Source organism: Ruditapes philippinarum, unplaced genomic scaffold, assembly GCF_026571515.1.
Source record: "Ruditapes philippinarum isolate M1 unplaced genomic scaffold, ASM2657151v2 ctg3215_1_1_1_1, whole genome shotgun sequence".
In the NCBI taxonomy this organism is placed as follows: Eukaryota; Metazoa; Mollusca; class Bivalvia; order Venerida; family Veneridae; genus Ruditapes; species Ruditapes philippinarum.
The window spans coordinates 9,571-138,220 of NW_026862332.1; the positions used below are offsets into that span (position 1 = coordinate 9,571).

A 128,650-nucleotide genomic window follows, 5' to 3' on the forward strand; every position below is an offset into this window, starting at 1 on the left:
ATAATACATTAGTTCAAACGAATGAACAAACATGAAAATCAAATACATTGATAAAACGTTAAATAATTTTCAAAAATATAAAAAAGAATGACAATTGTTGAATAAATTTTGTCAAACATCTTGCCAAAGTCCATTTATAATAATGGACCAGTAACTTTGCCGTTTGATGCTATGGTAAATTCTTTGTTGTTCTTAGGTGTGTGCCCTTAAAATGACTTTTTAGATTTTCGAGAAAAAAACAACATAATTTAAACAAGAAATCAATAATAACAGTCAAATCAAAGATAACTTGATCAAATTTGCATGCAATATAGATTTAAATAATACCTTGAATGAAAATATTGTATGCATGATTACAACATATGAGAGAGACGCATAAACTAAATGTAATTTATTAGAAGCAAAGATATCCCTAATTCTTGATATAACATAGGCTATTAAAGACAACTGTCAAATCATTTCTAGGGATAACACTCGAATAGACATTAGTTAAAATAAGAAATTATTTGCCCATTAAAAGGTTAAAAGCTATAAAAAACATGCATATGTGCTACAAAATCAATTATTTTCAACCTAATAAGGTTTAAAAGATGATATTTATCAATTACAGATAATACCCAGAAATTTATAAGGTTAAAAAATAAGTTTTTAAAAGTTAAAACATTATGTTATACAGTTAAAATTGTCCAATAAAATTATGGCAGAGAAAGTTGTTGAAAATGATGTTAATAAGTGTCATATGGCTTCTGTTTCAAAATCACGCCATTATCATTTACAGTTTGGAAACAAACAAAAAATTGGGAAAACAAAATGACAATATCTGGATTAAAGTGCTAACGAAATTTGTAGGTTCAATAATAAAACTCAAATTTATACACAGGTAACAACGTAAAAAATACATATTGCTTAAAGGGATACTCAAAGGCAAATATAATGACAAAATATTACAATTTACCAATATTTTACTTAACTTATGCTAAAATGAAGTTTAAAAAAGTGATTAAAAGTCCCTGCATGTTTTTTTGTCCTGTATAAATACTTTATAATGTGAAGTTTTCAAAAACCTCCAAAATTTAAGTCTACATATGTTGAACGAAATGAAACGACGCAGAAAAACTTTTAATCGAGTAGCTTTTTAAAACAAGTCCCAATTTGAAACAAATTTACAATACCCTAGAAGTTAATCAACAAATATTGTAGATATTGTAAGATTAAAACAAGCCTAAGTCGCTCATTTGACAGGTTCTTTTACGCTCTTTTTTATAGTTTCACGGTGATAACTATGGTGAAAATCTAAATGCTGTAACTTGACCCGCGTGGGTCAGGTTAGGAAACCAACATTTTTCTTTCCTTTATATGGAAAAAATTTTGTTCCAAGGACTGCTTTAGTCTATTCATTTTCGATGACATTTATTAGAATATTGGATAGAAATTAAAATCTAAAAAAATATGAAAATTTTGACTGTGTCTCCCTTTAAACTTATGATGTCGTTTCAAGAAAACTATTCAAATTCTAATTTATATTCAATAAAGTTTAAACAAAAAGAAACGAAAGAATGGTTCCCAAAAAAATTATTTTAAAACTAGAACTGTGTCCTCCAAGGACACTGATTGCTCCCCACTGCTAACAACAACAATGTGTAACAAATTTTGCATTCAGGTACAATGGTGATCATGGACTAAGTTACATGAGGAGTAAGTGCTATAAAAATTTTTAAATGACTAAACATTAAAAAAAAGGTTATTGAACTCTGGAGAAAATGCTTGCAAGAAAAATTCCTTTTACAACAAAATGTAAAAAATAATGTCTAGTCATCTTTGCAAGTTTATTAGAAATTCAGCCAAGTAGAAAATGTGAGAAGTTTTGATGCACAAAATGTTATGGCAATAAAAATGTTATGAGTGGCAATAACAAAAGGCTATAAGTTGGTAAAAATGGCAGCAGGAAAAAAAATTTCCTTTACAATCATCTATAAATCCTGCTTGATCTTGTAATAAGTTTAAAAAGAAATCCGGTAAGGGAGTTAATGAAGAGCTGATGCCCAACAAAGATTTTATTTACTGAACTTATCAAAAATGGTCATTAACTGTGATGAAAATGGACCCGCAGCAAAAAATTATTTTCTTAACAAAGAAGCCATGATTACGCATGGCCATCTCCCGCCAAATGTGTTTGCCCATTTGTTAAGAAAGTATATGTAGTAGAGGAGCAAAAATAATTTTCAATTTAAAGAGGTCTTTTGGGTAGAATTGAACAACTGTGTATTGGGTGGAGGTGATGTTACAAGATTTTGGGGAAAACGCCTATAATTGCAAATACTGAGGCTGAAATTAACAAAGGGCAATAACTCAAAAATTATTGCAGGTAGAACGGTTTATCATTTCTTGTGTGCTGCACTCATCGTCTATTGAGAAATCTATCCACCTATGAAGTTTTCAAGTTTAAATACCACTATATGAAAAATAAGAAAGGGCAATAACTCAAAAATTATAAAGGGTAGAGTTTATAATTCTTGTGCACAGCATTCATCCTCAATAAGATCTATCCACCTATGAAGTTTCTTGTTGACATCTCAAAGACTTTGAGTTATGCTCCACTCAGGTGAAAAATAAAGTATGAAAAATGACAAAGGGCAATGACTCAAAAATTATGAAAGGTAGAGTTATCATTTCTTGGGCACTGTACAACCTCCTGAGTGAGATCTATCCCACCCATTGAAGTTTCATGTTAATATCTTCAAAAGGCTTTTTTTTGAGTTATGCTCTGGACAAAACCTAAGTTTGAAAAAATAAACAAAGGGCAATAACTCAAAAATTATGCAGGGTGGAGTTATCATTCTTGTTGCGCTGCACTCCTCCTCATTATGATCTATCCACCTATGAAGTTTCAAGTTGATACCTTAAATACTTTTTGAGATATGCTCCGGACAAAAATGACGGACGGAAGGACGGACGTACATATGGACGAAGTGCAACTCTATAAATGCCTCCCACTTCGTGGAGTCATAAAAAATCCATATAAAACTAGAACTTACAAAAATCAATGGTCAAATAAGGTTAAAAGACACTTATTTCCAATATGTTTTCCTCTTATAAATTGCCCATATCAACAAAGCATTTAAGACGACATAATTATGCAAATGCTCTTGAACCAAAATCAAACTTCAAATCGAACGTCACCTACAGGATTAGATTCAAAATGTTTTTTTCAAGTAATGTTTTAATATGTTTTAAATTCGGATCAGCTTTTAATGTAAACTTTAATCCTAATTTAAATAATGTGGTAAATGTTGGAAACTCTTCTGACACAAAGGTAATATCACAGTAGTTGGTCAATATTTGAAGTTTGCGCTCAACCCGAAGCTAAAACGGTGTGGGGGCAATTTTAATATGCATTTCATTACTGCCCATGAACAGCCTGCAATATTTTTCATATTGTGTCGCGTTCGTTCCCTTTTCATATATTGTGATTAGTTTCCCACTTATAAAAGGTTTTCTCCCATTACTTCGAGCGCCAACTTGCTTTCGGAGATCTGGCACATCTAGCCCGCTACACTGTTTGCCCGCCCACTTCACACTGCCAGGTAATGTATCATAACATTTTTTATGTTCAATCAATAAAGTTTTTAGATTTTTAGCCCGCTGGCCCGCCAGCCCGCCCAGTTCACACTGCTAGCCCCGCTACACTGCTAGCCCGCCCACTTCACACTGCTAGGGTAATGTATCATAACGTTTTTATGTTAAATCAAATAAAGTTTTAGATCATAGCCCGCTGGCCCGCCAGCCGCCCAGTTCACACTGCTAGCGCCGCTACAACTGTTAGCTCGCCCCCACTTCACACCTGGTAGGGTAATGTATCATAACGTTTTTATGTTAAATAAATAAAGTTTTAGATTTTGGCCCGCCTGGCCCGCCAGCCCGCCCAGTTCACACTGCTAGCCCGCTATACACTGTTAGCCGCCCACTTCACACTGCAGGTAATGTATCATAACATTTTATGTTCAATCAATAAGTTTAAGATTTTAGCCCGCTGTCCCCGCCAGCCCGCCCAGTTCACACTGCTAGCTCGCTTCACTGCTAGCCCGCCCACTTCACACTGCAAGGTAATGTATCAAAACGTTTTTATGTTCAATCAATAAAGTTTTATATTTTAGCCCGCTGGCCCGCCAGCCCGCCCAGTTCACACTGCTAGCCCGCTACACTGTTAGCCCGCCCACTTTCACACTGCAGGTAATGTATCATAACATTTTTTATGTTCAATCAATAAAGTTTTAGATTTTAGCCCGCTGGCCCGCCGTCCGCCCAGTTCACAACTGCTAGCCCGCTACACTGCTAGCCCGCCCACTTTCACACTGCCAGTTTAATTGTATCATAACGTTTTTTATGTTCAATCAATAAAGTTTTAGATTTTGGCCCGCTGGCCCGCCAGCCCGCCCAGTTCACACTGCTAGCCTCCTACACTGCTAGCCCGCCCACTTCACACTGGTAGGTAATGTATCATAACGTTTTTATGTTCAAATCAATAAAGTTTTAGATTTTTAGCCCGCCTGTCCCGCCAGCCCGCCCAGTTCACACTGCTAGCCCGCTACACACTGTTAGCCCGCCTACTTCACACTGCCAGGTAATGTATCATAACATTTTTATGTTCAATCAATAAAGTTTTAGATTTTAGCCCGCTGGCCCGCCAGCCCGCCCAGTTCACACTGCTAGCCCGCTAGACTGCTAGCCCGCCCAGTTCACACTGTTAGCCCGCTAGGCTGCTAGCCTGCCCAGTTCACACTGTTAGCCCGCTAGACTATTAGCCCGCTCAGTTCATACTGTTAGCCCGCTAGACTGCTAGCCCGTTAGCCCGCGTACTTCACGGACATCAAATAATGTTACTTTGGCCGAAACATTCTTCATGTAGTAATAGTCAAACAGGCTGTAAAATCATGATTTGAAAATAAGATAAACACATGAAAAAAATGTTTAAAAAAAATGTCTTTCTGGGCTTTTAACTAAAATAAATTGTAAAATATTTTGAACATTGCTATCGCTTTCATTGAAATAAAAGCTCGTCTTTTTCTGGAAATTAAAAATTTATGGCGCTACAAGGAAGCTTTTGCCTTTACTAAATATGAGCCAGGAAGAGTTTTTTTCTTTTGTTAAAAAAGTGTGATTAAATTCCATCATTTTCAATATGATTTATTTAAGACGTCTTTAATAAAGTTTTTTTTGGTCGAAGGTTTGCCACACATGTCTTAAGCATACAATGTGCGAGCATTTTAAGGTCAGTTAAACGGTTTTGCTTGGTAGTGGGAAATCAGTCAAAAAAATTTAGTCAATCAATCAATCGGAGCCATAAGTCGGTGATTAATCGATAAATGGTGTTTGAGCAACAAAATACAAAAAACAAAAACTTTTTCTATTTGAGACTTCGTCTGGAAAGGTTTTTGTTTATTTTAGTTTAAGTGGCAAGGTCCTAACGTATGCTCCGGGCAGTTGTTGCCTAGTGGTTAGGGCCTCTGACTTTCAGCCCAAGGTCCAAGACCATTGTTAGATGAGATCAGAACCATGTCTACTCTAATGACACCAGTGCTTGACACCAGCACTGGTGTCAGGGAGCGTGCTGAAAAGTAAAGTTTTATAGACCTTAAGGCTTTGTTTTACAATCAAGCACAACTAAATATGTTTCAGCTACAAACTTCAGAATTATAAGTCTTTATATCACTTCAGATGCAATAAAGTCTTACGTTAATATACTTTATTCAATTCTTTGGTCCCCTTAAAGATTTTTTTAGTTTAACACAACTTGTATATACAGATCAGTTTACATACGGAAACAATATCGAACTAAAGTCATATTTTACATTTATGGTATTAGATAACAAATGTATTGTAAATTATTTAAAGTATCCACATTAAGCATGCAAAACAAACGAATTTATGCACATTTAGGAAGTTAAAAAGTTTAGTACATCAAATAACTGATTACATTTGAAAAGACTGACTACCCTCTCTATGCTTTAAAATGTTTTGTTAATTCAATTCAATATTTATAATATCAATAAGTTATAGTTAACGATGGAGCGTTAAAGGGGAGACTAAAGCTGTTTAAAATGTTTACCGTTGTCTTATAAGTGTCTAAGTAATAGAAAGAGTATCGAAACATGAGGCTATCTAATTTGTACGAGAGAACATAGCCCCCCCCCACCCCCCATAAATGAAAACGTACTGATTTATACTCGGGGACTATACACTCCCTCATACAAACCAGATAGCCCCGTGTTTCGATACTCGTTCTTTCCAGATAGACGTGACTAAACGAACTAAAGTCACCACTTTGCCGTAGGCCTACTTTCGCTCCGCGCACCAATAAAAGTATGATGTAATTGTATTTGCAAGTCGCTTATATGAATTAAACGCCATTTAGTAATCAAAAATCTTGATCCTGATGTTTTTGCCTATGTCAATTTGCACATTTGTAAAGACAAAAAGTTCGTCAAAAAAAGAGAAAATTTAACCCCCGTCCCCCTTAAAAAACAACAACAACAAAACAACAACGAACAACATATACATGTTATTGCAAGGTAGGAGGATGCAAGGAAACATGTACTAGCAGACGTCTCGATTCGATTCTTCCATCGATTTTTTAGCTGACTGGAAACTGTTAAAGATGCTTTTCTTTTATTAAAATTTTATATAAATTTCTTTTCAGACTATATTAAAGCTTTTGTTAGATCTCAAATGGAACCGAATAGCAATTGTTTATGTCAACGATACGTACGGTCGAGTTGGTGCATATATGTTGCAACAAGCCGCCGAGAAGAACGGCATATGTTTGTCTAAAATGAATGCAATAGAAATTGACGACAGCAGACGTGTTGACATCACTGAATAAGAAATATCCTATCCGATTATGTGTTAGACCCACCCAGCATTGAAGGTGTCGTCTTCTTCGGAACTGACGTCATTACTAAGCAAGTCATGCAAATATTAGAAAATCTTCCGACGCAAGATGCCCCGATAGTTATACTATCCGAATCAGAGCTCAACACAGACGTGTTTCTTTCCAACTCGGGTGATTTGTTAGGGAAAACAAAAGGCACGATTGCTATTGCTATGCAGAACTTAGAAGTACTGGAGTTTGTACGATATTGGGAGTCTATGCTTTCAAACAAAACCGCCATGATAGCTGCTGTGGACCACAACCCTTATTTAGAGGACGTATTTCTCCAATACACGGGTTGTGATATAGAATCCGCAAGCTGTGAGGCATTAACTAAAGAACAAATAGCTCAGATGTCATCGAAACTGTTCTACGTTCACTACTCCGTGTTTGCTGTCCATACACTTATTAAAGCTATAGAAAAATTCAACGATACAGTTTGCAAAGGAGACTGCAACACCAAAGAGAAATTCAAGTCATATTTCCAACCAAACCATCTTGTTGAAGCTATGGATGGACTATCCGTGTCATATGGCGGTATTGATGCTTCGTTTACTAGAAGACACCCCGAATATTCAACTTGCAGACGGCGAGACGGAATACGAGGTGTATTAATTTTAGGAAAGACCCAGATAACGGTGACGAATTTGCATTCGTTAAGGTAGGATGTTTCAATACTACACTGTACTTCTTTAGGAGCAGAAAAAAAAATCAAAGAAATGCATGCCAGTCAATAAAATGATTTGAAGCTAAAAATCTAAACAGTTTGTTACTATGTGAAATTTTTAGGAGACGCGTCTAGTTCATTTCTTTACTATCCAATCAAAACGATGCATAAGATACTTTCCTGCTTAATATTCTAAAACACCATGTATAACCCAAAGCGAAAAAATGCAAAAATAATGAAGGAATTGTGCAAAATATTAACACCATTTTCGAATACATGTATGTGCATAGATTCTGCATTACTACTGCACAAGTTTATTTCTTGGCATTTATACATTTTTATGAAAAGCTAGACAATGACTTAAAAAAAATATGTCGTTTATTTTCATTGGTATCAGGTAGGATATCTATCGGACGATGTTCTGCATTTGGACACGGACAAGATAAAGGATTACAAATCTGATGGGACAGAAAGAAGCTACCCAAATATAAGGAGAGGACAATGCCCTGTTGGGAGCAGATGTGATAAATGCATTGATAGCGATATTACAGAAATAAACTATCATATTCCAGGAGATTTCTATGTCATAGGTAAAACTGATATAAGAGTGAATAATGATATTCATATAACATTGATTACTGGTATTGAATACATTAAATAAAGACAACCACCTAAATGGACAATTCTGATCTCTTTTTTGCCCATTTATCTGCCTTTTTACACATATAGAGAAATTATTGAAATTTCGTATAAGCATTATATCTTACACATTTTACATGCTCAGCTCCTCTTTATGGTCCTTTACAAGTAACAATGTACTTCTTGTATAGTACTTAGTTACTTATTGTATTCTTGTTAATATATATAAGTTATAAAATGCAGGTACAATGAACTGCAATTACAAAAGTTATATTATGTTGCTACTAAAACTATTTTGTTAAAACGATTTTACAGGAGAGAGTTTCATATTGAGTTTAAGCTTTCTACTCAATCCTGAATGCAATTTATGTCCTCAATTAAAAATTTTGTTTGAAAATATGTAAGAAGAAGTAAATATTGTTTAAACCAAATGGGCAGGAATACTTCTGTGAGGGAAAACTAACTGTAGGATATTTTAGCCACACTGTAATCAATACATGACATGACCAAAACAAATATTTTATGAATGACCCTTTTCTCCTTCCATTGTTTCGTCATTTCATATTCGCAAAGTAGTCCGCCTTGTCATTCAAATTACATTGCATACATGTTAAAGAAACTTCATAGAGGTCCAAAAGCCCTAAAACATTTTTTTTTTAATTTCTGGCATTAATTAGCTGGGACACTTAAAACAAAGATAATTAATTATCAAAAATACATTGAAAATATATGTTTGTGCTATAATTAGTGCGATTTGAATGAAAGCATTGTAGCTTTTCAATTCTGGGTCATTTTTCACAATTATAACAAGCACTCTGGAAAAATCGGAGAGAGCGAATGATTTAAAATTTTGCACACAAGTTATTGGTCTAGACGACCATCAAACGGAACACGAATCTCGAAAAAAATGTTTTCATTTCCGAGTCCCTTTAAAATAACTTTTTTTCTCGTTTATTTTACAGGAATCGTATCTATTAACAATAAAGCAATTCCCGGGCCCATTGGATGTGGTACAGTCAGAACAAGGCACGGATACCAAATGTATTTGTCTATGGAAGTAAGAAATAAAAACATTTGTTACGCATTCATTCAATGACTATCTTATTCTACGGCTAATAATATTTATTTCTTCAAATAATATACCATGATAAGTTGTACCGTTGGAATTGATCGAGAAATGACGTATTCCCAGGAGCTCACTGAGTGAATACAACTTTGAGTCTGCAATTTTGTTGTGATTTATGCTTCAAAAGAATCATACTTTATCAAGATTGTTATACTTCACAACGGCAGTTGCCAATTGCTGTTTGGCAGCCGTAAAAAGTTGCTCCGTACTTCACTTGAGTGTTGTTATATTTTTTTCTGGTCCCTCGGGGTTATTGATTATTGCAGCACTTGTGTTGAAAATTGAGTACCGCTCAAACCGGTCCTTGGGGGCGTGACAGATGTTGCACTTTCTCATTATCCATTATGAACAGACTCAATCAAACCGTTTCTGTAATTTCCTACGACTATTGTTCATATATATTGTAGATATTTTAGTTCTTTTCATATAAATTATAAATGACTTCGTAGGTTTCTACAACTGTCTGATGATATCGATATATTCATCAGGGCACATTATCTTTGAAATCAAGTTTACTTTGTTAGAGGTCGAGCATATACTTCAAATATTGTGGCAAAGTTATTTTTGATCATAAAAATTATTTTTACATGTCTATCATTATGTAACTTTCTATATAGATTTATTTACCATAATTTGAATTCCAACTACAGTGTAAACTCTGTTTTAATTGATAAAAAGCATGTCTTTATCTTTATCTAAAAAAATTTGATGGGTTTTAAAAATAGCACGTTAATAATCATAATTTTGCTGCAACCTTTGCTTCACATGTCTGTACAACGTTTCTATCCACTTTGAATATGTATCAATTTTTTCTTCTTCAGTACAGTTTAAACGAATTTCATACTAAAAGCTGGTATTCCCAGTACAAGAATATGTTTGCTGACAAGTCTGTAGGACTAATTGTAATCAACAGTTGTAACAATGCACTTGAAGTAGTGTCAAAAATTCTTGACCTTCACTCAAAAGGTTTAAAGTTACCAAATGGAACATTCCTGGATCTGACTGGCCGCATTCTTGGTAAGTTGGTGAGTGAGACTGAAAAAAAGTGTTGGAGCACCACACTAAGTACCGTATTCCTGTATAAACCGAACAAGGCACTTGAATGGTTAAATGCTTAAATTATTGTTTTCCACTCGCCGAAATGCACTATAAGATGTGTAATCTATCTGTTCATATTTCTGTTTATATTAATGAAAAATGTAAGAATCGGCGAAAAAGAAGAAAGTTTTCTACTTTCTGATCATGATTTCTGCAAGCGTCTGGCGGTATTGCTCCAACACTGTATTGAGTTAGATCCAATAGAGTCATTGCTGTGTTAATGTTATCACTAAATATGTAAGTTTCAAAAATGAAATATTTAATGAACATGTCGATGTTTTTTCAATAAGGACAAAAATCAAAATATGTACTCGCTGAATTATCAACAATGCAGACAACGATTTTGGTCTGCTATGGTTTTAGTTGCCGCCTTGCAAGCTAAGTGTTAAAATTGTTTTTCTTAATAATAATAAAAAGTCGATGCACCGTTTTCTTTTGTTCGATTAAAAGCAGAAAGTTTTTTCCTTAAACATAGACTTTCGATGAATCAAAGGTTTTTTATCACATCGCTACTTTTGTTGCCATTTAATATTGACACTTTTTTGTGTTTTGTTTTAGGTTATGTTGGTGGTCAAGCGACCGAAGTTAGTCAACCTACTGCTGCACAATTAACAAAACTGAACTTTGTACAAATAAGCTACACATCTACGAACCCCGTACTCAGTGACAAGCATCTGTATCCTTATTTCTTGCGCATGATTTCGCCTGATAATTTACAAGCTGAAGCAATGATAGAAATAGTAAAAGGTAAGGTTTTAATCGTGAAAATCTTCGGAACATTTCGTTTCATTCCGTCCGTATTAAATGGTATAAAGCTAAAATTGGCGGGAAAAACTATATTAGTTTTAAAATCTTCTTTTTGTATACAGTTTGTTTCATCGTATTCTTAGTAGAATAATATCTGGAGAGAAATTTAATGGAATCCATATGTGATACTTGACGGATATGGATTTTATAAAAAACAGATAATGACATTTCCCAAACTTAATATTCAATGCAAATTTTATATGTTTAGCGATAATGCGCTCATGCGCAGTTGAGCTCGGACATTTAAATTAAGTCAGATTGTTATTTGTCTCGAACTGTTGGTTCATATCAGTAGTCGATAACTTGCGGAGTAAATTTGCTCTTACTTGTTAAGTAATTATCCAGATAAGCCGGTTAGATTGGCCAACACACGGAGCCTGCGTGCAGCATTTTCAATTTTGCACCCTTTGCGTTCTGAAAGGTTACAATAATATCTTAATATCTATTTTTGATATTTTGCAGCGCTTGGAGGGGAATACATCCAGATTGTGTATAGTGAAGGCGGTTATGGTGTCGGAGGAAGGGACTCTATTAGAGAGGTTGCAAAAGCCAAGAAGATTTGTATCATACAGGAAATAATGGTCGTAGAGGCGGAAACGAATGCATACTTCGGTTATTATGAGATGATGCGAAGAAAACCGCACGCTAAACTCGTAATTATATTCTTACGATCTCACATTGTTGGTCATTTCTTGAGAGATGTTAACACTGAAATGACAAGAGGTGAATTTCAGTTTATTGGATCAGAAGCTTGGGGCAAGAACAGAGACGCGTTACAATACGATATCAGCAAAGGGGCTATTATAACAGCAGTTGAAATGGACACTGACAGAGATCTGGAAGTCTATATCAAAGGTAGTGTGAAAATTATGCAACAAGCATATCAACTGGTTTTCATTTTATTTCAGGATTTAGAAAAAATGCTGCCGATGAATGCAAGCAAGATAATTTAAAGTCTGTCTGCTGATATTTTTTGTCAATTTGAGTTTGCTTAACTTCTTCCTATTTGGCAACATTTCATTCCATTTCGTGAAATGTTGCCATTTCGAAACCTGACAATATTAAGTGTGATTTTTTTTGCATGTGAGGTCCTGTTTTTAACTTTTCTTTCTTACATGACAAGCATATTGGTAAATGTAAAACTGTGTCTTTCTATCAACTACAGCTACTTTTAGCGGTTTATTCTTCTCAAATGTTGTTTTATCCTGTCCAAATCAAAGATATTACCGTACGCAGTGTTTGAGTTAGGCGCTTGACAGTATTGACAACTACTTTAAGTCAGGGTGATAAGAGATGGTTTATTTTCGCCGTTTCTCATGTACACTTAAAACGAGCCTAATATTCTCATTTTCATTGCGGTAATCCTTTATAAGATATTCACAGTTTTGAACTAACATAAAAAGCTAAACTATTTAACATCTGGGGAAACGGTGATTTCTTCGAAGCATTAATCACAATAAAATTGCATGATAAGTTGCCGTCTCGGTTTGACTGAATCTGTACATGAGGGATAATAAAAAAGTGCAACACCCTCACGCCCGTTAGCACCGGTTTGAGTGGTATTCAGTTTTCAACACTTAATATTGCCGGAATCAATGATCCTGAAAGACCAGAAAAAAATATAACAACATTGAAGTTGCTTAGTAAAAACTGATTTTACAATTTAACATAACGATTTATGCATCCATTCAACTCTTATTTTTCCACTAGTTTTATTATTGCTAGTTAACAAATGTGCTTATATTATTTACTTCAGATCAACACCTTCTATTGATGTTCCCAAAATCCTTGGCTATTAAAACTATATACAGAATAGACAACAAATGCTATATGAGTTGGAGTTATGATAAAACATTTCCGAAAGAGTGTAGCGCTGTAATTTGCCTACAAATGAAATCGATTTTCGTGTTTCGGATCCAGGGTGTACATATTCGTTGCAAAGACTATGTCGGCATTCTTGAAAGGTAGTTAAATGCCACGTCCACCTTAATTTGAGATCGAATGCATTGAGTTTTCAATGAACCAATTCAAACACAAATATAAATATAATATAATTTTTCCTTTAATTCTGCTTCAATCTTCTGGTCGAAATTTGATATTTTTTTTTAATTTTGTGTATCAATTTTTTTAGTTAAATACTGTATAACACAGTACCTGTGACTGATTTATTTAACCCATTGCACGTCATGAAAGAAACAGTTACAATAATATCGCATTTAAGCTACTTTATTGTAACAACAAACTTAGAGTCAGAACATAAACAACAATATTTATTAAAACTGTTTGACTACATTTAGTATATGGTTAATCGTTTCTCTTTCTTTGTCAGGGGCGGCAATGTTTTACAGTGACAAATGTGGTGCATCATCCAGCAAAACACTTTGCTCTGACTATGTCAGCAATCCAAAGCAATTGTTCAATGTGATGAGGGTTGTCAAAATGAACATTTATGGAACTGGGGATATTTTGGTGAGGATGATAATTAGGTGTTATTCATACCTTTGCATTGTAATTTTTTGAAATCTGCACTATACATATTTTTTATTCCATTTGCAAGCCGTGCCATACTGGATAAAGAAAACAATCAGAGAGGTTGTTAAACTAATAATTTCATTACAAAATGAGGGTTTATCACTAGTATAACTGAACAACGCATCAAATGTTAAAGTACTTCTTTACTAGCCATAAATTTGGGTAAGAAAATATACAACATCGTTACAAAACTTAAATTCAAAACGTTTTGAAGAGAAAAAAACACAAGGCCATTTTCTTGTTTGTTGACACAGGTTTAAACAGAAAACAAACAACAACAAAAAAAAAAACGAATTTTTAATTGCGGATTTTTTTTTGGAAATAAAAGTACTACAAAACTAGTGCTAATCGACTTTAATAATAATAATAATAATAATTATAACAATAATAATAATAATTATAATTATAATAATAATAGTAATAAAAAACCCAGATTTAAAAGGGTATTATTCAGACATAGTTTCATGGCCCTTATAATCTGTCTTTTGTATGGACTGCAGAATAGTTCTATTGGCTTCAGCACTATCAATCTGTGTAGATATAAATACTTAGGTTAATAACTTATCCTTGTACGGAATAATTTTACTGGGTTTTCCACAAATATGGAGCTAGCAAAGCCCGCATGTGTCCATGCAGATTGACTAGATTTTAAATTGTTGGTAGATCATTTTCTTTTGTAATTTAATATTGAAAAATTTGCTCCAATGCTTTAGAAGGACTGTTCTTAACTCAAAGCTTGGTAAATGTATAAATCTAATTCGGCAGGTTTAGGGCGGACATAATGTACAATAGGTCAAATTATTTTTGTAATAAACAAATTGGCTGCAATATTTTCAGATTTTTGATGAAAAAGGAGACGGTTTAATGGGCTATAAAATCTACAACATTCAAGCAGGACAAACTGATAGAACGCAAAGAGTTTACACTGAAGTACCTCTTTATTTATATTTAGAGATAATTCAGTAATAATTGTTCTTGATACTGTTTCAATACTACTCTTCTAGATTTGAAGCTTGTAAATGTGATGCCTCATTACCCAAATGCCTTACAGGAGGTCGGTCGTTCTACTAGGTTCACGGTTTTTCATAAAAAACAGTACGCGAAATGGCAATATTTTAATATACGTCATCCCCTACCTGTAAAAGCCGGGAAATCACTGTATAACCTTTTACAGTGTCAATGTGATTTATAATCCAACAAAATAAACACACGTTATCATCGACTTTATCAGTTAATTCAGATATCTTATTCAAAATAACCATTGAAGATAAATAGATAGATGTAAGAGTTGGCATAAACTTTCAAAACTGCAGGTTGATATAAAATGTATGTACATTTTTTTTACAATTGATATGCGACCATAGATAATATATAACATTAAACATATATTTGAGTCAATGTTTAATACAAGGACATGCAATATATGAACATGTGCATGGCTAATTTCTTTTATAATTGATATTCCTATGATTTTTACTTAAAAAATAGGGTTGTTTATAATTGCTCGTCTTCAATGTGCAGATAAAATTATTTGAATATTTCTCCTCAGGTTGGAAGTTACAGCCCTAGCACTGGTCTTCGAATCACTTTAGAGGACATAGAATTCCCCAGAGATGAATCCATCAGATCCTCATGTCCGAGTGAAGGTGCATGCCTCTCATGTTTAGGCAAAGACCCTCCTGTCCTGTCCACATCAACTGAAGAGTAACTATTCTGTTGTTATTTTTTTTCAAATATTTAGATAACCTTAAATAATAGAATTTAGAGAATACATCGTCAAAACTTTAATGAGAGTTTTGGAAGTGTAAATAGATAAAATTATGTAACAATGTGATATACAAATTAAAGGCATTTAGGTATGTTAGGTCATTTGTAAGTTCGCTTAGAATTCTGATGATATTGCTATAAGGAACTCTACTGAGGTTAAAAAGCCTAAAATCATAAACTTTAGAATTCTTACAAAGGAAAATAAATAAATATGCTCTGACTTACTTTAAAAATCAATTTTTTTGTGTGAATTTTAGTCCGATTTTACTGAAAAGTGTTGTGACCCTTTTCATTTTTGCGTTATTTTGCACAACAAAAAATATGATGCTGGTAAAAACGAGGAGAGGGAATGAAAATTTTCACAAATCTGATTGGTCTAGACATACACCAAGTGGTACAAAAATATTGGAAAAATACTTCCTGGCCAGTACACCCACAGATTATAGTTTATACAGAATTTATTTTAGTTTGACTGAATGAAGCTATAAGCTTATAAAACACTCTCGAATCCGTTTCTGGATCCAACCAGTACTAAGCAATGAGTGTAAAATGTCTTGCTCAAGGAAACAACAATCTTGCCAGTGACAGGGTTTGAACCTACGCGACTAGCGATCCTTAGATAACTAGTCTGACGCAGTAACCACACGGTCACGCTCTATCATATTTATATGTCTGTGCCTTTTTACATTATATGTCATCTGCTACGTCAAATTTGATCGGACCGGGCCTAAAACATTTTATTTTTATTTTGCCGTATCGGGCGTCCGTTTTGAAAACATTTCTAGTATAATCTTATTTTAAATAATATTTTGTTTCTGATTTCTGCAGAGGTAGCACTGATACAGTATCTATGTTGGGAGCCTTTGTTGGAATTCTCATCTGGGTGATAATTATTCTTGTTTTTGTTATCATTCTAAACTGGAGGAAACAACGCAAGACACCAAGTAAGATTGTAAAAATATTATGTAAAATGTTATGTTAAAATGCTGTGTTAATATGTTTTGTTCAGACGTTATCTTAAAACAATAATGTTAAAATGATACGCTAAATCTTATGTATTAAGAAACACATGTTGTATCATATGTCAGTATAATTTTAGCATCCCCATTCCAATATCATTGGTCCATATTATCATTCAAAAGTTCATTTTATTCATTCTTTAGAGAGCTGTAACCACCGTTCTTCGTGTTAATGAATTGACCTTTATAGTGTACTTAGTTTATATAGCTACTACGGTATTAAAATTATAGTAAGCCAAGGCTCGCATATATAATTTTACACTTGCATCATTAAATTTATTAAAAGAAACAATTTCTACATTTGATTTGGAATAGACTATATCCAGTTTTTTTAAAGAAAAATCAGTATCAAAATACGTATGAAAATAGAGTGTCAACAGTCTTTGACTTGTAATATTTAAGCTGCATGTATTCTAGGGCATATGTCCCATCATCCTCACTGATGACATCACATAATTAATATGGTGTAATTTTTGATTTAGTAAAATAGGCATGTCATTATTATCATTAACTTTCAAAAAGTTTGAATCAAAATTTTGAGCCGCACCATGACAAAACCAACATTATTGGTTTGCAACCAGCATGGATCAAGACCAGCCTGCGCAGATCAGGATCCATGCTGTTCGCTTACAAACCCAATAACAAGAAGTGAAACTGATAGCGAACAGCATGGATCCTGATCAGACTTCGCGGGTATGCAGGCTGGACTGGATCCATGCTTGTCGCAAACCCATTATGTTGGTTTTATCGTGACGCGGCTCAAATATGCAAAGCCGAGCATGTGCATCAGGAATATATGATAGAAAAAACTGATGTACGATATGTTGTTTTGTTTTTTTGTTATGTGAAAATTGATATTTTGAAACAAACTTTCATAAACCGATGTAAAAAATACTTTCACAAACCGATGTAAAATATATGTTTTGTTATGTAAAAGTTGATATTTTGAGACAAACTGTAATTTTTAAGATGAAATTCTCGTTTATAGCCAGATATTTGTTATATTTGTAGATGACGTATACATTACCCCCACGGAATGCCTGAGCGAGAGACCCTCTGTAGAAGGTAGACATTCTGATACAGATAGTAGAAATGGAAGTGGTAACAATAATTATATAACCGTAAATCATGTTGATCCACCACCAGGGTGTCCAAATGAAGAGTTCGTTAGTAAATAAAAACAGACGACATCTTATTTCTTGCTGCTTTGTTGAGCTTTGCAATTATAACTGTTATATGTTTTAAATGTATGCATTTTAGACTTCTTTAGCAATGATTTACATATAAAATGTAACCAATGACATTCCAGCATTTGCACCACGTGATGTGCCAATATAATTCATTATTGGATCCAAGCTTATCAATTTTGCCTCGTTTTAATTTCTCGAGTCCAAAATTCCATATGAAATGCATATTGCACTCCATCTAGCTCCGTTTTCATTTTCCGAATCCAAAACAGTCATATCAAATCCATATTGTACTTTATCTTACCTCGAGTTCAAAAAGGTCGATTTAAAATCTATATTGTCCTTGAAGTAACTGTATCTTTAATATTGTACAAAACACAATTGACTTTAATCTATTAAGTTTTCTCTTAAGAAATGGTCATGTCAAATATGGTGAATTATACATTTGAAGAACTATACCGATTTTGTTTGACTCGTAGCGTCTCGTCCAATATAGGTTTAACTTTAACAGCTGTATACTCAACAATGTACATGTATAAGAATCTCATTATATAAAAAAGTGCCTTATAGGAGAATTCCACTCATTTAAATAATATAAACAAAAGATCATATCCCATTTATTATTTATTCTACAAAAATTATTTAGATATCTGAAACAAATCTAGGTAAGTTGAAGTAAAATGTAGTATTCCCCACTGTTTATCATCCTTTTAACTATTCAAAGAGCAATAAGCAAGTTTCCATAGCTGTTGTATATATACCATTCAACCCCCTCAATCCTTATAAAACACGTGTGGTCCTTTACTCACTGTTTATCTCCCTTTAAACTTTTCGAATAATAATTATTGACAAATTTCCTTTACTTTTGTACATGTATATATACTAATTGTCTCCCCTCATCTTTATAAAACACCTGTAGTCCTTGAAGGATAACTCACCGTTTATCTCCCTTTAGTTCCCATGACCGTTGTATATATACTGATTGTCTCCCTTCATCTTTATAAAACACGTGTAGTATTTTAAGGATTACTCACTGTTTATCTCCCTTTAGTTTCAATGACCGTTGTTTACATACTGATTGTCTCCCTTCATCTTTATAAAACACGTGCAGTTTTTAAAGATAACTCAGTTTATCTCCCTTTAGTTTCCATGACCGTTATGTATACATACTGATTGTCTCCCTTCATCTTTATAAAACACGTGCAGTTCTTTAAGGATTACTCACTGTTTATCTCCCTTTAGTTTCCATGACCGTTGTATATATACTGATTGTCTCCCTTCATCTTTATAAAACACGTGTAGTATTTTAAGGATTACTCACTGTTTATCTCCCTTTAGTTTCCATGACCGTTGTATATACTGATTGTCTCCCTTCATCTTTATAAAACACGTGTAGTCCTTTAAGGATTACTCACTGTTTATCTCCCTTTAGTTTCCATGACTGTTGTATACATACTGATTGTCTCCCTTCTTCTTTATAAAACACGTGTGGTCCTTTACTCACTGTTTATCTCCCTTTAAACTTTTCGAATAATAATTATTGACAAATTTCCTTTACTTTTGTACATGTATATATACTGATTGTCTCCCTTCATCTTTATAAAACACATGTAGTCCTTGAAGGATAACTCACCGTTTATCTCCCATTAGTTCCCATGACCGTTGTATATATACTGGTTGTCTCCCTTCATCTTTATAAAACACATGTAGTATCTTTAAGGATTACTCACTGTTTATCTCCCTTTAGTTTCAATGACCGTTGTTTACATACTGATTGTCTCCCTTCATCTTTATAAAACACGTGCAGTTCTTTAAAGATAACTCAGTTTATCTCCCTTTAGTTTCCATGACCGTTATACATACATGCTGATTGTCTCCCTTCATCTTTATAAAACACGTGCAGTTCTTTAAGGATTACTCACTGTTTATCTCCCTTTAGTTTCCATGACCGTTGTTTACATACTGATTGTCTCCCTTCATCTTTATAAAACACGTGTAGTTCTTTAAGGATTACTCACTGTTTATCTCCCTTTAGTTTCCATGACCGTTGTTTACATACTGATTGTCTCCCTTCATCTTTATAAAACACGTGTAGTATCTTTAAGGATTACTCACTGTTTATCTCCCTTTAGTTTCCATGACTGTTGTATACATACTGATTGTCTCCCTTCTTCTTTATAAAACACGTGCAGTTCTTTAAAGATAACTCAGTTTATCTCCCTTAGTTTCCATGACCGTTATTACATACATACTGATTGTCTCCCTTCATCTTTATAAAACACGTGTAGTTCTTTACGGATTACTCATTGTTTATCTCCCTTTAGTTTCCATGACCGTTGTTTGCATACTGATTGTCTCCCTTCATCTTTATAAAACACGTGTAGTATCTTTAAGGATTACTCACTGTTTATCTCCCTTTAGTTTCCATGACTGTTGTATACATACTGATTGTCTCCCTTCATCTTTATAAAACACGTGCAGTTCTTTAAAGATAACTCAGTTTATCTCCCTTTAGTTTCCATGACCGTTATACATACATTCTGATTGTCTCCCTTCATCTTTATAAAACACGTGTAGTCCTTTAAAGATTACTCACTGTTTATCTCCCTTTAGTTTCCATGACCGTTGTAAATATACTGATTGTCTCCCTTCATCTTTATAAAACACGTGTAGTCCTTTAAGGATTACTCACTGTTTATCTCCCTTTAGTTTCCATGACCGTTGTATATATACTGATTGTCTCCCTTCATCTTTATAAAACACGTGTAGTTCTTTAAGGATTACTCATTGTTTATCTTACTTATTGGAAGCCTTTAGTTCAGGAGTAGGTAACCTGATCGCTTATGAATTGAGAGGTCCGGGGTTTGAATCTCGATCCAGGCAATACTGAATGTCTTTAGTGATGTAAATATCTTTTTCCCAAAGAATTAAGCAAAATATGAAAAGAAAAAAGTATAATTGTATTTAGAAATAAAAAAGAATGTACATAAATGATATTTAAATGCAGGTTTGAAACTCTGCCAAGCAAAACTCTATATGTGACAACTCATTTAATCTAGATGGTTAAAGTATCATATATCTTTACAGCTTGTTTAATATGTATAACTGAAGATGATTTTGGTATGTTTTATTAACTGTCGTACATAGTTGCTGATGCGTCATTCTTGAGTCCATGTGAAAAGCGGAGTCTTTCTATTTTACGTGTATGAATTTATTTCAGATGGAAGAAATGTTAAAAGCAATGATCACTTGTTACTAAAAGTCACTTTGTTAATTGTAAAGATGTATAGATAAAAAATAATACTAATAATAAAATAATAATAATAGAATATAATAATAATAATAATAATAATAATAATAATAATAATAATAATAATAATGATGATGATGATGATGATGATGGTGATTACGACGACGATGATGATGATGAACTGACTGGTGAAATTTTCTAATATTTTGAAAAATAAATATCTTATAATTTTTTTAAAAAGAATTAAAGTAACGAAAAGCTGATACCAAGACTGGTTATAATATTTGAAAAAGAATAAAAGTAACGAAACGCTAATTCCAAGACTGGTGCCGATTAGGTTTTGTAATCCTTAAATTTACTATGAATAAGGTGAAAGTGTATCTTATTTTATTTCTTATATTGCTCATCTTTTTCTTATTGTTTTTATATATATTTACATGTTTTGTATTGTATAAAATTTTATCAATAAAATATTCTAAAGTTACACGAGTTCGGAATATATGTTTATTTCAGATGGTTGAATATTTAAAAGTAAAAATCGTACGGAAAATGGCAAATTATTTATATACCCAGCTGCTAAAGATAGTGGTTACTTGGAAATTTTTTAGTTACACATGAGCATAAAAGTGGCAAATTCAATATCAAAATTTGCAGACATGTTTTTACCACAAAATGGTTTAATTTGTACTGAAATAAGATATCTATCAGATATTTGGTTTCGTGTAAATAGCGAGAGGATGAAAAGTTAAAGTTGCAGAATTTTGATTTTTTTAATGTATTTTTTGTCACATGACCATTAGTCAGTATATGTTGCGTTTAACTCATCTACGAATCAACGAAAATGTTTGAGACTGCACGAGCCTGCACGAGCCTGACGTAACGTCGTATGTACTTGGGTTTGAATGATGCTCCATTAAAAAAATCAAAGTACCTAAAGATACAAACGCATTTACAAAAGGCAAAATTCTGAAACTTCTATTTTTCATCCCTCAACCTCACGCAGCCAAAGTTCTGATAATGACCAAAGTTTAATTAGATATAAACCATCGTGTTATCAATACATTTCTGCAAATTTTGATACCAAATATGCTAATATTTGGGTTTAATAAGTATTCATTATTTCACTTTTAATTAACTAAGTGCACACTTTCTTTTGCAACTCGGTATATATTCCCTCTGACAATAATAAATAATAGCGTTTCAAAGTATAACTCAGTTATTACGGACCCCCACCCCCCAAAAAAACAAAAAATTAAATAAAAAAATAAATAAATGAAAAAATAAAATAGATCTAATTGTGCAAAAACGTATACAATCCCTCGGTCACCTCGATTTTAGGTATTATCAAATATTTAATCCAACCGGAAGTGGCACCTTAGTCTTTGCCACCACCCTTCATCTGTATAGAGCCCGGTCTGCTGAATTAAAAAAAAAGTAACAGCCACCGCTACCGTTAAAGGGAAAGTTAATGCACGTCTGTTTTTTAATGTAAACCATATAATTATACTACTCAACTTTTGCTAATTACCATGAGTTAATTATTATATTATCACAAGTATAAAACAAATTTCTTCCAATTTTTAAAAATTCTGATTCAGCAATGTTTGAGATACTCGTAGTCCCCTGACATGAATCCGTGTTGACTTATCCGTTACAACTCTTCTAGGTATTAAAAAACAATATTGACCTGGCACTTCATTATCTTTCGTAAAGGTCATTTGAATCAACACTGACCAGTATCTATCGAATATATCGATATATTTGCTAACTTCACTCGTCAGTGAGATGTGGATGTCGCACTAACGATCTGAAGGTCTCTGGTTCGAATCCTTATCAATACGTTATGATTTTTTTATTTACTTGCAAGAATTAATTTAATATCATTTTACAACACCGTGCTTTATAAGGCCCTTTAAGTGGTGTCTTTATATACAATTGTTTATTTTACATTTTTTGTGACATTATGCAATCGTAAATGCTTTAGAGCATGCACGCTTTATTTAAAACTACACATACACACTACAAAAATAGTTTTAATAGTTGAATATAAATTTACACTCGTATCGATTTACAAGTAGATCGTAACGCCGATTACATGTACAGGGTCAAATGCAAGAGTGCCATGTCAATGTTGTTTGACAATAGCATGGAAAACATGCACCCCAATATTTCCATTTTTGATGAGGTGTACAATCACATGTCTTTTGTTATACGGCGAAATTACCGGCATATTGTCATTCAGTGGGTTACAAGCACGGTCAAAAAATATCCAGACTTTTCATGATCCTCTCTTTCCACGTGCAGCTATATACACACATTATATATTGGTGATCGCCAATAAAGTGGTCAGTTTTTTTTCAATGATAGTTGTGTAAACACAGTATTTTGCCCTCTGATATATGATAGGTGTTTCGTCTATCATGGACTCTTTGTTAGAGGAACACCGCTCTGTAATAAAGTTTCTGGTTGCAGAAGCAGAAAAGCCCCGCAACATCTTTCAGAGGCTTAAAAAAAGATTTTCTGATAAATGTGTATCACTGTCACTGCTATAGTATCAACAGCTAACAATGCCACAAGTCCAACTCTACAATCACTGCCACTGCTACAGTATCAACATGCAACAATGCCACAAGTCCAACTCTACAATCACTGCCACTGCTACAGTATCGACAGCTAACAATTCCACAAGTCCAACTCTACAATCACTGTCACTGCTATAGTATCAACATGCAACAATTCCACAAGTCCAACTCTACAATCAATGTCACTGCAACAATTCCAGCTAACAATTCCACAATTCTAACTGAAAGAAATCACTGTAGCAGTATCAACAGCTAAAAATTCTTCAAGTCTAACTCTACAATAACTGTCATTGCTAAAGTATCAACAGCTAACACAAGTGTAACACTACTATTATTATCACTTCTAGGGGATCCCATAGTAAATTGGTTAAGATGGCCAGCTTCAAAACACTTCAACCTCACAACTGTGGGTTCAAATTACATAAGGAACTTTATATTCTTTCATTTGAGAAAGTATACAACTAGGATGGTGGTTCTACTTAGGTGTCCCAAATGTGCCTGAAATAGTGCATGATGGTCTTCCTTTACCATTTTAAGCTGGAAAGTTGCCATGTAACCTTTACAGTGTCCAGGTGACAAAACAAACAATCCAAACTATCAATGCTGAAGTATTCACAGCTAACATTTCCACTAGTCTCTCAATACTATCAATATAACTGCTACAGTATCAACAGCAAACTACATGAAATATACTTCTTTGATTACACTTTTAATACTTACATTTGTATCACTATCACTGCTTTAGTACTACAACCACTAAATTATCAATAATTACCACTACATCACTATTGCTGCTACAGTATCTTCAGCTAATAGTCAACCACATAGCTTCCTTTACTTAGCTACAGTATCTTCAGTTTACTATGATATCACATAGTAGTAGTATTAACTGAAGATTCTGTAGCAATGATAGTGAAAGTGACTACTAAGACCACTATTTTACCCATTCCTGAAATTTCATCTATCATGGGGGGGGGGGGGGTGCCAGATGAGTCACATGCTATACAATGGCATTCTAAGGATGATATGACTTTGCCGAATGGAATGAAGTTGTAATTTCATACGCAGTTATAAGAAATTAGTTACGGGTGTAATGACATTAATTTCCATGGAAAGTTGTTTTATTAAGATAAAGTATTTAAAATATGATTGAATATGGTAGATTATGCAAGAAAAAATTACTGACACATGTTTTCGGTTGAAGGATCAGAATATCTGTCCTTCTGGAACACACCCATGGGCGGGTCCCGTAGGGACAAATCTTCTAATCTGAACAGCAAAATATGACAGATATTATAATTCTGTAACTGTAACAGCTATCACTTCATCACAAACGTTACCATTACTACAACAGCTACTTTCACAATGACTGCTACGGTGATTTACAGTTACCTCTAGTTACACTAAATTCATACAACGCCAATCACTGCAATTGTTATAACAGCTTTAAGATACAGCACAAGTACAAAATATAAGTGGCAGTTACAGCTGTTACAAACTATTTTCAACTCTGTTGATGAGGATGATGCTTAATGACCTATGTATGAAATATACAGAAGTCAGTGCTTAGTTGTAAATGATGTAATTGAAAGATCTCGTGAAACATATTACAAAGACAAAATAAAATCGTGTGGTAATGATCAAAAACAAATTTTCAAAGTAACAAATCATCTCCTCGGAAACAAACCTGAAGTTAAGCTCCCATCACACACTTCTGCTAAAGAACTAGCTCAAGATTTTAGTGATTTCTTTGAAAACAAAATTGAAAAAATCAGATCTGACATAGCATCTAAAAAATGAATGTAATATAACAAATGAATCTAATTCAACTCAAAATACAAAAGCCTAAAGAAACATTCAGTGAATTTGAAGTTATTACAGAAGAGCAAGTTCTTAAGCTCATATCAAAGTCATCTACTAAATCATGTGAACTAGATCCGATACCGACTTGGCTCCTAAAAGAATGCAAACTTGAAGTATCACCATATCTAACGCACATGTTCAACTTATCATTTTACACCGCCGACGTACCTCCACGCAATAAGACTTCGATAATCAGACCAATATTAAAGAAAGACAATTTGGATCAAGAAATTATGAAAAACTTTAGACCAGTTGCTAATGAAACATATGACTCAAAACTTCTAGAATCTGCGGCTGACTGTCAGTTTGATATGTTTCTCAACACTAACAATCTACATGAACCAAATCAATCTGCATACAGGAAATTTCATTCCACAGAAACTGCACTTATCAAAGTGCAAAATGACATTCTCCAATCTCTTGACAAAGGCGAAGTTACAATATTAGTAATGCTCGATTTATCTGCTGCCTTTGACACGATTGACCACAACACTCTTCTTAATCGACTCGAATGTGACTTTGGTTTTACTGGAAAAGTGCTCGCTTGGTGTAGATCTTATCTCAGTGGTCGCTATCAGACTGTTTGTATTGATGGAGAACTATCTGACCCTGTGCATATGACATACAGTGTCCCTCAGGGCTCTGTATTAGGACCAAAATTTTACATACTTTTCACAAAACCTGTTGGCGAATTTTTGTCGAAAACATGGTCTGCAATGTCACTTCTATGCTGACGATTCTCAAATATACATTTCTTTCAAACCGTTGGACAACACCAAAAACTGAACTTGTACTTGATTCTGTCTCAAACTGCTTAAAAGAAATAACATTCTGGATGAACAGCAACATTCTCAAACTGAATTCAGACAAAACAGAACTTATAGTCTTTTCGTCGGGTAGCAATACAGACTCAGTGAAAAATATAACTGTCAATGTGGACCAAGTTGAAATCAAACAGTCATCAAGTGTAAGGAATTGGGTGCATTCCTTGATTCAAGGGTTAATATGGAACATCATGTTAGCTCCGTGTGCAGATCTTCGTATGCCCAAATAAGTAAGATAGGACGTATTCGAAAATATATCAACGAAGAAGCTACAAAAACACTCGTTAACTCTCTCGTGACATCAAGACTGGATTATTGCAATGCTCTTCTATATGGTAATACCTCAAAAACCATGAAAAAAACTTCAACTTGTTCAAAATACTTCAGCCCGTGTGATTAAACGTACATCTAGGAAAGATCATATTACACCAGTGATGAAAGATCTTCATTGGCTGCCAATCGAATATAGAGTGAATTACAAGATCTTATTACATACTTTCAAGTCACTGAAACAACAATCTCCATCATATATGCAGGAAATGATTCAAGTTTTATTCCACTTCCCGAAATCTGCGCTCTTCAAATGCACCTGTACGATTTAGTGCAACCAAAAACTAAACTGAAATTTGGTGAAAAGGAGTTTTTTCGGCATCAGCTCCTAAGCTATGGAATTCACTACCAAGTCATCTAAAAAAACTGTAACACAGTAGAAAGTTTCAAAAAACATCTTAAAACACACTACTTCAATTTAGCTTATGGAAAATAATCAGTGACTGTTATGAATGAATTTTATAAACAGTGAATACGAAGTATCTGTTATTTGAATATTAGTTTTATTAAAAAGTTTTATTTTTTTTTTAAACAAAAACAATTTTTAAATCAATTTAGTATTTCTATTGTTTTATAATGATGATTTAGCAAGATCTTATCTATTATTATATATTGAAGACAATTTTAATGTATGACAATAATATTGTAAAGTGAGTTTTAAGGATCTTTAAGTTATATTGTATTAATATGTAAAAATAATTCCATAATTTATACTTTTAATTAGTTAATGCAAAATATTTTTAATGTTCATAATCCTGTTCATTTATATTGTTTTTAGACATATATGATTGATGTAAAGCGCCTTTGAACATTTTAATGAAAAGGGCGCTATATAAATGTGGTATTTATTATTATTATATTATTATTATTATATAATGACAGTGATAAAATAAAATATGATAATCATCTGACAAAATGAACTATAGAAGGTGATATGCAGCTTATTGTGAGCTGTCAAGAAACAACACCCTGTATCACATGTTTGATAGGAAAATTAGGCAATCAAACCGTTATGCCAGTTTTGGAGGGGCCCATGGTTTACATTTGCTTTCTGAACAAGCATTTCCTGTGGCATTGTCATAAAAAAGCACTAAATTAGTATTTAAATTTTCTTTAACTGACCATCATTATAAGAGTTTGACAATTTGATATCAATGGGGTTGCTACATTATTATATAGTGCTTCATCTTCTTTATTTTCATGCAATACAATGAGTTTGTTACTACTTAACAGTTGCACAAAGGATATTACTTATACTTAATGACATTCTATTAATTTTATTGTTAATGTATTGCTGTTACCTCATTTAATTTAACATTCAATATTAAAGGCAGCTACGCCCACTATTTTGATATAAATTAACATTGTAAGTCTATAGACAATTAGCTTTTGAGCTTTAATAGGTTTTAATGAGTTGTACATTCTTTGTAATATTTAAATATACATTCTGTATGAAATAATCCATCCAATCTTTAAATATATAAAGATCTATTATATGTCATGACTAACATATTTTTAAATATTGAAAACTTAAACTATGTAGCATTATATAGATCTTATAATTACAAAATTATGTCAAAATAGGCGTGTGCCAAGTATATGGACTCTAACACCTACACCTGTCAAAATCAGACAACAGTTCATGTGCTTCTTATGGCTGCACCATTGGCACAATATCACCTTTCACGTGGCCCAACATTGTCACAACATCAAGGTTCCAACTTTTATTAAATAAAATATCACTAAAATATAGGATCCTTTGTGCACAAATTTTTATGCCTGAAAAACTGGCCCTATTAATGTTGCAATATTACCAATATAATGTAATACAATATAGTTTATTTGCTTTAAAGGCACATTATGCCTCAGAAGCATCTTTAGAAAGGTCAAATGATAAAATAATGGTTTTAGAGAATTTTAGAAGATGTAACCTGAAGAAAGTAGTGATAAACATAAAATAATTTGTTATAAAGGTAGAAAAATATAAACAAAGTAGTATTTTGACTTCCATACAAAGTCATTGTAAACTGCATGTACCCTATAATTGTCCAAAATCAACAGATGAAAAAGATAGTTGGGCCAATGAGTAATGTTTGGATCCTATAAAAGTACATCAAAATTAAAAAGCTTTTGAGAAATAAAAATAAAAGCATTTCTGAGGCAAAATGGGCCTTTAATGTTGATTACATAAAATAAGCCAACAATTTTTCTAATATAGAAATTTCAAAATCATTTTATCATTGGGCAGTTACTATATTTCTTCTTCTGAACGCAACAAAAAATGATTTGTTATTGTACAGCATACATAAAAAATGTGTAAGATGAACATTATGAAGTTGACTAGGGCTGATTTCCTTTTACAATTAGCTGATTGTTAAAAGCAAATCTGCAGTAATTCATAATATGTGCTGATAAAAATGTAAGGATGTGCCTAAGAAGGCTAGGATGCTATAGTACGAGGGACGGTCAGAAAATATCGGGACTTTTCATGCTCCTCTCTTTCCATGTGCAGCTATATACATGTACACACATTATATATTGGTGAAAACTACATTCATTCGCCAATATATGGTGGTCAGTCTATTTTCAATGATAGTTGTGTATACACAGTATTTTGCCCTCTGATATTATGATAGGTGTTTTGTCTATCATGGACTCTTTGTTAGAGGAACAACCATGTTTCACGGGTCACGACCATGTTTCTCCATATGACACCAGTACTGGTTGGTTCCAGGAAGCGGACTCGAAAGTGATTAATATAAGTTGCAAGAACTTGTTTCGCAATCAAGCTTAAATAAATATGTTTAAAGAGGAACAACGCTCTGTAATAAAGGTTCTGGTTGCAGAAGGTGAAAAGCCCTGCCACATCTTCCAGGGGCTTAAAAAAAGATTTTCTGATAAATGTGTATTAAGTTCAACCTTCTACAACTGGGTTTCTCAGTTTCGTGAAGGCAGAACAAGTGTTTGTGACAGGCCTAGGACTGGGCGGCCAGCTGAGGCGGTGACCCCAACAATGGTAGCAAATGTTAAAGCTTTTGTCAACAAAAATCGTCGAGTAACTTTGGAGGAGGTAGCCAACAAGTTTAGCATCGAAAAGGCATCGGCACACAAGATTTTACACGAACACCTAGGCATGAGCAAGGTAAGTACCAGGTGGGTGCCTAGACAGCAGTCCGCATATCAAAAGGCAACCAGAGTAACCAATGCAAAAGAGCATTTAAGTCGTTTTAATCGTGAAGGAGATAAGTTTTTGAACCACCGCATTATCACTGGAGATGAGATGTGGGTTCATTATTCCGAACCTGAGACAAAAATTCAGTCAAATCAGTGGAAACGAGCTGGTTCCCCACCTCCTAAAAAGTTTAAGCTGTCTCCTTCGGCTGGCAAAGTCATGCTTGTTGCCTTTTGGGAATGATACTTACGCATTTCATGCCAAAAGGTCAAACTGTCACCGCCAAGTACTACTAGTATTCTGAAGTAATTCTGAAAATATCAGAGAAAAGCTGAAGCAAATGCATCCCAGGTTAGCACAGAAAAATGTCCTCCCTCTTCACGATAACGCCGCCTCCCATACCGCCGCAGCTAAAGTGGAGGTTATCAACTCTTACAAATGGCAATTGTTGTCTCACCCTCCTTATAGCCAAGACCTCGCCCCCTGTGAATTTTATTTGTGGGCGTCCGTGACCGAGTGGTTAAGGTCGTTGACTTCAAACCACTTTCCCCTCACCGCTGTTGGTTCGAATCCCGACAGGGACTTTGGATTCTTTCATGTGAGGAAGCTATCCAGCTAGCTTACGGAACGTCGGTGGTTCTACTCAGGTACCCGTTCGTGCCTGAAATAATGCACGGAAGGGCACCTGAGGTCTTCCTCCACCAGTAAAGCTGGAACGTCGCGATATGACCTATACTGTGTCGATGTGACGTAAAACCCAAAAACAAAACAAAACTTTTATTTGTTTCCAGAACTGAAAAAATTGCTTGCTGGAAAGAAATATAAGACCAGGGCGGCTTTGATATCTGCTGTTACACAGTACCTAAAACATAGTTCTACGTCATGGTTCACAGCGGGAATACAAAAGCTCCCACGAAGATGGCAAAAGTGCGTAGACGTAGGTGGAGAATAGTTAGAAAAAGAGTAGAAAGATTGAATGGTTTTCGAGAACGAGTAAAAAGTCCGGATATTTTCTGACTTCCCCTCGTATATATCTTACATCAATCACTTCAATATTGCGAATGCTAACATTAGGCGGCATTTGTTATGGTGGGTTATAGGGATGGTGCAGCAAGGGGGCATCTTCCGACAGGTTAGTGCGGCGCTTGGTGTACACCACACCGTCTTCACCACATCCTGGGAGGGATACCGGCTATATAGTACACCCGCCAGGAGGCATGCTGGAGGCCGCCAAAGGGCCACAACACCAGCTCAGGATCGGTTATTGGTCGTTTATGCACGTCATGCAAGGTTTTCGACAGCACCTTCTCTTAGAAATGACCTTGCTAATGCTGCGGGGGTCTGTGTTTCAACGCAGACAGTATGTAGAAGGTTGCATGAAGGTAATTTGCGGTCGAAAAGACCTTACATACGTATCCCCTTGACGCTTTGACATCGTCAGGCCTGTTTGGAATGGATCGTGGAGCATACACAGTGGACCGTGCAACACTTGAGACACGTTCTGTTTACTGATGAGTCCAGGGTCTGCCTAGACTTAATAGATAGGTGTGCTAGAGTCTGGAGAAGACGAGGTCAACGGTTTTAGGCTGCAAATATTGATTACCATATCCCTACGGAGGTGGGTCAGTTATGGTGTGGGGAGGCATCAGCTGGGATGGACAAACCGATATGGTTGTGCTAAATAGAGGACATTGATAGGTCAGCCATACATGGACGACATCTTAGACAAACAGGTTAGGTTGTATGCTGGAGCAGTCGGCGATCTGTTTATTCTAATGGACGATAATGCTCGCCCCCATAGGGCTAGGGAGGTCCAGGACTACCTAAAGAGGGAGTCTATTAAGTGCATGGACTTGCCAGCTCGCTCATCTGACTTAAATCAAAAAGAACACATGTGGAATGAGCTGCAGGTTAGAATTTCAGCTCGTCAGCTGCAATCAAGAACCATCCAGGAGCTTGGAGTCATGTTGGCCCAAGAATGGGTAGTCATACCCGTTAAAGGGTTAAATTCGTCCTTCAGCTGATTTGATAAAACAGTAAATCAGCATTTTAAAACTTTCGCACGGCGTTAATAAAATTATCCCCAAAAAAATATTCATATTCTTAGCAAAAGTTGAAAAGTATATGTTCCTTATAACTTCCCTTTTATAAAAACTCTAATTAAAGTTAATAGTTTTAATTAAAACTACTTTTAATACTTGTTTTTTAAGGTATACGGTTTGTTTTGCCTTAATAACCTTGTCATTAATTAAGATCTACAAATGTGTGCAAGCGGTATTGTTAGTAAATATGAGGTAATAAAAAGTAGGCCTTTACACCGCATTATATTCCAAAATAAGGTACCTCTAGCATAATATATTCAATCATTTAACAATCTTTTATGAAAGGAACCTTGACATAAATTGCTTTATAATTAATGATATTAACCATTCATAAACTTTGAAAAGGCTTTAACCAACATAAACCGACGGGTAGAAGTAAATGAAATGTTTACGAAAATAAAATGAAATAATTTACAGACCGATTAAAATCACAAGGAAGTAAATATCAAGCGATTCTAAACGCTTAATAAAAGTGACGCTCTATTTCTATTGAAAAACAAATTTAAATAAGACTTTTTGGGGGATTTTGTTGTGGAAAAAAGGAAAACTATTTATGTTTGAAGATATTTAGCCAGAACGCCAGTTGTCGTCTGTGTGTACCGGAAATCATCAAAATGATGATAAAAGAAGCAAAGAAGAATATTTTTGTGCACATTGCACCAGTGTTTGTTATGATAATTTGTTTCAATTCTATTGGATTAACGGACGCTGATTTACTTCTAGAGGGGGATGTCACAATTGCTTGTAAGCATTTTATATTCTTTAAATTTAATTTTTAAAGGCCCATAATGATCCAGACATGCTTTGATTTTTATTTCTCAGAAGCTTTAACGCATTATGTTGTTTTTTTTTCGTGACGCGGCTCAAATGGTCTATTCATTTCTGACACATAATGTGCCTTTAGGAATTAAATATTTATTCGGTTCTGAAACGTAATTTTTCTTTAATATGAATTGATATTGAATCTTTGTATTCGTTATAAACATTACTTATGTGTTTATCCACCTGACCAAGCTATTAAATTCACAACAAATCACTAGAAATGTATCCAAAGAAATCATGTATTTCTTTTGTTGGCATTAAAGCTGCGCGCCTCCAGATGCGTCAAAAATATTTCAAGAAAGTTAAACTTGATAAAAGTGAAGTGTACTATGCTTTTCAGAAAAGTAAAAAAAAAATATAATATTTTTTAAGATTAAAGTAATAATTTACAGGTTATGTGCAATTAAACACTGATTGTGCAGTTTTTATCACCATATTAACACTGCGTTAATAACGCAGTAAGGGCTATTTTTGTCTTATTTAGGTATCTTTTGATAATTTAGCAATACAAAAATAAATTCCGACGCCTTCAGGTTTAGACCTACTTATGCATATTTCCCCTTTGTCAATCCAAATGTAAATCTGAATTTTAAATTTTAGTAGCCGGTTTTAACAAATGTGATTTGTGGTTTAAAGTATTTGACAATATATTTTTTCTTTATGTGTGTTAATTTGAATTGTTACAACTATATGCATGGTTAATGATATGCTATCAAACTACAATTTACTACATGCATGCAAAGAATTGTGGATTGTCTTTTGATCTTAACGCTATTAATGTAGACATATTTGAAATGAACTTCCGAAAACATAAATTAATTTAACAGGGCTAATTTGTGTATTACGCAGTAAGCATGACCTTGAGCAAGGTCAATGTAACTATTATCGTATTGAAATGTATTCTTCTGGAATGGCGGTTGGATCGATTTAATGAATAAATATTTTTTACTACCACATTCAACCAGTTTAAACATCTTAGCATATCTATATACTAACTGAACTTCGTTTCAATTTAACTTGTAATTTGGCCAAACATATTATAATTTTTGCATTATATTTGTTTATTCTATAAATAAATAAATAAATAAATAAATAAATAAACAAGAATTACAAAACCACTCTCTAAATCATCTGTATGTGAAAATTATTGCAAGTCACTTTTTCCTTGTATGATTACTGTGCATACGATGAAATACTTGTTTGTTCTGTTCTGTTCTGTTCGAATTACTTATACATGTATGTCGTAGATTGCAATCTATAATCATAATCCGGAATGAATGTAATTCATTTTTCAATCAACACGAAATAAAATAATAAACAATATGATCACTTTTTCTTTTGTTAATAAAGATTTCAAACCTAATGTGACACTATGTTTAAAGATAATATTTTTCATATTTTCATTTTATACTAAATAGTGATGTTGCATTTACTTAAGTTAAAGTTTTGCATGATTTGATTTTTTACCAAGAAGTTTCCATAATACATCATCTACATCACTATATTCTACAACCATAATGTCAAAAGGTGTCCGCATATCAAAATGATAAAACCAAAGACTGTCTATAGCCAAACATTTAAAAATATTGACTTTTAACCTGGGAATTTATATTAGGCTTTCATTTTTTGGGACCGCAAATTGATTAATTTTGAAGATATCAAGATGAAGATATGAAGGTGGCCAGCCAAAAGAAGAGAGTCTAGCAAGACTTCACGGATGTGCCGGCTCGCCTGGCTCCTTACTGGTGGCAAAAGTGGTAAAGGAATATTACTCCGGTTCTAGCAGGCTAAGAATTTACAGCTAAGACTTTCTGACATTGCCGTATATTGTCGACTGATCAATTTGACCTTTTCTTACTGAAATTCCTGAAATTATACTAAAATACCATGACAAATTGAATAGAATATGTTTTTTTATGATGTTTTTATTGTGCTTGTTTTTCTAATTATTATTATTATTATTATTATAATTATAATTATTATTATTATTATTATTCTTCTTATTATTATTCTTCTTCTTCTTCTTCTTCTTCTTCTTCTTATTATTATTATCATAATTATTATTATTATTATTATTATTATTATCATTATCATCATTATTATAATTATTATTATTATTATTATTATTATCATAATTATTATTATTATTATTATTATTATTATTATTATTATTATTATTATAATTATGATTATTATTATTACTATTATTATTATTATCATGATGATGATGATGATGATGATAATGATAATGATGATGATGATGATGATGATGATGATGAGCAAATCACGAAAAAGTCCCAATTTTGTCGTTTATCGATTTGAATATCGGTTGAAAATATAAAATTTTTATAAAGCCTTTTGAATTTTTCATTTTTGTTTTATTGTTACATGTATGGTATTTACAATAACAAAAATGTAAAGAAGCTTAAAGAATAGTTTAAAAGATTAAATAACATGATTAGCAATTGACACAATTGTTTGTAACTTCAAGTATCTGACACATTTGTTAGCAGACGAAATAAAAATACCACGTTTTTGTATGTTATTATCTGATTGAATGTAATATGTCCACTATTTCAAAATACGACACAAGTAAACGTAGCATCCAATATAACAAACACATCCCACCATTAAGAAGCCCATAAAATAGTCAAACTTAAAGTATTTTAAAGAAGATGGTATCTGTAATAAGATTAGTATTGTCCTTTTAATCTTCAAGATTGTCAAACAGATAATTGTTGTGTTCTACAATGATATATGAACAATGGGTATGAATATGATAGTTTTTGTATTTTACTCTAAACTAGTTTGTTCGTCTGCAAAGCAAGGTCAAGGCTATGACAGAATATATGTTATACATTTTAGTTTGTTTATCACATCTGCACAATAAAACAATAAAAATATATGTCAACAAATTTATGTTTCCACCTGCTTTTTTTGCGTGCAACTTCTTACAGTCCAGTGGCCTAATGGTTATAGTCTCCGATTTCATGTTATTTGCACCTTGAAGTTGTCGGTTCAAATACCGTCAAGGACATGGGTTTATTTTGTATGAGGAAGTTATCCAGCGTGCTTACAAAAGAACAGCGGTTTGTACCCAAATGCCGGTTCGAGTCTTAATAAAGCCTAAGGTATTCCTCAGCAAAAACTATGTTATTGTTAAGTCGCCATATGACCTGTACAGTGTCAATAAGACTTAACTCCCACCTAAATCATGATACATTTTGTCAACCATACATTTATATACCTGAGTAAAGACAGAAACACATGTTAAACGCACATACAGGCGCCCGACGTCTAATATCCTCTTTATACCTTCTTAAAAAATGTATAAAGGAGAAGGGTAGGGTTAGGAGTAGGGTAGGGTAGGGTAGGGTAGGGTAGGGGCGAGTGTTAGACGTCAGGCACCTGTGGGAAGCACATAAATTTTGTTATTACAGATACATATACAAGCGTAAATGCCTGAATAAAATACATTATGAATACAATAGGACCATATTGTTGAGCATCGATAAGCTTGAGGGTGCCGTTTTGTATACGTGCAAGTACAAAGTATCAAATATACACTATTGTCTCTTTAACATTTGTATTTAAAGATAACAAATCTTAAAAAAAATCGCAGGCAAAACATAAATCACTATATGTAGCGCTCAAGCGGAAAGTATTATAGCTCTTTGTGGTGTTACAACTTTAAAGATATACTCTACTAAAACTTGATATTTTTATTGAATTTTATAGATTTCAATAGATATTTGCAATAAAATATTTCACACAATGATGATCACAGTATATCTATTAAAGAAGAGGTGAAAACCTTCAAAACCACCAACTTTTAAAAGTTTACATGAAGAATAACATAAATAATTCTGGTGACTTTGACGTCTTTGGTTATACCCCCCCCCCCCCCCAAAAAAAAAGAAGACAACAACAACAACAACAACAACAACAACAACAAAAACATCCACCCCAAAAGAAACAACAAAATAAAAAAAAACCGTTAATTACCTCATTTTTACAAAACATAAATGCATGTATAAAGTATGAGATAAACTATTTTATGGCATTCAAATGAAAAAAAAAACACATAAAAAAACAAAAAAAAAAAAAAAAAAAAAACAAAAAAAAAAAAAACAACATAAACACTGTATATCAATATATCAATCTTTACACGTCATTTCAACATTATTTACTATAAATTCGTTCTACTGATATTTGTTTCTTGTGTATATTTCTATGGAATCACACAAGAGACATACGGGGTTATTTTTATTATTCCGTTTACTTAAAAAAAAGCGATTCCGTTTGAGAAGAAACCTAACCTTTCATGTACAGGCCGGTTCATGCGCGCAATTTTACTTCTGATACAGGTGAACGTTTCTATCAATTAATACTTAAAGGGATATTCAGGCAAATATATGACAAAATATTAAATTTACCATATTTACTAAACTTACGCTAAAATGAAGTTTTTAAAAGTGATTCAAAGTCCAAGCATGTTTTTTTTTCTGTATAAATACTTTATAATGTGAGTTTAAAACTTAAATAAGTCTACATATGAGGAACGAAATGACGACGCAGACAGAACTAACAAGTAGTCTTAAAACAAGTCATTTGACAATTACAATCCCTAGAAGTTAAAAAAACAAATATCGTGGATATTGTAAGATTATAACAAGCCTAAGTCGCTCATTTGACAGGTACTTTTACGTTTTTATAGTTCACTGTGGTAACTATGGTGAAATCTAAATGCTCTAACCTGACCCGCGTGGGTCAGGTTAGGAAACCAACATTTTTTTCTTTATATGTAAAAAAAATGTGTTCCATAGACTGCCTTGTCTATTCATTTCGATGACATGTATAGAATATTGAATAGAAAATTAAAATAAAAAATATGAAGATTTTGCCTGTGTCTCCCTTTAAATCCATCGAAACAAACAGGAGATATTCTCCCGACACTTTCTCGAAATTTAATAATCTCTGGTTACCTTGACAATAGTTATTTGCTGCTTACACACAGTCATATGACTGTGATTTTATGTGATGCATTGCTTCAACATGTTCAGTTCACATATTTTTATATTTTTTATTGACATTTGACCTCTGTGTGCGTCCTTGTCTTTAGTCACAGTGACCTAAATTTTACTTGTCACATTCCGCCTCACATAAACATTTTTGTCAATATCACTGTTGACCTTGACCTTTCATTAATTGACCTGTTTTATGTTCGTTATACTCAGTTTAACCATTGTGCCGATTTGTGATAAAATATCTTTAAATAAGAGTACCAATTTGTCCGTATACATATTTGCTTGGGGTATGGGAAGGCTTCTGACACCCCGTATTATACATGTATATGAATATAGTTAATATTTATGCAAAGTTATATCAAAATCTAACAATGTCTGTTGAAGTTTTGCTCCTGACAAGCGCTTTTCTCTGACCATTAAGTGTTACTTTGACCTATGACATGACATAGAGACCTAGTTTATACGAGCGACACCATGTCTTTCAATGATATATAAATCTGCCTGCGCGATGGAAGTTACCATTATACGATCTACCTGTTAAAAAGTGCGGTTAGAAATGAAAGATAACACAATTTTATTTGTGGCCACCAGATTATTAAAAAGTAGAATGGTGATTTTTACCAAACAAAATGACCATTAATGTCCTTTCGTTGTGTCCGTACATATATATGTATTTCATACAGGTTTACATAAATAAATACTGCAATATGAATAATGAATACAACTTTCTTTCATAGAACATCAAGCATGCACAGGACTTTCAAATTCACTGAAATATGAAATTGATTTTAGATGAATGAATTAAAATGCTTTTGGTTTGACGATCTATATAAATTTCAATAACAAAACAAGATCACATGCATGTTATGATGCATTTTATATTTTGTATGATGGAATTTCTTTTCAAACCACTTTCCATACATTCGATAGGTAATACCACTCTGTTAAGATCGAAACTTTGAAATGGAACGCAATGATTGTTGAACATTTAATTACGTTAAAAATCATATTATGTTTATATGGGGGCCCTGGCGGACGATTTTTTTTCATGATCATCTTTAAGCACATGTTCGAAGTACGGAAACACAAAGAGAACATTTAGCAAAGAGAACAACAACAAAAAAAAAATAGCAAAACCCGCACTTTTTTACTTTAAGGATTTGATAAGCCTTATTTTCTACGATTTAACACTCATGGGTCGATGTCAAAGTTAAATAAAGATAAGACAAAACACCCGTAAATAACTCGGATAACTTATGGATTTAGAAGAAACCTGTAAAAGTCTTGTCCATTCGTTGACTCTCTCGGTTAACGTTAAACTTTGGTAAAATTTAGGAAAAGAAAGAGATAGCATTCTGTAAACGTTTTGGCATTAAAAATGTGTTATACACATATATACACATATATACTTTCTCTTTCTCTTGCTTTTTAGCTATACTTGATATACAGGATGTGACTGATGGTAATTGTGGAGATATTAATGTACCATCGGTAATGGTCATGGAAGCTATACGATGGTACCTTGAAAAAGTCAACAGCGATGAAACACTCCCTTTCAAACTAGGTAAGTTATTTCTCAAGATTAGTGTATTTTAAAAATTGTAAGTATTAAATTATTGACAAAGTCGTTATTTTTTACCTTAATTTATTAAGCAAACTCGTAATTCTTTACCCGAACTTATTAATTAAGCCATCATTCTTGGTATTTATCTATTTATCAAAGTCTAAGTTCTTTTTTATTTATTAATTTAAAAGTAAGTCGCAGTTCCTGGCCTTGATTTATTAAAAAAGTCACCACAATTTTCAACCATTATTTATTTAACAAAGGCGTTCTTTCTGGCCTTTAATTATTGAGCAAAGTCGTTCTTCCTGGTCTTAAATTATTGAAACAAAGTCGAAACTCTTGGTCATTAATTATTAAACAAAGTCGTAATTCTTGGTCTTGAATTATTAAACAAAGTCGTAATTCTTGGTCTTGAATTATTAAGCAAAGTCGTAATTCTTGGTCTTGAATTATTAAGCAAAGTCGTAATTCTTGGTCTTGAATTATTAAACAAAGTCGTAATTCTTGCTCTTGAATTATTAAACAAAGTCGTAATTCTTGCTCTTGAATTATTAAGCAAAGTCGTAATTCTTGCTCTTGAATTATTAAGCAAAGTCGTAATTCTTGCTCTTGAATTATTAAACAAAGTCGTAATTCTTGCTCTTGAATTATTAAGCAAAGTCGTAATTCTTGCTCTTGAATTATTAAACAAAGTCGTAATTCTTGCTCTTGAATTATTAAACAAAGTCGTAATTCTTGCTCTTGAATTATTAAGCAAAGTCGTAATTCTTGCTCTTGAATTATTAAACAAAGTCGTAATTCTTGCTCTTGAATTATTAAACAAAGTCGTAATTCTTGCTCTTGAATTATTAAACAAAGTCGTAATTCTTGCTCTTGAATTATTAAGCAAAGTCGTAATTCTTGCTCTTGAATTATTAAGCAAAGTCGTAATTCTTGCTCTTGAATTATTAAACAAAGTCGTAATTCTTGCTCTTGAATTATTAAACAAAGTCGTAATTCTTGGTCTTGAATTATTAAACAAAGTCGTAATTCTTGCTCTTGAATTATTAAGCAAAGTCGTAATTCTTGGTCTTGAATTATTAAGCAAAGTCGTAATTCTTGCTCTTGAATTATTAAGCAAAGTCGTAATTCTTGGTCTTGAATTATTAAGCAAAGTCGTAATTCTTGCTTTTGAATTATTAAACAAAGTCGTAATTCTTGCTCTTGAATTATTAAACAAAGTCGTAATTCTTGCTCTTGAATTATTAAACAAAGTCGTAATTCTTGGTCTTGAATTATTAAGCAAAGTCGTAATTCTTGCTCTTGAATTATTAAGCAAAGTCGTAATTCTTGGTCTTGAATTATTAAGCAAAGTCGTAATTCTTGCTCTTGAATTATTAAACAAAGTCGTAATTCTTGGTCTTGAATTATTAAGCAAAGTCGTAATTCTTGCTCTTGAATTATTAAGCAAAGTCGTAATTCTTGGTCTTGAAATTATTAAACAAAGTCGTAATTCTTGCTCTTGAATTATTAAACAAAGTCGTAATTCTTGGTCTTGAATTATTAAACAAAGTCGTAATTCTTGGTCTTGAATTATTAAGCAAAGTCGTAATTCTTGCTCTTGAATTATTAAGCAAAGTCGTAATTCTTGCTCTTGAATTATTAAGCAAAGTCGTAATTCTTGGTCTTGAATTATTAAACAAAGTCGTAATTCTTGGTCTTGAATTATTAAGCAAAGTCGTAATTTTTGGTCTTGAATTATTAAGCAAAGTCGTAATTCTTGCTCTTGAATTATTAAACAAAGTCGTAATTCTTGCTCTTGAATTATTAAACAAAGTCGTAATTCTTGGTCTTGAATTATTAAGCAAAGTCGTAATTCTTGGTCTTGAATTATTAAACAAAGTCGTAATTCTTGGTCTTGAATTATTAAACAAAGTCGTAATTCTTGGTCTTGAATTATTAAGCAAAGTCGTAATTTTTGGTCTTGAATTATTAAGCAAAGTCGTAATTCTTGCTCTTGAATTATTAAACAAAGTCGTAATTCTTGGTCTTGAATTATTAAACAAAGTCATAATTCTAGGCCATTAATTATTAAAGAAAGTCGTAATTCTTGGTCTGGAATTATTAAGCAAAGTCGTAATTCTTGCTCTTTATTCATAAATTAAGGTGTGTTAGTCTTCGGCCTTAGTTTCTTTAAGTCGTTTTTCTTGATGTTTATTTGTTTAATAAGTCATAATTCTTGGCCTTCATTTATTAAAAAAAGCCGAAGTTCTTAGCCTTTATTTTTCATACAAAGTCTTAATTCCTGGCTTTTATTTATTAAACAGAATCTTAATTATTGATATTTATTTTTTAAACAAAGTCGTAATGATCAGCTATTATTAATCAACGTTGTAAATCTTAGCCTTTATTTATTTAACAAAGTCGTAGTTCTTGTTTTTATTTATTTAACAAAGTTAAGAAGAAACACATTTTATATCGTTTTAACAATGACAGTGCCTTTTGGGGTCAGGGTCTGAAATGTCAAAAATAAAATCAGGATCAAATGTAAATCTTTATTATTCATAAATAGTAAATACGTGCAAGTTAACCTCAAAGCAACTCTACAAAATACGGGGGGAATTACGTTTACCTCATTTCATGCATTTGAAAGGCATTCATGCTTTGAAATTAAATACGGTTAACCTTGAATATCTCACTTTTATAAAATTCCGCTCAGAGTGGTGATTAATTGTAATCATCGGTATTTATATATACAATCTATATAAAGAGCAGGAGAAAATTAATGTATAATTGATTGAACGAAAATGTTTTATTGTTATTATTAAAAAGCTTTTCACAGTGTGATGGTTTACTATTTTCCTTATAAAAAACCATTATAAAAATTGAATAATAGTATAGAATGATTTTTTTTGTCAATTTGGCAGTGTAAATTCATTCACCGTTTCTAATCAATTATCTATAGATTTAAAATTTAAAGATTTTTTTTTCAAAAGACATACACATTTTACAATATCAGTCGCCACAAACAAAATGACGGTTATAAATAGTAAATGAGAAAAGTATGTAGTCAACTGAATACAAATTATTTATACAATAATATATTTATATTATAAAGCACAAAAACACATTAGAAGTGCATAGTATTGGGATGACTGCAAAAAAAGTTAAAACGACCAATACAAAAACGTCACGTTAGTGCAATAACGTAATAAGTCCTTCTAAAAATAAGAGCAGTTAATCAGTTATGTTCCTAAGGTGACGATTAAAGATGTTTTGATGCTATTCGGTTAAGCTATAATTTATTAAAACTTCCTTCTTTTAAATACGTGTTTGACATACTTGTACGATGAAAAAGAGGTATATATAAAAAAAAATCAGGGAATGAACCACAGAATCCAAACTAGGTTAACTTAAGCTACAGGATTAAATTTATTGAATTTGTTTATTCAATATCTAATAAACACACTGTCATAATCTCTTATATCTGAAATTTAACCTCAAGCTTTGAAACTTCGACTCCTAAAATCGGTATTCAATTGAAAGAATCCATTTCATAGCCTTTTCTATAATTTTTATCCATCTTGGTGGTGAATATTCAATGTTAAAACTGTAATATGGCGCTAGCATCAAAACTCTGATATAGATATTCAAAATTCATAAAACGAGCAGAAATATCGAGCTAGCAGTGACCAAAGTATTGGCTCTGAGACTGATATTCATTATTTAATGTCATTATTATGGTAGCATTGAATCCAGAGCTGGCTCTGAAATCGATAATTAATATATACTAAAACAATATCGAACTGACCTCGACAGAATAGCCTCAAATGAACAGCCAGCTCTGGGATCGATATGGATGTATGCAAAAGCCAAAGAACGATGCACTCGACCCCATAAGGGTCCCAAGAAGTAAAATCTTGTTTTGACTAGATTGGCACCGATATAAAATGTCTTTATTTCATTAGACCTTATTTTAAAGGTTTGAATATCTAGCTCAGATTTGGCTTTTGTTTACAAACGCTGATTTCTAAGTACACCTTATTCTTTCTCTAGAATTTCAATGATAAATATATATGCTTCTTGTCAAAAAATACACATCTGGTCACTCATTAGGAGTACATGCTCGTTTTAATCCCTGTTTCCTGTTCGTGGCTGAACGGTTCAGGTTATTTCGATATGTTACTTGTTGACTTGTTGACCACTTTCCCCTTTTCGCTGTGGGTTAGAATCCCGCCAGGGATTTTGATATCATCCACGTGATGAAGCTTTTCAGCTAGGTTACGGAACGTCATTGCGACGTAAGCGTAAACTGTTCCCTATTTATATGCACTACAAATAATTTCCTTACATTCAGAATTTTAGCTCTTTGCGACATCATTCAAAGTAAATAAAATTAATATCTGACAAAAAATGTTTGCAATATATGCTGATCACGATAAGTGAAAACGATGTCACCTAACAAGTTATATTCATTTTGAAAGTCTTAAAATCATGTTTTATATAATCACACGTCATCTTAAGCATGAAATTGATATTAATTATTTGAAAAAATCACTTCTGACTATTTTTCAGGATTATCATATTACAAGACATGTGGGAATACTGGACTAGCTGGACAACATGCCGTCGACATATTATCAAAGTACCGGATGGCAAGAGTTACCAATTCTTCCGAAGACTTCATAGTTGGTAATATATCATATTTTAAGTAATTTTATCAAGGTAATCAGGAAACTGTTTAAAGATCCTGTGACACAATTTTTGTATGGTTTTATATCATAAATATGATGCTCAAATTAAGATTTATTAATATTGTATGTTCCAAAAAGCATAATTTATAAAGATATTATCGAATTTAACATTTCATGTAAATAAAGAGAGGTAATTAGAAATTTATTTTCTATAAAGTCTAAGTCAAATTTTCTAATAAGAAAATAATTCATATATTTTAATGATTATATATTATAGACACAAGTAATTGGAGTACATATTTTACATATTCTTTGATGTTTAAAAATGTTTGTATTAGCATAATATAAACATACATGTATACAAGTATGTAATCACTTAAGTGTGATATACAACCTCAATCACAAGATACAGGATCTTTCATAGATATTTTAAAAGTTGTACCTTAATGACCGCCAATCACGGCGAAATTATAAGTTGCCCTGACTTTATTTAGCTTGTTTATGAACGACATCACGTTATGCAGGCGATCGTTCTCACCCCAAACCCTAGCACCGGCATCAGTCTCACTCTCTCCAAAATGGCATGTCTCCACACAATATAGTTTACACTCATTTTTGAACACGAGAGCCGTGATAAATGAAAACTGAAAATGTTGAAGACTCAGTTTGATTAAAAGTGGTCATGGGCAGCAGTGAATTTCTACTAAAAAGTGCAAAGTGAATTAAATAAATAAAAAAATTATCCTTCCCTATAGAATATTTTAGTCGGTTAATCATGGTTTGAATTTTGAAATGTCTACTGTTAGATATCAAGGACGTGCTGAATTATCTTACTCTATACTAGTTGAAATGGCAATTTCTTACTGAGAGTAAAAGACGCAAATTATTTTTACTTTTTATTTACTTATTCTTACTTTTTATTAGTATTGTCAATGTTTTGTTTTCGCTGAATAGTTTCTTTTCGTTACATAATCGACTTTTAAACTTAAGTTAGCACGAAGTCTTTTTTAGTTTTAATCAGTATTTAAATAAAAGCAGTTCATTCAAAGATCGGTACATCATTACCTATCAATGTAGTACTTAACAGATGTTTTTGTGCTTTTTTTCGTTTTTACTTAAACCATTCGCTGCTAAATTGTGTAGTATGTATTTTGTTTATTCGTACATTTTTGTTTACTTTTCAAGGCGTGCTTGGCCCAAGCTACAGTTCTGAAGCTCAAATTGTTTCATCCATTCTTGGGTCCCAGCTACCTTCGGAGAGGTTAATACAATTAGGATATTCCTCTACATCGACCGTATTGAACGACAGAATCCGATATCCTAATTACTACAGAGTCATCTCAGAGGATGGTATCCAAATAACTGTAAGTTATATATTTATACCATTTGAAACGAAAGACTACGTTGTATTGTAGTTAAATATTGACCAGCATACACACGTGTTACGGTTGCTAGAGCGCTGCACCTCATTGATGTTGGAAAGATTCTGGGTAAGAATAAAATGTATTCAACAGACATGAACCACGATAAATACATAAAAAAATCAAAATACTTTTCACGGCTATGTTTGAATATAATACACATACACAACTTGTTTAAATTAAAGGAAATGTATGAGGTCCAAAGGCATTTACACAGAAAATATGAAACCCTTATGCTTGGGAACTTAAAACATGGGTATTGGAAAATGAAGAATTAAGCACTAATTAAATTAAAAATAAGTTTTTAAGATATTTGAGTCAAAACTGTTTAAACGCTTTTTATTTTATTGACTTAAAAAGATTAAAGTGAAATGTTGCAATTCTCTGGTGCATAATATTAGAACAAGATAAATTTAAAGATATCACTACCTACACCGCAATATTATGACGTTGACAGTGTTTTCAGGATCATTGAGTCCAGTACTTTTAAGTGTTGAAAATTGAGTACCGCTCAAGCCGGTGTAAGGGGACGCATGTGATGTTGCATTTTTTCATTATCCCTCATGTACAGACTCAATCAAACCTAGTCTGAAATTTTCATGTAATTTTGCTATTTTAATGCTTCCGAGGGAGATATTTAGAAGAACCTTTAAACACTTACCTTGAAATCTTTCCAAAAATGAATTTTGGTTTTCTTCATTATGTTCTTCAAAATCAAATGGAAACATTTTTTAAATTTTTGTACCGTTATATTTCAAATAGGTATAAAGAAATTATCTTTGAATTCAAATTGTATATTGTATAAGTAGAACATAAAAGCAAGTCAATATGTATTGCAGACAATGGTTCATTTGATGAAATCTCTGGAATGGAATCGAATCGCCGTGGTATATGAGAATGACACATATGGTAGAATTGGTGCAGAGTCACTGGATATCGAAGCAGCTAAAAATAGCATATGCATATCTCGGTCGTATCCAATCACATTAGACAGCTCAAGGAATGTTCATTTATCGCAGCTCAATGACATCATTGAAAAAATTGCTGTATTGTCTCCGAGCGTGCAGGGTGTTGTTTATATTGGCGGAAAAGTTGTGGCTAATAAAATCTTTCAAATTATAAATAACCTACACTCATCTGAAGTTCCTATATTCATTGTGTCAGAAGCAACTCAGTTGCAGCTCGATGTTTTTAAATCTGCTGGTAGTGGTATTCTTTCAGATGCAAAGGGAACTCTTGTTGTTTCAGCCCCATATTCAGAGGAAAAGGACTTTAAAAGTTATTGGAATTCATTATTTACGAATATTGAAAAATTACGTAACGCATCAGGAGTGAATCCATATCTTTTTGACGTATTTGAAGCGTACAGTGGATGTGACATCAGGAAGGGGTCATGTCTGCCGCTAACAGACGCCGATGTAAACGCAAAAGCCTCCCCACAATCTGTGTATGTAAATTATGGGGTACTTGCAACGCATACGCTTGTTGAAGTTTTGAAAAAAGTTTCTGCTAGAATATGCAATGGTGAATGCTCTTCTGTACAGGAGTTTAAGGATAACTTTAAACCAGGTCAAGTCATATTCGAAATGGACAATCTTACAGTATCATACAATGGTATCTCTCTTGCTTTTACAAAAGATTCTCCAAATGGCAAAGTAGGACCGAAACAAAATATTTATGAGGTCTACAATTATAGAGAAGGAGAAGAAAGTAATGCATTTGAGCTTGTCAATGTAAGTAAAACATTTTGCTCGTTATTTTCCTTACAAGATACTAATACAATGTCAAACGTTTAGTGTAATTTTATAACTTTGAGTACATTTCCCTGCATTTTCATTTAAAATTATTTCTTTATAATGTAAATGTAAGTAGAGTATACATATATTTTTTAAACAAGGAAAATGCACTGATTTCATATATTCGTTGCCAAAATACAGCATAGTTGATTACTCCATTTCATAAGACTTTCTGACTGATCAATGCCATCAAAGTAGAGTTTACACTACGTTATCAAAGATATTAATATATTTAAACAGGTCGGTTACATGACTAACGATGAGTTTGTGTTAAATAAGGACGATATTCGGGATTACGCCTCTGATGGATCTGAGAGAAAATATCCAAATGTCAGGAAAGGTCAATGCCCAATAAAACAAGTTTGTGACGAATGCATTAGGAGTGATTTGGCTGAGGTAGATTTTCACATTCCCGGGGATTTTTATATTGTCGGTAAGATAAAGATTTTTACTGCAATAAAATTATTGCTTACTATGTGATTCCAATGTCTATCTGAAAAGCAAAATAATTATACATGTACTGCATTTTAACAAATTGTTTGGTTCGGTCATCTGTAAAGCTTTGTTTTAAGTAAGGACAAGAAATCACCAGTTTTTACCTTTTAACGCAAAACATGTGTACTTGATACAAAAATTACAACTGAAGATTATAATAACAGGGATTGTGTCAATCAACAATCGTGCAATACCAGGGCCACAAGGATGTGGGTCAGTTAGAACCAGGCACGGGTATCAGATGTTTCTTACCCTACAGGTAACAATGTTATGTTTCGTTCTATTCTTCCCAAAGTTTCAACAACAATAAGCTAGGTCAGTAAAGGCTCAGTTAATGTTTTTTAAATCTCCCAATTAAATACATAATATATATCATAATAAGCATCTATTGTACTAAAAGTGAACAAAAAGCAAAAATTACATTCAGAAATATCTTTGTCATACAAATTTATATACAAGTAAATGGGAATTGTAAAATAAGCCGTAGGATATGAGAGCACTGACCCAACCGTTTAAGATGATTGCCTCTTAGTTTTGACCGCCTCCGTGGTCGAGGGGCTAGAGTCGATGAATTCTAATCCAGTTACCTCTCTGGCGTGGGTTCGATCCCCGGGAAATTGTAAAATAAGCCGTAGGATATGAGAGCACTGACCCAACCGTTTAAGATGCTTGCCTCTTAGTTTAGAAACAAGAGTCGGTGCCCGACGGCTTGTGGATGATTACATTTTTGAGTGTTTCTCAGTGTCTTCAGCGTCTTAACGTTTTTTTTTTCATACACATTAAGATCATCCAATTAATGCATGATTAGCTAATGCTATTCTGACAGGTTTGTTAATGTATCCAAATGCTCCATTGACGGGTATTTAGTCATTCTGTAAATGTTTGGTTGAAGCTTCTATTATGTCTTGATACCGGTTACAGCCTCAGATATTCAAATTGAAATTGCACTGGTTGGACTAAGTACGGGATTTGTAAGAGGTTTGTAAGTTTACAAAATGAACCGTATATAATAATTATATGTTTCTTTCAAATATTTTAGCTATCGAATTATCTTAATATGAATACATTATCACAACATTTGGATAATTATAGTGCTTGTTATTCCTTCTTTCAGTTTGTCCTGGAAGAGTTTAAGATACGAAGCTGGTATGATCAATACGTCAAGAACTTTGCCGGACACAGTATAGGAGTCATTGTCATCAATAGCTGTAACAACGATTTGGAAGTAGTCCGAAAAATTCTTACACTACATTCTGAAGGATTAAAATTACCTAATGGTGACACTCTTGACATAAAGAATAGAATTCTGGGTAAATAACATTTTCAAAACTATTTTTCATTTGATGTGTGCTACATGTATAAAGTGGTCAAAAATGAGGAACTATGATAATATCATAGTTCATTAAAGATAATTACTTGTCATAATATGTTTTAAATGTAGTCTTTTTTAAATGCAGTACTATATTGTTAAGCGCTGCATGTAAGATGAGCCAAATATTAAACAAATCAAACTTGAGAAAAATGCACTTATATATTTAGAAAAGCAAAAAAATTAAAGGTTCAAGTAATAATGCTTTGTGCGATAAATGACTGATTTTGCAGTATTTGTCACCATATTTCTGCTGAGTGACATACACAAATATATTTTTGTGCATATTTCGACGTCCTTTTGGCAATTTGTGTGGAATGTTAGTGTCATTTGCAATGTGTAAATTACTTTTTTATATTAATTCCTTATTATTTTACTGTAGATGCTTAACGCAGTTTTTAATTAGTTTTTAATGATCATGTTTAAAGCGACTGTCCAAAACAACATTTGAAACAATATAAATTCTTTAAAAGCCTAGTACAATCATTGTATGACATTATCAAACATGTCTGTATAGGTTATGTTGGCGGTCAGTCTACCGACGTCAGTGCACCGGCGGCAGAACAGCTGACAAAGCTAAAGTTTGTCCAGGTTAGCTACTCATCGACCAATCCTATACTAAGCAACAAGGACCTCTACCCGTACTTTTTAAGAATCATAACACCTGATAATGTACAGGCCAAGGCAATGATAGACATTGTAAAAGGTAAGGTTTTACTGCTTATAAGTCGTATGCAATTTAGAATTTCTGAAATTTTAAAACGTGAAACATTTATGCATATTTTTTTTTTATATTAACCAAGGTGTAAAACAACTATCGACACACTATAATAATTATTTTCAAGAGAACCGGAGGCTTGCTCCCGCTTTAAATGTTTTAATCGAGCCACATCTTTATTGCCAGTCAGTGTTTGATTCGTAAATGTTTACGTTAGACTAGAAACGTTTGTAAGTTATTTAAAATAAGATAATCGTATACTTTTTATAAGTCTTTTGTATGGCTTCTTCGGGTTCATATTGACTGGCAACTCTAGTTTCATCATTTATATACTTAACATCTGACAAATTTAAACCGATCAATATTAATATTGTTTCAGAGCTAAAAGGGAAATACATACAGATAGTTTATAGTGAAGGGGCATACGGTGAAGGTGGCTATGAAGCTGTCAAAGAAGCAGCAGCTGCGGCCCAAATTTGTATTGCACAGTCTATTCTTGTGAAAGAAAAAGATCGTTATTACGAGTACTTCGAGACTCTGAGGAAGAAACCACATGCCAAGCTTGTCATAGTATTCCTTCGTTCACACGTGGTAGGGCCTTTTATGCGTGACATGGAGGAGGGAGAAATGAAACGCGGAGATTTTCAATTCATTGGTTCTGAAGCTTGGGGAAAGAACTCAGAGATATTAGACTATAAAAAGAACAAAGGATCAATAACCGTTGCAGTTGAAATGGATAAAAATACTTATTTAGAAGAATTTCTGAAACGTAAATATGTTTATTATGTCGAGATTGACTTTCTAAGTGTTACCACTGTTAGGACTGTAGGAATTCTTGCGGTAATGATAAATGCCATTTACTAAGTTAAATCAATTGCAAAAGCTATACTTGAGTAGGGATATAGCATTTAAATTCACTATTATTAAGCATATTCCGGTCAGTTTCCTACCATCCCAGATATCTGCAAAAGCTCTTAAAGGTATGAAAAATTGCTTACAGTAATAATAGTTTGGCTTTCAAAAGCTTTTCATTTTATGTGAATGAAAAAAAAACAGCAAAAAAAAAAATCAAAAGAACCCCAAAAACGACCAAATCAAGGGTCAATTAAACAGTGAAATATAAGTGATCATTGGTTTGATTTTTCAATATATACTATATGATCAGCAAATAAATTCTGAAAAAAATATCTTTTGCTTTGATTAACAGATCAAATTCCAACATTCAACATGACAAATCCATGGCTTGAAGAATACATCCAAAACAGACAGAAGTGCCATTTTGACTGGAGCTTTAATAAAAAGTATGAAGCGAAATGCACGGAAGAAAATTTACCAATCTCAGATGTTGATTTTGAATCGGACCCTTGGTGCATTTTTGTCTTCAACACCATGATCTCGTTTTTAAAAGGTATCTTAAAATGTTTTTCATCTTGATAATGTTTAAAAGGATATTGTGTTTTATTTCTTACTGCAATATGGGAAACATTCGATAGTTTGCCTTAAATGAATATATCAACGAATGTTTTAATATCCCTTACCATTCTGACGGCTACAAATCTACCCATTCCAAGATAAACCGGAATATCCGTGTCGTTTTATCATGGTTTACGCTGTTCGCATTTCAATCAGTGCATACAGTCAAATACAATTTGAAATTCTGCTAAAATGAAAAGTGGTTTCGTCCAGATTGAAAGATAGACAGATCAATTAAGATATTTTGCGGGTTAAGAGTTAATACTAACAAGATTTATCACTCTTGACTTTCTTGTCTTTTTGTTCGTTTAAAGTTTAATATTATCAACTTATCTAGAACTCTGTATCAAGCGTATTATATTAGAGATTTAAAAACGTATTTAAAACACAACATTATCAAAGAATATAATATATAATGTTAAGATACAACATAGCATTTTACTTACACTTAATCGTCTTCGAAATCAGCAAGTCTTGAACCAGTATCTCCATTACTCTGTTAAAAGTGATATTTTTTAGACACGACATGTATTTACAAGGCGTCTATTGTAATGTATCTCATACGTCAGAGTTTTCAGTAACAAATAAGGATTTTATTAAGTGTTCAGAATTGAAACCCGCTTAAGCCGATGCTATGGAGCGTGAGGGATGTTGCACGTATTCATAATCCCTCATGTACAGTCTCAATCAAACCGAGTCTGTAATTCTCTTGTAATTTTGTTATGATTATTGGTTCCAAGGGATCACTTTGTTTACAGATTTTTGAATATTAGTAGAAGATGACAGAAATGTTATTTTGTATAGGATTGTATGTCTTTTCACTTGGCATACAGTATTACTGTATAATCATGTTGCTATTGTATAACGTATGACCTACACCTGCGGTTCTACCAGTGTGATCAGTGACGACCAAGTTCAGCCAGCACAGATCCACGCAGATTCATCATGGTATGCACTGTTTGCTATTTAGTACAAATTTGGAAGAAATTTTCACCAAAAATGATGATTGTTTTTGTGTGATGGGCAAGTCCTTTCAAAATGTTTTAGCTTGGTAATGGTTAATATATTGTCATAAAATCTATACCATTTTAAAGGAGCTGCCAACTTTTATGATAAGAAATGTGGAAAGTCTTCAAGCAAAACACTATGTGAGGATTTCGTCAACCATCCCGAAGATTTTGTTGAAGTAATGAAACAAGTCAGAATGAACATATATGGATCTGGAGATATTTTGGTAACCAAAATAAAATGACATTTGGTGTTTTATTTCTTAAACTTTTCCTTTAGAATAGGATTGTCCATTTAGAGCTTGCTAGGACTTCTCGGCGGTAAAAGCATACAATTGTTGTCAACTTTAACAATATATTTTTAGAAGGATTAAATAACAAATTTTTCAGCAAGCTTCTGTTTCTTTCGGTTTCTGATTCGTCTTTTTATATTTCTTATTCTCCTCATTAATTTCCCATTTTATTTTTCTACACTTTTTTTATTGTTCCCTTTGATCCTTTATTCATGCTTCATTCTCACTAGTATTATCGTCTTTTTCTTTTTGTTCCCCATTTTCTCAGAATGCCCTTTGTTTCTTTCTTTGTTTTTTTTTCTTTCTTTCTTTCCTTTTTAGTTTTTATCATTATCAACCGTATCAATACATGCATTATCTAATTAAATTTTAATAATAATGATAAAAATAGTAATAATAATGTTTCTTCTGAATATGATATTGTGTTTTTTATTTTCAATTTGGCATAAAAATGGACATGTAACATACATCAAACTTGGAAACTTTACTATCTTCAGCACACATCTCATACATTTTTAGATTTATGACAAAAATGGAGACGGTCTTATGGGATATAAAGTCTACAATATTAAAACCACAGCGGATAAACAATCGATGACATACACTCCGGTAAAAGACAATTACATTGTATATAAGGGGACACAAGTCGAATTAGTATACAACTTGTTTGAAAAGTTGGTTTGACAGATATGTCGAATATATATGCGACTTGTTTGAATAGTTGCTAACACAGTAACCACAAATAAATATGCAACTTTTTTGAAAAGTTGGTTTTACAAGTATGTCGAATAAGTATGGAACTTGTTTTGTTGTGCAGCTTGTTTTATAAGTTTGTTGTCAGGATTTCCGAATAAAAATGCGACTTATTTGAAGAGTTCGGTAAACTGTGATGTCTAATATGAATGCGATTTGTTTTATTTGTTTGCTGTCACGATTGTCGAATATGTATGCAACTTGTTTGAATAGTTGGTTAGACATTGATGTCTTAAGTTTAATAGTTTGTAGACAGTAATGTCTTAATTTCATTGACTTAGTAAATTTTTACACACTCAAATCTAACTACACCATACAATGTACAGTTGTATTTAAATATGTCATAACTTTGTTTGGATAATTTTGATACAAAGAAAATAACTTTGGTACAACTTTAAAAATTTCTCTTTCAATGAGTTCATCAAACTATACTTAACGTTGAATATATTTCGTTAACATTCAACTGTTTTTGTAACAGTTGTCTTTGCACGATAAACATTTTATCATTTCTACTTTTGTAAATTAATTCTTCCTAACTTTTCTCTAATTGCCGTTCAAACCTAGGCATATATAATTTCTCATTCGCCGAGATATAAACGAAACAATATGTTAAATTCGGCGTTAAACAAATAATAATATTAATAAAATTGTGAAATTCTTGCTTTGCTTTAGGTTGGCTCTTATAACGGAGGCCTGGTATTCGAGAAGGATAATGTTGAATATCCGACCGATGCTACGATTGTGTCTTCGTGCCCCAATGAACAAGCATGCAAGCCCTGTCAACCTGATCCTGGACCTAGGCCTGTTACAGTTTCTCCACCGTAATGCATCTTTAATTTTTAGAATTGAGACATTGACAATTTTAAATGTAAAACTGAATTAAAATTGATAGATATTTACCAACAATTACCAATTTTCCTTTTTATACTTTGAACACTGGGTATAACAATTGAATATTTTTTAGAAAACATTTTAGACAATATTTTGTTGTAATAATGATACAAAAAGAGAACATATCTTTTAGTGTTTTTTTTAAAAAAAAAACAACAAAAAAACATTTATATGTTACCTGTTAAAAGCATATATATATTTCGACCTCTTATGTGGCAATTTAAGTATATTGTAAGCGCCGTTTTGCAATGTGTAAATTACTTTCTTTGTTTACTTTCCTTTTCATACATTTTTTTAATTTTTCATGAAAATTATCATGAATTCTGAGGCAGACTGCTTTTAAAGAAATCTTAAATATATTCAAAAAGAAATAATTCACTAATTGACATATGTATTTTATTTCTTTAGAAGTTAAGAGTCATATTTAAAATCTTATGAAACAATTGATATAAATGAAGGTTATCTCCCGAATGAAGTAGAAAGACAATTGGTTACCTCATCTTTAGACATGTAGTTGTATTTTAAGTTTTTTAATGTTGAAAAACACTGTTAGAATTGATAAAAAAAATTGATTGTAGAAAATTCAACCCACTTTTGCTTTCTGCAATTTCTTTTGAAATATAATTATTTGTATTTGGAGTATGAATGTTCTGGATCACTCTTAATTTTTGTTTCAGGGAATCCTATTTGACACTTATTCTCGGCATTATTATTGCAGTGTGCGGCGTCATAATCATAGTTTTAATTGTAGTTATTATTTTGAAATTCCGCAAAAACAAACAACCAAGAGGTAAGATCCAATAAAATAAATTTATATCAAGCTGGCCTATTGAATTATTAATTTAAAAACCAAAACTTTACAGTATATTATTTTATATCAAATAAAGACGCTGAAAAATGAAAAACGAAGACTCGCTTTAATTGTGTCTGTTCGTAATAGAGTGCCACATCTGTCTTGCTTGTAGTAGCATTCAGTCATAAGCACTAAATTTACAAGATGTTAGTACTGGATTAAATAATGTTAAGCTGTATTAAACAGAGCACAACTGAATAAACATGCAAACCTTTAAGTCGAACATTCAAATTTTAAATATTTAATTAATAGAACATTAGAGGTTAATACTATTGCCGCATGCATTATTGTCCGAGTAGCGAGAGTACACATTTAAATCCCGCAGAGCGAGGGATTAAATGAAGGCTAGTGCTGGAACTCCTGCTGACGTTAGTACACGTGAAAAGTGTACAAACGCCTTTTCTGCATAAAAACACATGTCTTCGTTTCCATTAATGTACACCTGCACACAAGAATATTTTTGTTAAGAAGGGATGTTTTTATGACAATAGTTATTACATTGTTACCCGATTGCAATCTTATAGAATCCTCAATTCAACTTTCTTCTCTATGGTGAGTTAATGCTTGAATGTAATTGACTGTTGATTTTTGGGTAAGATAACTGGTCTCGGATTTTGCATTCGTATCATGTTTTCAACTGTTTTCTTTACCTTTTCTTTACTTTGGGACTTGATTTTTCAGGAGGTTTTCAAGGATGTGTGATTAATGAAGTTGAACATTAGTTTGATTAAGTTTTTCATATAACCATTTGTAAACAAATTCACGGGTTACACATTCTTAAAATATGGCAAGAGGTGTTCTTGTTAGCTTTAATTTGCTGTGCAGTTAAACAAAATATTATTTATCATGTAAATCAGAATAATTTTACAAGTTATTGTTTCATGTTCATTACAAAGATATACATGGCGAGATCCTAAAAAATTTATATTCAATTTCTAAAACTGTTCTGGCTATTTTTAGCAAAGTATTGGTTGATGTTATAAATTGTATTTGTAATAGCATTGCCAATATCAAATAACCATAAGCAATTCCATTTTCTTTGAATTTAGAATACACATACATAAAGCCAACAGTACAGCTGTACATGCATAGATCGTCAGTCATTTGCGCTGTTGTATTAAAATAATTAGAAATGTCTTACAGTACATATATCTGAACATATTTCTTCGCGATTCTTGAACATGTAACAGTAAAATGTAACACCTTTTTTCATTTATCTGTTTTAGATAGTACATACCTGACTCCACATGGCTTGAATAGTACATACCTGACTCCGAATGGCTTGACTGCCAGTATGGGGTCTGACTGGATGTATGAAGGTGAAAGACAAGTAGGGGAAGGAGCCCACCAAAGTGATGGAAGTGAAATTATTCCTGAGGAAAAGTTTTGAAACCTTCACCTTCAATAACTATATTATCTTTTCTCACTTCGAAAATAAAACAGCGAACCATACTGTTACACTAAGCATTTTAGTTAGCATTATACCATGCCATTGTACTTAGCATTCACGTAACCATTTTGCCATACCTTAGTACTGAAGATTCACCCAACTACTATATCATACCTTTGTACTTAAAACTCACTTAATCGGTTTGTACAATTTCTTTGAAGATTAGGATTGTAGCTATATTCTGAAACTGAAATTGTTTTTGTTTATCTGTTTGTTGTTTATAAATGTACTTGTTTTATACGTATGTTGTTCTACCGGTGATAGTTCTCTGAAAATGTTTCAATTAAAAAAAAAAAATATAAAGAACTATGAAAAGCAAAAATTATGACCATACCGGTTTCAAAACTATTTATGTTTTTAAACTGATATGAGTTTGGGTATTACACATTTTGAAATTATTTAACATATTTTTGTGGTGTTGTTTTGTTTCTTTAAAACAAATCAATTTTAGAACATTAAAATGTACATATTCTTACACATGCTTTCTAGTGTCAAATTATATCGTTCTTATCATATACTGTGTATTGTATGTTAAGCGTCCAATTAATAAATTTTTAAGAAGAAAATATTACTGTATTTCCTGTTTTAACTAACTGTTAAGTTTTATGGACAAATAAGCTAATACTTATACGACAAAATAATGCTAGTCCGTAAGATACTGAAGATGCAAATATCTTATAATCATATATAAATGCCAAATTCAACTACACATAAGAATATTACTTTTTACATTTATTTCACACGATTACAATAGCTATGCCATTTACAGACAATTTGACCAATAAAGTTAAACAAAATGTCCTACCAGAGCATTAGTTCTTTGTTGGTCGGACTAAGAAATGTTATATTAATGATATACAAATATGATGAATAACTGGAATATTAATAATGTACATGAGAATGTTAATCCAAAACCTGTTGCATTTCTTAAATGGACTCGCCCATGTTTGAATTTGGGGACAGTCCATTCAAAATGTAAGGGATTTCAATGCCAAAATACAAAAATGAAGTTACCAATCAGTATAAAGCATGGTCATTTTGCAAAGACGAGCATGCATGCATTGCTCTATACTGGTGGCAAATGTTTCTTTTATGTCCTGGACCAGCAAAGTAAAGGTTAACATAAATATATGAGTATTGTATAAATGCATTAAACACCGAAAATATGAAATCATCTAAGTTTTTGTGTGATATCGTGATATTGCACATGAATGTATAAAAATGCACCTGACACATATATACTCTATTTGGAACACATGGTGCTGTCTCTATAAACGTAGGTATACTGTTTTCCTCAATATGTTGCCCAGGCCAAAATCGTACAATAAATAGATACTGATTTTGTAATCAGTTGTATTGAGTTGAGTTCAACAAGGTCGGTCTATGCATCCGAGTCCAGTTGAATTTTATCGCTTGATCTACTGTATGTAGCGTTTTCAAATCCTAGAGATGTATCAGGGCCTAGCACAGGTGGTTTGATTTTTCCCATCCTCTTCAGATACACAAGCATGAACGCAGCTATGAGTAATATCAGCACACATGCTATCACAATTCCAGCAATACCACCGTTACTTAAACCAAGTGTAGAGTTTTTTGCTGTGGACGGAAAAGGTGAATTTAAATTTATGATGATACTCAAGAGAAGTGGAATTGTATTCAAACTACATGTAACATAAACCAAAGTATAAATAGTAGGAAATAAAAGCATTAACGACAGAACTATCGACTTGTCTTTAACATAGAAAGCATAATGACAAGTACGTTGAAGCGGTTTTTGAATCAATTGTCATAGAGCTTCCGTAAATAAAGAAAAAGATGTCTATATGCTTGCTGATTATAGACAAAGTGAGTAAAATAATGGACATTTTGTAGAAGAAATAAATTTGAATGCAAGACGCGTTCCAGATCAGCACATAATACCTCCCCGGACCGTGACATTACAGTAATACAGAAGCGTACATTTAAAGTAAATAACTCACTTTGGACATTTGTATTCCCGGATTGTCCTAGCGCGTTTGGTGACACGGGTTGACCTTGAGCGTTTGTTAAAGAAGGTAACAAGGAAGAACCCTGGCCTACAAGTATCCCTCCTGATCCTGTTGATGCCTGAAAAAAATAGGATAAATTACATTCGTGATTAATTAACGATTTATTAATAAATGTCTATCAAAACATAGATTGTAATTAAAAGGAGATGACTTTATCGTGAGTAAAAACCACAACGAATATTCTATTTAAGATTTAAATTGAACTTGTTAGACATCAAATTAATCCCTTCTTTCACATTTCTTCTACGTCTTGTATTTAGATTATTTTATACATCTTCAGCTCAGAAAAACTCTTATCCTGGCTGCTCTCTCCATCATTTTCCGTAAACAATAATGAATCGGAAAACGGCGAATCGACAAGATTTCACATGTACCATAGATTATGTTAGACGTACGTGCATGAAAGCGTTTAATATGAATGTTTTACTTCATAGATCACCATAAGTCAATTTGAGCCACAGTCAGATTTGCTTTAATCGTTTAGTTACGTTATACTTTATAACTGAAATAATTAATCTATATTGTAAGCCACTCAGTATAATTTTAAATGGTGTTATTCAGATACAGAAATAAATATTTTACCACATATATCGGCAAGCCGTTTTGTCCAGTAGGGACCCCGGGACCTCCGGATCCGGGTATAAATGGAGCGTTTGTTGGCATTACTGAAATAGATATAGTCATAGTTAGTAGGTATATTATCATCAAAAACATCGCTCATTGAAAATGTGGTTGACTCATAAAATGTTTAATCCATAGTTATTCTATAAATTGTAAGACAAATCTATATAACCTTATGTAGATAATGAGCGACTTCATGATTTATGCTATACAGATAAGAGCTGGTGAATATAAAGTAATCAAAAAAGAAATGTTTTAAAAAATCATTTTATGAATATTTAGAAACATTAAATATATTCAATGGATTTCAATGTCAAACCGTTTTATAAATTATGATTGTTCAATAGACGTTTATGATTTAGGTACCATTTATTGAAGAAGCACTTATTTAGTAAGCTGAAAAAGGATCTCTGTTAATAATTTGACTGTGCAATACGTTTAGGACTTCGTTTGAAATATTTTACATACCTTTAGGACTTTGCTTAAAATATTTTACATACGTTTAGGACTTCGTTTGAAATATTTTACATACCTTTAGGACTTTGCTTTAAAATATTTTACATACCTTTAGGACTTCGTTTGAAATATTTTACATACCTTTAGGACTTTGCTTTGAAATATTTTACATACCTTTAGGACTTCGTTTGAAATATTTTACATACCTTTAGGACTTTGCTTTGGATATTTTACATACCTTTAGGACTTTGCTTAGAATATTTTACATACCTTTAGGACTTTTCTTTGAATATTTTACATACCTTTAGGACTTCGTTTGAAATATTTTACATACCTTTAGGACTTTTACAAACGTATCCTTTATTAGTAAAGCAGCTGATATCGTTATAGGTAGCGGTGTCTCTATCAAGCTCGACACACTGTTCTAGCTGACCATGTGTTCCAATGTTACTAGGCTCACCTACTTTCCATTTCATGAAATTCACAGTAGTTCCATCACTCCAAGTGTAAGCACCTTTGTTTTGTGTAAAACATAGAAATGAAATAGTTAAAACATCTTTCTTGATATGGATATGTAGCAAGAAGAAATTTAAATTTGGTATACAAGCAATTTCTATGAAATGTTTGTTCCTCAAGAAATTGATATCACAATAAGCAAGACAAACAGAAACGTAAACTTTTGCCGCAAAATAATAAGTATTTACTTTTGATGCACATATAGTTATGAACAGTCTGGATATGGATTAAGGAAAAAAACTTTACAAAAGAACGATTTGGTGTCTTACTTATTTTATTCAGGAACCATGACGACCTTAGATTTTATAAAGAGAATATAGGGAGTAATGTGTAAATATTAAGAGTAAAACATACTCATAGAGATAAAAAAGCTTTAATCTATACCACAAATATAATATCTTAAATGGTATTGCCCATCTTTCAGTCTAGACAAAACTATTCACTAAGTTTGGGCAAATTTAAAAATCAGTTACACAGAATATTGAACAGTGCAGACCATGATTAGAAGGCACGACTGTATCTGAACTGGTTGCGGTATAGCCAGCATAAGAAGCATAAATTACCTTTCCCACCTTGCTGAAGACCAACCCAAACATTTGGTCTATACGAAGGGTTTGGCGATTTAGCCTGTCTAACGATCTGAACAACAAAATCTAATTCTGGTTGAGAATGTAGTGAGACAAGTTGTTGTCCTGAGTTTTGACAAAGATAATTCGCTTCAGGCCAAGATCTACCATTCACAGTGTAAACACTGTAGCAGAAGTTGTTTTGTGGGTTTGGAATTGCATTCTTTACTGAGCAGTTTCCGTTTGAGATGGCTGTTGGTTTAGGTGCAGACACTGTAAGAGTAAAAACATATGGACAGAGAGCTCAAGCAAGAGATGCTGTTTTATCTCTGAATTTGAAAACAAGAGAAATATCATGACAAATTGACATTATTATAATACTTTTTTCAAAAGCTTAATGATATAAATTACGATAGAAATTTACCATAAAGAATCTTTATAAAAATGAAAAATAACACAGACATTAATGCCTAGATGTCGCACTCACTCAAAATGTATCACATTTTATTTTTTTCAACCGTAATAGAATATATACAAATCTTAAAAATGTTGTGTTTTATTTAAGAGATTGCAGGCAGAATGGATTTGAATTTTGATGTCAGTGCTTGGGTATATTAGAGCATACCCCCAAGGCAAATATATCATCAAAAGTAATTACTGCACCACTTGCAACATCAAATACCATATGAAATGTCATTTCCGAAATTTGGAGCACAAATGGACCTAATACATCTCTAAGCATGTTTACTGATATTGGAAGGAATATTTTATATGTTCAGTTCAGTCACAACAAAAACTACCACTGAATGCGATTCATTCCTTTACCAATGTCCTTGATGGAAAGGGAATAGCTTTTGTTGCCATAAAATAAATATAATTAGTAAAGTCGTCTCTGGTGAACAGAAAAAGACATTGGACAGGTAATAGTACCAATAGATTTTAAATCTTCTGATCAACTTTCAAATAAATAAAATGACATTAGCTTGTGCCAAGTTACTAAAGCAAACAATAGAAGTTGAGTTAAGAATTGGGTGTAACTATGTCAAGATCTGTTCATAAAATCTATGTCAAAATCTATTCAAATGTTTTTATAATCAATAAAAATACATAAGGGGTATAACGAGCTGCACAACTTAGCCTGCTGGACTTGCTTGTACGCTTAAAACATATTAAAGATAAATTATAGAGAAATTGATTCTTTTAATAGTAAAAGTAATCTTGTGTTTAATGTGTATACAAATCATTAGATAGAAGTTTAGTTTAGTCCTCCTAATGTTCGGATAAAAATATGTGTACAAAGCAAATTCTTGAAACCTACATCCAAGGAACATGATAATGTTTATAATATTATACCTGTCGATATTTTACAGACGTAGTGAACCTTTCTTGTACAGGCTGTATCATTCCATTTACCCCTCATGTTCACTAAGACACACCCGGTACTATTTGTTCTACCGTAGGACGGTTCTTTCCATCCCCAATTACTGTAGAACACCGGCCAGTTGTCTACCCATTGATAAAGCCCTCGTATCTGAAAAAAATTGTGCCGGAATCAATAATTATAACAAGTTCTGTTGAATTTTTATTTCAATTTCATTTTATATAATTTTGGATGCGAAACCTATGCACTACAATAAACTCAAATAGTGCAGGGACTATATTTTCCTTATTTGTCATATTATTCAGTCAAGAGGAACGATCTCATCAAATCCACAGTCACCTTCTCTCTACATTAGGAATTAAACGACTGTTTTTTTTTTTATTTTTCAAGGAAACATTGAATTCTTACTATATATGCTTTTTGATAAAGAAAAGACAAGTTAATGGTGTACATTAACCAGCTAAAGAACAATAATTTTGATAAAGAAACGACGTTTTTATCTAGTTTTATAGAACTCTGCTCATCTGCACATTAGACAATTATAATAATACATTTTTGTTAATTTATAATAACGCACTGAGAATGAATAAAAAAAATAATATAAGAGCATTGAAGCGTTACCTGAGTATCCGATAATCCGACCCAGTACTGGAATTTGCCGTTGACAAGGATATGAATGAAAGCTGATTCTTGAACGCTGGTAACTGACGCTAAATTCCCGCCATCGGCCTTGCAATCCGCTTGGGCGTCATTCCAAGTCTTTGCTGTAGAGGCAAATACATTTAGGTTTTGTGATGCAAGTGTTATATTCTAACCATTATCTTAATTATGATCATATTATGAGTGGACTTAACTGTACATGGAAAGTTATTTAGTAGTTGCATTGGGTACCTTCAAATAAAGGACTTCCACAGATTCCTTCGTAAAGAGATTTCGACATCACCCCTTGATTACAATAATTAATGACATGTACTTTACATTCTTTATGTAGAGTTCATTAGAATATTCATTTAGCTTTTGGAATGGATTTCATTACTTCGATTCTGGGTAAATATGATATACCAACCCATAATACTGGTACTTGTTTATCAATGATCAAATGTGATTTTAACGTAAATAGCGAATTAGGATTATTCTTTAGAATAGTCAAATAGAACGGTAATTCAAAATTTAAAACTCACAAACTGTGCTGACTTTGTAGCAACCTCCCATATAGAACGAATATCCTGCTTTACAGTTACCCTTTGGTAGGTCCATTTTTGGTAGATTAGGATCTGAAACATAGTAATTGGTTTTATTTAAACAGATCTAATTATTTACGCTAACTCGGGACCCACTTTTGGATCTAGGTTACAAAATAATTTGTCTTTGCTCAAAACAGAGCTCATGTATTTGATTGGTAAAAAAACTGGCACAGAATGTTCACTGACCAATGAAAATCATCGAATTTGAAGCAGAGCTCATGAAAAGGTTTAATAACCTCGAGACTGACGTTACGTCTCTGGGTAAGTTTCATAGCATATACATGTATATAATGCATGTATGAAAATATAATGTATAATCATAGTGATAATATTGCATTTTCATTTCATGTTTAAATTTCAAAGCTAAAGGCAGAGTATTTACCAAAATAAAACTGAGTGTCTTCTTTGTAAAATAAAAAAATATATCATAAAAATAATATACATTGTAGATTAATATTACATTGCATATTGTTAGTAATACATGTATATACGTAGAAATACTCAAAAGAAATAGGCACTCACGCTTAGTTGTTCTTATATTTTTGTATAAATATGTAATGAACCAGAAAATTTATAGTCTCCAAACAAACCTTGTCGAGACTGACAAATATATCCCATTTTTGGTGAACAATTAGCATCTGCCCATCGTCCTTCATGCCCGGCGTTTGTGCGCATGAGCACGCAATTTTGCTAAAACAAACAGATAATTTAAGAGTTAATATTGCAAGAGAAAGGATTTTTTTTAGTCTTTATGTCATGAAATCCTAGCTGACAAAAAAAATCAATTTCGACATTCTACATTCTGGTGACGAATTTTATAGTATGTTACATTTAAAAGTGCCGAATGGATTGCAAAAATATAAATATTCAAGTGAAGAAATTTAATTTAAAAAAAAGTGAAAGGTATTACAGAAACAGCAAAGTGATGAAATGATTAAATTATGAGAAAATTCGAGCTTAATCAAAATGGAAATGAAAATATGCACAGTGAGTAAATAAAATTATTTAAAACTGAACAAAACAAAGATGAAAAGTTTGTTCTTGTAAGATCTTGATCTGTTCAATTAAAGCAAAGACTGCTGTCACAAAGGCCTAAATTATTGCATCAATATTAAATAAGCATTGATACCGTATTTTTCAGAGGAGAACCATTGTGTGAGCTAGTTGGTTCCCCTCTGTCCCAGTTTGTAAACATTACAGGGGCGCTATTCTGCCAATAAAACTTGTTGTTCCCATGTTGGTCATTCAAACCGATCCAGAGAGGGTACGATATTCCCTTTATCATGGTGAGTAAAAATTCTGAAATGACATATTAACAAACGTCGCTATTGTTGCTTACAAAATAGTATATATGATAATGGTTAAATAATATATTGATTTATTTGGCATTTATGATCATAAGTTTACGTAGATGTTGAAAAGAAATAATTTATCTTAACTTTGGTCATTTTATACATATATATGTTTTCTATATAGATAAAGTGAAAAACAAGCGACAGTCTTCTCAAGTATTAGTACATTCGTGTATTTCTTAGAAATGTCTTGGAAAATACGTTTTAATATAGTAACTGCTTGTAACAGCTTGTACAGTGGAATTCCAAATATTTAGAACCCGACATACAATTCAAGCCCCTTGTTTACGTATGTCTACCACGAACCTGCCTTGACAATTATCATGCAAATCAATTATTCATAGACATCTTATAACAATGATGTATTTATGCCATGTACTCTCTTAAATCATACCAGATTTATGTGTTAATAATGATAGTTCAACACCACTTATCCGTTTGTTTTGACAATTATCCTATTCAAATCTGTAGCTTTTTATGTTTTGACAATTGTTATACAAATCATTTAGTCTTGCGAAATTTAATACATATATCAAGCCATATTGGTATGTCTACAACGATACGAACCTTGTTCAAAGATGTCTTCTATACTGGCAATATCATAACCTGTTCCGAACCTTCTACACAATGTGTAGGCAGCCGTGTAATTCAAACGTGAACTCGGATTGGCACCACCAATGTAAAAACATTTATTGCCTGTTAATATAAATACAGTATATTTCTATCATAATTTTGGCAGTAAAACTGTAAAACTTACGGATAGAATCTTACGTGTTGACATCAAATGAATTTTCGCAAAGTCCGAAAATATTTTATATTTTAATGTGAGATAAATTATTTGTTTTACAATATGACCTAAGCACTGTCTGAGAATGTCGTCTTCATATATTTACTAAACTCAATATAAAAAAGAACAAGCAACTTACGTCCACCGGGAGCTCGAGTAAATCCCTGTGCACAACCACCGGAGGGGTAAGGAGCTGGGGTTGCAATAACAGCGGCACCAATTTTCGGCTTCTTACAAATGAAAGGTAATGTTTGACTACAATGATCATCGTTCCACAATCCTTGAAATATCAGTCAAATAAGTTATTATAAATCATTTAATTAGAAACAGTGTCAAAACATTGACGGTAATGACAGTTAGAAATGTGAAAGCGTTCAACAAGTACCTTACAATGGGGTTTGTGAACCAGCTATATCTAACTGCTTCAAAACAAATACCGGCACTTCAAGAAAAGACAGTGAAATAGAATGTGCATTAGACACACGTCTGAAACGTTATCATAATGGGAGAGATGTGCCACGGGGGAAGAGGATCAAATTCAAGAACCAGCTGTAACAATGCCATGGTATGTTCAGTAAATTGTGTATGTACTCATTTGGTTTCTCAACAAAATATCAATTGCGAAACGTATGTGTTAAAAACATTTATTTTAGTCTGAACATATGTTTACATTATTCAGTAACATTCAGTGTACACTACATTTACTCTATAGTCGGATTATGGTCGTGTATTATATTAAAATCTATCTGAAAAAATGAGCGCGAAACTTTCTATGCCAGGAATACATTAATAACTAATAGTTTGTCCACTATAATAAATTATTATGATAAAAGAAATACCATATGATTTTATCATCTCGACGCATTGTTCACTACCAAAGTAATTATTTGGCTCGTTTGGACTCCAAAAATCGAAATCAACAGCAGTTTGATCTGTCCATCTAAGATTTTAAAAATATGCATATTATTATCAATGAATTCAAAGTTTGTCAACTGTATTTTTGTTACAAAAATGTTGGAAGCACTATTTTAGTGTAAAGTACATTTGTGTATCAGTCAATTGAACCCATACCATAAACCTCTGGGAATATTGACTTAAAAACGCCGAAGCGATTTTTTAGTGTACAGTATAGGTGTTTATCAGTCATTTGAACCATGTTGTACACCTCTGTTCACTTTGACAGGACATTCAGGTAGTACAATCACATCTTACTGCTACATAGGACAATTTGGCGCCAAAACAATGGCATTATTGGAGACAGACTAGGAAATTAATATCCAGTTCTATCCGAAAAGTGATACAAAATAGTTGATAACTAACCTCACAATTTTACGACATCGTACAATTCCATTTAAAGTTCTTTGTAAAAAATGCAGTTTAAATTTATTCATATACTTGAATTGCTAACTTAAATAGATGTATAAAAGTAAAGAACTGCTTACTTGAAACCATTGTCATTCAAGGAATTCAGTCCAAGCCAGTATGCGAATGATTTACTTTGACTTTTTGTCATCTGCAATAATTAGAGATTTTTCTATACAAATGTACGTATGTGACTTTTTCTATATCATTCCTCATGGCTGTTCCGTTGTTACTTTTGTAACGTTTGTTTCTTTTTTCCAATGGCTTGCAGTTATAAAGAGGTAAGAAATTACATAATGCGAGACATTATACATGTATATTGTGTAAATATGAACGCTTCTTTCTTAAATATATTTTTGTTGTGAAGATTTCGACAGGTCATATGACCAAATATTAAAGGTCGTCTGCTAATATATATGCATGTTAACTATTCAGAATTCATAATAATAACTTGATAAAGCGCATGGTTGCCCTTTTTACAGCAAAATAATTCTTAGGCTTCATGAGCTTTTAAAATCACATGTTTATTGTCAAATGACGATGAGATAAACTTACCATAGTTAATAAGAAGGAATGTTCGTCTTGGCTGTGTATGCTGGCAAGATTTGATTGTTGACCCATGCAGTACGTGTTAGCATCATACCATGATAAAGACGAGTTATCTCCCGTGACTGGACTAACTTGGTAACAATTGTTGTTAAACAAGACCCAGGAGGTGTCCCCGCAGTACTGGGTAGCTAGAGGGTAAGGATTTATACATTTATCTCTCTTTATTAAAAAATAACCTGTTGAATTTTAATGAATTATGTAATTGATTTCCCCTGCTTTGAATTTTGAATAGTTCATTTTAAAGTTTTAAGACCAATTACGTCCCAAATTTATTTCTTTTAAAATAAAGAAAAGATTTTTGTCTTTTTACGACCTGTTAAAGTTACCCATTGCCCATTTACCTAAACCGTCTTTTTCTTCTGTTGCTATTTGGCAATAAGCACACATATAGTGATTTAGCATTTTGTATGGTTATATAAATAACATTTGCCTTTTCTAAAGAAATACAAAAAATATTCTTCTATGAGGAATAATGTGCCTTTAGTATAGTGTCCAAATTTAACGTATAACTGTCAGCAAATTTGTTGAGCCTAAAACTATATCTCTCTGAGCAATGAAGCAATAAATGCCATTTAACAACAGTCTTTGGTATGACCCACTTCATAATATCAGATTTTTTAGATACACAATTATGTATATAGTTTATTGTACACTTACAAGGAACTCCGGTGGGTGGTGGCGTTACGGCGGCCATATTTACTCCTGCAATAAAGATGAACTTTAATAAATATAAATGAAATGCATAAAATACAAAGTAAAAGCAGGATAAGCATAAAAAGGTAAGTTTGCATATACAAGAAAATATGTTAAAACACAGGCCAACAATATCCACAGGCCATTAGAGATTTTGGAATGCTCTATTACTAATAATATGTATGACAGTATTCGACATTACTGTTTTTAACCCTTAACCTAATGAGTAAGTCAGTTAAAATTTTAAGGGATTTCAATACTAAAATACAAAAACTAGTCAACCAACTGATCTTCAGGCTGGTCTTGGTTTATACTTGTGGTAAATGGGTCATCACTTTTGATTCAATCAGGTTTATGGTTTTAGAGTTAGGGTTACAACAAAAAACATTTCTTCACTAGCATTCCTGAATATTAGATATAGTGTTTCTTATATCAATTACATCTTTACATCTTTAACATTTTTTCTTTCAAACGTAAAATCAAGGTTCACCTCTGGGTACAGCACAGATGAAACGTGAAGCAATATAACAGTTCTGGTCGTTCCACCCAGCACCTGGGTTGTAGACCACACAATCTTCGTAACCATGGAAATCGTTCGGTTCTCCAGGGTTCCAGTTTGTGTAGTCAACTGCACTTCCATCACTCCATTGATGGCCTGTAGAATAGATGTTACATATTTTGACATTGTTTTATTCTTTTTGATCATTTTGATAACAATTTGAAATATTGTTGGATTGATCTTCAGTGCTTAATACTATTTTAGCTTATCAGTAGTGTATATATTACTTGTTATAACTGTAAAGATCGTACCGATTTTAACTTATATGGCCATTTCTTAACATTGAAAATTTGGTGTCATACTATTACTATGATAACTTTATGTTTGTTATGCTTTCTGCCTGCATAACGATGACAAAATAACTTGTTTATACAACCAGTATTGACGTAAGAAGCCAACACGCCCAGCCGAATGCCCAGACCAAGATATTGGCTGCTAAACTTTAAATGCTCATTATACCTTAAAATGCTATAACCTTCATTTCTCAAAAACTTTTTTTTGTCTTAATATACCTATACTTACGTGGATGAATTAGTTTTTACGCCTTTTGCTTCTTTGGCAAAAGTGCAGTTATGGTGCGCATGTATTTTGTAAGAGATTCAAAATACCATTTTTTTTTAACTTTTATTACCACTGATTTCTTATTTAGCACTATAGCATGCTTCTGTTAATCAACATCTAATAGATTCATTTTTTAAGGCTGATGACCCATTCGGTTAACATTTAAATTATTATTACCTTTATTAAAAATATGATCAACATAAGTAAAATATATTCATAAAGCACAAACCTTTTTCTGTTTCTCTATCATTAAGTCCAATCCAGAAAGGTGTGTTTTTATAATTTCTGTAGAAAAAAGAAAAAATTAACCCTGAGGGAAAGTAAAATCAAATATATAAATACATATATAGAGGATATTCAAGTTTTTTCTATAAATACATGATTTATTTTCATCGAGTAATAAGAAAATAAATATTTCATGAGTGGCGTAGCCACGATGCACAATTACTTGCGTATGTTTCGATGGCCAACACAGATGAAAATAAATTCATGTTTATATGAAAGAACTTGATATTATGTTGTTGTTATATTATTTTTAAAACAGTCTTTTTCATTGCAAAGTCATATGGCATATTTATAAAGATTAATTCCCTTGTAAATTATGATGTACTAGGCAGAATTTAAAAGAAAGCAATACTCGGCAAGACACAGTGAAAAATACATGGAAAAATGTTATTCACTGCAGTGAAAATTATTTTTACAGTGAAACATACGAAAATGAAAATAGCGACAAACTTTTTGTTTCTCATATTATCAATCCAAATATGTTTCAATTCTTTAATTACAGCGAAATATCAAATATATTAAAATATCTTTCTACGTAATACCGAAAATACGAAAGATATGATATACCGACATAAAACGTTCTATAATTGTCTAAAATGGTTCGAAGCAAACTGAAGAGCTAATCTCTCAGCTCAGCCAAAAGATTACTGGTTCTCGAAATGACAATGTCCAATGTAACAATTGTCTTTAGCAATACTACTTTGTTAAAAGAATCGGACATAAAATGACTTCGTTTCGATTTAAAGCTCAAACTAATCGGCGAACACAAATATAAACCATTGCTATCTTTTATTTTATACTTACGATAGTAAAGTTGTTAATAAGGAATCATTGTTGCTGATATGGAAACTTGGCAAATTGCCACCGAGTGTCTGACAATATGTGACAGCTTCCATCCAGGTCTTTACAGTGCTTTGATTACCAAACGCCTGAAAAGGAGGACACAATTTAAACGTGTTTTCTTTTACATTCCTGTACTTTGGTTTATGTGATCATGATCTTTAGCATGTACATGTAAATATTACAGGACTCTTGAGAGATGTCGGGATTATTTAAGTTAAAGGGACTTCACTGAGTTTTAAAAGTCTAAAAACATAACATTTGAATTTCTTACATAAATGAGCTGGGGCACTTTAAACAGAAATATATGCAATGATACTTACATGTATGAAATATACTTTGAAATTTTCTCAGCCCGATATGAGTGAAAAGCGTTTAAACGCTTCTCATTTTGGATCATTTTTTTTTACAATTTGAATAATAATTCTGGAAAAACGAAGTGTACGAATGATCTGAAATTTTGCACAAAGATTAGTGGTCTAAACCTACATCAAATGGTTCATTTATCTGGAAAAATATTTTCAGTCCCATCATTTCAAAAAACCCCAGTGGAGTCCCTTTAAAATATTCCTAAAGTAACATGTATTTCTATATGTAAGAGCAGTGTTACTGGTAATTTTGAAATCTATATACAATAAGATAACATAATTTCATGTACATTGAACATGCAGTAAATGGTAATGATAAATAATGATAATGATAACATTAATATAAACAAAGACATAAAATTTTTTGTGGAAAAAGATTTTAGATAAGACAAAAAACAACAATAACATTCTATCAGTCAGAGAATATTGCGCGATTCCAAAACATGTGTACCTGATATATCAATGTCTACAAAATCGCCTTCGAATGATCAGAAGCGAAGTAGCTTATTGTTATATATGTTCGACGAAAAAGGACCTCTTTGTCTATGTGCCTCCCGGGACAATTGTCATCAAATTTGTCGTCTGCTTAAATTTTTAATTTAATCCAATTTTTTCGGAATTAAAAGAAAGATAAATAAGGAATAGCTGTTAAACAGATTGGCGCTTGACAAGACGCTAATGAACGTGTCGTCTGCAATTCATTTGCAAAGGTTATACATGCATTGTGATCACTGCAAGAAGGCTAGGAAACAAATGCGAAGATTGTAACCCTTTTCGCTATTTAAGGAGTGGAATGATTCACGATATATATTGTTTAGCATCTCAAATGACCAGGCAAACGAGCCGAATGCTTGAGATCCAATTTGAGATACAATTGATTTTACCTTGTAACAGAATCCCTGACTTGGTGACCATCCTGTAGGACAATTGACGTTAGGCCAGGGGGTGGGTGTGGTCGTCGGTGTATAGTGTGCCCTCGGAAATTCGCATATGGAGTAACCGGGTGTTGAACAGTTTCTGTTTACCCATAATCCTGTTGGTGGAGTTGCCTCCATGGCAACACAAGTGGATCTTTCATTTCCTAGAAAATTAAACAAATTTGTTATATATTATACTGAGAACATGCAGTATAAGGAAAGCTTATTGTTATGCACTATTAAAATTAGGATATTTCTTGGCCTTTTCATGGTACCACCAAATGTTTTTTTTTACCCTTTTCAATACTGTTTCTGTGCATTGTGCTTGATCAGATAACCACTTGATCTAGCAAATATTATAATTTTATTACTTCTGAATAATTGATCAGCTTATTAACAATGGTTTTTGTTGTAGTTAACGTCGCACCAACACAGCACAGATCATATATAGCTTTACCAGCTTTACTAGGGAAAGGTGAACCTAGATGCCCTTCCGTGCATTATTTCAGGTATAAATGGGTATTTGTGTAGAACCAGACGTTCCGTTAACAAGCTGGAAAGCTTTCTGATATGAAAGAATCCTAAGTCCCTATCGGGATTCGAACCCATATCGGTGAGAGGCAAGTGATATATATGAGGTTTAATGATATGTAAAAAATGACCGCACCTGTGTGTGTGCTGTACCAGTTTGTGTATCTAACCGAGTCCCCAGTCAACCATTTGTAAGTCCCCGGTGAAACTGTATCACTCATTCCTATCCAGAAATAACCGGATTTCCACACTAACATGCTCGACAAAAACGCTTGTAAAATCCTGTAAAATATTTCCGAATCCCGTTTCTTTCGAAAAATATACTAGTATAACAATGTTTTACAGATAGCAAATAAAAAGCAATATCCACGTAATAACATTCTGCTAAATTTTCCATTCCACGCATTTCCCATTATAGCAATATATTTTGATAATTCCACTGTTGAAGTTTCAAAATGTAATTAACTGCCTTTTTAACACTTTACTGAGCATGTTTTAATAAAAAACAACAACAACATTTTTACAGTGTTTGATAGAATACTTCAAAGTGTGTACTTTACCTGTCATTTACGGTCGCTAACTGTCCTTTAAATGTTCGGTTACAGTACGAGTTTGCCACATTCCAGGACATAGGTTTACCATAATTCACAAGTTTGTAACATTTTGCTCCAACACCATACGCATTCTGTTAAAGAAGACACATTGTTTTGTATCTTATATTATATTCCATTTTGTTCAAACATGCTCATTTAAGCTCGTTTGTGACGAAAGTTCGAAGTTAATTTGAAACACTTTGATTCCGCCTCCTGGGATTAACCAGTCCTAGTGTCCATATGTTCGTGTCTCCCAGTAGGATTCGAACCCACGGTCCCAGGGTTGAGAGACATACACCTAACCACTAGACCACCGCTATCCTAGTTACTTTGTATCATGCATAGTTTAACTTATTGAAAAAAAAAATACATAATGAGGAAAAACAAAAACAACAACAAACGCCTCTACATCAATAGTTAATTATATACCATAACAGTGATTCTTTCAAATAAAATGTTGTTGAACGGAGGTTGTGTAACAGTATTTTTACGTATAGCGGCTCAGAACATCTAGTTGGTTCAAAATTAACACTTGACCAAAGAGGCTCTGCAAATTTATCAAATAAGGAAGATGTGCGTCATTCAGTCAAGATATAAACAAAATATATTTTATAACTTACCCAATTGCAACCGTCATGGTAAGGGGCCTGGGTGGCTGAAACTGCAGATTTTGGGGTCTTGCAGACGAAGCCCGGCCTGATATCAGTACACCTCTCATCGTTCCATTTACCATTCTGTCAATTCATATAGATTTACTGAGCTAGACATATCATTGTCAAAACATTTTGTATACCATTCAATGTTCAATGCAAGAGAACATATGCAAACAATTATTTCAAGTTATACTTGTTTCGAGAGTAAGAAGAATTCGAATAGATTTGTTCTTGGTTCGATTTATTCGTGTAGGAAGCTGTAAGTTTATGGAGACACTCTCGAATCGTTTATAGAACCAACAAGAACTAAGCAATGAGTGTTAGCTTTCTTACTGACTTGTACTTGACGTAGTATTTGAACCTACGAGGCTAGAGATCATAAAATTACTATTTCGACGCGTTCACAACACGGCCATGCCGCCTCAACAAAGACTAGCCTTAGATAGTAGATATATTGAAGTCTAATAATAATAGATCAATTTTCATCCATGACAAAGTTTCTTGCCATTCCCTTCATTGGATACAATTTATATAATAAAACAATGCTAGACCAGATAAATATAAAAACCAACATACGCTTAATAACATGGTTACACAGTCCTCATTTCTGTTCATCCAGTTGTTGGGTTCATTTGTGTTCCAGTTTGTATACGTCACTACACTTCCGTCACTCCACTGGAACCGATTGTCTATCTGAATATCATTCAAGGCGATCCAATAACCGTCCCAATAGGGTGGCTAAAAAACAAAAAAAATTAAATTCATAAATTTCATCTCATCACCATCGCATCTTTTGTCCCCATTACTTTTTCATCATAATATCATCTAATTAAAAAATCGTCTTCATTACCATCATTATCATCGAAAACACGAACTTCTTCATCATCGTCATCATCAATACCATCACCAACATCACCACCAAAATAATAATAATAATAATAATAATAATAATCATCATCATCATCATTATCATCATCATAATCATCACCATCATCATCAGCAGCAGCAGCAGCAGCAACAACAACATGATCAGTATTTTGAGTAGAGGTCTAATATTCAACTTTACTGCAGTAAAATGACCACAACCATTTCTTTTCTGAAGAGCATAAATTCTTCATGTTTATTACTGACTAATTCTTTAATATGTGTATTAAAATATTGTTGGTTTTGCTTAATTAAAACCAGAGTACCTTTAGGTAAATTTCCAGCAATGAAGTTGTTTTCGTTCCTATCAGCAATGCTGGCAAGTTTGGATGCCATTCTACCACAAGTGGTCTGTGCCGCGGTTCTTGACACGCTCTGTTTAACAATCCTGTAACAGCTGTTTCTAAACGGTAACCAGCCGCGTTTACAACCGAGAACCATTCCGGCTGTAACAGAAATGACTTCCGGTAAAAGATAGTTAAGAAGAACAGATATATTTTTGTGTTGATGTACGAGAAATATCAATATAAGTCTTTTTGATCAGTAATATAGTTAATTGATGTTAACTGTTAACGACTTACTGTTTCTCATGATAAAAGTATATTTGTAGAGAAAACGAAGCAACAGCAATAACATTAAAAATAACAACAACAATCCCATTTAAAACTCCACCCGAAAACAAACAAAAACAATAATCCCGTATATAAGTTCAAAGTAAGGAAGGACTTATTAAGTATGATCTTATTCTCCCAGAGTATTTATTATAAACAGTGAACTGTTAAACAATTTTTAACACATCGTTTTTATATCCACATATTTGATAACGGTATCATTTGTTTTTTTTTATAAATAATAATGCAAATATAATTTTCAGATTGGCTTAAACACTTTGCATACCACGCCGTTTTATACTGCGAAGAACCGGAGAAAATAATCTAGTTCTACATCGTAGACAGTTAATTTCGTGTGTGCATAACAGTTTTTAAGTTGTGTTTCGTTCTTTATGGCACATTTCTTAATTCAAATGTCAATAATTCTGCAATGACGACATTTTACTTGAAGCATGTTAGCGTAGCCGTTGAATACTTGCGGCTGATTCCCGCTTATTTGAAAGTTTGATGGGTTTTTTTTATGAACTTGTCGTCAATACGACAATAACAATTCCCGTTATCATATATTCGTTATTCAAGTACTGACAGGATATACGGGTGAGTATAGCCTTCCGAGCCACTTGTCATATTTATCTAATAAAGGCTATATTTTCCCTTATATCCCGTCAGCACCTTGTATAACTAATAGTATACTTTTCAAAAAGCTATAAAAGATAAACTAATTCATAGAATTATAAAATAATTATGGTGATACATTCAAAAGAGCTTAAAGTATCATTTCCGATATCAACATGCCATAAAGGACACTTACCAGGTATCTTAACAGTTGGTGTTGTTTGAACTGTTGTCCTTGGAACATTCCCTGAAATGATAGACAACACAAGTTGAGCATAACTTACATAATATGAACTGCATATCTACGAGTAAAAATAACGCTTAATATTTACTGAATACAGTGTCACTTCTGAAAACTGACCATTCATGATTTGTTTGAAGGTCATCATTTAAATGCTTTTAGCACCTGGTGAATTTATTGGTGAATCAACTTCTAGATTTTCCTGCAAAATCCTTTAAGGGCGCTAATCAAAATGAAAAAAAACTAATAAATTCCGTAAAATTTTTCTGATGACATACTTTTTCCACAAAAAATATCCATTTCTCTGTCAAACTAACGTCTCCCCTAATGCAAATCTGGGTGAAATGGCAACACAGCCGGCCTTGACCTAGGCGTTACTAAGGGGGGACCCCAAAATATAAAGCAAAACACTCACACCTGCCCAAATTTAAATTTTCATCACACATTTTTAAATACTGTTTAAATCCAAAACATTATCTAACACAAACAACTACTCTTTATCAATAAAAAAAAAACAATCTCAAACTATTTTATTGTACATAACATACAATGTACAAAGCATTTTTATTGTACATAATATACAAAACGTATTTATTGTTAATTAATATACAAAGCACATTTATTGTATATAATATGCAAAGCATATTTATTGTACATAATACACAAAGCATTTTTGTACGTAATATATATGGTTTAGAGGTAATTTAGTTCTATTCAACACGAATAAGTAACGTTAAGCATATACAGTATACGTGATAGAATAGAAACATTACGTCTTTCTGAACTCTACAGAAAATACTACATATTGTTTCTGTGAAACATATGGAAAGAAATAAAAATAAGTATAATTACCTGGTGCCCAGTTAAAGAAAGCAAATGGTTTGTTATAGACCCATTTCCAACCCCCTTCTGTACCCCTGTCGTTAGCACCTGTCCACACAGCGATTGAATTCATAGATTTCGTCCGAGCTAAAATAAATGCATGTTGTGTTACTTTATACATATTTATGTAAGCTGGATTGTGACAAATATGTTTAAAACTATTCTAAAATTTAAACCCCCTTCCCCAAAACCCAGACTAGCCGTACTGGGAAATAATTTTTACTAAATAGGTCGTAGTCTATAGTTGGGATGGGGTGCTTAAAATAGGGCTTTAAAGATTTCATTGGGGGAAGTGGGCATTAAAAAAAAAATCCATTTATATATATAAAAAGAAAAAAAGTATGCAAATTCTTTATATCTAGAGGGTACTTTTAATCAGCATTAAAGTTAATAAGTGAATTAACATAGTTTGAATTTTTTTGCTACAAACATGTAAAGCTAATTCACAGCGCATGCCATATTCTACATATCAAAGTCCATTGAAAGAATTCATTCTTAAAGGCTAAAATGAACTTACCGTATCGGTCGCTTTTATTGATAGACTACATTTTTTTAAACTTAAAGAAATAAAATGCAGATAAACAGTTTTTTCAATGCCATTGCTTTTCATTAGAAATACGTTTATACGCAAATGTCACGCAAATGTCACGATATTAATTTTACAATTTTTACTTTTTTCCCTTTTAATGAAGTTTTTTTTTAGGTTTTAAAAAAATTTAGATTAATGCATCAAATTAGTTTGCATTTTTTCCCCAAAATCCCCCGGGTTTTGATACTACTCGATTATAACATAGCAAAATAAGGGGTGAAATTGTAGATACCTGCTAATAGTTATTTCTAAACTGTTTAAAATGGTAAAAGTCGCCCTTAAAGACCAAAACCGGGTTTTAGTCATCAACCAATAAGGGGTTGATCAACAAACAGAACAAAACGGGGTGACGGGTTTGACCCCCATCAGGGCACATTCACCGCCCAAATCAGCATTAAACAAAAAATTTAAAAAGCAATAAACAAAAAAAACAAATTTAAAAGTTTAAAGAGTTCAAACATGCAATTCAATCATAATTGTAAGGACAAAATAAAGGTTCAAAAATGTCAAATAATTTAAACCGTACAGGGAAAAGAAACACTCCAAAAATGGGCTTTCTGAGCGCAGAATTTGATGTACCATATACAGTATAAAATGTGATTGTGAGGCACGTGTATATATCAAAAGGTCTTTAACCAGTAACATGCTTAAATTATGTAATGAATTTGCCCTGCTTTGAATAAATGAAATAAAAACACTGAGCTACCAACTGTATAGACCCTGGTCAGTCTACCCGGATGTGCAGGCTGGCATGACTCTACAATAATGGCAACGGCTAATAACATTCGATTATAACAGATGATGAGTCAGAATTTATACAATGTTCACCATGGTTATAGACTTCTTGGTGGAAATGCGAAAAGCATGACTGGTAAAACGTGTTATTTCAAAAGCATATACGACATTATATTACAATATTATAATTAGGCCTATTATTAGTCAACCAACAATCAAACTCACGTTGAGGAGTGCTTGGCGGCAAACTGGCGAGTGGACTTCCTGAAAAATTGTTAATAATTATGCAATAAACACGGAATAACAAATCTACATCTACTTTATCACTTTCATCATTTGAAAATTTGGGCGGGACATCAGTTGAAAATATGGGTGGAGCATGGATGGAGAATGAAATGAATTCAGAAAATAATGCATAAGGTTGTAAGGAAATCAAACGTCAAGCATTTCTGTATATCTCACAGATGGAGATAAGCTTATCGCAACTGTACATTTATTTAGATTTGTTTTCTAAATGTCTATTTTAAAAATATTAAACATCGTGTCAAAATTCACTATTAAACATTATAGAGTACTATGTTTTTTAATGAAACAAGGCATATTTGAGCCGCGTCACGACAAAACCAACATAATGGGTTTGCGACCAGCATGGATCCAGACCAGCCTGCGCATCCGCGCAGTCTGATCAGGATCCATGCTGTTCGCTTACCGACCCTATAACAAGTAGAGAAACTGATAGCGAACAGCATAGATCCTGATCAGACTGCGCGGATGCGCAGGCTGGTCTGGATCCATGCTGGTCGCAAACGCATTATGTTGGTTTTGTCGTGACGCGGCTCATTTTATTTTTATTGAGATTACCTGCAGCCATTGAACAGATATATTGTGTTCTTGCAGCACAGTTTAAATCATTCCATTGTCCACTCTTTAATACAACACAATTTTCTCGATGTCCAAAATTATTGGGGCTCGCCTTTAGCCATTTTGAAAATTGACTGGGGGTCAAAAAAACAAAATCATATTCAATATTTTATAGGAAATGGTTTGCATTGTTTTGTTTAGGGGGGTGAAATCTTTTGGGTGGGTCTTTTCCCACTTTTCGCTTGACGATTAAACCACCATAAACAAGTTTTTTTTTCTAGAGTTGGCGTATGAATACAACATCAATTCACACCCGAGACGCCACTTCTGAAGCAACTCTATACGAAAAGACAAACAAAAAGCGATCAAGAAGTAAAAACTTCGTCATGAACAGTCGTATATGACAATATTTTCATTCAGAAAACTTAACTAAAACATGTAACAAGTAAATTAAAATCTATTTTAGTCATTATTCTGGTATTGTTTTATCTTTATATCAAAATGGATTAAACATTTCTTTCGGAAGGGACTACTTTTCTTCACTTTTGAAGAATCGGTTATTATGTCAGGATTTACAAGCGCATTCTTTTACTGGTTAATATACTTAATGTTTAAACTCTATCTGACTCTAAAGATATTTGACAAAAAGTATAATATTAATGTGAAAATATTTTGCAATTTATGATTCAATTTAATTCTACGATTTAATCGGCATTAATTATAGACATTTTTAAAGAAATCTAAACCTTGAATACTTTATGATACGGTTGTACAATAAGTAACTTTATTCAAATGGTTTTCTTTTGTGAGGTGTAATTAATCTGTGTAAAATAGGTGTCATGTGTAAAAATAGGTCTTACCGCTACTGTTTCGTCATTCCACACATAATTATTGTTCATTACTCGATCATTCAAACCAATCCAGTAGTTTACATTTGCCTTAACTTTGCCTACAAAATAGATAAATAAAGGTCCCTGCAAACTTTTATATCAATTACCATAACATTTTGTGATATCTTACAATTAATGCGCCGATGTAATTATAATAATTAAATTGCCATATTATGCCTGTAATATCAATTGCAATACACCTTAATAAAAAACCTCTAAAATATCTTCATATTTGCCGCCGTAAATAAATGAATAAACCCCTTCAAAGCTTAACTGTTATATAATCCTGCCTTGTCCTTTTTACCATTCATACTTATTTCACAGTTTAGATAAATAAACAACTGTTATACCGTTTACAAATCCTTGCATGTTTGCAGCAGTTATCTTGGCCAGATCTGCTCCTTGTGTTTGTTGGCAAGCATTCCTCGCCTGGGCATATTGTAGTGCCCTATCTCCTATATGGAAACACCATTGTTGAAACTGCTGCCAGCCGGCGGGACATCCAAACCTTGCTGGAAATTAACAAGCATAAAGGCATGCTTATGGTTATGTGAATTAATAAATATGCCGCGTCACGACAAAACCAACGTAATGCGTTGCGACCAACATGGATCCAGACCAGCCTGCGCAACCGCGCAGTCTGATCAGGATCCATGCTGTTCGCTTACAAACCCTATTACAAGTAGAGAAACTGATAGCGAACATCCTGATCAGACTGCGCGGATGCGCAGGCTGGTCCGGATCTATGCTGGTCGCAAACCCAATATGTTGGTTTTGTCATGGCGCGGCTCAAATCTCTGAATTCTTAGAAAAAAAACACACACAAACAGAGAGCTCGAAATGTACAAATACCTTTATTTAAAAAAAAACTACAGTAAAACTTTATTTCGTTCTTTTTAACTAGCAAATGCTATACAGGCATAAAAGATAAACGTACGTCTAGGTGTTCTTGCAGGCTGTGTAACATTTTTACCCATTGGTATTTTACAAATAAACGGCCAGGCACTCTGGCAGCTAACTGTTCTTCTCCATCGCCCAGCCCCGTCGTCTATAGAAAAACAAAAATACCATGTAAAATTTAAATAGCATTTTACTGTTATGTTGTCGTAAAAGAAATAGTGAGATAATAAAAAAAAAGACTAGATCTACATTGTGCATTACATTTGAGCAAAACGGCGTTACATTGCCTCTTCTGTGCCGAATCGCCATAAAAATTAAAATAAATAAATATTTTAGTAAAGTACCGGTATGTTCTTTTAACACCTGTAATGATTTGCATTGTTGGCTTTTCAGCCTGTACAGATTTTAAAATTATATATAAAATCATACTTAAATAATATATAATCAATTGAATTCGCCTGGTGAATAAAACAGGAAATTAAAAATCAGTGAACCCAATACATGTATATATTTTTATTCCTCCATTGAGTAGCCAGTACCCAATGGTGTTCAGTGTTTCTCTTAATTTAAAACCTCCAATTACCCCATATGTTGAGTCGAATCAAAGTCTAGTTAACTCTTTCAAGAATATTGTTATTTTACTTACTTGTTCGCACATAAACACAATCTTTTCTGTTTTTGTTATTGCCAGGTGTGTTGTGAGCGTCTGCCCAATGTTTGTACGTTATAGCTGACCCATCCGCCCATTTATATTGACCGTCTGTTGGGCTTTTATCTATGAAAATGATATAAGGTACATATTTTGTGCACAAAAAGGTACAAGCATGAGTGTAGTTCTAAGTGTATTATTAATTTCCAAGACATTTTGTTCATCCTTTCATTTTATTTTGCAAAAAGGAATGGACTGATTAAAGTGATTTGGTCCATAATGTAAAGTCTGTAATACTATAAATAATTAATGTTGATAGTATTTAGTATCACACATCACAACAAACTATGCAATAATTATATATGGATTTTGTTCGTAAGTTTGAGATAAATGTTCCGAAATTACATATAGCATATAAGAACTATTTTATCAACATATACAAATGACAACAAATGACATCTCTAGTGTGTTTATCATTATTTCAAATACTTATTATGAAAAGTGTGGTCATCGTAGACCAATCCACTTTATGTACATGTCTGCAAGACCTGTAATTGTTTCACAACGACGCGCCTTTTGAAAAACACATGTACAAGATGTACAAATTACTTTTAAATCTATTTCAAAAATATAATATATTATATAAAGTGATTTACCGGAAGCTCCAATCCAGAAATTGGTTACCCCACTATCCCTTAGTTCATCAAGATAGCTTATCAAGAACATTTCATCGCTGTCACTGTAACACAAGAATATTCAATCATTTTTAATTACATGTATATTCCAAAAAAAAAATATTCAAGCAAACATTGGTTTGCTTTAAGTTCATCAAAATAGCTTATCAAGAAAAATTAATCGCTGTCACTGTAACACAAGAATGACATGCTTTATTCAATCATTCTTAATTAAATTTTTCAAAAAAAATCTCAAGCAAACATTGGTTTTTATTTGTCAAATTAAGCGTCATGCTTTATGCAATCATTCTAAATTAATTTTTTCAAAAAAAATCTCAAGCAAACATTGGTTTTTATTTGTCAAATTAAGCGTAATTAATCGTTTAAATATATTATTTTTAAGATATAGTCAAACATGCGTTAAAGACCACTTTTTGATAAGCAATCATTGATTAAATGAAATAAAGTAACCTCTAAGTGTATAAAGACCATTATTTGTCTATCTCTTAGGTGGCTTTTGTTTACAGGTGTGACTGTATCATTATTTAGTTAGCACTAATATTTTTCGGAATTAAACTGATGGTATAGGTATATATTTAAAAAATTGTTTGTTGATCAAGAGCATTCTCTAATTTACCATTTTAGACCATATAATTAGAAAGTAGTCGTACCTTCCTATTTTAAGTAATGTTGCGCCCTGTTGTCTACAAAAGGTTTTAGCAGCGTTGTAGTTTAATTTGTACTGGGCGTTAAATTGCCAACAATTACTGCGGTGTCCAGTCCAACCAGGCAAACATACACCTTTAACATGACAATGTCAATGACATAATTTATTTGCTTTTTGGCCTCCAGCCCATGCAAAAATATAAATACACAACATATTTACAGAGCATCGTATGTGCGTAACAATTGATATATCATATACATGTATAACATATATATATTTTTATTGTTAAACATTTTTTTGTTTATATATAATAACAACGTTTATCATATTATGTATTTTGGTTTTTTGAAATATTTTACCTTCCGGTTTCCTGCAGACGAAAGGTCTGTTGACGTTGCATCCTGACGTCACCCAGGAACTTTGGTAGGGAAAAGCGTTTGAGACTGCCGCGCACGTGCTGTTCAGTTGTGATCTATAAAATAGTGGTCATTTCAAAATGTAGACGATAATGGCAGCATTTTATTACAGAACTAAATTTTACATTGCTATTTGGAACCAACCCTTGTTGCAAGTTACAGTCTATATCCTGCCATAAAGATTACGAGATTTTACTATACTAGTATTAACACAGTCTTTCAAATTTGTGCCTTTTCGAAAGGGTATTACATTATCACCAGCAGATTATTTTCCAACATTTGTGTTACTATATAAAATAACAAAAATGATAAAAAATAATGATATACAGATATGATCAAGTGAAAGAAAAACTGGAAAGAGCTTAATTTAAAACGAATCTCGAAATGGGTTATCAATCAAAAGCAATGAAACGACAATATCATATGGAAATTGCAGACTCGGTTTGTTTATGAGAGATACCAGTTACGTAAAAGTGCAACATCTCTTATGGCACCTACCCACACCCCACCTCAGCACCGGCTTGGACAGTTTTTTATCTTCAACACGAACGTGCTGGAATCAATGATCCCGAAGGGGCAGAAAAGAAATAAATCATAAAGCCTATTTTAAAATTGCAAGAATTGATATTAAATAGAGCTCAGGAGTGTTAATTGATTTTCAAAACATTCAAAGTTTGCTAATGTCCTACCTGCCAACATGCGGCGTACCGTGCCAGTAGGTGGTGGTCATTGACGTACCATTGGTCCACATCCACTGAGCTTTTGATCCAACCTGTCGATCAAAGTATTCAAATACAAAACACAATCATTTAAAAATATTTAAAAGTATGAAAATAATAAACGAAATGAGAAAGAAATGATACCAGATGACATGCCGTTAATCATTTGGACAGTAAATTCCTGGACAATTCCTTTGTTCTGATAAAACAATGTTCATAGTTTTAGTTATGGGTATACGAATACAACAGAATACTGCCATATATAGACACATTTTGATTGGAATTTCGAAATTCAAATTTAGCATGTGTATAGCCATGTCTTAAATTGAACTGTGACATGCCACGAGTTCATACATGTATATAAATGACACGTGTTTTATCAATGCCACGTGTTTCTGCAATCGACACGTGTTATCATAGATGCACATGTTTTCAGCAATGTCACGTGCTTTTATTAATAGCTTTTTATTATATTGATATGTGTAGTGTAACAAGATACTGTTCTTTAATCGTTACGAAATAAAAACTTATATTCTGTTCTTTATAACACGTGCTTTCATAAAAAACATGTGCTATCATCTGTGACGTAGTTCTTCATACCTTGTGCGTGTAAAGTCCTATCCAGAGTGGTTGTCTGGTGGAAACAGCAAAATCGTGCATACTGATCTCATCATTCATGTTGTCCACCGTTACCAGGGCAGCACCATCCCGACTACATCGTCGTCTGTATAATATATGTCAATATTATAGTTACATAATTATGTATGTGTGTTTGTGCATGCGTGTTTGTGTGATATTTGTAGTAGTATTTGAATTATAGTTAACATTTTTAGCTCGACTATACAAGGTATATGGAGAGCTGTCCTAGTCGCCCCGGCGTCGGCGTCGGCGTCCACGTCTTCGTCCAGATTTCAGATTAAAGTTTTGGTGCAGTAAAATATTTTTCACAATAACTTTGTCATTTCTTAAAGTATCAACTTCAAACTTCAAATATATGTTCCTTATCATCAACCATATCTTATGTGACAAGGTTCATAACTCTAGCACCAATATTTTCAGATTTATCTCCCCTTGAACTTAGAATTTTCCTTAAAAATACTATTTTTTACTGTTACTTCTTTATTTCTTAAGGAATCAACCTCATACTTCAAATATATGTACCTTATCATCATCCACATCTTATGTGACAAGGTTCATAACTCTAGCACAAATATTTTCAGATTTATCTCCCCTTGAACTTAGAATTTTCCTAAAAAAATACTATATATTACTGTTACTTCTTTATTTCTTAAGGGATCAACCTCATACTTCAAATATATGTACGTTATCATCATCCCCATCTTATGTGACAAGGTCCATAACTCTAGCACCAATACTTTCAGATTTATCTCCCCTTGAACTTAGAATTTTCTTTAAAAAATACTATTTTTTTACCGTTACTTATTTATTTCTAAAGGGATCAACTTCATACTTCAAATATATGTAACTTATCATCATCCACATCTTATGTGGCAAGGTTCATAACTCAAGCACTAATATTGCAAGAATTATCTCTCCATAAACTTAGATATTTTTACTAGAAAAATGTTGTTTTTTACTATAATTTTTTTAGTTTTAAAGGTATCTACTTCAAACTTCAAATACTTATTCCTTATCATCAATTACATTTTATGTGAGTGACAATGTTCGAAACTCTTGAAGCAATATTTACAAATTTATCTTTCTTTGAACTTAGGATTTTCTTTAAGAAATATTATAACTTCTTTACTCTTTAAGGTATCTACTTCAAACTTCAAATATATATTTCTTATCATTACACACATGTTGTATGAAAGGTTCATATCTCTAGCATGACTTTTTCTAAATTATTACCCTTGATCTTGGAATTTATGTTAACAAATGATATTTTTTTACTATAACTTAATACATAATTATACATCATTGGTTTTTCTTTCCTAGTTTTGTCCTCCTTACTGCGTCCAGTATTTTATTAGTCGAGCTTGTTGGACTATTCTGTATTCATTTCAATGTTGCAGGTCAATGTTTCAGAACTTTTTTTATTATAATAAGCATTCAAATAGAACCGCAACAATTAAGATTATATACAGCATGTACGTAAGAAAAAAGTTACCCTGATTGGTTTGAAAATGACCTTTTCATTATAGTACAACATTTTCTCGCAAACAATAAACAAAAATGTTAAAATTCAAGGCAATTTTAAAATCTTTTGATCACACGTATAACCAGTTTTTTAAAACTTACTGCTAAGTGCAAATTTTTATGCAAACACTTAACAAAATTGTTTAATTGAAAAAAGATCAATGTTCAAGGTAATTTTAAATTTTTTTTATAAAGCATGTAACCAACTCATACAAACTTACTGAGAAGCTTTCCAGTTCATTCTCTGATTGTAGACCCTGTAACACGCTCCATTTAAAGCCTGCCATCCCCTGTCAGCATCACAAACGAGTGGAATACCTACATGGAAGATAAAATATAATGTTATAAAACCTCTCATAAGCAAAAATATTACATAAATATAACATATATAGATAAACAAGGTAATAATAATAATAATTATTATTATTATAATCCATCGGAAGCATTAATCGCAACAAAATTACATGAAAATTGCAGGCTCTCTTTGATTAAGTCGTGAAAAATGCAATGAAAAAGTGCAATATCCATCACGCCCCCTAGCACTGGCTTTAGAGGTACTCAATTTTCAACATTTAAAGTGCTGCACTCAAAGAAACATATGTGAATAAAAATGTTACAAGTGTTCACACTGATGAGCCTACTTATGACTTATTCGTTTAAATATGTTCTTATTTTGATATTGGATTCGTTGGAACTAATAATGGATTGTACCAAAAGCACTTTAAAACAAGGGTATTGAAGGGATAATAAGACGAGTAAAAATTAAAAGGGGAAAGCAATGTAATACCTCTATTCCTCCAGCATATGAACTTGTATTTTGTAGAACATTGGGCATCATTAAACTGGTTAGGATTCCATATTTCTCCGCAGCGCTCATTGCCATTGTGGTTATTTGGCTCGCCAGGTTTCCAGTGGCTGTAAAATGAATCTTAACTTTATATGCATTTGGCGTCCGTTTGGAATATTCGGTATATTCCGTATTGTTACAGACATTGAGATAAAGTAACGAGGTGTTCCATGAAGCACGTGATTGGAAGAAGATATCAATAAAGTATGACGTAAAAATGAAATATTCTTTCCATGAATGTATATTGTACATATATGCTGTATTTACTTTAACTATGAAATATATATATATTCATCTGAAAGCCTAATGAATAAACATGAGAGTTAAACGTTAACTTTCATAATTTATTAAACAAATCAGTCTAGAACAATTAAACAACATAAAAAATATGTTAAATAAATTAAAATCTTACATGAAGCGACCAACGGGGGTACCGTCTGCCCATTCCCACTTGGACAAATATTCCCTATTGTTCATTCCAACCCACCAATGAGATGGCGGCACGTGACTATGATTTTGCATATTTCTTAGTTGCCGGAATATCCAATTCTGTAATAAATATATTGCAAGAGTTCATTGTTCAACTTCGTAATTATATTGATTATATGCATGAAAGATTTTGCTGCCTGAACCAATGAATCGACATAAAAACTAAAGGGTTTAGAATTTTATAAATAAAATCAGTTTGGAAATGAGCCATTTATAGTGTGACGTAGAACAAAATAAGCATGCGAAAACGTACAATAGAAACTTTATTATGTTTTCAAAATAAACATCAAATACTAGTATTCCTAAAAAACTGACATTATTTACAAAAGTAAGGATGCATATAGTTCACGGCTACCTATTGTATTCCTTATTGCCGTATTCAGATATATTTTGTATATTTAACATACATATGTTACATATGTTACGGTTCAAGATTTATATTTTTTCTTGTCGCAAATACTTTTTTCTTCGACCCTTGCAATAATTGTAACATTTTATAATACCTGTTCAGCTGCGGAATCTACTCTCAGAATGTCACCTCCATGTATCTTACAGAAGTCCCGAGCATCATCCCATGTCATTGCATTTTTACTGACAAACCGGTAGCACTTGCTCGTTAAGGAATAACCATACCAACCGGCTGGGCATTTTTGCGCTGATACTAAAAATAGGGCGAGTGATAACAATTTATTAATGCTTAAAATGGGTGATCATCGGCGATCCTTGATACTTAATGTAAACCAGGAGATTACAATAATGATACTAAAAATAAGCGACGAAACTGATTTATCGGTATTAAAAATAAGCAAGATACCTAAAGAAATATAGAAGGTGAGTGAATTTGTGACGAGCAGTGCCAAATAATTGATACAAGAAATAAGTGAAGGGTTTTAAAAAACTGATATTGAAGTAACAAAGTGGGAGGTACATAAATAAGCCAGTAGTTAGGGGAATGAATCATTGATGCTTAAAAGTAAGGGGAATGAATATATGATGCTAAAAGGGGGGGGGGGGGGGGAATTATTCATTGATGCTTAAAAATGACGGGACCGAATCATTGTCTTAATTTCAGCTCAAAATGTGAGGTAACTGAACTACTGATGCTTAAAAAGTAAACGGACTGACTCATTGCTATTAAACATAGGCGGGACACCGATTTTTATAACACCATCATTTTGTAATTGGCTGAAAAAGAAGGAAATGCTGTAGACATTAATAGCCCTTAAATTATCTGACTTTATATAACAGTTTGGTGACAAGCCTCTTTTAAAATTAACTCTGAATATTTTACAGTATATTTCAGTTACTGATATTTCGTATCATTGGCTATTAAATTTTGAGAGGGCCGTTCTTAAGTTATTGTAAACAGTCAATTCCGTACCTCATTATAAGAAATTTATTTCTACTATAGAATGAAATATCAGTTTATTCAGTGTTGGTAAACTTCTGTGTATGAATCCATTAGATGTTTTAATTACAGAATGTTTAAAACTGAATATAGTTTGGAAAAACCTAAACATTTTTAATAAAAGATTTAGCAATACTGTTTTTCAAATTTAGATATATGAGTCCTAAAATGCCAATTGAAACAGTAGATTAATATATAAGAAGTGAATGGATATAAATGATGTTGACTCTCTTCTATGTTAATGTTGATTACTTATATTTACTTGAAGCCTTTAAAAATGGTGTTCTTTTATGGTCATACAATTATAAAAGTAGACTATTTCATACCTTGTACATATTCAGCGATGATGATTTTTAAGGAGGCATTGATCCCGGAATGGACTTTTAGTCAAGTACTGTAAGGTTCTGTTACTTTAACATTTTTAAATGAAATGTAACCTTTTCATACTTTAAATGGAATTATGCACATTTCAATATCTGTCTACTTTATCAAAAAGTACTCTTAAAAATACTTGGATTCGTTAAACATTCATTTCAGAAGGATTTGTGATTTTTTTAAAAAAATTTTTTTTATTAGGAATGCAATTTGAATTCATGGCTATATCCACAAAAATAGAGATTTGTTGGCGGATGTGACGCGACGGAACTGACATAGAGCCAAACGCGATTTGAAAATTATTCTATTTGTATAGAAGTCTAAAAGTGTGTGGCATATGTTATGGTAATCAGTTAGATGATGAATTACATAAAAAAACTGTTCCTTTTGATAGACCACCTGAGAAGGACATATTTAGGCAATTCGTTTTTTCCGAAACCTAACATTGTTAAATTTTCAAAGTAAGTGAAAGCAAAACTGTTTTTCTCAATCTAGCAATCTTCTATAAGAAGGGTAATTTTTGTTCTTAATATTATGTAAAGACCCCATTCTTCGATTCTAAAATGGCAATTGTATTTTTATATGTACATATATTCATAATATTGCCATGGTTTCTCTTTACCGCATGTCATTTTACTTTGTTTTGTAATGTTTTGTTATATTGGTCTTTTCTCACATGTCCAGTTGGGCCTTGAGATATCAATAAAAACTTGAAAACTTTGAAGTACAGTATTGTAATACTCGACATAGTCCGTCACATTTATGTCTGTAAAGATAATCATCCGATAATCGTTGGCCGAATTCATTAGAGTTGTTTGTTGATTAGATGAAACTTCTTCGATGATTGATAGAGATGATAAAAATAAAAAAGGTTTAATTTTTCGCCTTCTGTCTGAAAGTTGTAAAACAAATTTGGATTATGTCACAGACCCCTCCATCCAAAATTCACAATGCTCCAACCACAACAGGGACAGTTAAGGTGAAGACATATCAAAATATTGATAACTGCATGTTTAAGATTGTGAATTTATAAATACAGACATATATATAACCTAAGATGGGAAAGCGGGACTGGTTGATATCATTTTAGTGACCTATACGGGACGCTTGTACAATGCACGGATTTATGTTATCTTCCCACGATATCTAAGATCAGGGTATAATTGTACTGTTGCACTTACTGATATGTTACAAAGGGGGATGGGTACAAAAATAATGTGAAGAAAATTATAAACATTAATTCGTCAAAAGAATTGGCTGAAGAAAAGACTATAAATCAATGAGAAAAAGCAAGAAAGAATTTTGACCATGTTCAATCGGCACTATTTTACAATATGTATTTGTTTTTAAAGGCACATTATTCCTCATAAAACTTAAAAAAAATATTTCTTTAGAAAGAGCAAACTAGAGTTTCATAACTTTCAGAGCATGTTAGATATGTTCTATTTGAAAAAGTAGTGCTGACTTGGAAATTATTTGTATTAAAAGTAGCACATTGTAAACAAAGTATTTTTGACTTCCATGCAAAATACCTTATCATTTAAATTGTACTTATTGCCAAAAAGTAACAAAAGCAAAAATTGTTCAGACAATTGGCCAATGAGTAATGTTTTGGGCACCCAAAATAAAAAGCTTTTGAGAAATAAAAATATATGCATTTTGAAGCTAAATGGGCCTTTAAATGTTTTGACATACTAGAAATACGTGTATTAGAGTTATTGTTTTTAAAAACGTTGTTTGAAATGTTGTTATCAAAGAGTACATCTGCACCACTGAGCTCTATCAGTCTTCCATAGTTAGGATTACTGTAACTCTATGAAATTTATACATTTGTTTTCAAGTTCTCGATACTATAGCTACTATGCTGATGTAAATTTATATACAAATGGAAAGTTTGCTGTTACAATTATGAAAAATATTTGAATTTGCCAGAAAAGCATCAGGACTTTTGAAAAAGGAAACGAAACTAATTTTATCAACGTTTAAAGGCCAATTTTGCCTCAGAAATGCCTTCATATATTTATTTATCAAATGTTTTTTTTTCTTTTAATTTTAGTGTACTTTTATAATATCAAAAAGGTTACTCATTGGCCAATTACTTGAATCATCTTTTTCATCTGTTGCGTTTTGGCAATAAGTACAGTTAATATTTCAAAATACTACTTTGTTTACATTTTTTGCTACCGTTATGACAAATGATTTCAAATTTATCGCCAATTTCTTCAGGTTAATAATATCTAACATTCTTTAAAACCATTATTGAAACATTATACAATTCATGTTTGCCCTTTCTAAAGAAGTAATGTATTTGTTTCTAAGGCATAATGTGCCTTTAAAGTAATTATGCAAACAATATAACATACTTTGCAGAAATAATCTTTACATGGTCGACGATAGCTTGTAAGGGACATTATGGTCAACTAACGGGGCAAGATGAAAATGTATTTGCTGTGACCTTGAGACTACGAGGGGTGTCTCTTAGGTTCGGAGACGTTTGTCAATACTAAAACGAGTTAAATAAGATAGCCAGGTTTTGCTACCTTCATGCTATTGAATTTATTTTAAAATAGGAATAAACACACTGTAATGTGTTCAGAAATACAAGAACTAATTGTAAAAACATGATTTGTTTTTTATGTAATTATATAATTATATAATCATAAACATTAAATTTATTAGAACATTAAGTGAATATGATATACTATCAAATTTGACTTTCGGTTCGGTTCAAAAATATCAACATTTTTGCGGTCTTTTTGTTTTCTTTCGATGGTGAATTATCTGACAGAAATATCTGGATAATGCACATGATTTTCGCACAGTTATCCACTAACTTCCACATTTTTAAATGCTAATATTTAATAATAGTTTTAACAGAACTGGAGATACGAGTCATTAAACATGTTTTGGTCCATTGTCAGTCAAAAGTATGTCGCGCTAATGACTGCATGGCAATCCAAGGTCCACGGTCCTAGCATTTAAATTTTTGTTTTTTTGAATTCTCAATAAATCAATTTCGTCGTATTTGTCCGAAAATATGCATGATTTTTTTTTTCTCATTTCAAATCCGAACAAGGGTCAGAAATTTTGCTTTTCAATTATTTGAGGCACGTACTTTATAAACTATATATATTATAGCACATGCATCCTTTTATTTTTCTAAAGGTTCGATTATAATCGTTTATAAATAAGATATTGGTCAGAAAACAAGATTTTCTTCTTTTTAAAATAGATTTAGAAATAAACCGATTACTCACCTATTGTAAATGCGGCACAAATAAATATATATAAAGTCAACGAATTCATTATGCAATATTTTCTTTAATGTTCCTTTACCCACAAATTATTCACGCATATTTTTTTGAAGTGCTAAAAAGTGTCCGTTTGTCACCATCCACTTGTCGTGAAAAAAAAGAATACAAAACTGACGAAAAAGAAATCCGGCACGAGAATTCCGTGCAAGACGGTGCGGTTACTGCTACTACTGGGCGAGAATGACGAGCACGGATTGAAATCAGTGTCTTAGGCTCATCTATGTTTGATAAAAAAGATAAAATAGATAAAGAAATTATTATCAAAATTATCATTTAGGTTAAATACGCTGTTATATAAATATGTTGAAGCAACTTTGTTATCATTTGAGTATAAGAAAGTCAAAAACTGAATCAAGTTATCTTTATGTGTATGTAATAACAGTGTATTTTGATGGTGGGTCTTCATTTAAATAGTTACAAATGCAAATATAACATAAAATTGCCTAATTTTACTGCTTTCTATTTTTGTCTTTTTTTTCCAATCTGAAGTTTATTATGTCTGCTTATAAATGACTGCGGATGGAATATTTCAAAATGCAATATAATTAAAATCTGTTCCTAATAAACGCTACGCATTAGGGTTAGGATTAACATGCAAGATATTGAACTTTAGTCAGATTGTTTCAAAATGTTGTTTCTTTTTACGTTTGGCTGTAGATAGCGTTACCCATACTTCATATCTGTATATTTTCTGGTTTACACTAGCAACGAAGTAAAAAAGAGACTTGCTGATGTATGTTGTTTTGGTTGTTGTTGTTGTTATTTTTAGAGATATTTCGTCAAATGCCTCATCTCATCGGATATTATTGTTGCTGTCATTTTCAATCCAAAGTCTTATTAAGTAAAGCTTTAATAGGAGCATGATTGTAACATTCCAGTCTTGGATTATACAAGCCAGCACTTTATGGGTCCATGTAACTTTATTGTTTTTCATTCATACAGAAACTCTTTTGATACATAGTATACATAACATATATAAACATAGCTATTACAATGATCCTAATGTATATTTTGAAAGGATAAATTTGATTTTTACCCTAAAATTTAGGAAGATATATAAATCGGACATATCCTAGTCATTTATATCAATTCCCGTATATGTAAAGCATCACTGTTGTCGACACGTTGAACTGGGTCGGTTTTTGGTGCCCGTCCCCTCCACGATTGTACGTGCGAAGCATGTTCTCTGTTGTTTTTTTATCTCCTTTTATGACTGGATTAACTGGTTCTGGATGACACGAAGCTCGGAACATTTTGTTAACATACCAATAATCATGTTAAAATGCAACTGTGTGACATTCTCCAGTCTTGTTGATATTCGACTAGGGTCATCGTACATACCTGATATAATTAATATTCACTGATAAACAACTTGACTTTCGATAGTTAATCAGTGATAGTTTTTAGCGCCATCAACTGCACGGAATATTCGAGTATCGGATCATCACGTGCATTTTGTTTTCACGACAATGCCTGATCTTTCATTAGTAAAGTTATACAAGTACAAAGTACATGTAGGCATGGCACAGTATGAATTAGAAATGAATATGTTTTTCCTTATTTAAAAAAGGAAAACAGGAGTTTTATAATTAAAAAATGTCAGATGTTTATCATATGCCGAAAGTAGCAATGAACGTGCAGTAATGTGTCGTAAAAGTAACAAAATGTAAACAAAGCAGTATTTTGACTTCCATACAAATCATTGAATCACTATAACTGCACTAATTGCTAAAATGGCAACAGAAGCAAAATAAAGTTCACTCATTATTTTTTGAAAACAGTAACTAGACGCACAAAACTTTGAGAAATAACATTATAAACATCTGAAGACATAATGGGCTTTTAATTGACAATATGCATCTCTTGGTGATACATTGTTTCAGAAATTGTTTATTTTCATAGTATTTTATATACAAAGACATTATACATTGTATATACATTTGTATTTTCTATCCCGTACATTCCGACTGCATGTAAATAGTGTAACTTTTCACAAAGGCAAAGATGGGAAATGAACTAGAGTTAGTTTTCTTAAACCTTGTACGATTGAAAAAATCGTAATTGAACATTTTGATGCAAAACTTTGTGGTCATCATCCGCCTTTTTGAGTTACCTGCCCCTGAAAATGACTTTTTTGCTCCTTACTGTCATTTTCTCAAGCGCAGATAACCCAAAACAGTGTCAATCAACGCGTTATTGATTTCAAATTTGTATTTGTTACTTATTCCCTGTCACGACGGAAAATTCGCTGAATTGCTATACAACAGACTTTATTTTAAATACATGTAGTTGTTGATGGAAAATGATAGAAATTTATTTGAGTTATGTCCTCTTTTTAAAAAGAAAGTCAGTATGTTTACTTATTAACGCATAGCATAATATCGCTTGCATAGAATTTTCCTAATCTTTACAAATTGATCAAAATTAAATTGACAAGACATAACTTGAAATAAAGAATGGTATCGATTTGCTTGATTTTGAGTTATCTTAAGCTATCGGAAGTGACATAAAAGAGTAAAAATAAAATTCACTAAGGGCGGATAACTCAAAAAGCATGGTGGTAACCAGCTTTTTTTGGGTCATGAATTTGTTTTTTACTCGTTATGATGATTCCCTACGTATTAAATAATTATGCATCTTTTAAAGAAATTTCTCTGCACCATTATAATATTTTTGTCTCTGCTTTTGTAAAAAAGCACTTTTTGTAGAAACATCTTTTCAAGGTAAAACCCAAAACGATCAATTTCAGAGACAATTCTAGAAAAAAATATTTAACTGAACCTAAATAGATTTTAATATCGAAATATACGTTCAGTTGAATATTTTTTCTAGTGTTTTAACTCGTCGTTTTGGTTGTTAAAATTTATCACATTTTTGAAGCGTATTTAAGAGTAAACAAAGTATTTAAGTAATGCATGCTTCAAATATTTGAACATGATATTTTGTTTATTTATACTTTTGTATATCTGTACGTAAATAAATATATCCAAACGTATCAGTACAAGTACCACATATAGTTATTGTTGACCACTATATTTTGACCACAACGTATCTAGGCCTGATGAACCACTGACCAATATATTAATCTGAAATTAGGTTACATCTTTTATATAAACAGTGTTTATTGGTCTTCACGGTGGCTGGTCATGATCAGCGTCTGGGTTTGATAAATAGGTTATTCGAAAATAAGTTAAGTTAAATTAAATTCATGTGTAAGAGATACAGCGTTAAACATTCATTTACACTCACCTAAAATTATCGTTCACAGGAACACTAAAGATACCATTTGTAATATTAAAAAAAAACAACAACAAAAAAAAAACACATTTATACATTGTTAAAATAAAAGCCAATTATGTCCAAAAATGCTTATATTTTTTATTTCTCAAAACTTTTAATTTAAAAACACTTTCATAGCATCCAAAACGTTACTCATTGGCCAATTGCCTAAACCCTTTTTATATGTGTATACCATTGGTAATAAGTACAGTTCTTTTGTATGGAAGTAAAAATACTACAGTACACGTATTTTGTTTGCGTTCTGCTACTTTTATCACAAATTATTATACATTAATCGCTCATGTAAAAGCATTAAACAGTTAAAACATTTCTTAAGGACTTGGGAAGAATAATTTACCCTCCCCCCCCCCAAAAAAAAAAAAAAAAAAAAAAAAAAAAAAAAAAAAAACAAAAAAAAAAAAAAAAAAAAAAGCCACTTAAGTGCATAAAGTGTGTGTATAAAAATGATATGAGCCGCATCACAACAAAACCAACATAGTGGGTTTGCGACTAGCATGGATCCAGACCAGTCTGATCAGGATCCATGCTGTTCGCTATCGGTTTCTATACTTTTTATAGTTTGTAAGCGAACAACATGGATCCTGATAAGACTGCACGAATGCGTAGGCTGGTCTGGATCCATACTGGTCGCAAACCCGCAATGTTGGTTTTGTCGTGACGCGGCTCATATCTGTTTCCAAAAGTATTGGTGTGGTATAAGAAAACATGGCCATGACGTCATTAAGGTTCAAATCTCTCTTTCTTAATTGAGGGGCTGATAGTTTGGCCACGCCACTTAACACCTTGAAAAAGCGTTTTTTTTAAGAATTGTCCTTAATTAGAAACGATGGTCATGCAATGAAAATTCATCAGCGAAGATAAACATCATTGAATGAATCTCATATCGACTGGGACTTAAAATGACCTTATTGTAAGTTCCAAATACCGGTAAATTAATGTTAAAGAACCTTTCTGCAGAGATTACTTGTCAATAGAGTCCAATATTTCTATTTGAAATGAATTGTGTTCGTTTTAAATATAGAGTAATGATTTACTATTGAACTAATTTATACACTTAGTGACCTGTTTATAAAATAATGAGAGTGGATAGTCGGGGACGTTACAATTTTATCAACATCATTGACTGCTATGTAAAGACTATCATTTATGAACTTTGTTTGATAACAAATGAAAATTTGTTTCTAATCATTAGTTGTAAATAAAAAGTCCGGTCTTAGCATGTCACTAGTATCTTAACTGATGACCTGAAACACTTAGGCAGGTATTCATTATCCGGAGATTGGCGGGAAAGGGCAAGTAGGTGCAATTGCACCATTGCAATACTTTATACAGTATAACCTTTTTTTTTCGGGGAAGTCATTTTCTTTTAACCGTAAATCATCATCGATTTATATCTAAAATCACTCAAGCACGTTTCATCATTCGTGCAAATTGAATGAACTATTAAGTTTATTGGAAATGCTATCATTTCTATTTATAAAAAAAAAACACACTTCCGCTTATGTATTTTTGGTTTCTTGTTACAGTTCCCAAAAACATACCCTTGTGCATGAACTATCTTAAATTGCTTCTTTATATAATGTTGGCAATGGAGTAATTATAGTGAATTATGTTTTGTATGGAAGTCAATAATTTTATTAAATGTGTTCTCATTTGCTATAACTGCACATTCAGACTTACTTTCTTCAGTTATTAAACAAGATATAAATCCATTTTTCAATCATTATTAAACACATGTTTGACATTTCTAAATAACTAAAATAATAGATTTATGAGGCATAATGTCCCTTTAAATTATATATATAGATGTTCTGAAAAATGGCTTTTACCGTGCAGAAATACGAAGACCAATTGACTGATAGAAACAAAAGATTTATTAATTGCCAACATGTCACAAGGAAAAATTAACCTTTTGCACAAGTGCTGAACAAATGGGAACATGAATAATGAATATCGAGATCTAAAACAGTATATTTTTAAGTTTTCCCTTCTTTCTTCGTAAAACAGTATATTTTTAAGTGTTCCCTTCTTTCTTCGTAAAACAGTATATTTTTAAGTTTTCCCTTCTTTCTTCGTAATTAAAACATGTTGAATTAAAAATAGTTGGAGAACAAGTTCTTACAACTTTTATTAACCCATGATCCCTGGGTTGAGAGGAAGGCACCTAAACCACGAGACCACCGCTCCCTTCTTTTTCGCATCTTTGAGTATACGTAAACGCCTGTATCAAATAAGTAGAAATGCTGTGTGAAATAGTATTGTGAAAAATAAGAAACAAATACAAATTTATAGTTTAATTCCGATATGATACAATATAAAGGATCACTCATTTTATAATACATACATGTATATCAAATAACTTCACGTTTGTAACACTGGTTTTCATCTGGGCAGTGTGTCGTTTGTATTTATACATGCAAGAGCAAATGAAGGTAGCACTAAGAAAACGGATAATTGATTTTTTATTCTGTATGACAATTCTATTGTTTGAAAAAGTTTATATTAAATAGCAAATAAAGAAAATTTAACGCGAATACCTAAAAAATCCATGTTCTCGCCAAAAATGAGCTACAAAATATCTTTTGAAAATATATATGTAAATAGCAGACCTCATTTTGTAAATTTCGGAATGGGGTACATATTTGAAATGAGCTATATGTGTGCGATTGTAGAAAACAGTTTTTGTATGATTTTTTTGCACCTCATATAGAAGATTACGGACATTAAAACCGTGGTCAGTAGTGCTGCATTACAATTTCCTTTTAAATAGTTTTAAGATGTTATTTATCTTCTATATATCAACAGTTGGCTTGGAGGCTCCAGTTAACCTTGCAACCGCTTATATTTTATTACAGATTTTATGACCTTATGTTACCAATTTAAGTCATATAACTTGTCAAGTCTATATATAAAGAATTTATAATACAGTACGATTACTTTCTTTGATATCAAACTAAATACTTATAAATTTGCAGCATGATATATGAATTATATAAACATCCCCTTCGTCCAATGAAAAACTGACTTTACACAACACATAGTGTAATAACAGGCAATATAACCTGTCAAAACTCTTTAATATTTACAATTGGTACATGTTAATACAAATCACACCCCTGATATAAACAAAGAAATACAGAAAATGAAAATATACTGGATGACACCACGTTTTATAAGATGATATTATACACATTGAATTTACCTTGTTGGTATGAAGATATTGTCTTACTTTTTAGTTAGCGCAGTCCAATATCTATTTTAGGGATCTCAATGCCATGATTTCAATCAAGACGCCAAAAGCATCATTAGGTCATAATGAAAATGGATGGACTTGGCAAATGAAATACTTTTATGCTTTGGTTGGGCAGGGCAGTAAGTCTTTTATTATCGACATGATAAATTCAAGACGAAAACACTGTAAATTTGAGTTTAACACATTTCACAAATAATCTGGAATGGGGTGATCCCCCCCCCAGAGCAATTACAACAAAAAAACACTCATTTGGAAAACCAAGACTTATCGAGACAGCTCATGAGAGATAATGTCACATATAACATCTCAGATGCCCCCTAGCACTAGGGCCACACACATAAGTCGTATTCAATCCAACACCTCAATATCTATCTGACCTGAATTCTAGCACATATACATAAAATATATATATCCAGTTTGTATAATACTTCAATTCCTGAGTGTTTCAATAAGCTCATAACTTCCAACACAATCAAACTAAAATAAATTTGTACAAACTAAAAATCCAATTCATGCACATCAGGGGAGATAACCATGGGAGGTAGCTGGAAATATATTTTTTGATTAAGCCTAGAGTTTCCTTCATATTAAATCATTTACCAATATAAAACATACAACATATCATGAGACCATACAAAAATATGACACAGGTTCAAAAATCATATTAATATCTTTGAGAAAATAGGAATTCCATCTTAAACAAATATTAAACATGTGTTCAGACACATATATAGTGTCTCTAAAGATCTTTAAAGAATATCCTTTCATATAAGTTATAGAGATTGTTCAAAAGAGTTAAAGTTCAAAAACTTCCCTCAAATGTCAAAAACTAACTTTATAAATTATTCAATAGAATGCTTCATGCAAAAGTTAAAAGTAATTTTTGCAAGATATTTCACAAGAGAAATAATCTTGGCTCCGATGATGCGAGACATTGAAAATTCATTAAAAGAACCACATTATTGGTTCAATAAATGATGACAAAAAGTGTCAGCTGAGTGACTAGCACATGATTTAATAGCATTTCTCTTTATCACAATGTACAGTAAGGTAGATGTCATAATAATGCTTAGACTGTGTCTCATTTCCCCCCAAATTGTCTTCACAATTGCAGTTCTCTCTCTGGAGGAAGTGGTGAAAAGTACCAGTCTACGTGTTCCTTGGTTACCCCCTCAACTGTGGTAGGATCCCATTTCGGACTCTGATCTTTGTCTATTAATACTGCAAAAAAAAAAATAACATGCATAAAATTATAAATAAATACAAAGCTTTACAAAATTGAACTACATATGATGTATCCCTATTGAACTTTCTCTTTGTATCATTTGAAAAGTGGGTAATTACAAAACATTTTATCTGGTTTCCTTCTAAGAACAACAAAAACCTTCTAGAATCACAGAAATCCCATCAGCCATACAAATTACCTCCCTTAAGGGTCTGGGCAAGATTTCCTTGGCAATTTACTTGATACATGTATCAGTATGTCACTTACATAGCAATTAAAATTAATAACCATGCATTTGGTAACCCTCCACAGGTATATTGCCCAATATCTTGTGTCAAAAAAAAATCTGATTAGGGTCAAAATCTTCTTATGATTACATGTATATCTGATTGTCAGAAACTTTTTCTTTTCTTTTAGCCAATATAGATTTTCCAATAAGGATATTTTTGGTCAACCAATCAAATTATCTGTTACAGAAAAGCATTTTACAAAAAATGTCACCTTCTGCAAAGTCAGAAAGAAAAGTTTTTAATTTTGCCTTACAAAAAAAAAATCAAGTTGACATTTCGATTTTGAATTGAATTGATTTCGATTTATGTAGAACATTATTATTCTATCATTTTTGGTATCTACACATTATTTCAAGATTATTTATCTATTAAGCATTTACACTGCAATTTTTGTTCATCAGTAGTATCTTTAAATTGTAACAATTATGTATACATTTCTAGTTTCCTAATGATTTAAAATAGAAATTGATCCACTTTCAAAAATGATACAGCTGCCACTGATTGGCTGATTGGAAGGTCACAAGAAGGGGACCTCTTATCCATCACTGTAAGATCCTTTAGCATAGCATTATTCATGAGCTGATTTTTAGTCACATTGTGCCAATATAGCAGAGTTTTCATTTCTATCTGAGGTAAAAGATGTGCCACTGAAAACAACCAATCTGGCCAAGGGTCAAGTGAGTTATTTTAATCTACAGGCTAAAAATACATCCGATTTCAACAGCATTTTGACCAATGATATGGATCGCCAATCTGTTGATAATGAAACCTTGTCATTTACGCAATAAAACAGACAAATCTTACCTGCTCTAACACCTTCATAGAAATCTTTATCTTCTATACATCTCTGACTTAGTCTGTACTCTACCTCGAGATCTTCCTGTAATGTCCTAGCGCTTCCCTCATTCAATAATCGTAATGTAATCTTCATAGAAACTGGTGACTAAAACATATTTCATCAAATATTACACAATGACAAATATTCAGTCTTTTTAAAGCAGCATATAGCCAGATTTGTATAATGTTTTATATAAACTAACAAATTGTTTGAAAAAACAAAAAAAAAATGCTGTTAAGAGTACAAACTACATGAGTTCCATTGAATCTAAATTTAAAAACGCCTACACTTTGAAAATAAATCACCTGAGGAACTTACAATGGAGAAATTATGAAAATCTGCAGGAAAAAGTTTGTTTGATAAAACAGTATGTTGAATCCTTTTTTCCAATTAGATTTTCGATGAATGCAATAAAGGCAGTCATAATAGCTTTAAAGTTAGACACCATTGCATCAAAGTCAGTCACTATTAATTTAGTCACACAAATGCTTCAAAGTCAGTCACTATTACTTCAAAGTCACACAACTGCTTCAAAGTCTGTCACTATTACTTCAGTCAAACAAATGCTTCAAAGTCAGTCACTATTACTACAGTCAAAAAAATGCTTCAAAGTCAGTCACTATTATTTCAAAGTCAAACAAATGCTTCAAAGTCAATCATAAAAGGTTCATAGTCAGTTTTAAAGTTTTTTGTTTTAAAAAGTTTCACCTTGTCCTCAAAACTCAAAACAGTTTCGCAGTAAGTTGCTATAATTGCCGTAAAATTGACATGTATCTTCTTGCCAATGATTTTGTTGTGGGGTAAACTTCTGATAACAATATTCAAAACTCTTAAAATAAAACCAATACTTTCAATATAACATTAACAAACCATTTTCTTTAGTATTTCTAGCTGTTTTGATGCCCATGGTGAACCATCTTTTTCAAGGTTTTGCATAATTTCTTCTACTGTTTCACCTTCAAACAATCTGTTTATTTCCTCCATGTGATCCCTTAAGATAAAGTCTGTATCAGGTATACCTGTGCTCTGGTGGAATAAATTATCACTATGTTATCTAAAATATGTAAACTTATATGTAACTTTTAGGCTACTTGACCAACTCTCAAAACCCTTTCCTGGACCTAACCAGTACTGATATCATATGAAGAAAAGTAGTAACGACTTTAGTAAACTAAAGGCTCGAAATTTAACTCAAGAAGCTTGAATGCCTTGACCACTCGGCTACCGCTCATTTTGTTTTTGTAAACCCTCTGACTGTCTGAGGCAATAATGACAAACCTATATCACCAGACACCAGTGTTGAGCCACCAGGCCAGCCTGCAAGTCAGTCATTACTCATTATATACCAAAGTGGCAACTAGATTTCAACATTTTCATCTTGAACACCTTAAATTTACAATGGAAAGTTCCCAATGCAATACAAGAAAATAGCAGAGGGGTACTTTTGTTTTGTTGCAGTTATAGCTTGGGATATGATCTGAGGCATGAAGCTGGTATTTCACCATCTGTCTGTTCGTTCAAGATTGGACCCATTTTACCAACAGTACAACTAAATGTCTAAATCACTGCCATTCCCTAAGATAGGGATAACAACAGACTGGTGCATATGTTACTTTGGCAATAAGGATAGAACCAGCCAAGCCTGTTTATCAATGCTGTATGAAAACACTCAATAACATTGCTGCCTCAATCATTTTTGGGGACTTCAATTTTAAGTCATAATCAACACTGTTATGGTCATATGGTGAGTTTCTACCTTGACTTGCAGAAGTAAGAAAACCTTTGGTGCACTCCTTGTATTATTTCAGGCACAAGCAAGCCTCAGTGTGGCACCATTAACCTTCCTGAAACAAGTAGGATAGCTTCCTGACAAGAAAGACACCAAAATCTCTGACTGGACTGCTACATCATTCAATGCAAGGCAAGTCTGTTATACAAATTTAGCTACGTAAAAGGTAAGAGTTAATTAAAAGGGCACAGGGAGGACTTACCTCATGCTGAAACTTATCCAGTACATGAGCAACATCCAACGGCTCTGGATCATGTAGTTTTAGTAATGACTCCTCTAAGGCATGCATCTGAAAACAGTAAAATGTTTTGACATTTGATGAACAAAATTGACATATACCTTATGCATTAAATTTAACAAAACAAGATATGTTTGTAAAACATGTATGCCCCCTATCGGCAGCCAATTTGTCATGAGATCAGGTTATTATGCATGACTTCTGACCCAGTGAACAAGCAATTAATAAGGGTTATCTAGTATCTACTGGTCATGACTAGTCACAAGGTAATAATTATTGTGACCCCATAGGTTGTGTGCAGCAATTAAAGTTATTAAAAATCTTACCAAATAATATATACATAAATTTTATGAATCACATAGGCCTCATTAATGACAGCCAAGTTATTATATTACATAAGACCTTCAAATGTGTATACCAAAAGCACATAAAAATATCAACCAAGGCAACTTGAGTTGTTGAGTTATTGGTCAGAAACGGTCATTAAGTACAAGGTCACTATGACATTGACCCCTTGACCCCAAAATCAATAGGGTTCATCTACTGGTCAAGACCAATCATCATACCAAGTTTGAAGTTCCTAGGCCTAAGGGTTCTTTAGTTATTGATCGGAAACCGTTTTTACCTGCAAGGTCAATGTGACCTTGACCTTTGACCCCTTGACCCAAAAATCAAAAGGGGTCATCTGCTGGTCATGACCAATCACCATATCAAGTTTGAAGATCCTAGGCCTAAGCATTCTTTAGTATTGATCGGAAACTGTTTTAACATACAAGGTCAATGTGACCTTGACCTTTGACCCCAAAATCAATAGGGGTCATCTACTGGTCATGACCAATCACCATACCAAGTTTGAAGTTCCTAGGCCTAAGGGTTCTTTAGTTATCACTCGGAAACCATTTGGTCTACGGACCGACGGACCGACAAGTGCAAAGCAATATACCCCCTCTTCTTCGAAGTGGGGGCATAATTATATGACACTGTTCGTACATACAAGCATTGTGATTTCCTTGTTTTATATTCCATTTCTTTTAAACAATTGCAATTATCATTTATAACATTTTATAAAACACACACATATGAAATTTATTTCTTTATTGTTTTAGTGATTTAGTATTTTTTATGAAAGTCAAAATACTACTAAATGTACGTTGTTCAATTTTGAGTACTTTTGTGACAAATAATTTCAATAAGTGCTTATTTTATTCAGGTAATTAGCATCTAACATGCTCTAAAACCATTTTTTCACATGTTATATTACATCATGTTTGCCTTTTCTAAGGATACAAGTGGCAATTAGAACTCAAAGTCTGAGATCAATTGGCAAGAGAAATTTCACCCTGCCTAAAGATCTAACCACTCACCCCTGCATTACAAATAAAATGCTATCCTTATCGATTTAAGCAGAGAGACATTGCTTTATTGGTGGAAGAAGTCCTAAGATATGTTTCAGGCACAAGAAAACATAGATGAAGAATAACTGACCTTTTAAACCTTCCAAACATGAAAAAATTGTAAGTCTTCAAATTCAAATCCACATGGATGAGGGGCAAGCGATTCAAATTGAGCTATCTCAACAACTGGACGAGAGGCCACAGCATCATTTTAAAGTCTAAATCTAAATTTCAGACTTTAAATGTTCACAAATATGTTTTATGGCCAATGTCTTGTACTGTACATCTGTTTAATATTTGATATAATTTATGTGCAGCTTTATTTTTTGTTAAAGTAAGTAACCTTATCAGATTGTACAAAGTGAGTGGCAACTCCAGCTTTCTGGACGTCCCTTCCTTTCAACCTGAATCCTGTAAGTGCCAGGTAGATTCCTAACCTGCCACCTAATCTTGACAAGAAATACCCTCCACCAACATCAGGAAACAAACCTGAAATAATGGTTACATTGTAAACATCAGGAAACAAACCTGAAATAATTTTTTGTTTGTTTGTTTGGGTTTTACGTCACACTGACACACCTGAAATAATGGTTACATTGTAAACAAACCTGAAATAATGGTAACATTGTACACATCAAATTCACAATAAAACAAAACTTTTTTAAATTTATGTCACACAGGCACTTTAAAGGACATAATATTTATGGCTACTTTTCGGTTTTACTTGTGGATGAAGACATCTGGGCACCTGAGAAAAACCAATGATTGTAAGCTAGCTGGACAGCTTCCTCAAATGAAAGATTCCAAAGTCCTTGATAGGATTCGAATCCACAGAAGTGAGAGACAAATTTAGTGTCCATAAAAGAAGCAAAATGCAGAACATTATTCGATACCTCTATAGCATCTGCCGACGAGCCTTGCCCCTACAATTAATACGACAATAAATCAATAAACTTGAACCTTCCATAATCACATACAGGAATGCAATAAAAATATTTCAGCCAATAGTAAATAAACCTAGAGAGACTATACAAATGTGCTAGATCATCTGGCTCAATACTAATGGCAAAGTCTAAGTTGTGCGTGTCAGTTTCACTGATAATAAAATACACTCACCAATGGCAGTTTCAGGCATTGCAAATAAGGTTCTTTCTGTAGCAACTCTGTATGTCCCATGCACAGATAGACCGACGCCCTGTGAATAAATGACTAAAGTTTAGTTGAATAAGAGACAAAAATCTAGTCATTCCAGAGTTTAAACTTACTTATAAAGGTGACAGTTCTTACTAAAACTTAATAAACAATATAAATTACTTAAAACCTAGTTTGTTTTACAATATATATCTTTTAATTTGGTTTATATTTTGAAAGAATATTAAGCAAAAATCACCTATGACTTGTTTACATCTACATGATCTAAATTTAAAATTCAACTATTTGGAAGGTACGGTACAAATTTTTTTATCTAGTTAAAACAAGAAACATGTATATTTATCATTCAAATTAGCTCTTGGCATCATCTTGAATAAAGAATACACTTACCCCACCCATTGTAATGCCGTCAATAAATGCTATATACGGAATCTCATATGTTCCTAAAAATAAACAAATATAGTTTGTTTGTTATGCTAATTTTAAATGATTACAGGTGGTCAGTCCAGCTTAACGGCTTTTCATGAGTACTAATCAGTAATGATCAATTTATACAAAAAGAGACCATTGTTAATCCCATATGATTTCTGAAGTAGCAGAGACAAATTGCATGCCCATAAGACTCAAAGTTCAAGATCAAATGTTACAGATAAAAAATTTTCTTGCCAACAAATGGCTAAGAAATCTGATGCTCTCCTTTTTGAGCATTATGGGTGGAACAAAACGTCTTTAGAAGCATGTGAATAAAATGCATTAATTATGTCACAATGTAGTGATTTCATCCTTTGTAAAGCATCATCCCTTAAGCGCAATGCTAGGTTGTTTTTTTTATATAAAACATTAAAAGTATGAATATTTCAATAATTTGAATAATTATAATGAATTAGAAACTTTAAAAAAAAAAGCATCTTAGTATATATACAAACAAGCTATATGCAGATATTCAAACTATGATCTATAATTTTACCAAGTACAAATTGTTAATTTTACTAAGACATGTATAAGAGCTCAAAGTTAAAGAAAATGGAGGATCATGCACATTTCTATGCCTTATGCAAGAAGGTAAGCTACTTTATAGGGACATCTGATTGAATAAATTTTGAACAAAACAAATAAAATTTGCGTAATGCTAACTATTCAGTACTAGTAAATAAATAAATATTACCTATTTTATTATTGAGAATATACTCCTCTTTAAAGAAATCCTTGGCTAATTGACCTCCAAGTTTTCCTGATTCTGTTACAGCTGAAAATATAGAAGAACATGAAATGATGTCACGATTCTGGCTCAGATGTTAACAGTTATACAGAAAAGTTTCATCGTTGGATACCTATGGCGGAACCATTGACATTTATCAGCTGTGGAATTTTTGACTGATATCCAGTTGATTAGAAGTGTGTCAAAGACAATTATTTCATTGGTTGCCTCGCGATTCATGACTGCATAGATGTGCAGGGCTGGCCTGGCTCTATACTGGTGTAAAATGTAAGACACATTTGGTTCCAGGAAAGTAAGCGGTTAAAAACGAACCACATACCTACGATGTCACCACCAGCACAAAATGCCTTGTCGCCCGTCCCTTTCATGATCACCATTGTCATGTGGGGATCATTCTCCCATGTCTGAAAGCAAAATATTTATAATATTATATACAGGTCTACCGTGAATTAATAGTTTCAGACAATGCTTTTTTCTATAAATAGCAAGGGCCGTTTATATGGGTTTTTTCCTCAGGAAAAGTCTTCAAAATCGTGCAATTTTCCCTTAAATTCAATTTCAATACCAAAACATCAAGTTAATTCTTCCCTTGTTCTAAAAATACTGGTTTTTTCTTAAACTTAAAGGCAGAGCTACTTTCCCTCCCTAGGGCTCCTTCCCCTACCTGAAAAAAGCCCTGGAAAGATAATTCAGAATTCCTTAACAATTATTTAATGTTTGTAAATGTGGTCTTATCAAAATTGAGTGAAACAAGACTTAAAAAGTTAACATCAAAAAATTGTTAAAAAACTTATGAATGATTACAGATGGACATTTGTTATTAATAGTAAACATATACAGTGTAAGTGTCAACAGCTTGGTGCAAAGAGTTGTATCTCCTTCTTTATCTAATATGAGTTACAACCCTTTCGCACCAAGCCCTCAGTGTATTTAGTGAACTTCTCCAACTTCCGTTTTTGGAACTGTCCATTATCAATTTTAGGGATATCAAGATGATATGTAAAATCAGTCAGCCAACAATATATAGAGCCAGGCCAGACTGCACATCTTCAGTTTGCCTTACTTTTTCATCCAATAAGGCCTAAAATTGAAAAAATCCTGACAGCCTATTTTAATTAAACCCTTACTCTAATTATTTTTGCTGAAATTTGAAAAATTCTCACAGTCTATTTCCTGTAAACTGTAATCAATAGAGTTTATTTAACCATTCATAAAAAACATCGCATCAGTATCTCAATCAATACAATGCGTGCCAACACAAAGTAGGTCAACGACTTTGGTACTTAGACACTAACAAGAAAATGTTTAAACAGCTATAGTGGCTCCTTTCGAGTCGTTTTTACCTTTCATTTTTTTCTTATAAGCATCTAACTATTACTCTGTTTCTGCAGGGTAAAGTTTAAAGTACATGAAACAATTTTTAACACTTACCGTCATCTGGGGCATTATTTTCTGGATCATGTTCAGGTTTAAAGCGTTCAGAGCTTTCGGTCTGTTCAGGGTTATAATTCCTTTTGTATCAATTTGTTGTATGAGGACTTCATCATCTACACTAGATGATGTTGTGTATGGGGACGCCATTCTCTGAAATATTTTTAAAGATGTTTTTTTCATATATACAATTACTGATAAATTAAATGTGACAGTTACTTACCCTATAAAATATAAAAACTATATGCAGGGTTTTCATTTTTATCTTAGGCACCAATGTTTTTTATTAGTATAAATGTTTAACAGATTGGAATAAAAATCTGGAGATTACACCAAAGTTTGTTATAATGTGCATGTATGTAAAATGTTCTATAGATTGGAATCAAAAAGTGAAATTTATTTATTGTAAACAAAAACTCACCACATGTTTGAAAACTACGCCCAACCTTCTCAAGGGTCTAAACAACATTTCCTTATTGGTTTGCTTCACCAATGATCGCCCTGAATGAAAAAAAAAAAATACATGGATCAGGATATTATATCGAATCTATTCCAAATTATTCCCAACAATGAAAATATTTGCTGTCTGAGAAACAGAGATATGTTCCTGTAGCTTTAACTCCCCTTGTCGCTGAGGGGTTGCCTTTAAGGGTACAGGGATCAGATTGAGAATTGCAGCCACTCTTTATCCCTGCTTGATCGTAACAGGTGATGAAATGGGTTCCAATAGACGGGAGTCTATATATCTCTTAAAATAGAAAAGAATTTTATGTCTTCTGTACCTGTATGCTTTTTTACACAATTGCATGCACAATTTAAGTCATTTTCTTCAATTCCTGTTGCAAATTTCAGATAATATGGCAGCCTGACAGTAATATGAATACAAATGTACATATATGTTTCTTGTTACAAAATTGAAAAAAAATGGATCAAACCAAAAACTTTGTAAAATAAGTATTGAAATATAAAGCTAAAACTTCCACATGACTTTCTAACAAGAGGGCCATGATCTCCCTGAAATCGCTCACCTGTATTTAGGTCCCTGGGCCAAGGCAATTGTAAACCAGGTGCTTTTATTTGAACAAACATGGTAGACACCCATAAGAAGATGTTTCATGATAAATATCGATGCTCTAGCTCTTTGGGGTTTTTATATGAAGACTTTATAAGTTTTTACTATATTCATATACAGAAAAACAATGACCCCCCCCCCCCTGGGAGGGGCCAATTTGACCCCAGGGCTTTTATTTGAACAAACATGGTAGACACTCACTAGAAAATATATCTCTTTGGGATTTTTTATAAGAAGACTTTTTCAAGTTTTTACAATACACATACATGTATAAGGAAAATCAATGACCCCTGGGGCTGGGCCAATTTTAACCCAAGGGCCCTAATTTACACAAATTTGGTAGACACCCATTAGAAGATGTTTCAAGCTCTAGCTCTTTTGGTTTTATAAAAGAAGATTTTTGAAGTTTTTACTATATACAAATAAGGAATATCAATGACCCTCTGGGACAGGGCTAATTTTGACTACAGGGATTTTATTTATTTGAACAAACTTGATAGACACTCACTAGAAGATGTTTCATGCCAAATTTCTGAGCTCTAGCTCTTTCGGGTCTTCAAAAAAAGATTTTTAAGTTTTTACTATATACATATAAGGAAAATCAATGACCCCCGGGGCTAGTCAATTTTGACCCCAAGGCTTTTATTTCAACAAACTTGGTAGACACTCAGTAGACAATGTTTCATGCTAAATATTTTAGCTTTAGCTCTTTTGTTTTTTTAAATAAAGATTTTTTAAGTTTTTACTATATTAATACATATAAGGAAAAGCAATGACCCTCGGGGCGGGGCCAATTTTGACCCCAGGGCTTTTATTTGAACAAACTTGATTGACACATACTACAAGATGTTTCATGCCAAATAACTAAGCTCTACCTCTTTGGTTTTTTAAAAGAAGATATTTTAAGTTTTTTCTTTCGGTTGCCATGGCAGCCAGAGTTATGCATGGAATTAAAAAATTTTAAACAATTTTCAAAGGTGACCACCAAAGGGCCATTCCTTTTAAGTTTGAATGAAATTGGCTTAGCGGTTTATGAGGAGATGTCGTTGAAAGTAAAGCCGAACAAAAAGTGATCACAAAAGCTCACCATGTCACTTTGTGACAGGTGAGCTAAAAATGCTGGGTCTAGGCCATGTGATCACTTGAATGATCAAAATTGCTCGATTTCATTTCAGATATTTCACCAATTCACCAAACCTGCTTGAAACAGTCATTTCAATGCTAGACATATGTTCAATAAACCATTGACATCTAGACTATGCAAGACTGGCTTTAACAATTCAAAAGAATTACCATTAGTCTAAGATTAAAATGTACCTTGAAAAAGTAGCCCAACATATTGTGCACTGAATTAGGGCTTTTTATTTTATAGATGATAGGTGGCCCTTTGCTCACAACATACTATCTAATCAAGATTTTAGGTAATTTATGTGATTTTTTATTATTTAAGATTATCTTAAGAACAGTGTATGGTTTATAACAATAAATGAACATGCCAGTGTGAAAATTTTGATGTTGCAGAGAAAAAAATAAAATATAAATCAGTTTGATTTCTGACACTGTTTTGAATCAAACTGGTTGAGACCTAAAGAATGGAATTCATGTTATTTCAGATTGTAAAAACGGTCGGTCTTGCAGACTACTTGAAAAAGTTAACCAACACGTACATATAATTATTTTAGTCTCATGTCCTTCGACTGCAAGACCGACCAATTTTACAAACTGATATGACATTGATGTCAATCATCATCTGTTAGTCAAAATATATTGACGTGCCAAAGCTGGAGATATTTTCGTTATGGGGCAGAATCTTGCTTTTAGAGACGAGATATTTCACAGACACGAAAATAGCACAATTTCTCATTGTGCAGTACAATTAGTTGGATTCATCGTCTGTATAATAAAAAGCCCTTAAGAGCACAATTTGTTTGGCTACACATATCGGTGCAGTACAGATAGAACTAAAATAGAAAACATTACCATATTTGCTGCATACATGAGATTCAGACCTTGACATTTCAACTAATCACATCAGACCCAAAACAAAGTTTGAACCAATAAGAAAAAAAAGATCAGTCATTAATTCACATACAACAATGCACAATCAGTTAAACAACTTGTTTAAGATGTAATTAACCAACTGTTGACAATCTGTTCAATGCAGGACCTATGCAAGTAATTAGGTCAGTAACTCTACTAAAAGCCAGTGTCATGTCATAATCTAGAATATGTGATATAAATAATCATTAAGGTATACCCGTAACTGATCACTGACAGTCTACATTACCTTTATATACTAATAAAGCTCGTTATCTTCAGTCCAATTTTTCCAGGGCCAAGGGTAATGAACCGGAAGTAGATCTTCATGGAGAAAACTACATAAATCACAAATATCTACAAATGGCGGAAGCAGCAAAATTTTTCGAAGAGACTTCAGAACCTGCAAATTTCTTTGAAAAGAAGAGTCAGATCGAGAATTTTGTTGCAAAACACAATGAAGAGAGTACACCCGTCGTTCTTGTTACGGTAATCCCTTGTTTTTGCTTTTCGTCAGTGTCGTTTATACAAATAATTTCCAGTCATTTCGGCCCCTAAACGTTTCGACCCAAAATGGGCTATTCCAGAAAATATCCGCACTCCCCTATGAAAGGCACTTTTGAGTTAAAGGGGGGGGGTATTTTGATAGAAGGATTTTGTCCGTGGGGTATCCGTCCAGGGGGGGGGGGGGGGGAGCACAGGTAAACGTTGCGTGGCCATGACTTACACTATACCCTTGTTCCCCCTCTACAACCCAAAACCCTAAAAAAAAATTATGAAAAAAAAATTTTTTTTTATGACTAAAATATTATAATGGTATTTACTCTACTTTCATTTTGCATAGAAATATCACTAGCATCTCAATTACCAGCGCATATATTCATCAATTTTTCACCAATCTTAATAATCTTGGTCTCAAATCTTAGATAAATAAATACTCTTTAAGAAAACAACACTGGCACCTTCGCTGATTATACGTAGCAAGAAATATCCAAGCCCAAACTGTCAACAAATGAAACTCGGAAGAGATCTGATTGCACCGTTTCGGTAAAACTCTCACGAGTAAAACACACTAAATTCACCGTGAAAGAATATTTCTTTGTATTGCGTATTTAAATATGATAAAATTAAGTTATTATTTGTAATAATTGTTCAATCAAAGCATCATATGAAACTATAACGCACCTTTTTTCCTATATGTCAAATTCTCAATCCAAAATGAAAGTAAATTGGCACAGCAGAGTTGTTTCCCTTTAAGTATTTTCATTGGTCCGAGGTTTTCCTGTGACCAATGAAAATACTCCATTTGAAAACAATCTGCAGGCCCATTTTACTTTCATTTTGGAATGAGAATTTGACATATAGGAAAAAAGGTGCGTTATAGTTTCATAAGATGCTTTGATTGAACAATTATTATAAATAATAACTTAATTTTATCATATTTAAATACGCAATACAAAGAAATATTCTTTCACGGTGAATTTAGTGTGTTTTACTCGTGAGAGTTTTACCGAAACGGTGCAATCAGATCTCTTCCGAGTTTCATTTGTTGACAGTTTGGGCTTGGATATTTCTTGCTACGTATAATCAGCGAAGGTGCCAGTGTTGTTTTCTTAAGAGTATTTATTTATCTAAGATTTGAGACCAAGATTATTAAGATTGGTGAAAAATTGATGAATATATGCGCTGATAATTGAGATGCTAGTGATATTTCTATGCAAAATGAAAGTAGAGTAAAATACCTTTATAATATTTTAGTCATAAAAAATTTTTTTTTTTCATAATTTTTTTTTAGGGTTTTGGGTTGTAGAGGGGGAACGGGGGTATAGTGTAAGTCATGGCCACGCAACGTTTACCTGTGGGGGGGAGGAGTGTATTGAAATGGTATGTCCAGGTCACAGGTGTTCGGCGCGTTGATTGGTCACTACCCCCGGGCCAACCCCACCCCGCTTCACCCACTCTACAACCCTCCTACCTCTTAAAACCATGTAAACTGCAGTATTTTTCATTTTAAACATGCTTTAATATTTGGTATATATGCTTTAAATTCAATTACCTTCATCTCCCACAAAAAATAAAAAAATGATTATATATATATTTAGTAAAGGTATGCAACTCGACGCTCATTTTTCAGCACTCATCTTAATATGAACTCCATAACTCCAACATTTTTTCACCAATTTTCAATATCTTGGGACCAAATGGTAGGGAATTGATTACTCTTAAAGGAATTTAAGCTGTCATTACAATCATTTCAAGTTTTAAGAAGATATGTAATCTCGAAGTCACCGCAAGTGTAACTCGACAGAGACCTGACCGCTGGATTTTTGTCAAAATTACCCGACTAAACGGCAGTTTATTCGAAATAAATGAATATTTTTTTGTATTGCGCATATAAATATGATCAAATTATATTAATATTTGTAATAACTGGTCAATGAAAACATCATATGAAACTATAACGAACCGTTTTAATGATTTGTTAAATTCTCCATCCAAAATGAAAGTACACATGTATAAACGGATGTATTTGTATGGAGTATTTTCACTGGTTGTGTGAAAACCTTAACCCAATGAAAATATTCCGTACAAAAAATAAAGAGGAGAGCACTCTGCAGAACAATTACTTGCATTTAGATTTGGGATTTGACATATCGGGGGTGTTGGAAATTGGTTGTCCAGGGCGTAATTTCAGCCAAAAATGGTGTCCAGGGGGGTGTTGAGATGGGTTGTCTGTAAAGGGGGTTTTTGAAAAAGGCCGTCTGTCCAGGGGGGTCTTTTTTAGTCAAAAATGCCTTCCATATAGTGTCCAAGGGGTATCTGTCCAGGGGTGTTTGAAATTGGTTGACCAGGGGGTATTTTTCAGCCAAAAATAGTGTCCATGGGGGTGTTTCTCAGCAAAAAATGCCTTCCACAAGCGTCCAGGGGGTATCTGTCCAGCGGGGTTTTGAGACTGAAAACGTTTCGACCCATAAAATACTGAACATGTTTTGACTCAAAAAATTTCGGTATTTTACAATGTCGACCGAATTTTTGATTAGTTAAAAATATGTACAAACATGTTTTTAACCAAAATTATTGTAAGAAGTCTGAGTGAGTAAAGAATTTATCATAATTTTTGAGTAAATAGGGGTGAATTTCCCCCTCACAGGTGACAACAATGTTGTTTTATGAATATCAATCAAGGACCAGTTTTTTTTTTCTTAAAAAAATACAAGGTAGCTAGCTACATAATGTTTTGCCTCATTTAAACAGGCTGGTGAAAATGCCCGATCATGCTTAAGAAATAAAATATCATATTTCTAGAAAAATAATAAATATGTTTCTTTCTCACTTGTTTTGTTTACTAAGCGTTGATATATGATACAAATCGAAATAAAATATTTTGGTTATCTTTATTTTGTAGAATTATTTCCCTTTTTCTCATTTTCTAGTAACAAAGTATTTGAAGTTCATAAAAATTATATAGTAATGTAAAATCATAATTAGAAATGTGTCCAACAACTACATTTTGTTTAAATACTATGAGCAGGTACCAGGGTTTTGTAAACCCCAAATTCCAATTTTGGTTTATATAGAATTTATTTTAGTTAGGCTATGCAGGAATTTTATAGACATACTTTTGAATCTGTTCCTGTGACCAACCAGTACTGAGTAATTCGTGTAAAGTTTTTTGCTGAAGGAAACAGTGACTTACCCCTGATGGGGTTTGAACCCATGCCGCTAGCTATCATTAGGTAGTTAGTCTGACGCATTAACCACTCGGCCATGCCACCAAGTTTGGTACCTGTCTTTGTCCTTTTAAGTACATATAGTGTAACGTTTCGAAGCATAGAAATTAGAACACATGCTACTACTTGTCTCTGTATTTATTTGTTTGAATATTTTTCAGTCAGGTGGCACAACTGTACCATTAGAAGGGAATACAGTAAGATATATAGACAATTTCAGCATTGGAACAAGAGGGTCTGCCTCAGCAGAGTATCTTTTTAAAGTTTATCATAACACATTCATTATCTTATTCATGTACATTCTATGCCCAGTGATTTTTCATTTTATATATAATTGAGGCCTATAAAAGGCCTCTTTCCAATTGAAATATTTTCTTTAAAATCATGCAATTTTCCAAAAAATCTGAACTTAAACAAGCTTTTTTACTTTCCAAATTGAAAATTGTAGTGATTTTTCATTATTTTACATCACAGATTGCTGACAAGGGCAGATTTGTTGCATAGGTATCTTACCTGAAGCTATACTTTTGTGGTTGTTGTCAATTGAGTCAAGGTCATCAAAAATAAAAGTATAATTACATGTACTGGTATTTGATTACTAAGATGTGTGTGCACATGTGCAAGCTTAATGATAGAACTTACAGTTTCACTCAGGCATATCATGGCCCTCTTCTTTAAATAGTTTCTTTAACATTAATTATACTTCAGACCCTTTAGATAACATAATTGTATGTTCTTGATAAAAAGTTAACAATTATTAATGATTTTGTATGTGTGTGCCATCGCTTTTCAATAAAAAACAATAATATCATATGTCACTTTAATTTCCATAACAATAAATATACAGATATTTTCTAGAGCATGGTTATGCTGTTTTATTCCTTCATCGTCAGCGTTCCCTGCAACCTTTTACTCGACACCTTCCACAATCACATCTTCTTGACATTCTGGAGGTCAAAGGTGACAAGGAGGGGCCAACACTCTGTGGTATTCAGATTTATTTTATGACTTGTATCTGTGTTTTTAAACTATTAACATGCTCAAACCAAGAGTGGTTTACCTTTGTTAACATTATGGAGTCATGGCAACCAAGCATATCTGTGCAATCAGTCCAGACTGTTGGCTGACAAACTTCAACTTTTCATATTGATAGCCTTAAAATTAATAATGTACAGTTCCAAAATCATTGTTGTTACGAGCAGTATAGATTCAGTATTTATCACATAAACCACATCACAGGAGTGTAATAAGCCCATTAAACAGGCATTTGATAAAAAAGATATTGCAGTAGCGTAATAACACTGAGGTGACGTCATTAAATGCGTTACATACAAAGAAAGCGTTAAAGGGCGCTCTAAATGTTAAGGTTAAAGATCCTGTAACTCTTATTTGATCTATAAAAAGATGTTTTATCTACCTACTCAGTAATATTCATATTTAAAATATATATCAAAAGATGTTCATAATAGGAACATAAATGCAGATTTTTTTATAATGAGTGATACACCATAATCATTTCTATTGATGACAGCTCTAATATAGATTTATGTTTTCTAGTCAAACAAGAGTGCACATCAAAGTTGCTGAACATAATTCAGAAATACCATGCAGTTCAACGAGAAGGGAGGCTACTCATGATAGAGTTTACAACTCTGGTGGATTATCTGCACTTGCTAAGAGCTTCTTCTTTAATACTGTCAACTCTAGGGAAGAAAGCTTCATTGTACTTAGCGGCAGCAGTGTCTGACTTTTACATTCCAAAAAATAAAATGGTGAGTCAAAATATTTTTACTCACTAAACCGTGAGTAAATCAATTATTTTCTATTCTCAAATACTTCTAAATAACAACAACAAACATTATAGGTTAAGGTCGTTGTATTTGACAGAATTATTACATTTCAAGAACAATCATTTCTCTAGTCTATTGCAAAAAACATCAGCTGGAATGAGGGCTGTCTCGGATTTCGGCGGAGTCATGATGAAATTAACTGAAAATATCTGAAACTAAGAAAAGACTGTAAAAATAAAACAGAACATAAAAAGGGTGGGTGTGTCGGGAATATGTATGTTTTCTTCTGTCATTTAACGAATTGTATTCTACCATGATCAGATGGCGTGGATGTGCAGACTGAACATGGTCTGCATGTGACTGTCACGTGAGTAGATTTAGTTGCTGCCAGCATGGTAATAGTAAAGATATATGGCTAAATTAAGAAAGTTATGTAAGTCAAGATGTTACATGCCGATTAATTTGATGAATGAAGTTTGGTTACTTCGCTGTTGAAGGTAGTATTAATTAAACATGCTTCCATTAATTTTCATTCTATGAGGATACCTCATTTGAAATAGATATTTAGTCCAGAACGCTTGATGCAGCAGTTACTAATTCAGATATTTTCTGCTGAAACGACAGCATGGAACTTTTTATTGGATCAAGGTAAAATAATACTATTATGTTAGATATTTGACAGTCTGCTTTGCTTTTTAATCACCTAGGTCATTTGTCTCGGAGTCTCACCACTGATTTAGAAATGAGAAATTTGTAAATTACTGCATAGTTATCCAGGAAGGCCAGCTATTTGAATCAACTGCAGAGATATAACCAAAGTGTTTTAAAAAAATGGTGTAAATAGTAGACCAAAAGACATGCTGTTTCACATAATGTAGATGTAAGATGTTAAATGTTGCATGATGGTTATGGATGAAATGCTTTAAAAGGTTTAAAGCTATATCCTATGAAATAGTTATTTTTCTACAATTTATCAACAGTAAAATTATATTGCATCCAAATTCTAATGGTCAATTCCCAAAATAGTTGTTGCATAAGATGTCTCTGTAACATTTAACACCCATGAATACTGTATGAAGCCGAATGTAAATAAACAGAATAAAATGTTTCAAGAACATGACATTATTCTGTAATTTCAAGTAGGGTTTTATCCATTTAGTAATGATATTTTGTGCATACTCCATTCACTTTTAAGGCAATTTACTACTTTTTTCATGTCAGACAAGCATTTTGGAAGTATTCTTTTTATAAAATTAAAACAATTTTTGCAGCAAATATTTAGCTTTATACACTTTAAAGGATGGAGTTGAGATTTTGTCAGATAAACATGTACGTATCTGTCTGTTTGCACTTCAAGAAAGGAATTTTGGAAATCTTCAGTAATGCAGCTTAGGCACTTGTGGTTAGCTTGTTGAATAGAGAGTGATGATTACTTTACACAAATTTTGTGTGTGTTTGAAGACTGAGATATAATCATATGAGCGGCGTCATGACAAAACCAACATAGTGGGTTTGCGACCAGCATGGATCCAGACCAGCCTCTGCATCCGCGCAGTCTGATCAGGATCCATGCTGTTCGCTACCAGTTTCTCTACTTGTAATAGAGTTGGTAAGTGAACAGCATGGATCCTGATCAGACTGTGCAGATGCGCAAGCTGGTCTGGATCCATGCTGGTCGCAAACCCACTATGTTGGTTTGCCATGATGCGGCTCAATTATAATGGACCAGAGTGTATGGTTGATGATTAATACCATATTCACCTGATTTTTGAAATGATTATGTTGTTATTTAAAAAAAACAAACTTGTAAGTCACTTTCTTCGTCTATCACAACTTTTCTGACCTTTCTGTCAGTCTTCGGATAAGAAACTCAAACACAAAATAGTAATTGAATAAACAGAACAGATACGGTATTTGTGTCTTACCTACGCTAAGAAACTAAACATGTAAACAAACAGTGATTTTAATGCTGGGAGTTGTTAGTATGTTTTTTTCAAATATATCAAGTAAAAGTCCACCTCAAATAAGTAAATTCATAGAGATAAAAAAAAATAAAACAATACATTATTTATATACTTATTATTATGGTAGTAGAACCGAAAGTTCAAAATGCCAAACTGTTGACGTTAAGTCAGATTTGTTTAAAATTGTACATCTTTGGGCATATTTAAATTAAAAATGGTTGTCAAACATATTTTCAATAATAATTGTACCAAAACAGACTTTATTTTCCTTTGGATGTCAAATTATATACACATTTGTTTTACATTATCGAAGATTACACTCTCTGTTTTGGTTTGCATCTAAAACCACATGGTAGAACTACTTTCAATCCTCATTAACTCTGAGGTTATTATGAATAATAGCCAAGGACAGTCAGGTTGTCACTTTGTTCGATCATGTTGAGTGTTGAAGTTAAAGTAGAATTTTAAAAATTGAATCATATATTCAAAGACTTAGTGATTGAAAAAGGCATAAACTTTATTAATTTTGAAAACTTTCAGCTCACAGAAATGACTGGTAGTTATGACAGTTATATTATATTATTTTGTTAATTACATGTAATTATTATATACTTAATGCTATTTTTTTTTTCAATCGTCAGCCACAGCATAAGATACAGTCATCAAATGGTCCCCTGCAACTTTCTTTGGAGCTGGTCCCCAAAATGCTTGAAGCTCTCGTGAAAAACTGGGTCTCATCAGCATTTGTCGTATCATTTAAGGTAACTTTTATAATTCAATGTAATTACAGGTGTCAAAATCATTGAAAAATCAACTTATTAAAGGAACTCCACTGAGGTCCGAAGGCTTAAAACATAAAAGTCTTGCAAAGATCAAGTGGAGAACAAATCTGAAAACAATTTTAAAGAAATATATTCGGAATTAAATCAAAATCCTTTTTTTTTTGTGTGCGATTCTTAGCTGAAATTGATTGCACAGCATTGGACAATAAAAATTATAATTCTGGACAAACAGGCTTAGAGAATAACCTTAAGATTTTTACACACAAGTTATTGATCTAAATCTACATCAAATGGTACTCAAATCTTGGACAAATATTTCCAGTCAAGTCATGTCAAAGAAATATCAGTGTAGTTCCTTTAATGAATTACCAGTACATGTAATTAATAGTTAGCTTGCCCCATTCATGATTTGTCACTTAACCATTTTACACAAATATTGGACTAATATTTCAAGTCCAATCATGCCAAAAAAAAACAAAAAAAAACATCAGTGTAGTCCCTTTAATAAATTACCAGTAATTAATAGTTTATTTCTCCCGTTCATGATTTGTCTTTGTGATAATCTGCTTCAAATGCTAACCCTCATTTTATTATAACCCTTTTTAACAGACAGGGCAATAGAGTGCATTATTCTTCCATATATGCACAGCGTCATAAGGAATGCTTACATGTCCTTTGATATAAAGTGTGACGGTATTGTCATTTAATCTAAATTAATGAATAAATCAACATTTCAGTTAGAGACGGACCCAAACTTGCTGACCGTCAAAGCCCAACAATCGCTGGAAAAGTACGAGCATCAACTTGTCATAGGAAATATACTTGATACCAGAAAATACGAGGTCGTGTTTGTGACCAATAGTGAAATAGACTGGATAAAGTTGGACGAGAAAGATATACAGAACGGTATTGAGATAGAGAGTAAAATTGTGAAAAATCTAGTTCAAAGGCATAGACAGTTCTGTTGCGAATGATTCTTTATAATTTTTTTTTGTTTTTTATTATTTGAATTGTAACAATTATTTGAAAAATTTACTGATGCTATATTATAGATTTTAACATTTTATCTATTAATTGTATTTATACAAATGAGCCGCGTCATGACAAAACAAACATAATGGATTTGCGACCAGCATGGATCCAGACCAGCCTGCGCATCTGCTCAGTCTGATCAGGATCCATGCTGTTCGCTTACAAACTCTATAACAAGTAGAGAACTTGATAGCGAACAGCATGGATCCTGATCAGACTGCGCAGATGCGCAGGCTGGTCTGGATCCATGCAGGTCGCAAACCCATTATGGTGGTTTTGTCATGACGTGGCTCAAATGTAGATAGTAGATAGAAAGTGGGACTTGGTGTGTATATTCATACATAATATATTATATGGATAATTGCTAGGGATGGGAATGAAAAAGCTAAAAATAAGTATTTGTATGATATGTTATACTTTATATCCTTACGTATGGTTGATTGCGTCGTGAAATATTTTGTATATTGTGTTTTATACTAAAAATACTACATATAATATTGTTATACAGTATATTATATTGAAAATAAGTGACCTCATATGATAAAATGATAACAAGTCAATATCACACAAGTATTAAAGTAAGAAAAATAGTTTTTAATTTTTCTAGATATATAGAGAACTCAAGGTATTAATGAAATCCTCTATCCATCCACGGTAAGAACTAAGTACTGTACTATGTTTTTTCTTTTGTATTTGAAGGCACATTATGTCACAGAAATGAATAATTTTTTCTCTCTTTAGAATTAGCAAACATGAGTTTTATCATGTTGAAATAATGGTTTTAGAGCATGTAAAATGCTTATAACACGAAAAAATTAGCGTCAAATTTGAAATTGTTTGTCATAAAAAGTTGCAAAGTGAAAACAAAGTACTATTTTGACTTAAGTAGTATTTTGACTTCTTAACAGAATACTAAATTACCATAACTGCCTTTATAACCAAAAGGCGTCAGAAGCAATAGATGGTGAGGCTTATTGGCCAATGATTGACCTTTTTTGAAACTATTACAGCACACAAAAAATAAATAAGCTTTTGAAAAAATAAAAAATAAAATTTCTGGGTGATAATGGGCCTTTAAATGACACTTTTATATGTTTTTGTTTTATGACACACCTGTATGTGTCTACTGTATCAGTTATCCAAGATATATGCATAATATATTTATAATAATTTTTAAACAAGATGTTTCAGTCACTGTGTATGTATAAAATTGTCAATATTTTCTCATGTTATTTTTTATCTGACATGCGTTATGTGTATTTTATATAACCTGTTTGCTACAGAATTTTGTTGTTTTCATACTTCAACATATCATTACTTTTAAGGATGTAAAGCTATATTTAATGAAATACTTTTTATTAGATTCATAAACTTTAAAATTAGGTTGTTTCCATTATGTTTTGGGCACTGGCTGAAAAAGTTTGTAACATATAGTGTGTATGTAATTCAACACACACGAATATGGTAAATTTACTGGAAAAAAATGTTCCAGAAGTACAGGCGTTTCCCGAAAATTTTGGCAGGCACAGTGGCAAGGTGGCATAACTTTTTTTGTTTACACCCGTCCTTGCCAAACCCCCCCCTTTTGTGGGGTGGTTTCCCCCGAAGCTTTAACTTTTTTTGGGGGGGCATCCCCGAAAGGCGGGGGTTTTTGGCAAAACCCAAAGGGTTGGGTTTTCAAAGGGAGGGATAGTTGTCTTTAGCTGAGCTGTTAAACCCCTTTCTTTTCTTTCCAAAATATTAAAATTGATCCCTCAGTTTTTCCAAAGGGACACATCTTGGTGAGGTTGGAAGTTGTAGTTTTTTGAAGATTTTTTTTCAAACTGCTGGTAATTTCGCCTGTTTTCCCTTGGGAAATGGTTTGGATTTGGGAAAAGGGAATTCCCCGTCTGACTCAGGGGCCGGGCCCTTTAGGAATCTTTTTTTAAAATTTTTATTTTAACATATCACAAAATTTTAAAAAATTTTAAATTAAAGGGTTTTAAAAAAGGTTTTAAAAATAAAAAAATAAATGGGTAAAAAAAATTAATTTTCTCCTTTTTTTCCCTTTGGGAAAAACACTGGGAAAGGGGGAGGGGTGGGTTTTTTGAAAAAAAATAAATATTTAGAGTTTTAAAATTTTTTATGATTGGTTCAACCCCCAAAGAAATAAAACAAAAATATTTTTTCTTAAAAAATATTTTTGAAATATTTCCTTTTTGGCCCATTTTTAAAAAAGTGACCCTTAAATTATGGGATTCCCGTTTTTTTTTTTGTCCCAAAGGGCAGAAGAATCCCGCTGGAAAAAAGTCAGTTGGGGAAATCAATTTAAAATTGTTTTAAACCCGGGAAAAAATTGGTAATTACTGGTTTTCATACCCCAAAAAGGCCGGTTATGTACACTTAAATTTCCAAAATTTTAAACCAAAAAAAATTGAAAAATTAGGGGTTTTTGAAAAACAGCCCAAAAAGTCAAAATGAAAAAAATTTTAAATACCTTTTTTGTGGGGTTGTAGTCAAAATTTTAATTTAATTTTTTTAGGGCAGGGCTTTTTTTATAGCTGAATATTTGGTCATATTCCCAATTGAAAATAGTATATTATTTTCTCAATCCACTGGAAAAAATTCCCAATTCAAAGTTACAAATAAAAAAAAAATAAATAACTAAAATCTTTGAAAATAAAGGCTGCTTTACTGTAATAGTGCTTAAATGTTTTGAAAATGCCAAATTCTAGACAGTGATTGTTTTGGATTCATTTATATTACTTCAAATTTTCAGTCATGCATTTTTTCCCCAATTTTTGACAAACACCTTTGAAATTCCCAAATTCCATAGGTGACAAACATGAGACTGAGACCTTTGTGATGGGTGTATTTTGTGACAATGACATTCAATTGTTGGAAATTGAAAACAGTAAGATTTATTTTATCTACATGTAACAGATTGTATAGCTTTATGGCACTTAAAAGTAACACCTGAGATGATGTTTTTTCTGTATCATAACAAAATGTTTGTTTATGATAATTAATAATATTGCTACAGTCAATTTGAGATTTGTTAAATTATTTCCTGATTTGGAAAACAAATGTGTATTAGGTTTAAGCAAACATGATTTGAAAAAACTTTATGCATATATAAGGAGAATGGAAATTTAATTCCTTTACCCTGCCTGAATCTTGTCCTACACTGGTCACATGATTGGTTAATCTTCCCCTACGGAATCTTGGTCTGCAATGGTGACATATTTATGATTAATCCTTTATTCTACTGAAAATTTTGGTCTTCACTGGCCGATATTAATGTTTAATCCTTACCCTGCTGAATATTGGGCTGCTTTGGTCGCATATTAATGATAGAATTCTTACCCTTGCTGAATTTTTGGTTTTGCATGGGTCACATATTAATGTTTATCCTTACCCTGCTGAATCTTGGTCTGCACTGGTCGCATATTAAATGTTTTATCCTTAACACTGCTGAATCGTGGTCTGCCCTGAACTCATATTAATGATTAATCCTTACCCTTGCTGAATTTTTGGTCTGCACTGGTCGCATATGAATGTTTTTATCCTTACCCTTGCTGAATCTTTGTCTGTACTGGTCACATATTAATGATCAATCGTTACCCTTGCTGAATTTTTGGTCTGCACTGGTCGCATATTAATGTTTAATCCTTACTACTGCTGAATCTTTGTCTGTACTGGTCACATATTAATGATCAATCCTTACCCTTGCTGAATTTTGGTCTGCACTGGTCACATATTAATGTTTAATCCTTACTACTGCTGAATCTTGGTCTGCACTGGTCACATATTAATATTTAATCCTTGCCCCTGCTGAATCTTGGTCTGCACTGTCACATATTAATGTTTAATCCTTACTACTGCTGAATCTTGGTCTGCACTGTCACATATTAATGATCAATCCTTACCCTTGCTGAATCTTTGTCTGTACTGGTCACATATTAATGTTTAATCCTTACCACTGCTGAATCTTGGTCTGCATTGGTCACATGTTTATGGTGAATCCTTACTACTGCTGAATCTTGGTATGAACTGGTCACATTAATGTTTTATACTTACCCATGCTGAGTCTTGGTCTGCACTGGTTGCATATTAATGTTTAATCCTTACCACTGCTGAATCTTGGTCTGCACTGGTTGTATCCTATGTTTAATTCCTATCTCAAATTTGATTGCTTTGGGTTTTATAATACAAAATAATTGAGTAGCTTCTAGTAAAGGGACATGTTAGTCTGCTCAATGTGAGTGCTGGCCTGGTTCTATACTTGAGGATGTGGTCCATTATCTTAGTTACTAGAGTTTGAATGGTTAAATACATACATGTACATGCATTACAAATATAGTAAAATATACAGATGTTTGTAGAAGTATATTTAAACCTGGGCTTTATTCATTTATATTATGTGTTTTATTAATTTATATTATGTGTATTATCTATTTACAATGTTAATTCTTACACAATGAAAGAAACTCCCAAGTTGGAGTTTATTCATGATCCAATCCATGGCATTACTAGTAGTTTACCCTTTGGTTAAGTTTTGTTTATTTAATACTAACAAAACTGTTAATTTACACTTGATTTTTTTATCTGTCAGCCCCATTTTCAGATAAAAAATGTCACTTAAAACTAAAGAAAACTAACACTTTAATTTAGATGTTATTATTACCTCTTATTATATGATTTGTTAGATTATCTTTTGTTTTGAAAATAAATTTGTTTTATACATTAACCAATTGCTGTCATAAATATAAACAAAATTTCATAACTATGTTTTTCTTTTCAAATTTGAAACCCCCAAGCTATTTTATTGCTGTACTACTAGAATATCTGATACTAGTTTGGATGTCGGGTTCACTTTACCTTGGTCAGTACTTCCCCTCGGCAACACATGACCAGTGTGATCACATTTTCCTTTGTTTTTAGCTCACCTTAGCACAGAGTTCAGAAGTGATAACTGTGGGTCCGCTTTTTACCATTTGTCCTTATCCACTATTTCTTAGAAAAACATCTGCTCCTGAACAACACCCTTGACTTTGATTAAACTTCACGGGATGGAGTGTGTGTGTGATAGTATGTTTATTTCTGCTTGGAGCCCGAATTAACCATTTGTCCAAGATTCATCAGCGTTCGTGCCGATCAACTTTAGAAGTCACATCGGGGACATTTTTTCTTTCTGAATCTTCCTTGACCTGTTTTTCTTGAGGAGGGGATACGGCAATACTGACAAGGCATCACATTTCTGATAGCATCATAACAAAAAAACGGCCTCTTATTAGCCTACCCTTACGAGGTAGTCACGATAGGTCAACTCATCGTCTCTGGTACTTGAGGTGACTTGACGTACATTGAACTGCCGTATGTCTTCTGCGAAACGACGCCTAGGGAGGAATTTGGAGATGGCTTCACATGAATGGTTTAGTAATCTTGCCCAGAAGTTGCCCTATTGGTCAAAAACGGATCGCCCAAGGGATCACTTAGTTAACGTAGGTTTTGTAGGAAACTACATTTAGGTCTTTTCTTATAAAGCTGCGATGCCAATAGCTTAAATATTTGGCATATAGCACAGTCTAATGGATCTCTATATAAGTAACTTAGATTGTGTGTAAAAATGGCCATATCTTTTGGCACATTTATGTAACCTAGACTTGTTAGCAAAAAGTCCTAAAAAGTTTTCTACTCTGAAAGAACAATGCTCAGAGTTGATTCAAAACATAGCTGATACTGTTTAATGTTCTATACTAGAGGTTTACTTTTCACTAACCATCACATTAAATGTTCATTTATGTCAAGTTTGTGTTTGTTATGAAATGATATAAATAGGATATAATATCATGTCTATGAACTCAAATCCATGATTCCAAATATGAGATCGTTTTTTATATGAACACTTGCAAGATCTGATTAGTGTACAGAAGTTTAATGAATAGTCCCAATCTGATGCTTAAGCAGGTCTCAAGAGCTGAAAATAAATCTTTAAAATCTGCTTCTCAGAAACTATAATTTCTATATATTTGGCATGTAGCAACATATTGTGGTCTTCTACAAATTGTATTTAAATCATGACCATTTGGCCATTATTTGGTCCTGCATCGGGGGTTACTTTTATCTAGTTTATAATTGACTTGTATAGGAAAATACATTGTGAAATAACATTGCTCGGGGTTCATTTATTTGACATGCAGCATTGCCAAGTCGGCCTCTTTATTAAGTAATACAAGCAATGTCCGTTACATAAAAAAAATGAACCTGCCCGTTGGGTAACTTAACCTTTTAATAAAAGTATCTCGAATAGCCTTTTATACGAAATAATAATGCTTAAAGCTGAGATATTTGTCAATAAGAAATATGGACCTAGATTTGTCTTTGACTCCTCCTTAGCCAAGTTGTGTCACTTTTCAACTTAGTGCACACATGATCTCAAATCTTGCCCACTATGGACATTTGATTCTTTAATGTGAGAGCTATTCAACAAGGTGATGGAACATTGATAATCCTTCTCAGTGTTCATATGTCTGAAAATAAATAATGAATGAAGGGGAAACTGAAGGCTTCAAAGATACGACAACTGTCGAGTTTACTGCTGTCGGTCTTAATCCAAAAGTTGGAAAGTTGCATAATATGACCTTTGCAGTGTACATGTGACTATAATCTACAACCCTGTATAAGCCCTTCGTTATACTTGTTTCATGTCTAGAAATAAGCAAACCTATATTTGGCAATGTTGAATCATATTTATATTTAAATAAGTTAAAATGATTTTAATTCGAATTAACCCATTACCAGATATACACGCCTTTCAACGCCCTATCATCGCCTTTTTTTCTCAAATGGTGAAAAAATGCCTTATTTAGACTCAGAACACTTGGTTTTGTTTGTAATGAGAAATGTTGTTAAAACAGTACCCACTTTTTTCGGCACCGCCTCCTATTCAAAAGATACATCAGAGGGTTGCCAGAAAGGGGATGTGCCTCCTTCTGTTTGGGGGTTTGAAGGGGGCGGCAGCCCTCCTCATCGCCAAGAAAGTTTTGGACTTGTGGGAGGCTAAAAATGTGTAACCAACACTGAACAGCTTTTGACTATCGTAATCCATTAAGAAGTTGCAGCACTTTGAAATCAATTTTGATGGGAAAAAAATCAACGCAAAATAGGGATTTTTGGCAATTTTTGAGATGTCCCCATGGTAACAGGAAATTTTAGACTTAGCATGTTGCTACAAAGGCAATGGCCTAGTCAACATTTGTGCCAAATTTTATTAGTATTGAAGCAGTTTTTATAGTTTTATAGCAATTTGAACTTGTAACGGAATTTTTTTCAATAAAAACAGCAATTTTTCACAAAATGCTCATGCAGTTATGGCTTTAATAACAAAACACATTTTGTAAGTAATATATATTTACTGTTTACATTTAAGTATTCATATAGTATAACACCAGTAAAAATTCGATAGACCTCAATCAATTTCTGCAATAAAACAATTTACCGTATGTCTTCTATCAAAACTGTTTAAATGTTTCGGTGCATATCTACAATTTTAAAATCCCAAAAGTATAATAACTATGACATTATCAGATCCCTCACCCTATCCCAAAACACTTCCTCATGTGCCTGGTCCTCAGGAAGTTCTAGGTACGTTTGGTTTCGCAAAATATCCATTATTTCCAATGGTAATCCTTTAACTGTCACAGGTTCAAGCATCATCAAACAAAC

General features: G+C 32.7%; 6 protein-coding genes across 8 annotated transcripts; 4 read left to right on the forward strand and 2 right to left on the reverse strand.

Annotated features, from left to right (window-relative positions):
- Positions 1 to 6,679: 6,679 nt before the first annotated feature.
- Positions 6,680 to 12,218, forward strand: LOC132718701 (metabotropic glutamate receptor 7-like). The gene is made up of 6 exons (XM_060702416.1): positions 6,680 to 7,589; positions 7,993 to 8,185; positions 9,197 to 9,291; positions 10,182 to 10,377; positions 11,017 to 11,205; positions 11,728 to 12,218. Exons 3-6 carry the CDS (start codon positions 9,274 to 9,276, stop codon positions 12,216 to 12,218), a joined length of 894 nt encoding a protein of 297 aa, XP_060558399.1. The 5' UTR covers positions 6,680 to 7,589; positions 7,993 to 8,185; positions 9,197 to 9,273.
- Positions 12,219 to 13,198: 980 nt separating this feature from the next.
- LOC132718703 (uncharacterized) lies at positions 13,199 to 21,504 on the forward strand. Its single transcript, XM_060702419.1, has 6 exons — positions 13,199 to 13,229; positions 13,595 to 13,734; positions 14,635 to 14,727; positions 15,347 to 15,501; positions 16,393 to 16,508; positions 17,595 to 21,504. The coding sequence occupies exons 1-6, from the start codon at positions 13,211 to 13,213 to the stop codon at positions 17,759 to 17,761; spliced, it is 690 nt and encodes a 229-aa protein (XP_060558402.1). The 5' UTR covers positions 13,199 to 13,210; the 3' UTR covers positions 17,762 to 21,504.
- A 10,755-nt stretch (positions 21,505 to 32,259) lies between these two features.
- On the forward strand, positions 32,260 to 57,069 carry LOC132718704 (uncharacterized). The gene is made up of 16 exons (XM_060702420.1): positions 32,260 to 32,637; positions 39,175 to 39,306; positions 43,861 to 43,977; positions 45,165 to 45,343; positions 46,240 to 47,133; positions 47,437 to 47,629; positions 47,856 to 47,950; positions 48,806 to 49,001; positions 49,578 to 49,766; positions 50,158 to 50,547; positions 50,986 to 51,186; positions 52,346 to 52,485; positions 53,071 to 53,160; positions 53,977 to 54,125; positions 54,873 to 54,985; positions 56,275 to 57,069. Exons 1-16 carry the CDS (start codon positions 32,508 to 32,510, stop codon positions 56,436 to 56,438), a joined length of 3,372 nt encoding a protein of 1,123 aa, XP_060558403.1. The 5' UTR covers positions 32,260 to 32,507; the 3' UTR covers positions 56,439 to 57,069.
- Positions 57,070 to 57,217: 148 nt separating this feature from the next.
- LOC132718702 (macrophage mannose receptor 1-like) lies at positions 57,218 to 92,504 on the reverse strand. Its single transcript, XM_060702418.1, has 43 exons — positions 92,350 to 92,504; positions 87,813 to 87,970; positions 87,233 to 87,369; positions 86,761 to 86,888; positions 86,195 to 86,291; positions 84,414 to 84,537; positions 83,784 to 83,866; positions 83,038 to 83,150; positions 82,683 to 82,812; positions 81,994 to 82,076; positions 81,335 to 81,463; positions 80,726 to 80,836; positions 80,139 to 80,300; positions 79,717 to 79,847; positions 78,899 to 78,962; positions 78,263 to 78,301; positions 76,684 to 76,800; positions 75,787 to 75,837; positions 74,623 to 74,810; positions 74,017 to 74,178; positions 73,408 to 73,521; positions 72,755 to 72,879; positions 72,331 to 72,476; positions 71,631 to 71,827; positions 70,343 to 70,467; positions 69,483 to 69,538; positions 68,624 to 68,788; positions 68,098 to 68,142; positions 67,387 to 67,568; positions 66,912 to 66,982; positions 66,309 to 66,409; positions 65,609 to 65,749; positions 65,250 to 65,378; positions 64,460 to 64,629; positions 63,921 to 64,020; positions 63,268 to 63,360; positions 62,708 to 62,850; positions 62,059 to 62,236; positions 60,703 to 60,978; positions 59,958 to 60,137; positions 59,129 to 59,211; positions 58,478 to 58,604; positions 57,218 to 58,094 (listed from the first exon to the last, which is right to left on the reverse strand). The coding sequence occupies exons 1-43, from the start codon at positions 92,396 to 92,398 to the stop codon at positions 57,880 to 57,882; spliced, it is 5,418 nt and encodes a 1,805-aa protein (XP_060558401.1). The 5' UTR covers positions 92,399 to 92,504; the 3' UTR covers positions 57,218 to 57,879.
- Positions 92,505 to 97,985: 5,481 nt separating this feature from the next.
- On the reverse strand, positions 97,986 to 112,028 carry LOC132718705 (3-hydroxyisobutyryl-CoA hydrolase, mitochondrial-like). Of its 3 annotated transcripts, none has more exons than XM_060702422.1 (12): positions 111,895 to 112,028; positions 108,957 to 109,036; positions 108,536 to 108,688; positions 107,424 to 107,508; positions 107,051 to 107,131; positions 106,276 to 106,328; positions 105,850 to 105,928; positions 105,077 to 105,222; positions 103,304 to 103,390; positions 102,183 to 102,338; positions 101,279 to 101,417; positions 97,986 to 100,180 (listed from the first exon to the last, which is right to left on the reverse strand). In XM_060702422.1, the coding sequence occupies exons 2-12, from the start codon at positions 109,002 to 109,004 to the stop codon at positions 100,062 to 100,064; spliced, it is 1,146 nt and encodes a 381-aa protein (XP_060558405.1). In that variant the 5' UTR covers positions 109,005 to 109,036; positions 111,895 to 112,028; the 3' UTR covers positions 97,986 to 100,061. The 3 variants fall into 3 exon arrangements, with proteins under 3 accessions (XP_060558405.1, XP_060558406.1, XP_060558404.1); XM_060702423.1 differs by having other exon boundaries at positions 111,865 to 111,931; XM_060702421.1 differs by lacking the exon at positions 111,895 to 112,028 and adding an exon at positions 111,588 to 111,639.
- Positions 111,934 to 120,919, forward strand: LOC132718706 (phosphopantothenate--cysteine ligase-like). The gene is made up of 6 exons (XM_060702424.1): positions 111,934 to 112,133; positions 115,537 to 115,625; positions 116,223 to 116,362; positions 116,933 to 117,147; positions 119,771 to 119,890; positions 120,649 to 120,919. The coding sequence occupies exons 1-6, from the start codon at positions 112,008 to 112,010 to the stop codon at positions 120,883 to 120,885; spliced, it is 927 nt and encodes a 308-aa protein (XP_060558407.1). The 5' UTR covers positions 111,934 to 112,007; the 3' UTR covers positions 120,886 to 120,919.
- Positions 120,920 to 128,650: the final 7,731 nt, after the last annotated feature.

Excerpts from the sequence above, each read along its gene's own strand:
- LOC132718705 (XM_060702421.1), bottom strand. The coding sequence starts at position 111,624 with ATGTCAAGGTCTGAATCTCATGTATGCAGCAAATATG. Across the intron at positions 107,132-107,423 it reads TGCTGGTGGTGACATCGTAG|CTGTAACAGAATCAGGAAAA; the intron begins GTATGTGGTTCG and ends CTATATTTTCAG. Across the intron at positions 102,339-103,303 it reads TGGATAAGTTTCAGCATGAG|AGCACAGGTATACCTGATAC; the intron begins GTAAGTCCTCCC and ends TTATTCCACCAG.
- LOC132718704 (XM_060702420.1), top strand. The coding sequence starts at position 32,508 with ATGATGATAAAAGAAGCAAAGAAGAATATTTTTGTGCACATTGCACCA. Across the intron at positions 47,630-47,855 it reads CGGGGATTTTTATATTGTCG|GGATTGTGTCAATCAACAAT; the intron begins GTAAGATAAAGA and ends TTATAATAACAG. Across the intron at positions 54,986-56,274 it reads CAAAAACAAACAACCAAGAG|ATAGTACATACCTGACTCCA; the intron begins GTAAGATCCAAT and ends TATCTGTTTTAG.
- LOC132718706 (XM_060702424.1), top strand. The coding sequence starts at position 112,008 with ATGGCGGAAGCAGCAAAATTTTTCGAAGAGACTTCAGAACCTGCAAAT. Across the intron at positions 116,363-116,932 it reads GGAGGGGCCAACACTCTGTG|TCAAACAAGAGTGCACATCA; the intron begins GTATTCAGATTT and ends TATGTTTTCTAG. Across the intron at positions 117,148-119,770 it reads ACATTCCAAAAAATAAAATG|CCACAGCATAAGATACAGTC; the intron begins GTGAGTCAAAAT and ends TTCAATCGTCAG.
- LOC132718701 (XM_060702416.1), top strand. Across the intron at positions 10,378-11,016 it reads TCTGACTGGCCGCATTCTTG|GTTATGTTGGTGGTCAAGCG; the intron begins GTAAGTTGGTGA and ends GTTTTGTTTTAG. Across the intron at positions 11,206-11,727 it reads AATGATAGAAATAGTAAAAG|CGCTTGGAGGGGAATACATC; the intron begins GTAAGGTTTTAA and ends GATATTTTGCAG.
- LOC132718703 (XM_060702419.1), top strand. Across the intron at positions 15,502-16,392 it reads CTGTCCACATCAACTGAAGA|AGGTAGCACTGATACAGTAT; the intron begins GTAACTATTCTG and ends TGATTTCTGCAG. Across the intron at positions 16,509-17,594 it reads GAAACAACGCAAGACACCAA|ATGACGTATACATTACCCCC; the intron begins GTAAGATTGTAA and ends TTATATTTGTAG.
- LOC132718702 (XM_060702418.1), bottom strand. The coding sequence starts at position 92,398 with ATGAATTCGTTGACTTTATATATATTTATTTGTGCCGCATTTACAATA. Across the intron at positions 71,828-72,330 it reads CTGGTACAGCACACACACAG|GAAATGAAAGATCCACTTGT; the intron begins GTGCGGTCATTT and ends TTAATTTTCTAG. Across the intron at positions 64,021-64,459 it reads GTTCTCCTCTGAAAAATACG|CAAAATTGCGTGCTCATGCG; the intron begins GTATCAATGCTT and ends TGTTTGTTTTAG.